General features: G+C 43.8%; 2 protein-coding genes and 1 pseudogene across 3 annotated transcripts; 2 read left to right on the plus strand and 1 right to left on the minus strand.

Annotated features, from left to right (window-relative positions):
• The first annotated feature begins 19114 nt into the window (after window positions 1-19114).
• On the plus strand, window positions 19115-21226 carry ID3 (inhibitor of DNA binding 3). The gene is made up of 3 exons (XM_083173346.1): window positions 19115-19673; window positions 19841-19907; window positions 20512-21226. Exons 1-2 carry the CDS (start codon window positions 19362-19364, stop codon window positions 19892-19894), a joined length of 366 nt encoding a protein of 121 aa, XP_083029472.1. The 5' UTR covers window positions 19115-19361; the 3' UTR covers window positions 19895-19907; window positions 20512-21226.
• A 44018-nt stretch (window positions 21227-65244) lies between these two features.
• Window positions 65245-118748, minus strand: LOC146060304 (membrane-bound glycerophospholipid O-acyltransferase 2-like). 2 transcript variants are annotated; one of them, XM_083173349.1, is made up of 13 exons: window positions 118657-118748; window positions 112790-112935; window positions 111333-111410; window positions 105318-105407; window positions 105157-105212; window positions 101945-101999; window positions 97935-98064; window positions 83263-83437; window positions 80418-80521; window positions 79035-79099; window positions 72436-72568; window positions 70707-70858; window positions 65245-67766 (listed from the first exon to the last, which is right to left on the minus strand). In XM_083173349.1, exons 3-13 carry the CDS (start codon window positions 111401-111403, stop codon window positions 67637-67639), a joined length of 1161 nt encoding a protein of 386 aa, XP_083029475.1. In that variant the 5' UTR covers window positions 111404-111410; window positions 112790-112935; window positions 118657-118748; the 3' UTR covers window positions 65245-67636. The 2 variants fall into 2 exon arrangements, with proteins under 2 accessions (XP_083029475.1, XP_083029474.1); XM_083173348.1 differs by having other exon boundaries at window positions 118506-118742.
• Window positions 118749-125603: 6855 nt separating this feature from the next.
• Window positions 125604-125722, plus strand: LOC146060976 (5S ribosomal RNA; annotated as a pseudogene).
• Window positions 125723-144179: the final 18457 nt, after the last annotated feature.

Genomic DNA, 144179 nt, shown 5'->3' on the forward strand with positions numbered 1-144179 from the left:
GGCGGTGGGTGTGATGCTGGAGACGCTTGTGTGCGGCCAGGAGAGGTCGTATGGTGGAGGGTTCTGGCGGCGGGCGCACAGCAATATGGATGGTGTAATGGTTAGGATTACTGCCTCACAGCTCTGAGGTCATGGGTTCGATTCCCATCAGGGCTCTAACTGTGCAGAGTTTGTATATTCTCCCCGTGTTTGCGTGGGTTTCCTCCGGGTACTCCGGCTTCCTCCCACAATCCAAAAATGTACTGGTAGGTGATTTGGCTCCTAACAAAAATCAACCCTAGAATGTCTGTGTGTGTGTGTGTGTGTGTGTGTGTACATGTGGTAGAGAATATAGATTGTAAGCTCCACTGGGGCAGGGACTGATGTGAGTGTTCATATTCTCTGTAAAGCGCTGTGGAATATGTATGCGCTATATAAGAAACTGTTGATAAATAATAAATAATAATAATAGTTTATTACCCATTTCTGTTATCTCTATGAATGGAATAACTAAATAACTGGTGCAATTTGGGGTGACTATGCCCCTAAGACAGTCATTTCTACTGCACAGGATATGTAAACCACTTTGGGGTAAATGTACTAAGATGTGAGTTCTAATAATATACACCGGTAGAGAAGGAGAGCAGAAGTGCATTCTCCAGGTTTGGGATACCAATGCGTGAAGTGCAAAGCAAAACAGGAGAGCAACTGCGTATCAACTGACATCAAGGGTGACATTTAATAGGATGAGAGATTCAGGAAGTAAGAGATTTGGTAAGAAATTCAGTCAAGATCGCAGGACAAATTTATTCTCAAAATGGTCCAAACCATGCTGCACTGCAGTTGGGGTTGATGTAATATGTGCAGAGAAAGAGAGAGTTAGATTTGGGTGAGTTATTTTGTTTCTGTGCAGGGTAAATACTGGCTGCAATATTTTTACACTGCAATTTACATTTTAAGTTTGATCACACCTGACCCAAATCTAATTAGTTCTGCACATTTGCCCCACCTGCAGTGCCTAATTCAAGTTTGATCGGAAGGGGCCGGGGGGGTCTGCGCATGTGCCTATTTGCGCATGTGCAGACCCCCTGTGTGATCGCATTCGGCGAGGATCATACTCGCTGATGAGGCGTTTGCACCGTTAGGAGAGGAGGGGGAGGGGGCGGCGGCACCAGGGTAACGCCCAGTTTTTTATGGGCATTCCCATGTAAATGGTGGGCATTCCCCTGGGAATGCAGGCATAGCGTTCCCTGCTCGAGGTGGGCGGCTTACGTCATATGATGTCAGCACCCGCCCCCTTTTAGTCGGATAGTGGTTGTAATAAAAATCAGTTTGGGCTGACCTTAATTACTGAAGGCAGGAGAAGGAGCGATTATTGAATGGTTTTCTCCTGCTAGAGCCGCATGCGTGGGGATGTGTAAGTGAACACATCCCCATCGCAAGCTACCGAGGGGATTCGGGTGGCGTAGAGAGGGGGGCTTGGCATTCATCAGGGTGGTGGGTGGCACTTTTACCTGCTTGCTATGCATTGAGTGTACGCTGCCTAGCGAGCGGGTCTGAATAAGGCGCATGGATTTGCACATTTTGAGTACAATTTTGCCTTGTTATCAGATCTGAATTAGGCCCACAGTCTCTTCCTTTAGCGCAGTACACAGAAAGATTTATCTGTCCAATCTGTCTGGTGAGAGCAATAACATACCTCCCAACTGTCACGATTACAGCGGGACAGTCCCGATTTTCGGGTCCTGTCCCACTGTCCCACCCTCGGCAGGCATTGTCCCGCTGCGGGGGGTGGCAGTTGGGAGACCCCCCAATCTAATAGAATAGACACTGTGTGCATGCGCACAGCGTCTATTCTCGTATGAAAATGAGGTCGCGGCTAATTAGCATAAGCCGCACCCTCATTTGCATACGCCCCACCCCCTTTTCGGGAGCTCGCGCCGCGCAAGTGTCCCTATTTTACCAACACAGAAGTTGGGAGGTATGCAATAATCTGATAATGTATGGGAGAAAACACTCAACCATTTGTTCCCAAATGCTGGAAAATGGATAAAAACGATTGGCTACATTTGGCTTTTACCATTTTGTCTGAATGACTGTTGTCTGCTTTCCAGCATTTGGGAGCAAATGGTTGATTGTCCTTTGCTCCCATACATTACCAGATTTGTGTGTACCCAGCTTTAGAGGCCGACCTTGCTAATCACTGCTTAATTATACTGAGTTATCAACTTCACACCATGCAGAAACATTTCCTTCCTGATGTGTTTCATTGCACAGATAAGAGTGGGCACAGAGAGAGTAGTATTGGTTTCCTGTAGTACTGTATATTGTCAGTTCAGCAATGCACTGACATGCACACTGCACTAGCCACTACAACAGACATCACAAAGAGAGGGTTCCAGTTAACATGTTCACATTCAGTATTCCGTGATCACAATGTCCAATATAAAATAATCTGATATGTCTTCATCCACAATATAAATGTTGACATACTGAAAGATAACAATGTGGACACAGTCAATTAGGTTTAGGGTAAATTAAAATAAGGGTCATTAGGGTTAGTATAAGATAAAATGGTACTGTTGACCTTCACAGTGTCAACAATCTGTTTTTTCTTAATACTAACCATATCCCTAATTGCAGCCTAACCATAGCCTAATCCTAATTGTATGTGTTGACATTTTTACTTTTCAATATTCACAATGTCGACATTTTGAACATGTAGACATGCTAAATTTTGGCATTCGGAACATGTCCACATTATGGTACCCAAGATCATATATATCATGTCGGTGGATACACTTGGCAACATTTACTGCTAGCCACCTTTGTATTTCAATTGTTGTTTCTGGCTTGCAGTAGCAAGAGGTATCTACTGCTGCATCACGTTCAGATGAAAAACTGTCAGGGTTCTTATGGATAAAAGAGTAAAGGCTCACATGTATATGACATCCGGTCCGATGCAAGGTCTCATGAGAGGTCGGATGGGCTGCACATAAGATAAATCTAATGTGCAGCACGGAGCCAGGTGGAGGGGATGCTAGGAGCCGGCGGGGGGATGCAGAGAGGTGGGTGGGGGATACAACAAGCCGGCGAGGGGATGCAGAGAGGCAGGCGGCGGGAGCCAGGCAGCGGGCTAATATAAAAAAAAAACGGTACTGCTTTCCTAGCTTGGCGCCCACGATCTAGGTTTTATGTGTGGGGCTGATATCTCAAGCATCTCATGCATCTTATGTGTTTGTGCGGCATAAGATGCATGAGATGATGCAATCGACGCGATCGACGAGATTTTTACATTGGAATCAATGTGAAATGGTCCCTGAGACCCAATGTTACATTTATTCCAATGTAAAAAGCCCCCAAAACCCCAATTTGAATTGCTATCCCCCCTCATGGGTGAAATGCCCCCCCCATTGTTAACGCCACCCCACTATTGACGCCAACCCGAAGCGTGGCAAGCGCAGTGAGCCCGCGAGGGGCAGCGGTACGTGTCCTCTGACCTTTTCATACCCCCACTATCCACGTCGGCGTGGAGTTGACTTTATATAGTGTGGCGAGTGCAGCGAGCCACCGAGCCCGAAGTAGTCTGTGTTCCCGCGCGGGGCTCGCTACGCTCGCCACGCTTCGAGCTCGGTGGCTTGCTGCGCTCGCCACACTATATAAAATCAACTCCACGCCGACGTGGATAGTGGGAGTATGAAAAGGTCGGAGGACGCGTACCGACGCCCCTTGCGGGCTCGCTGCGCTCGTCACACTTCGGGTTGGCGTTGATAGTACAGGTGGTGTTAACAATGGTTATTGGGGGCTCACGATTTTTTAACTCATGGATCTCATGCATCTTATGGATGCATAAGATCCATGAGATGCATAAGATGAGATCCATACGATTAAAAAATCTTTCAATTGTATTGATTGTATGCCTTAAGTAAGGCATACAATCAGTGAGACGGGCGCCGTGCTAGGAAAGCAGTACCAAAAAAACACACAAAGCCATTGATTTGGAGGCCGCTAATTGACTGAGAGAGCTCTCACCAATCAGTGTGGTTTCCAGTTAACTTGTATGGATTTTTGAAGCTCGGCTCCCGACTCCTGGCTCCCCATGCCTGGCTCTCCACAACCCCCCCCCCCCCCCCCCCCCGGCGATTTATCACATGCAAAACTTGGCACATCAAGTGCCTATTCGTCGGCCTAATGTATAGGGGCCTTAAGGGGCAGATTCAATTAGCCCAGAGCTATTCAAATGTTAGTTGTCCAATGTGTGCACTTCATTCATGTCTGTACAAAATTGCATTTGCAACCGGGGCCCACCGGGGCCCACCGGGGCCATCGGAAACTTTTTCGCAACTGCATACTCATAAGCAGACTTATACCCGGGCACTGCCATAAATATCCCAGTTATTGCACATGAACGTGCAGCAACCCAGGATATTTTGCAGTGATAAAGGACCAAGCTGAAATTACCGCACTGAACAACCCCTCATTTCCACCTGATTAGCATGAAGGGTAAAAACGCGGATTCAACCTGGCTTGCAGTGAGTGTAAACGGGTTATCTGCGGCGATGCAACTGGGACCCTTTCACATCAGTGAAACAGCTGGTGCTGGGAGATGGTCACATCTGATTACTCTTCATGTAAGATTATAATGCCTATTAATCAATTTAGAAATAAATTTTTAAAATGTAACTATGAAGTTAGAGGAACGGCCCTGGTTTTAGGGCTATTTATCAAACATCGCTTAATAGTCCTGATACCTAAATTCATATGGTAACTGTACGCTTTAAATAAAATGGGGTTGATATATAGGCCCTATATGAGCGGTGAATATAGGAGGCATATATTATCTCCTGAGAGGATGGAGTTAAGGAGGGCATAAAACATTGGGGTCCAAAGAGGGACCCAAATCAGTAATTACTCTATTGGCAAGCTGTTTGTAAGTTGACAGGAAGCCGCCATTTATGGGTGTCATCCGGCCATTACCTGGGAGTGTCATGGAAAAATCAGGCGTGGCCAAGGGTTTTAGGTGAGGGTATGTAACGTCAGCCTGTTTCTATCCCTCCGGCTGAGTAGGTCTTGGATTACTCACAGATTGCACACAGTGGGAAGATCTTTCGATGGTGAGCAAGTTGTGTATGGATTTGCAGCTCATCAAATGGATTTGCGGCTATTTTCGCAAGCCTTTTGCAGCCTTGCACAGGGTGGGATTTCACTCCGGCAGGGTGGCAGCTCTCTGACTGCAGGATTCTGCAAATTAGCAGAGCAGCGATCAGGTCTGAATAACCCCGCCATTGTATGTAAAGGAAACAGAGAATTGGTTACAGATCCTTTTAGTTTAGCACATTTTAGTGTAAGAATACAAATGGTATGTTGCTGTAGACAACCAATCAGATTATATCTATTATATTTTAGAAGGCGCTAAATAAATAAGAAACAGTATCTGATTGGTTGCTATGGGCAACATCCCATCTTCAGCAGAACTCCAATCTTAGTAAATTTACCCCTCAGTGACTCACTGATATTCATATGTTTCTCCCTGATTCATTTGAAGTATCCTTATGACACAAAGCTGACCTGCTGGATGTGTTAGTACTGAAGCTGGGAACACAGGGTTGTTAGAAACTGACCTGAAATGCTTAACATCCTTATGCGCCCCGTATGAAAAGATTGTTATAACAAGAGAGTGATGTAGTGCCACTCTACAGCAGCAGCTGTGGACCCCCTGAGCCCTTCTACAAATGGAGTGTGAACTGGTTGCATTGTCATGCAGATTGTTCTATTATCACCTCATTTACAGACTATCCTATCAGTGCCCCTTCCCACAAAGCAGAGTGACACACTGACATAGTCAGAATGAGCCATGGTTCATGAGTTCTGCTGCTTCCAGAGCAACACATACAGAAAAGTAGATGCGGGAAATGAATTCTGCCACTTGTAGGTTGACTTATATAAAAGGGAACCATCAACATAGGCTGTTCATCTCCAGGCCGGGGTGACACAAGAGACCCTGGATACAATCCTCCACATGATGTTGACACAGATGTGATAAGTATCAGTAATATGCACAATGAAATTGCTCTCTCCCATGATGAGACAGAATGGATAATAGTCAGAGCTTTTTTTAAGACAATAAGGGACCAGGAGCAAAGATCACAATGATTGACCTTATGCTCCCTTGCAAAATGTAAGGGTCCTGATGCTGAGTCTGATGCATTTACATCCACATTCGCTAAAATAAAATGTGTTAATTGCAGGTCTACATCGATACCTTAATCATCAAGTTTACGTCAAAAACATTTACATTGTTTTAAAACAATTATTTTGATTGTGAAATATGCAAATAATAATAGAAAACCTTGAATACGGAATGGGGCGCTCTATTTCTCATGTGGGAAAGCTGTTATTGCTAAATTCTAATACTATAAGCATGAACGATGTATAAAGGTACCAATCAGCTTGACATGAGTTCACAATGAACTCATCAGAAGCGGTAAGCTAGTGTTGGTGACATCATCATCGGCATGTATTTGCATCTTCTTCTGTACAGGACTGCATCTATTGGCAGTCCCCAATACCTGTGAGATGCACTGGCGAGATTTCCTGACTCTCTGACGCTTGGCTCGAGTCTAAAATCTGTGATTTTTCACATGAAGAATTTCTTTGACTCACTGGGGCCTAAATCAGATGTGATTGGAGGGTATCCCGATGGCTCACAGACAGTGGCTAGATTGACGGTCTATAGGTCAATACCTACGATCAACTAGGTTGGCTAGGTTGAAGGTCTATAGGTCAACAGCTATGATCAACATGCATATGGTTGACATGGTCAGAAGGTCAACACAAAACAAAAAGTCGACATAGCTATAGTAAATTTGAGAAAATGCGACATATTTTTGAGATTCCGCACCCCCGTCTATTTTTTGCACGTTCTCATACTTAACCATCTATGTGGACTCAGGGCAGCAGGAGCAGAGTGGTTCACTAATTGGGAGGTCCATGTGCTCGGGTGTCAACATTAACACAAAAATGTGAAAAACTCACGTCCACCTTTTCATGCATTGACCTTCTACGTTTTGCTTGTGTCAACCTTTTCTCAGTATTGACCTTGTGCATGTTGACCTTTTGGGGTCAACCAAGACAGTGTCGTCCTTAGGTACTAAACCCAATTGGTGGTGCTACCACTGCGGCTTCCAAGGAAGCAACAGAGATAGCGCTGTATGGTGATGCAGCAGAGAGCGTCTGTTACAAGCAGGTGCATTCTGAGGCAGCACAAGCCACCTGTGGCAGAGGCCAAGAAATCTCTGTCCAACAATGGCTACAGCTGGGTACACATATGTACAATCGTCGGGCCGTTCTTCCAATCTGGGGGCAAACGGTCGTTCGATTGTATAGGTGTGTACGCTGTCCCAATTGCTGCTGTGCGATCGATAAACGGCCAAAAACGCTCTTGGCCGTCCACGGTCGGTCGGTCGAAGGTTCTTTGCTGCTTAATATTTCATCCGACAGGACGGCTCCATATCGGAACAAAAGTGAAGTGTGTACGCACGTTCGATCGATATGCTTGACAGTTTGACAAAGCACGGTGGTATGCTGCATTATGAGAGACCCTGTAACCCTTTGCCTGCTGTTTTAACTAATGTGTGTTTAATGCCTCACTGCCCAACACTTTAGAGGCATCACTTTAAGACATTAATCAATGTTGAAGTTTTAATAGAGTGTGCTGAAAGCTCTTTGCAGGGCACCATAACACACTATTAAAACTTCAACATTGATTAATGTCTTAAAGTGATGCCTCTAAAGTGTTGGGCAGTGAGGCATTAAACACACATTAGTTAAAACAGCAGGCAAAGGGTTACAGGGTCTCTCATATACTTCTTCTTGCGATTGTTTGGACGGGAGTACATCGGACGTCGCAAGTAAAATTGTACATATGTGTACGCGCAGAACGGTCGTATGTTTTGGACGGCCGAACGTGTATTCGGTCGGTCGAACGGTCGCAAGAAAAATTAAATTGTACATATGTGTACCCAGCTTACCTCCTGGCCTCTATACTCCCCTGAAATAGCGGCAACACACCTACCTTTTTACATGTGGAGGCCATTGCTGGCCCCTCACCACACATCAAACTGCATCATGTGTTGACCCTGCGCATGTGCAAAATGCCACAGACGGATCACTCATCATCAATAACCGCTGTATTGTATCGGTAGATCTGGTCATACTGGGTAATCTGGGAAATGGCGGGCAGGTGTGTCTGGACCTGTACTCTAATTCGTTTATGTTAGCTGGGTGTACACTGCAACAATCCAGTGTATCGTTTGTATGATGACCCAATGGGGGAGTCTAGAAGATAGTAGACAAGATCTGATTGGTTGCCCATAGCAACATCACATGTGAAGTAGAATACACATTTTAGTAAATTTCCCCCAATATATCATTACATGATTAATATAGGCCAACCACATTGTGCATGCTATATATATATATATGGAAGGGTAATGGTAGCACCCACATTAGGTGCTCCTATGTTGCCCATTACCTCCTTTGCCCCATCTCTGTCCTTAGATAGTGTCCAGCTGCCAATCTTGGGGCGTGAGAAAGATCACTTAACCCACAAAGTTTCTGCAGGAAGAACTGTGCTCTGTGTCCCTCAAGGTGACATCAGATTGCAGGAAACAGCTGTCACCAACAGCAGCCTGGGAATGTGACCCGTGGTAGTGCTCATATCTCTGTACAGTAACGCATTACTGTAGAGATGATGAAATATGTCACAGATGTAATTATTATATGTGGTACAAGTTCATAAAAATGCTTCTGTTCCACGTGGTTTACAAATAGAAACGAGCAATTTATTCCACAAGTAATTAGTGAGTAACTCATTGCTAGCACACACCGTAACACAGATATTCAGTATTAGATCATACTAGGGGTGTATTTCTGATATGAAATTCATTTTTTTGTGGCATTTTTGGGGAAACGAAAGTGTTCTTTTTCCCTCCCTGACATCACTCCAACATCATCCAAATTTAGTCATACATTATAAATATAGTAGTTACCACCTCGTCAAAAGAACACCATAACAGTGCTGTGTGTGCCCGAATAGCGCTTGAACACTTGAATTGTTCTGTCGGATGCCATCTAGTGGCTGTCAGTGCGCAAAACACTTGAATTCTCCCCATAAAGGTAAGAAACAGCTGCAGCCTATTATTATATAGTACAGGACCACATAATCACTTACATCAGGGGTACTTCCTGTATCTAGGAATATATGTTATTATTTTATTTATTAGGCGCCACAAGTGTTTCGCAGCACCGTACAAAGGAACAGTACTGGGAGACAAACTTAACATTACAGTGAATAAATAACAGAAATAGAGTACAGGTAAAATGAGCACCACAGTTCGATGCACATTACAGCTTATATGTAAGCAGTGAGGACTTGACCAATGTGCTACGAGGCCGGGGCTGGTGGCCAAAGTTTGAGATGAGTGTGCGGACGAAGATGGTTGCTGAGCTCTGAAGAGTTTACAATCTAGTAGGAAGGGGAGACAGACAGATTACATGAGGTGCAAGCAGGTGGGAGGTGGCTTGATAGCAGGATGTAAACAGGCAGAGATGGGCAAGGTGTGTGGCAGGGGTCGGAGGACAAGCCTCAGAACTAAGTTATGCAGCGGAAGGGTACGCTTTGATGGATGTTATTCTCTTAATAGGAAGCAATACGTTATTTCATTTTAAACCTGGGGTATGCGGGCGATTGTAATGAAGTCGACCACTTTTGGTCGACAGGCCATAGGTTGACACCTTAAAAGGGATGATATGACTTAGGTTGACATGGACAAAAGGTCAACACAATCAATAAGTTGACATAGAAAAGGTCGACATGAAAACGGTTGACAAGAGTTATTTTCCTCTCCCCCCCCCCCCCAGAACAGGTGTTTTGTCATCCACGTGGAAATAGAGGAAGAATATAATAGTGTGCCGAACATAGCGAGGCACTGTGACCAAAGTTCGCTCGCCATGCAAGGGGACACGGTACACTGATACGATGTCCATGTCGACATAAGTCGACATGGACATTAAACAAATCCTAAAAGAATAACTCATGTTCGCCTCTTCCATCTCAAGCTATTGTCCCTGTCGACCTAAGCCATGTCAGCCTTTTTAAAGGTGTTGACCTAAGGCCTGTCGGCCAATAGTGGTTGAACGATTGAGTGACCCATGCCCGTCACTGGAATATTGTTCTAGATATAATGGGAAAAAGGCTGATTTTCTTTTATGTATTTCTCTTTGTGTAAATATATATTGGTACATAGGTATTGTTCATGTATATATATATATATATATATATATATATATATATATATATATATATATATATATATATATATATATATATATATTTGTTCCATGTAGATCTAGTAAACTATACATTGCAAAATTTTGATTAACTTGTTTCATCAGTGAACTATTACACACCAGTACTATGATCAGCACCATGTTACAGTCCTTCCCGTACCTCAATGCTGCCTGCTGTACAACAAAAGGATTTCTGAATGTATTAATACTTGGAAAAGTTTTACAACATATCCCATGCATGTAGCCTCCTAACACGATGTACTCATATTCTCAACCATAATTCAATATTTCACATACTACTCAATCCTTCTCTATAACCCTTCACTGCCCCATATAAAGATCTCTTTGTGGGGTCTAGAGCAGGCTGGGGGCGGGACCTCAACGCAGCTGCAGCCGGGCAGGGAGGGGGGGAGCGGGGCAGCAGACAGACTGACGCCGGCCTCAGCATTGTTCAGTGTCCCTCCCAGCACCTGGGCTCAGCAGGGAGGGGAGAGCTCTGGGCTGGAAGGGAGAAACCCTACTAACTTTAACCATTTCTGCTTGTAGCATGCAGGAATGTGATTGTATAAACAGTAGTTGTGGATAATTACTATTTAAATTGAATGCTGGATAATTTAGTGTAAATGTTACTGCGGTGCTTGTTAAACATAGGATCACGTATGTTCGAAACCAAACCACTGGTGCAGTGTATGTACATGTGCTTCTATGATCACAAAGATTTTATAAACTACATATGAACTTACAAGGGAACCTCATAAATTAAACAGAGAAACCATATTAATTTGGCTCTAGTGCACCTAATGACAGCAAGGGACCATTATACACTGTACAGGAACAGAAGATGTATCTGAACACTATCATATTTTTAGAATACATAAGTGACACTGGAGTTTTCTGTGTACTATAAAAATGATTTGTAGTGAGTGGTGACGTTTGTTATCGGTTGTTACGTTTTTTAATGATTTGTACATGTAGTGAGTGGTGACGTTAGTTATCATTTCAATATCATAAGAAAGCTGTATTTCAGTAAATAATGATGAACACCTGCAGGTCCCACATTCACCTGTAATTGTTCCCGCATTGCATGCATAAAGCTAAAGCTGGCCATACACCTGAAGGATATCAGGCCCGAACGTACAATCTTGAGGGATTGCGTGCACATCATGAGGAATATCGTTACGATGCAAAGTTCTACGGGATGAGAGGTCGGCCCTCAGATCATACGTGCTGCACGTCTGATCTGTCGGCATTCATTGCAGTCGTAAGCCAATCGTATGTGTTTTTAAAGCACATATGATCGTTCGTTCGATCGCACGTACAACCTTCATATGATCAGGTCATATGCAAGTCGTTCAGGTGTATGGCCAGCTAAACTGTGCACCCTTATGCAGAGTTATATGTATCTCAGCAGCCAGACCTCTCCTATCCTTACACGGTGTCTGACATCATGACAACGCACACATGACATCATTATGTTGCGCATTTACAAGACACTTTAGTGATGCTACATCCGCGATCTTCGCTGCAGGGTGCAGTTCCAGGCACCCTGCTAACCAGAGGCAAGGACTGCGGGCAGGAGACGGTGCCTCCCATCTCTGTGCTTTGTGCATCGGCACCAGGCGCACACCCCTATTTATGACCTTGGGTGAGATGCTCTAATGCAAACTTTATCAGGCTTTTTACCGCATTTTGATATGCAGGAATGCCCACACGCCATGTTTTCGCTGCTGGGTGCTTCTTAACGTGACCCAGCGCCGCCCCACACAGACCCCCGCCACCCCCACACCTGTGTCCGGGCAGCACAATGCTGTGCTGTCCGAACCAGTGACCTCCTCCTCCCTGCACTGTAATCCTCTTCTGGGTGCAGGGAGGAGTAGGTGGCGGATCCCACCCACAGCAGCAGCCAGGTAAGGGAGAGAGGGGAAGCCGCTGGGGACCAGCTCACCCTCCGATGGCTGCTTAGCAATGTGCAGCTCTTATCGCAAGATCTGCCCGTTGCTATACTAATCACATATGTTAGAGCATATGCGATTAGTATCGTTGCGGTAGCCGGCGGAGGGGGGGCGGTAACTGGCGGTGGAGGAGAGAGCATCCCGCCCCCTGTCCATAAACTTTGTTTTATATATATGCTATCATCATCAATCAGTAGAAGATCCAGGGGGAGGGTGTGATCATGAGGGGGTGGTCAGGGAGTCAGCCCCCCATAACACTCACACCTTCTTTAGGCTGCCATGACCCCCTACTTCTTCCTGGGATCAAGCTGTTAGCTCTGGTTGCCCCATCCCGATCTGCCACTGTAACTTTCCTTGGTGCAGAACCAGGAGTATTTATGCTTCCACATAAATATGCATTGCCTACAAAAGATTTCCCCGCTACAGCCCAACTAGGACCACAGTCAAAACAGTAGTTCAACTGAACTGTGTATGACAGTTTGATAGAGCAGGGCCCTCCTACCTCCAAGTCTGTCTGTTGTTACCCAGTTTGTTTTATCACTGTCTAAAATTGTAAAGTGCAACGGAATCTGCTGCGCTATATAAGAAACTGTAAGTAAATAAATAATAGGGTGGGATGGGTCCAGCAGGGTAATTGTTAATAATGGCACTCTCCTCTCACTGCATTGCCTGAGGTGACGCTGCACTGATATATAGCGGTCAGCAGGAGAGCATTGTTAAACTGGATATACATTATGTGAGATTTGCAAATGATAAGCATGATAATTATGTAGCTAACTATCTTATCATGCATATCATTATAGACCCCCCTATTGTCTGAATATGCAGTCACATCTGCCTATGTCGTCAAAAACTTCATGTTCAGCAGGGGCAAGGTGATGTCATTGAACAATATTGTTAATGATTTAGGAGGGTTATTCAGACCTGATTGCAACCCTGCAATTGTGCAAGATACCCAATTATCAATTGATTGCACATGCATACAGATCGTAACTCATGCGTGAGGCCAAGCAGTGACAAAATACAGCAAAGTTTCTGATCGCCAGCCATAAGCAAGCTGGTGTTTGTGGGTGTCACCCGGTTGTTTACCTGGAGTGTCAGGAAAAATGCAGGTGTGCCTAGGCGGTTTCAGGGAGGGCGTGTGACGTCAGCTCCAGCCTCGATCAGCCTGTTACTATCGCACAGGAAGAATAGCTCCTGGGTTATGCATGTGCCTGGGAAAATCATTTGATGGTGAATGAGTAGGGAATGGATTTGCAGCTAATTGATGATTTCCATTATATTTGTAAGCCATTTGCAGACTTGCACAGGGTGGGTTTTCACTCTGGTGGGGCTGCGACTATCAGCTGCTCTGCTAAACTGCAGTCAATCCACCATTGTTAAGTGCTAGATCATTTGTCTGCGACCACCATAGATATTGGTGGTGGAGCATATTGTATAGCGTACACCCAGCTTTATAGGGAGTTATCACCCAGATGACATTTCCCTGGACCACCACTTATCCACAAGCAATAAAACTCCACAAGATACATTTTGCAATTGGGCATATGTTTAAGTCGACATTTGCCTCTGCTAATCTAACCACATAAGGGTTATTAGCACAAGATAAATAGGAAAGAACTTGATATTTCAATGCAAAAAAGTATATGTTTGGTAGCAAAAACAGTAAAGGCCCCCATACATTAGGCCAACTTGTCCAAAGGACAAGATGGACCTAATCATCCTGACAGCTCCCCGGGGGGTGTCAAACATGACTTGGCACTTGATGTGCAAGGTTTTGCATGTGATTTATCACATGCAGTCCCCGGGGAGCTCAGGAGGTGGGAGCCGTGAGACTGGTAGGGCGGGGGGGTCTGTTGTGGAGAGCCGGGCATGTAGTGGGTGGGGGAACTCGCCGAGGGGACCACAGCGCCGGGTACTGGGAATGCAAGCTGGGTGGAGGGAGCAACGGGGGCTGCGCAGGGAGCTGGGCAGGAGAAGACACTGCCTGGCTGCCTCACAGTGCTGGAGGACAGCACTTCAAAAAAAATTAAAAAGCCAATACAAATGAATGGGCAGAAACTGATTGGCTGAGACCTCTCCAATCGATGATTGGCTGAGAGAGGGCTCAGCCAATCAATGGCTTCCTATTCTTTGTGTGGGCTTTTTTTTTTAAGTGCTCTGCTCCCGCGCTGCCCGGCAGCCGGGCAGCATCATCTCCTGCCGGGCTCCCTGCGCAGCCCCCTGCTCCCACTGAAGGCAGCGGCTCCCTGCGCAGCCCCTATTGCTCACTCCACCTGGCTTGCGTTCCCAGTACCTGACGGCAGAAGCTTCCTCCTCTGCCTGGCATCCCCCGCCCGCTGCCATCAACTGCCCGCATGGCTCCGGGCTGCACATAAGATTTGGCAAATCTTATGTGCAGCCCGTCCGACCTCCCGACTTCGATCCAATGCGATATCTACATGTGCGATTTGGGACGATTTCATGCCCAAATCGCCTAGTGTATGGGGAAACGCAATGAAACGCAATGAAAATGGGATATCACAGGACATCTTTATACATGGGAGCCTCCAAATGTAATAACCTCCAAATTTGGCGGCAATGCAGGATGTCAGTCAAACTCAGTGGTGTTTTTAAAGAAGCAATCACTTTCAAGGCATGGTTTTGCCTTGTAAATGATTGCCCCTTTTAAAAAGTGTGGCCTGCATCACACACTGCCGCCGGACAAGGAGGCTATTACATTTGGCCACTGGTCATTACAGCTCTGCTTTAAATCATGATCATTCAGAATACATACCTGTCAGAAACAATTCTTCTTCTTATTTCTTATTATCCTTTATATCAAGGATGGGGAACCCTCGGCCCTCCAGTTGTTGTTCAACTACACATCCCAGCATGCCCTGCTACAGTTTTGCTATTTGGTCATACTAAAACTGTTGCAGGGCATGCTGGAATGTGTAGTTCAACAACAGCTGGAGGGCCGAAGGTTCCCCATCCCTGCTTTATATGGTGACACTAGGGATCTGCAGTGCCCAATTACAGAGTACATAAACAAATAGGCAAATCAAGAACACAATGAGATACAGTTCAAGACAATGTATGACAACTACAGTACAGGGTACATAAACTTAGCACACATTCACTTTAAAAAAAATAAAAAAAAGATGTTTAAGATGTTTAAATAAGAGCTGGTAAAGCGCATGAGGGAAGAGGGCCCTGGTTCTGAGAGCTTAAAGGGGAGGGACAGACTAATATGCTGACAGTGAATAAGGCAATGACATGCTGACATGGTTGTGATGCTACTTTAAATTGTAAATACATTAAATATAATAGTAAATAAGCATCAGGTCATAATTAAAACACAGTTGAGATGCTTCCAGTATAATGTTGTCAGCATTCTCTCATTTTCATATTCAATGTCAACATAATGATTGTCGACAAAATATCGGCATGCCAGATAATGGCACTTTTTAATAACAGCATTTTAATAAATAATAGGTGACCTGCGCAAATTGGTGGTGGTTTGTCTCTTGGGAACGGTTACGGTATAGATAATAGACAATGTCTATGTCAACAGTCACCAGGTGTACCAATAATGGTCGACAGTGACTAGGTTGACACCGAAAAAGGGTTGACATACCTTAGGTTGAGACTGCCAAAAAATCTACACAAGCTTATGGTCGACATAGGCATGGTCAACAATCAAAAGGTCAACATGATTTTTTAATGATTTTTTGGTATCTATGTAACGTCTGGATCTGTATTGAGATGGCCACCAATGGCTTTGCAAATCCCAGTGGCTGCTTCCAAAGATGCAGCATCCATTGCAAAACAGTTGGTTATCGAAGTTCTGAGTATCCCTATGGCCACATCACATGACCGCAGTTAGCAAGACACTGGAAAGATTGCTATTAAATATGGGATTACAGTTGCAGCCTCAAAGACGCTTCAAAATGGTTGTGACATGCCCGCATTTTTGCCAACATTCCATGTTACGTACCATAAAAACTCCCTGACTGTCATTTGTGGATAAATACTCTCTGTGATGGCTGTCACATGACCGTCACACAGACAACGATAATCACTCAACTGTGCAAAAATTGGGTTTGTGTACATCTCTGAATCAGGCCCTATGTGTGAGCACAATACAAGCTACACCTAGTAACCGTCTTCAACCTGAACAAATTTCAGACTGGGTATATGACTGGGTCAGGTGCAGTTTAAAATACTGAGAGCTGTTGCGGGTCACAGTTTGCATCTATGTTTTGGATGTGATGCAAATTGTTGATTTTATGTTTCATGGCATTTATCACTGTTATAGTTAATGGACTTTTTCTTTTGAAAAATGAAGGTCTATTGATATGTAATGCTGCCCATACATATGTGAGATATTGCATGCAATCATTCGATTTCGACCACATCTGGCCGTTAAATCGAATGATTGCATGCATTTTTAAGCTGACATTTGACGCAATGCGCAGGCACGCCGTTGAATATCGCATTGCTAGATATTATGTGCTGCACATAATATTTATCGAATTGCATGAGCAATCGCATTTGGTTTTTAACCGAATGGCTAAGGTCGACAGGTTTGGAAGGTCGACCCAAACATGGGATTGTCAATGGCTAGGTTGACATACAAAATGTCAACATGATTTTTTCACTTTTTGTGAGCTGACATGTGCGACAGTCGGCATTTCCATCCACTACGACATAGTAGGAGAATAAATTAGTGTGCAGAGAGTCATGCGAGGGGACTCGGTACACTTTGACATTGTCCGTGTCCACTATGTTGACATTAGGGACAAAAAACTGTGAAAAACTAATTTTGACCTTACCACTGTCGACCTTCCAACCCTGTCGACCTCAGCCATGTGGATCTATTTGAGGTGTCGACCGAAGTCCTGTGATCAGTGGTTAACCAGTCGTCAACCCAATCAATGGTCAACCCAATGCTTGTCGACCGAATTTGGGTTGACGCAATGACCCATACCTCAGTGACCAATTATTTGCATATACAGAGTTATTTTGCAATGTCCATTCCTCTGAACGATTCTTTGTGATCACCTTTACCTGAGCATTTCAGTTAACTTTGTTATTAAAATTTGTATTTGGATACAACATAATAGGAGCAATATTAGAATATTATTCAAGATGATTAAATATCTTAGAAGGAGAGGTAAACCAGCGCTTACATAAGCATGCTGATTTAATCTTACTAACATTTTGCCTTTGGAATAGAAAACACAGGGTAATGGGATTGCATGTATATTTTAATTAAACTTTACATCCTAATGAAGTGGTATGTCGGGTTATTTATAAAATAGGATTAGAAATGATTGCCCGAGTAGTGGTAATACACAGCTGTATTGACTTTCTGACACCCTGTGTATATGCAGCTATGCATACAGAGGTGTGTGCGCTTGTGTGGCTACAGTTAACGATGTTACAGGTTGGATTTCCTGGGAACGGCTGTAGGTGATGTTCTCCTTTAAGGAGGGTTCCACAGCTGCAGCTGTTTGACACTAGCCACGCCCACTGCTCTCTTCTAGCTGGCCGGGCTGCGGCGGAGCGGTTGCCAATGGAGACGCGTCCCCCGGAGGGAGGGGGAGCGGGGATGTGACATCACGGACTGGCGCCAGGCTGTCTGCAGGGCTCGGGACAGGGAGGGGGGAGTGCAATGTGCACATACAAACCTGTGTACACACAGACACTGCTGCTATGCAGGGCATAGAACATTGTGTATGCATGTCAGTCTGCACAAAATAGATCTATGTGTAAACACACGCCTGTCACCTGAAAACGTCTATTTCACCTAGAGCTAAGTAGATTATTAAATATGCAGTAAATTAACACATGTTTATTAAGATCAACGAATAAAGTTAACTTTTATGGGTGATTCGTTCTATATATTTTCATATGTTAGCAAATATTGGGTGGCAAGCTTAAATAACTCCATTTAAATATAACTTGTACACTATAAATTCCATAACATAAGTGTGCTACATAAATAAATAGCAGCACACTCACATTACCCCCATCATAGCCAGCCTGTCTGTTTTGCTCATTCAGTTCCCAGCCTCTTCCCTCCTTGGTCACAGGATAATATTCCTGACGCCAGAAAGTCTGGAGGTCAGGGAGGGAGGGAGGGGGGTGATGTGGGAGAGGAGAAGGGGGGTAAGGAAAATGGAGTTTACACTAAAGAAACAGATTAAAAGCAGAAGTTAACTGTGGAAATAAATGCACGCATAATTACACATGTGAATTAAAATATTGCAAAGGTTGGAAAATAAATATCAGGAGAGCGGTATATAGTTCTCATTCTAGCTGGCGTCACGTGGTGACTTATTACAATTCAAAATAAACGTGACATTCTAACTACTTCACTTTTTAATATACCCTAGCGTAGAAAACATATATGTATATATATACATATATATATATATATATATATATATATATATATATACACATATATATATATATATATGTATATATATATATATATATATATATAAAATCTAAATCAGTGTGTGTTAAAACTTGAAACATAGTAACACTTTGCATATTGGGCTACCTTCAGGGGCACGTGTCATTTATTCCTATTTTTGGTGGTATTACAATATTGTGAATCTAATAAAACCTAGTCGAAGAATCCCAGCCCCCCCTCTCCCGTCCTCTACTATCCCTCTCTCGGTGACATTAATGTCACAGGCTCCAGTCCCCAGGAATCAGGGTAAGCTGTTTTAAAGTGTTCAACCAGCTGTTATGTGAATATTATGAAGCAGTGGGGTGGAGAGAAGGGGCAGATCTGCAAGGAGGAGGGCTCTGGGGAGTGTGCCTATATATAGGAATGCGAGGCTGCGGCGCCGACACACACACAAGCAGCCACCAGGAGTGATTACGCGCTGACAGTTATCGCTCAGTCTCTTGTACATCGCAGCAGTGCACATCATTGGAGCTCCAGAAGATCTTCTCGTCTGCGGGGTAACAGGGGGTCTTCTGAGAACTAAGGGCCACACGCACTACTACTACTACCAGGTCCCACTTGCCCGGCATCACTTCAGTATTGATCTGCGTCCCGAAGAATCCTCTCCAGTCATGAAAGCTATCAGCCCCGTGAGATCAATGGCCAGCTGCTACCAGGCTGTCTGCTGCCTGTCGGAGCAGAGCCTGAGCATCGCCAGGAGTAGCAGCCACAAGGGATCAGGCGTTGACGAACCGATGGGGCTTCTTTATGATATGAATGACTGCTACTCCAAGCTGCGGGAGCTGGTCCCCGGGATACCCCAAGGCAGCAAACTCAGCCAAGTAGAGATCCTGCAACACGTTATTGACTACATCTTCGATCTCCAGATAGTGTTGGGGGAAGAGCAGCAACACAGCGTTGGCAGCACCATTCTCTCCTTACAAGTAAGTCATGAGACAAGTGTACTAGTAATACGTATTGCCTGCCTGCCTGCCCATGACATAACCTAGCATGCTCATCACCCATGTCTCCTGTACCCTCCTCCCTTCCTCATTGCAATGTGGAACTCTTACTGCATATGATGCTGACCTTGCGTGTTTTCCCCTTGCAGAAGTCTGACTTCTCAGAAATGTCAACGAAAGGAGACGCCAGCATCTGCCACTGACCCGCCTGTCATGGTAAGTCTCTGTTTCCTTACTATCTATACATATCACCTGCCTGGATCTAGTCCTGATATGTTACATCAAGGGGGAAGCAGCCTGTGGTACTCCAGCTGATGTGGAACTACACATCCCAGCATATACTGGCACAGTGGTGTTATGTGATGGTATGCTAAAACTGTAACAAGCCATGCTGGGATCTATAGTGCCACAGCAGCTGCAGTGTCACATGTTTCCTACCCCCGTTACATTATAGACTGAGTGGCGTCATAATTTGGGGAGACGGACCCATACATGAGATGGGAGATGATAGTGATGCTTTTTATTATTAGCCATTACTGTATTTGCAAGCAGTTTATTATAATGATCTTGGTGAGTTTTGAGAATGAGGAAATGTTCTACATTGTATCTACATAGCTTCTGGTTAGTGCTGTTTGTATCAGAGAGCTGAGAGTAGGAAGCGGAGCTGCTGTCATTAGCACAGACTGACGGCGCTACCGCCACTAAGCTATCAGGCCTAACAGGGGCGGGGCTAGCGGCTTCCTCTCCGGCGCCACTCAGTCTGCTCTCCCTCCCTCCCTGTGACTCACACTTACATACATGCATATTTCTCCTTCTGCAGGTGTGGGAAACTCGTGAAAAAAAACTTCTTTCCATGAAGCAACAGAATTCAACATGCAAGAATTTAACTCTTCAAGAACCAACAATCAAGAAGAATCTAATAGTTTTATATTGAAAAGACTTACTTTGAAAACTCCCTTTTTAAAGACCAAATAGATATATCTTTTTTTATTCTGATTTATTTTACTGATTCAACTCACAACTGAAATACAGATAACTTTTTTTTATCTTTATTTTTTCTCTATATGCTAGAGCCAACACATCAATCATGTGTAACTGGCAGTAATGTTAGAATTAACTTTACAAAAGTTTTTTTTCACTTCAGTTCATTGCTCAAGTGTTATTAAATGATGTTTTTTTTTTTTTTTTTACATTCCTAACCACACTATGGACCAAAAAGCCATCATTGCCTAGTACAAATATACTGTTTTCTATATTTTCATTAGGAACTTGAATTTCTGTTACTGGAAAAATAATGTTAACTCTTGCATTAAGAGCTGTATATTTTTGTAAATCTACACGTTATGCCTTCATGTGGAAATCTATTCTGCAAGGACATAGAAGCCTTAATCTGTGGTACTGACCCCAGAATATCCCACTCTCTAAAGTAGAGAATAATCTGTTGGAACTGCACAGTTTCTTCTGTTAGTAAAGAAAACTTTTTATAAAAGTTGTTATTTTGTGTATGTAAATAATAAACAAAACCTTATTTTTAACACTGTTTTATTTATTGTTGTGATGGGAGTAAACATTGCACACTTGTACTATGATTGCCAGCTTGTTCACATAAAACACACACACTGCCCTGGTTTAACTGTGGGCCACTGTCCCCACCCTCATTTTCTGTATATAGTATTACACAATATTATCACTGCATGGAGCAGTATAGGGGTATTACTATTAATAAAATATCATATTCTTTGTTCTAAGGATGGTTACATTGCCATATCCCAACAAATACCACATATAACAAACTAGGAGCAGTACATGGGTGCTCCAGCTTCCTAACGTAGTGTGACTGTCCTTATTCAAACACCTCCTGTAAAATATAAAATAGAAGCTGATTGGCTAATAATTTAGCTCTCATAACCGGCTTCTATTTTACAGGCTGTTTTTAAAAAATGACAGGAGCGGATTGGCTGGTACTTTATCTCTCACAACTGTATCTCTCTTCAAGCTTTGATAAATACTCCCCCTGTCCAATTTTAAGTTAATGGTCAGGGTGTTCTATATTGGTCTCAGACCTGTATTTACTTTATACACACTTTTTAAATATATAACCTGTGTCTCTCCAGGGGTCATGGAAATATAACTCCTGGGTTCTGGCAGGTTAGGCTGGGTCTCTCTCTCTCTCTCTCTCTCTCTCTCTCTCTCTCTCTCTCTCTCTCTCTCTCTCTCTCTCTCTCTCTCTCTCTCCTCTCTCTCTCTCTCTCTCTCTCTCTCTCTCTCTCTCTCTCTCTCTCTCAACACCATTACCTAAATGTATTTGATTAGTTACAGGATATGGGAAAAGGGAGTTTAATCCACTGGACTGTAGCTTTTACTAATTTCTTACATCTGCCATTATCAGTTTAACCAAAATTTATTGACCAGATTATTGATCAGGCTGGATTCCTCCACTACTGCATTTAAATCAGTTTTTATGCGTACCATGTAAACACTTAGCACCAATAATAGCCTCCTTATTACAAATCACAACTGTGCTGTCACAACTGATTAAAGAAGTAGTAGTGCCCATGAGATGTTTTTATAGTGTGCATATTTATGAGGCATGAAGAAACAGACAGAGAATCTAGTTAGAGACCATTCCCCATGACTACTACAATCCATTTAAAAATTAGTCCCTATTCACTATTATATGTCTTAGATGACCTTACGGTCATCTATGTCACCATTGCACTGGTGGCATAATGCTTAATTACATCAGGAATTCCATGTCATATTATATATATATATATATATATATATATATATATATATATATATATATATGACATGGAATTCCTGATGTAATTAAGCATTATGCCACCAGCACAAAGGTGTATAGATTTCTGATTTTATGTATATATATATATATATATATATATATATATATATATATATATTCAGAAATCTATACTATAGTAACTTTATAAAGACATAGATTTCAGAAGTTGTAGGAATCTGGGGATCTGTATTATTCTGGACTCCCATAACATTCCAGGCATTTTTAAGCATTAATCTATTTTTTTTGTATGCATCCCACATGTTTCTACTAAATTATTCAGGTTAAGGAATTTTCAGTACACAACTAGTTAATGAGCCCTGATGTTAAACGTTTCTAGCCATCTTCACACTTCATACTTAACAGCTTTGGGTTAGGAAACAATGGAACTTAATTAATAAAATATGTCCCGCTAGTTTCTGCATGTGGTCAGCACATATGCGTCAAAGACACAGTGGGAACCATAATTCAGCCACATGTCCCAGCCAGGTGATGTATTCCCGTTACTCAGTATAACTGGAAATAATGTCATAAAGTACCGGTCATCACTAATGTCATTATTCTATTTATTATTATTTCTATCATCATTTTAATGCATGCTTGCAGATGAATGGTAATATAACCACATTAGCAGGACTGAGTTCCTTTCATATAAGTTACTTACTGTAAACAATTGTAACCTTTGTTATATTGATCTATAAAGTAATAATGTGTGCTAATGCCTCACAATGGAATGGAAGAAGAAAGGTGCCCTTATACAAATGTTGCAAGATGTGTTGTGGCAAAAGGCGATTACTTTCAATGTGCATCGGTGCTGAGGATCGCCCGGGTTACAGGGGGCTTGTGATCCTATTACTAGGCATATAGCAGTTGTAGTTTTTTTTCCCCTTTAAGATAATAGGATTCCCTGGCCCTTTGTGAGGAGGGGGGAAAGAGAAAGCTGAAGAGGAGGGGGGTCTGTGCAGCTGTAATCAGCTGTGATTAGTAAGAGAGGTAGGGGGATGTTTTAGGAATTCTTCACCTGGCATTGTCATTGTTTTGGGAGCCGCAGGTGTCTCCTGGCGCCAGCCTGTCTGACTGCTGGCCTCCCTCCTCCCCTCTCCCCCCTCATCTGTCTCCATTTGCATCTATTCAGTGGCTCGTACACTCCCTCACTTCCTAAACACAATCCACCCTCCCCCGTGCTCTGCTGCTATACAGGGCAATGACTGCACCCGTCCGAAACTGTGTGTGTTAGCTGTACATCTATTATAATCCCATGTGCACATGTGGCTGTACATTTTAATTGCATCCTATCTAGATCGCCAGCACCAGCACAATGCATTAAAGACATCCTTTGCAGATAGGTGTCCTGCTATAAAATACAATACTATGTTAATTAACTTCACATCCCATGCAGATGTTTCCTTTCCTATACATTATTTGTGTAGCTCACCCTAGCAATATTTATTTCAACATTTATCTTTACTCAGAGTGTATACAGACATATAATACAAAATAATCTATCTATCTATCTATCTATCTATCTATCTATCTATCTATCTATCTATCTATCTATCTATCTATCATACACAATGATGTTGTCCTGATGTTACTGTGGTGATACATGGTTCTAATGAAGAAATTAAGTAAGGAATATATGTAGGACCTATTTATTAAATCAAATTACGGTACTTGTTTCCTAGCACGGCGCCCATCGCATGGCATCGTGTACCTTATTGGGATTCAGTACTGAATCCCGGCGGTCGGGATCCCGGCGTTCAGAATCCCGACGCCGGAATCCCGACAGCCGAAATGCCGGCAAGGGGGGGACGTGGATCGCCCCCCCTTGCGGGCTCGCTGCGATCGCCACGCCACTAATTTATTCTCCCTCCAGGGGTGTCGTGGACACCCACGGGAGGAGAAAGTGTCGGGATTTCGGCGGTCGGGATTCCGGCGTCGGGATTCTGAACGCCGGGATCCCGACCGCCGGGATTTTAACTGCATCCCCCTTATTTAGTGGTGTGCGATAGCAAATATTACATAGCATCTCATGCCAGCAAATGGGATGCAATGCGATTTTTAATTGTACAAGCACCCATGCCATGAGATGTGATGGGTGCTTACAATGAGATGTAACCCCCAGTATCCACGCCATCCCGAAGTGTGGCGAGCGGCCCCGGTACGCGTCCTCCGACCTTTTCATACCCCCACTATCCATGTCGGCATGGAGTCGATTTTAGATAGTGTGGCGAGCGCAGCGAGCCACCGAGCCCGAAGCGTGGAGAGGGGACGCGGAATATGAGCCCGAAGAGTGGCGAGGCGACGCTGAATAAATGTAAAGTAATCCGTGTCCCCTCGCGGAGCTCGCCACGATTCGGCCTCGTATTCCGCGGCCTCTCGCTGGGCTCGCTGCGCTCGACACGCTTCGGGCTCGGTGGCTCGCTGCACTATCTAAAATCAACTCCACGCCGACGTGGATAGTGAGGGTATGAAAAGGTTGGAGGACGCGTACCGCCGCCCCTCGCAGGGCTCACTCTTCGGGATGGCGTGGATACTGGGGGTTACATATCATTGTAAGCAACCATCACATCTCATGGCATGGGTGCTTGTACAATTAAAAATCGCATTGCATGCCGCAATATTCCAGGGGGATGCAATGAGATTTTTAGGAGCCCATACGATGGAAATCGTGTGCGCCGTTCTAGGAAACAAGTACCCAAATTACTCCAATGGTTTAAAAAATCAAATGAGCCCAAAATCATTCACATGGATTTAGTATTCCTGCATTTATAAAATGCCTGTGTTGTTAGGCACACTTAAGCTGGGTATACATTATATGATGTGTGGATTTCGGGCAAATGATTTAGCGATTTAGCGCATACACACTGAACCATATCGCTAATGATATTGTTTGGTGACATCACCTGGCCCTCCGCTAAACATGCAGGCATGTCTCACTGCATCTTCAGATGACATGGGGGTCGTTAATGACCCGCAGGAGCACGTACCCTTAACAATATACTAGGTGATATGAAAGATAGTATCATTAACATTATCACTATCATACATATCGTTAGCAAAAATTGCATAGTGTGTACCCAGCTTAACACAAGATATTGCAGTCCCTATATATTACAATGATGACTGCAATGTACAACAGTGCCTATGGCAGTGGTTCTCAAACATGTTCCTCAAAGCACCCCAACAGTCCAGGTTTTAGGGACTGCGTTTGGAAATCACTGGCTAGATGTGCAATTTTTATTTTGAAGACCCCTCTTTGGTAGCCAACACAGTGAGAGAGACTTAAGCTGGCCATGCATTACGGCAATCTCTCACTGCAGTCTGTGGCCAGCTGATGCCCTGCGAGCCGCCGGGACCTTCCCAGGTGGCAGGGTCACATGCGAATCATCGCATGCGGATGGATTGCATGCAACCCGTTTCTCGCCACCGGGAGGGAGGTCAGAGGTCAGACCTGGATGCCGGTCCGAACTCCGACTCAGGTCTGATGCGCACGGGACCATACATCGGACTTTCGGGGACATCCCACTCACCCGACTTTGGAGCGATTTCTCTGCCCATTCCGTCGGGAATGGGTGAAATCGGACCAAATTGTGGTAATGTATGGGGCCTTAATACTGGCAAGTCTTTTCAGGAACATTATGGAACAGTCTGGACCCAGAAATTCTGACCAGACAGGCTCTATGCAGCACACTTTGACATTCTGGAGTTTGTAGTGCACGTCTCCATCTGTCCATGTCCGTTGTGGTGTCACAGCTGTCACCTAAAAGACAGGGTGGGAGATATTACAGCCTCCCTGTATGGTCCAGACTATTCTGGTTATTACCCCATCCCCAGTCCAAACGAGGAGGTTGTAATCTCTCCCTCCCCACCTCACCGGTGGAACAAACAACCACCCAGACTGGACACTGGCCAGGTGTGACTGAGGACTACAAGCTCCAGAATGGCAGAGTTTGCTGCACTGAACCGCACGGTCCTCCTCCCCCCATTGTTCAGAAGACTACTGTTTAGGTTTGAAGGTCAGGTAGCCCAGTCTGCATCTGGGGCCCCAAGGCTAGTGACTTAGATGACCTGCATTCGGTTCTAAGCATAGTTAGTACGCCACCTGTTTTAAGGACTGGGGGGCCATTGTGCTTTCCACACACACTCACACATAGCCGTACAGGTGGAACAATCTTTCTTGTGATATCATTATTACATGCAAGGAAGACAGCAAAGCACTGACACATGGGAATATTTTCTTTAAATATCGCTGGAAGGATGATACTGTCAGATGAATAGAGGATGGGATCTCTGCATGAACAGAACAGTAGTGAATTGGGTGGTACAGAGATTTCCCCCCACCCATGGGAGATACCCATTGCACCTACAGGGGGCATGCAATCAGTATTCCGTTGGTCATTATGCTGCCGTTTAGTATACCAACACCAGCATCCCAATTGCCTTCAAAAGAACGTTGCCGGATCTCTAAAAGGATCAGGATTCCGATGCCAGAATACTGACAGCCGGCATCCCTGGGCTGGCTAGTGTGCGGCCTGGGATGGGGGTGGGGGGTAGTTAGTGGAAACCGTTAGATTTAGGCTGCAGCAGAGGTTAGGGTTTAGCTGTGAGAAAGGGGGGGGGGGTAGTATGTGGGGCAGGAGTTAGGTAAAATTATGATAATATTGTCCAAAAATATTCATAGAGATTTTTGTTAAATAAACAACAATATACTTGACTACAAACACCAAGAAGCACTAAACATGTAACAATGTACAAGGTGTTGGACTATTATATATATTTATTTATTAACAGTTTCTTATAAAGCGCACACAGATTCCACAGCGCTTTGCAGAGAATATTTGAACATTCCCATCAGTCCCTGCCCCAGTGGAGCTTACACTCTATATCCCCTACCACGTGCACACGCACACACAGACATTCTAGGGTTAATTTTTTTTTGGGGGGGAGCCAATTAACCTACCAGTATATTTTTGGATTGTGGGAGGAAACCGAAGTACCCGGAGGAAACCCACGCAAGTACAGGGAGAATATACAAACTCCGCACAGTTAGGGCCATGGTGGGTATTGAACCCATGACCTCAGCGCTGTGAGGTAGTAATGCTAACCATTACACCATCCGCACCGTATATATATATATATATATATATATATATATATGTGTGCTGGACGGAGTGGCACTCCCAGGTCGTGCTGAGTATTTAGATAATGCGGTGCCCGCCGTAGGTCACCTGTTCGCACAGGCTGTAGATATGTTGTGGGGGACGGCGGCACTCGGAAGAAAAACAATGACACCAGGAGACTGGATAAATCACCTTTTTTTTTTTTAATCACCGACGTTTCTAAGCCGTTACGGCTTCTTTATCAAGGTGCAGAAGACAATATTCAAACAGTGTAAAAGGATTTAAATACCCTTACCTTCTTCCCACGCCGTCCACGCCGTACGCCGAGCAGGTGGGGCGCCACCTGATGGCATCACCACTGCCGGCCCCGGTCAGTGGATGGACGGAGGATTAGGGGCGGGTACACACACTTCTGATGAAAAGACAAAATATGCATTATTACAAAAAAGTGACAGCGTGGATAGCTAGTGTACATATGAATCAAAAATAGCATTAACACAGTGAAAAACAATTTGTGAAATAAAGAAACTTAAGAAGGGCACATACAAATAATGCGCCGGCAGTGTACGTGTATATGAAAAAAATCGTTAATGATATATATTAAACATACATAAACAAATAAAATATACATGTGAGTGTCTGAACATAAACTACAAAAACCCCTCTTATATTCCGCAACGAATAATCGAACTTCACTGTACTATGTGTGTCGACACCAATCGTGTGTCGACCAATGCATGGCACTTTCCCTAATCCATAGGGGTCCTATATACTAGCCAATTGGGCTTTTATCACAAGATACTCAAGTACATATTAAGCCACACAGGCCAGCTACAGTGCCCAAAGGTGATTTATCCAGTCTCCTGGTGTCATTGTTTTTCTTCCGAGTGCCGCCGTCCCCCACAACATATATATATATATATATATATATATATATATATATGTAGGCAGTCATTATTGGGGTATGGATCAGCAACTAGGTCGGCAAGCATTAGGTCGACAGTCAAAAGTGGATGGTAGGGCATGAAATACCGCCTGTTGGCACAAGTTGGCTAAAAAAAAAAAGTGAAAAACCCCATGTCGACCTTTCGACTCAACATTTCCCATGTCGACCTAATGAGCATGTAGACCTAACCCCATGTAGACCTTCATGCATGTTGACCTAGTGGTGTCAACCTAATGCTTGTCGACCTAGTTGTTGTAGACCTAGTGACCGTATCCCTCATTATTGAAATACATGTAGAACAGTGTGTGCAGCACCATAGAGTAGTGAGCACTCTTAAGCAAATCTGGCATTCAGCCAGGCGGGCGAAGGGTGCGAGATGCAGTGCCGTTACAGGTGCTTAGATGCCGCTGCAATTGAAGATTGCACCTTCCTCCTGGAATTAAATTTACTCCATAATGTTACAGCTTTCATGAAATCCTTCACATTTAAAGTAATCCTATGCATTTTGTATGTTTTGTTCGTAGATATGTATGTATATGTGTATATCAGAATCAGAAATGTTAAATATCAAATTTTAGGTTTTTATTCACACAAATGGTATAATTATTGCCATTGTTTTTAAGAAATGTACTTATGATAAAAAAAAATTGTATAATATATATGTGAAAATGTATGTGAGTATATTTATATGGAATTATGTTATATTTCATAGATCAAAAAAGCCCCTGATGAAGTTCCTAACCAGAACAAAACGCGTTGGGTAGTGATCAAAATAAACAGGAATTTTCCAGAAAAACAGAAGCTACAAGCATCTTGGTTCTTTTACATAATAATTTTGATATATATATTTATTGAATGGACATTACATATTGCACCTAGGGCGCTGGGGACACTATTGTGGCTAATATATATATATATATATATATATATATACACATATATACAGTATATATATATATATATATATATATATATATATATATATATATATATATACATATATATATATATATATATATATATATATATATAATCCATTTCTGTAGAATATGCTCTAACTAGTATTTCAAAAGTCTGGACATTTGATTACATTTCTTATATTTACTTCAATATAATGATTTAAGGTAAGTTTATATGGTTCTGGCAGCTCTCTATTCCTATCTCTTTCATGTCTTTCTGAGAAGGCACTGGCACTAGAACGGTTATTAACTTAATGGTCTCAAATATTAAAGTATTATTCTAATATTAAAGTATATAAAAATGTATTTAATTTATCAAACATTTTGCTTTACATCTATACATCTTACTGTGGAAAGCAGATGCACACAAAATAAGCAGTAACAGAATGGCATTAAGAAATAGATCCTTGTAAATTATGCTCTGTCATTTTGAATATTTATATTTGCCTCCTGTGTTCCCCACCCATGCGGTCACCCCTATTACCCATACTGATCCAGAAGACACAGTCTGCCAACCCACTATGTCTCAACCAACCACGTCTCTATTTTCTACTCTGCCTGCCTCTGACTATACACAGTATCCACCTGTGCCTCTTGGCAATCATTCCTGGTCAGTATGCGCACATTTTGACAGGCAGCGTGAAAGGACAGAGTGCAGTGGTGGGAAACTGTCTGAGTCCTGGACAAATGCCATGTCTGCAATGCAAGTGGTTAGTTCTGCTGGATTCCCAGCATATGCAGATGCCTACATGAGCACTAGTGTCTCTGTCCACTCTGATGACTGTCTATGTCTTTTCATCATAGTCATCCATGTCTTTCGACACACAATCTTGGTGGCGGTCAACGTCAGGCTCTTAAGACCCCCATACACCAACTCAATTTGGGCCAATTTCACCCGTTTCCACTGGAATGGCCCGAGAAATCGGCCCCAATCGGGTCAGTGTGATGTCTCCTCAAGTCCAATGCGGAGAGCCGGGCGGGGAACAGGGGTTTTATGCAAGTAAAGGACATCGCTAGGGGTCACCACAAGTAAAGGACTGCATTTGAAGTATCACCCTGCCCCCAGGAAGGTCCTGGGCGGCTCCCACGTGCATGGCTGGGCATATATACTGCTGTAAGAAATCGCAGTAGTGTATGCCCAGCTTAAGGGGTACATTTACTAAGATGGGAGTTCTATTAAAGATTCTAGTTCTTAGTATTTAGCACCTTCTAGAAGATAATAGATAAAATCTCATAGGTTGCTATGGGCAATATCATATTTTCACATAATCCGCAGCGCTTTACAGAGCATAGTTATGAGCAAAAACACATACCGAATCACAGTACAAGACAATTTAGGACAAGTACATGGGGGGTTATTCTCGTTCACTCTTTCTGACAAATTCCTTCTTAGATGGACAAAACCATGTGCACTGCAGGTGGGGCAGATGCAATTTGTGCAGAGAGAATTAGATTTGGGTGGGGTTTGACTTCAAAGTGAGATCTATATTGCAGTGTAAAAATAAAGCAGCCAGTATTTACCCTGCACAGAAACAAAATAACTCACCCACATCTAATTCTCTCTACACATGTTACATCTGCCCCCCTGCAGTGCATATGGTTTTGTAAGAAGGATTTTGTCAGAAAGAGTGAACTAGAATAAGGCCCATGGTAAATATGGATAGTTGTATCAAGGGACAGGGCACTGCAGCAATCATCAGGGTGGCAGTGGTTTATATATTCTAAGAAAGGCACATGAGGAGAGAGGGCCCTGCTCGTGAGAGCTTACATTCTAAAGGGGAGGGTTAGACAGACAGGGGTGACACACTTCCCTACTTGTTTGCACGATAACCGTATCCTTCATGGAGTGTCAAATGTGCATAGTCAAGCACCCATATAAAAAGTACATATATATATATATTAGCATATCAAATAAACACTTCACTTCTAAAGAGAATCATGCAAACAGAAGATATGTTGAAAATAGTAGTAAGACCTTGAGTCTTTGTTTTTTTTATTTATTTATGCAACATATATTATTCCCTATTGTTATCTACATATCTTCAGATATATGTAATGCATAAATATAAAACCTCCTTAAATTGCTTTTAGTTTGCAAAAGAGTTGTCTTTAATGTATATTATTTATTACTTTACGAATGTTTTTATAATGAGCTGTTCTTTATAAGAGATTGGGTGTGAAAATTCTTACGTTGGTTACAATAATCAATATAGGAACAAAAGTTGAAACAAAAGGTGTGAGGGCCTACTCACTAGATCTTACACACTGAAGACAAAGCATGTATTACAAAAGCCACAGGTGCACGATTTGAGCAGTGGCCCAGGCACATATGACCATATATGGGTGTGACATTGTTAAGTGCTTAGGAGTACTCAATGGGCCAGCTGATTTCCGCCTGAACACAAAAACACAGTGCTTTGTGCAATACTGCTGAATTATACATTAAACTGACAATAAACCTGCCAGATGAACAGGCCTATAGTTTACCTATTGAAGTCAAGATGCTTAATCATTTTCATCATTTTTATTTGTAAAAAAAACCCCCACTGCTCCCTAAATCAATCACTAAATAAAAGGAATAATAGTAATAATAAACATAATGATAACACAATATTGATAAGGCATGTTTATCAGTGATGAATATCAATATTAATATTGAAGGTTCAATAGTTAAATAACATAGATACCCTTTTATAAATGATAGTTTGATGCAAAGAAAGAAAAACCCATAATGCACCAGTGTAGCCTCACCAGACGAATGGTCCTTCCTGACACTTTAAATGGCATCCTAGATCAAGCATATAAACAGTTTTCTCATTATAACCAGCACTATTACTGAGATGGTTCTCCCTGGTGTGCAATAAAAGGGAGCACTGCATACCAGGCCAATTATTGATGAACTGCCCATCTGCATGGGCTGCAATGTGGGTGCCTGAAGCCTGCTAGCGAAGGAATCCTGCTATGTTTTTCCTTTTCTAACTGCTGACTGGTACCCTGGTACTTTTCCAATAAAATAAAAGCACTGATTAGTTATAACTATTAAAACCATTTCTTGGAAGAAAGTCACCAACCACATTTTTAAATCCATACCGCGAATCTGCCATTATTATTTCTATCTGAAATGGATTTCACAATCTACCCTCAACGAAAAATCCAATTGTACTGGTAGTGTTTATGTTGTTCCTTTAGGGCAGGCATGTCCAAACTATGGCCCTTCAGCTGTGATGAAACCACAAGTCCCATCATGCCTTGCCACAGTTTTGCTATTAGGGAATGCTAAACTATGGCAAGGCATGCTGGGATGTGTAGTTACACAACAGTTGGAGGGCCATAGTTTGGACATGCCTGCTTTAAGGACAATGGGTTCCTATTTGTCATCTGAGTTTGAAAAGTTATCAGAAAAATTATGAGTGACATCAATTATTTCATGACTTGTTCTCAAAAGTAAAACCCATAATAATTGAAAATGCTTTAATTATTTGACCTCATAATTTATATTATTATTATTAATAATAATATTAATATTTAAATTATTATTGTAATGCAAACCTTTAAAATTACAATATCTAATTGCCAACATAAAGACGAACAAGAAGCTCATAATGGGCAAATAACATTTGTTTCTCCTGCATCTATGACCCATTGTATGCACCCAGTATCCCATTGTCCCTTGCAGCAGCTGCCTGACATCAGTGCACCGAAAAAATACAAATTGTGAGATATCCCCAGAAAACACAAATTGTAAGGATCACCTAAATGTATTTAGAGGCAACAACAGAAATCTAGGAGTTTGTTTCACTAATGTTTTATGGAGCAATCATACAGGTTGGTTGCCCATCAGTTGATCCATTTACCCCACCCCTGTGTTCTCCAGCCTAACATCCCCCATTTTTCATTTCAGACCAATGCACCCTGTTAGGACCTGGATGTTTGATGTCTCCAAACTGGAGGCTAGATGCGAAGACACTAAACGAGTAGTAAATTGGAAACGTGGAGGTTTACTATAGTATTTCCACATACAGATGGTCATAATATAGCAGTAATGGAAACTGTCTGAAATAAAACCAATAGAATCAGCAGAAACTAAACTTACCAAAGGAGGTGTTGAAATGAAAGCAGGGTTGTGGAGTCTACGGGAAGTGGAGTTTTGGGGACTTTGCAGCACCTGACAGCCAAACTTTAAATAACAAAACAAGTGTTTGTGTAGGAACTTTGGTTCATTAGTTAGGAAGTCACAAAGGGCATAACAGGATTGACTGGAACCGATGGTAAGGAGGATTGGCTGGGACCGATGGACAGCAGGATCGGCATGGACCAATAAAGAGCAGGCTCAGCTGGGACCAATGGTGAGGATAATTGGCTGCGACTGATGGTGAAGTGGATCCTCTGGAACTGATGGTGAGGTGGATCGGCTGGGATTGATGGTGAGCAGGATTAGAGAAAGAAAAGAGGATATAGTTGCGCAAAACTCCACCGCATGCAAATATGTACTAACACAAGTTATGTAAAATTAATATGTTTTATTTGATAATGAGGATAAAAGAGTAAAATAATTAGCACTGTTGCTCATATGGATTAGCCTAATACCGGTATACATGGACAAGACATACATACATATAACATATGCTATAAAAAAGAGCCTTTGTAAGGTCTAATAAGGTAATGGCTGAGGACCCAGAAAAAATAAATAAAATAATGGGGTAAAAAAGTCCAAATTTCCACTCATGGTCTTAAGCATGTGATGGTACTTTGACACCGGGTTAATTCTTATTAGAAATGTCTCTGTGTGAAAGGTCTATGTATAGACCAACAGGAACCCAAAGGACCACTGTAAAGCTGGAGGTGTTACCGTAATGTAGTAGCTCCATCCAGATATCGATCCGGTCTGTCGGCAGACTCTTTCTCCTGCTGTGCGTAGCTAAATAGTGAGCTCAGCTTGGAGGGTCGATGTGGTGCTGCATCAACGCGTTTCACCTGTTAAACAGGTTTCATCAGGATGCAGTGTAGTTTACATGGTCCCTAGGTGCGCCTTATATCGGCGTCCCCTTGTTACAGAGTTTCCGCCCGTGACTCCACGTCACTTCCGTCTGTGGCGGGGATGCGGTCATCTATTAGAATGAACTTAGGTCTACAGTCATTAGGTCTACCCCACTAGGTCTACCTGACTTAAGGTCGACATGGGCCAAGGTCGACATGACTTAAGGTCGAATTTGCATAAAGGTCGACATGAGGAAGGTCGACTGGTCATAAGGTCGACATGGGTTTTTCACTGTTTTTTGAGCCGACATGTGCCGACAGGCGGTATTTCATGCCCTACCATCCACTAGGGCGTGGTGGGAGAATAAAATAGTGTGCCGAGCGCAGCGAGGCACCGTGCCCGAAGCATTGCGAGCGAAGCGAGCGATGCAAGGGTCCGATTCTCATTGCCAACTGTGTCCATGTTGACTGTGTCGACATTCGGATCAAAAAACAGTGAAAACCCATGTCGACCTTATGACCAGTCGACCTTCATCATGTCAACCTTTATGCAAATTCGACCTTAAGTCATGTCGACCTTGGCCCATGTCGACCTTAAGTTAGGTCGACCTTCCTGCCAGTCGACCTAGTGGGGTAGACCTAATGCTTGTAGACCTAAATGCAGTCTGACGAATGATCCCATTCCCTGTGGCGGATGTATACATCTATATCGCTGTGTCTAGAGCGTTGCGTCACTTCCGACCATACTTCAGTGTTTGTGGGCAACCTTCCAATATCGCATCACTTTCGATGTGTGCGGCTTTGAGTTTATGCAAGGTCCACGGCCACTAGTCCCATTTCATAAATAGGTTTAAGGTGTAAACTGATTATTAGTTTACATACTCGGCTGTCCCAAAAAATGTACTTAATATTCAGATAGACGATGGGACATCCAACATCTTTTTACTTCCGCTCATCTTCGTCCTCCGTCGCCATCTTTAATTTGGGCAATATAATCCGTATATATATATATATATATATATATATATATATATATATATATATATATATATATATATATATATATATATTTGCTCTGGCACCCCGGCAGCTGTACTGAGGATTTGACTGAGTGCCTGCATTCTTCAATGATATACATATAGATCATTTTTTTTATATATACACATATATATACAAGTCCATTGATTCTGGCACTCACTGATAAAGAAATAGCTGTTCCCATTGCCTTCCACGTACCGGGACTACAAAAAGGATGTCTCCCATCTAGATAGCAGATTGACGGCGGCACTTGGCACCAATGTGTAATGCCCTGACGAAAATGCACTAGCATTGAAATGTTGGCAACCAGGCTGTGGTGTCATGTCGTTATTTGTCCCGAGTGCCGCCGTCAATCTGCTATCTACACACATATATATATATATATATATATATATATATATATATATATATAAATATACAAAGGCAATATTAGCTCCAAAAACATATAGTATAAATTTACAGATAGATAAAATTCGACAGACCACATATAACATATAACCAACATATAGAGAAGAAAATAAAGCAGAAATATAAGAACATATCTGGTAGTGATGTATGAGTAATGTGAGGATATCATTCTTTTAAAAAAGGAGCCATTTCAAAGTCTATATTGAGGTCTCTTGGGACAAGGGTCCCCATATTGTAGATCATTGTCGTCTCTTCTCTGGCCAGAATTGAGTCTAGATCTCCACCTCACCATGGGATTTCTATTTTCTTTAAACCTATAAATAACAGCAGGATCAGCTGGCACTTATGGAGAGCAGGACCGGCAGCTGTTGGCAATAATGGAATTGATTTTGAGCTGGAAGAACTGAGCGATGGAATCACTGGTATCGATGCAATGACGAACAGGTCACTAATGGTGTTGATGGTACTGATGGCAGGTCATTTGGATGACTGATGGAATCGATGGTATTGATGCAATGGTGAACAGGTAATCAATGGTGTTGATGGTTTGCTAACCAAATGATTGATGGCATCAATGGTTTACAAACCAGATTATGGTTGACATGGGTTTCTTTGAGCCGACATGTGCCAACAGGTGGTATTTCATGCCCTACCATCCACTAGGGCATGGAGGGAGAATATATTAGTGTGCCGAGCATGGCGAGTGCAGCGAACCATGCGAGGGGAGACGAGGCACCAATACAGTGTCCATGGCGACTATGTCGACATTTGTGAAAATCCTATGCCGACCTTTTGACTGTCAACCTTCCCAATGTCAACCTAATGCTTGTATTGACCTTTTGACCTTGTAGACTTTAGGTCAACCTTTAATGTCAACCTTTTGTCTGTATTGACCTTCAGTGACCTTCAGTGGTCGATCCAATGTATGACTACCTTAATTTGGTCGAACCAGTGACCCATACCCACGACAAAATCCTTTTGACTCAGTTTAGTTGATTTCAGTAATATATTTATTTATCTTAGAAATCCTTTAAATATTTTGGACACCTCTGATGTCTGGTTCGTTAATCTGTAATTTGTTGATTTTGCTTTATATGTTAATTACTGGGACCCCATCTGCTTATTGCCAGCTCAGTTTTTAGTACTGATCCCATTATAACATACCTCCCAACTTTTGATCTGAAGAAATAGGGACACTCGTGTGCCCGAAAAGGGGGTGGGGCGTATGCAAATGAGGGCGCGGCTTATGCTAATTAGCCGCGACCTCATTTTCATACGAGAATAGACGCTGTGCGCACGCGCACAGCGTCTATTCTACTAGATTGGGGGGGGGTCTCCCAACTGCCACCCCCCGCAGCGGGACAATGCCTGCCGCGGGTGGGACAGCGGGACAGGACCCGAAAATCGGGACTGTCCCTCTAAAATCGGGACTGTCCCTCTAAAATCGTGACAGTTGGGAGGTATGTTATAACATGGATGGCTGACACGGCTGCACTTTAGATCAGCTTGTGCCTCAAATTCCACATAATTATCTTCTCACAAGTATAAACAGTTTGATATTTGTACAAGTATTGGAAGGTTACAGGCTGGTTTAATGGAGTACAATTGCATCTGTGACAATGCTCGGGTTGCAGAGGAACAGTAGCTAAAGTTCAAATAATAAAACTAGTGTTTGTGTAGAAACTTTGGTTATACAGCCGATGGGCCTGTGATTTCCATTCTACGGACCGTTGCCGAAGCAGATCATAGAAGCTGGCCGCATGAGCAGTACAGAGGTTTGTGCTGTGCATGTGCCAGTCCCGGGGGCTGTCATCATAGTACAGCTGCCAGGAACGCTGCACCTGTGGTGGGGACCATGAGGAGCGGCAGCAGGGGGGGGGGGGGGGTGGGGGGTTTGCCTGCATCGTGGCCAGCAGCAGCCCCCCTCTTGCCATAAAGTATGAGTTGACACTGGTAATAATAAGTAGCCTGGCTCTGTGTTAAGCAGTCAGCATGATGCTACACAAATATACAGGGCTAACAGCTACTCCCAGTTGTCAGTCAACCACAAGTGCCCCTGATGTAGCAGAGAAAGCTTTCCCCAGATGTCCAGTAATTGTAAATGGTGAAGCATAGTCATTGTTCTCAGTAGCTGATTTAACATTTCTAAAACTGCTAATTAATCTTTTACTATCCACTTTCTTTCCTAGTTAGGGAAGGCCATCGTTGTGGTCACCATCAATGGTCGATGATGAAAGTACAAGCGCTCATCATTGGCAGCATACAAGGAATGGATGACCTGACCATAGATGGTTTCACCAATCGATTGCCATCCCTTTTCTTTTACTAACTGGCCTATGTGCCAATCAGAACCTGGTGGCAGGTCATCACGGAAGTCGGGAGTTGGTTATGCTGCGCTCCTGCGTGACACATTGTCACACCCCCCCAGACCGGTTATGCTGTGCCATTGATGTAGGGAAACCATCTGGTTCTCTTCCATCAATGACAAAAGTATTCTACATTGATTATATAATTCATCGATGGTCAATGACCATCCCTACCCTTTGTTCCAACTGTATTGCGTGCTGAAAAAATGCCTGTCGTGCGATTTAGTTAACACTTTGAGTGCAAATGTTGCTATGAGAGGGCCTCAAAATATCCATTAAAAATGACAGCGCCGCTCACAGCGACTGTTCTTTTTTTGGGTGCAATATTTAACTAAACGTTAATTCGTTGACTTGGCTGTGTTTGTATTTATACTAAAAAAAACAGTGGCTGTAAGTAGCTGTGATGCTATTGTGGGGGTGCTGCGAGAGTAATCAGTCACTGGGTGAGTGGAAATATGTCATTCGTTTTGGGGCTCACTTAGGTTTTTTTCCCTATTCAACATGATTATTGGAAGTTTTATTGCCCGATACATCTATCAGCATTGGGATGCGGTCAGCAGGGCGACAGTAATTAGGTTGACCAATATTGGTCATAGGTCGACACATGAAAAAGGTTGACATGCCTTAGGTCGACATGGCCAAAAGGTCGCCACAAGCAATAGGCCGACTTTGAAAAAGTTGACATGAGTTTATGACTTATTTTTTTAAAGGTGGTTTTCCATACAAGTCTTTCCAAGTCAACCTATTGCTTGTGTTGACCGTTTGACCAAGTAGACCTAAGTCATGTAGACCTTTTTCATGTGTTAACCTATGAACTGTGACCAATAGTGGTCGACCTATTCAGTGTCTACCTAATTACTGTCGACCCTATGGCCCATACCTTCCACAGAACGCCCACCTATGTTGATGCTAGGTGTGTGGTTATGGATTTACAGTATATAGGCAGTCAGTAGGACCCTGTATAGTCTACATGCCAAAGATCCATAGGGTCAAAAGTTGCACATGCAAATGGTGGGCATAGAATAGGTTGGCACAAGGATTTTTATAGTGTTTGGGGTGTCATTTTGTATGTTTAATCTTATGTGACCCCATTTAGGGGCTGACTCGGTGCACGTCATCTAAATGGTGTCAACCTATTGATGTCTACCTAGACACTGTCGACCTATTATCTGGATCGTGTTATTACACATGTAAAATTATAATGTAAAAGTTTACACAAAGTTACAATTAAAAAGAAATATGACAGGAAAAGTGTGCACTGCACAACACAGAGTAAAATGTGATGCTGCACTTAGATCTGTGAGAGGTTTCTCCTGGGAAAGAAGTGAAAGCACAGTGAAAGCACAGCTACTGATTGTTCTGTGTCGCCATCTGGTGGAAGGTTTTGTTCAGAGCTACTGGCGAAGAAACTAAACAGCAAAAAATAAACATAAAAAATAATGTACTTAATGGGCGCCCATTAAGCTATTTGCTTAGTTTTCCGCATCCCCTCGCGGGGCGCGCTACGCTCACCACGCTTCGGGCACGGTGGCTCACTGCGCTCGCCACACTATATAAAAATCAACTCCATTCTGACATGAAAGGTGGGGGTATGAGCATATAAACTATAGTGGGCGCCCAACTAACATATAAGTACCAAAATAGATAAATAGTACATAGATAGTGTAAACTGACTTTGGTTGCCTCAGCGACCTGGTATATAAGATCCGGGTTGACCTTTTCACACTGAACAATTTACCAGGTAGAACTGCTTCACCCAGTAATTTGATGTTCAGTGTGAAAGGGGTATTAAGGGAATATTCAACTAGTTGCAGTGCTTACTGCAGGAAGATAGCCTCTAGCTGTAATGCCTGAAGAAACAGTACTATATTTTAAGCAAATTTTTGACCTTGCTAAACTCACGGTTAATTAGTATTAACCCATAGGCTCCGGGTCAAGTGTCACAAGCTAAAGTGTTCACAGTGGCTGCGGTAAGGGCAACAGGCTTTACCTTCCTGAGGTGTGAACAGAAATCTGTGGTATGAACAGAACCCGTGGTAAGTGAAGCCTGTGGGCCTACCACGTTCTACAATCTAATTGCCCCATAATCATCACCACTTGTGCATTTGCCCCAGGAATTGCACCTTAGGGCCACTGCCCTACTCTACTGCAGTGTAATGTGTGTGGCAGCACTGACAAATAGGAAACATTCTCTAGTGGGTGCCTAAGTGTGCTATTGTCCAAGCTAACTTCACTAAAACTATAAATATCTGTAGCATGAGCACAATCTAGCTATTTTATCTTCACTGATTTTTTTTTATTTCACATTAAATAATTAATGTAAAACGAATGTTCAGAATGTAATTGGACCAGGCCTATTCATTTACTAGAACCAGACAGATGAATGTATTCTTGCCTTTTATAAGAAACAATAAAATGTTAAATAACTAAAATAATGATTTAAGCATGGATGGTGTAGAGCAGAGGCTCCCAATCATGGCCCTCGCTGTTTGGCCAGCACCTAGGGCGAGAGGTATCAAATGGAAAATGCGGTAAAACCCCGGTTTTACCGCATTTTCCAATGTATCAAAATTGATACCGCAGGGCAGGGTATCGCCACCTTTGGGTGGCGATACCCTATAGAAGCCTATGGGCTTCTTTTCGCCGACCGCTGACGCAAACCCGCCGCCTCGCCGACCCCCCCTCTGGCTTACCTTCCTTAAGGGTCCTCCTGGACCCCGGTAGGTAAGCCCTGCCTCCCCCTAGTGAAGCAGCTGGACATCCTTCCGGCTGCAGGGGGAGGAGGAAGCGCCGGGGACAGCCTGCATAGCTGTCCCCGGCGTTAGGGGAGAGCGTGGTGGCAGGGAGGTGACGGAGACCCCCCGCACACCACAGTACAGGTATCGCGGGGGGGGCTCCATCACCGCACCGCGATGCCAGCCGCATATGTTAGTACATATGCGGCAGCATCGCGCGGGGGGGGGGGGGGGGCGGCGAACGGCGGCGATGTATTTTAATACATCCCGCCCCTAGTGTGCACAGCCGATTCCAGTCATTCACTGTTCCAAGTGGTCTCAGCGCTGGTCTTGTGATATCGCTTCCCGCTGATCCTATGCTTTGTTTTGGGTAAAGTGACAGTTTTCCTGTTATAAATACCTCAAACTATTTACGCCGCAAGGCCTTCTTCTTGGAGGTTCTAACTATACATATATTTAACTTCCTATTGAGGCAGGGCAACCTCTCCACAAAGCAGCACAGCCTGACCCACAGTATACTTCTCTGTGTGCAGGGCACCTCCTACTCTTTTGCTTTTGAAAATTGACAGGAGCTGATTGGTTGGTAGTTTAATTCTCTACACTTTATCTTTCTCCAATGCTTAGTGTATAGACCCCTCATACCCCTTTCAAACTAGCACAAAGATTCAGATTTTTTCACCTGAAAGTGCATCAACTCGAGATTTCTGCATGTGTGAAAGGAAATGTCCCAGGTCTAGGAACCCGGCTAATGACCAGGGTCATAGAGATGAGACCCAGCAAATTCCCAGCTCTTATGTCTGAAAGCGACATTATTAGAACCCTTATTTATTTTGAGTTAACAATCTGTGTTCAAGCTTGGATATGAATAACACCTACTAGGGTTATATTTACTAGAGTGCATGCTTCTAAAAGTGGAGGTGTTGCCATGATGACCAATCAGATTGTAGCTATTATTCTCTAGAAGTTGCTAAATAATTGTTAAGAAGAAACTGATTTGTTGCTACAGGCAACATCTCTACTTCTAAAACTCAACAATTTAGTAAAAAATACCCCTTAATTTGCCTTGAGGACCATGGTTGGGAAACAGAGGTGAAGTGATTAACAATATCCATTACAGCCTCATAATTCCTGGCTATGAGGAATTTGTATATCTTCCTTGTAATTTGCATGGGATTGTCTAATACTACAAAAATGTACTATATGACTACGTTATTGTTATTATATTTCCTGAGCATAGCTTCTTATGGTACTTTCTGTATGCCAAATATACAACCCGTATCTATGTAATTGATGTAAATTTAAAGAACAGACATTATTTTGTATCACAACTTTATTCTGTCAAAATTGTGCGGAAACCTTATGGTTATTTGTGCTGTGCTCAATTCACTTGTGCATTCTGTATGTCTATACCTCTGCTTCAATAAATAAAATATATATAAAAAAAAAAAAAATGTACTATATGATCACTCCCTTGATTCACTTTATATACAATCAATGTTTTTTTTATCATTGTTGTCTGTTACAGTCTTGTAATAATGGATTGTCCACAGTACCAGATTAAGCCTTCGGGGGGACTGGAGCACTTTAGACAGGGGGGCCCCCTTGTACTTGTCAATACTGGCTGCAAACTGCACATGAGAATATTACACTGTCAAAACACAGAGTAAAGACAGTATACACTTGGGTCCTTATTTCTTTGTAAGGATATATATATATATATATATATATATATATATATATATATATATATATGAATATTATAGACTTGCTGGCTGGACTCCAAAGAGTACACACACCCAGGTGAAAGATAGGGAATATTCCCTTCAGGGTATATCTGTCTAATTGATGTACATTTCTGGGATTGCTTTTGAACTTTGCATTGATGTTCTATTGAAATTTTAAATTATTGGCATTGGATCTGCTATACTACCTACAGGCCATCTGTTAATTGAGGTGGATTGGCGCTTAAAGAAAAGTTTTCTTTATATTAAATATACCAAGGAACAGGCATTAGATCTGTTATACCACCTACGGGTCATCTGTAAATTGAGGTGCGTTGGCACTTAGAGAAGTTTTCTTTCTATTAAATTTATTAAGGTGTACATACCACTATTAAAGGTGGAGCTCACAAATTACCATCTATCTAAAAATCAGATCGTCAATCTTCCATATCCAAGATTGGCACGTATAGTATAAAGAAAAAAACCCTGATGAGGTCTCAGAGAGACGAAACGCGTCGGGTACTGATCTAAATCTTTTGAAAATAAAAAGAAAATCATTCTTCAAAAATACAAGAAGCTACAAGTGTATTCATTTAATAATATATGTTTTATTTGCTTTATTGAATTGTTTTAGAAGACATCACATCATTAGGGCGCTGAAGACACTATTGTGGGTGTGTGTATATATATATATATATATATATATATATATATACACACACACACACACATACACACACACACACACACACACACTTCTTCTGTAGTCCCCGGAACTCCAAATGCCCCCAATTGAAGGTATCTTGCCCCAAAGCCTTCCAGTGAGGGCAGTCCCACTCAGTATATTGACAAAATGCAGGCGGCACTCAGAGACGGTAAGTAACGTGTGAACTAGGTTAAAACTTTATTTCAACGTTTCGGGGCGTGAAGGGGCCAAGCGCCCCGAAACGTTGAAATAAAGTTTTCATTTAGTTCACACATTACTTACCATCTCCGAGTGCCACCTGCATTTTGTCGATATATATATATATATATATATATATATGGAAAAGAGGGGGAGTATCAGAGTGCGCTAGTATACAATCAATACAGATTTGAAAATTTGATATTTAATATAAAACGTACAAATATATATAATGTACAGAAATAAAACAAGCCCTTATTAGGGTATCGCAAATATACAAATGGTGAACAAACATAAATAATTGATAATTGCTGCTCAATTCAGAAGATCTTGATCACAAATAGATAGCCCAACGCGTTTCGTCATATCATGACTTCATCAGGGGCGGACATTGCAATCGGCAGTGACTGTAAGTTATAATGATACATAACATCAATAATAAATTCATATTTATACAAAAAGAGAAAACAACAAGAATGACAAAAGAACAAGAGGAGGAGATGGAGGTGGAGACGCAATAACCAAGATGGATGACCGGTATGTTTCCAACAATCTATATAGATTTATCAAAACGTCACAATCTGACCCATGCACTTAGTGGAAACAAGCTTCATAGATAGAGATGTTTTACATACCGGAAAAGAACAAGGAATGGTCCTAGTATGGTATAAACAATCAAGGAATTTGCCAGATGAACAGAATCGTCAAAAATCTAATGATGAAATCATTTCAGTTTTAGTATAAAATAACAGTCCAGAGAAAACATGCAAGTTCATTTCTCAGGTTAAACTTAAAAATAAAGTAGATACTTACTAGCAGAGAGATCTGGAGCAGTTACATGCAGCAGGGGTTCACCAGTGTGAATGATAGCCCTGTGTCTCCAGTGTGTTTATATCGCCCAGGGAGTGTGACATCACTTCTGGGTTTTTAGTTATCCAAAAAAAGGCTGTAAAAAGACTATTCTAAATACTTAATTAAAGTGGAGCATCACTGCAGCTCCAAACCACATTAATATCTGCTGAGTAGATCACAAATAGGTCCAAAAACACTATCCTAGAATGTGTTGAGAAGCCGGTGGAACGCATAATCACTGGCGTGCGTTCCATCCGGTGGCCATTTTGGAAGAAGGAAGGAGGAAGTGTATCACATATGTGGAACGCAAATGCGTTCCATAGTGTGTATATGACGTCCCGCTAATGAAATTGCTCAGTGGAGGCTATAGGGAGACGGTGGGAAATATCGATGGAACGCAATTGCGTTTCACTTTTACTGACTCGGAGACGGTAAATAACGTGTGAACTAGGTTAAAACTTTATTTCAACGTTTCGGGGCGTGAAGGGGCCAAGGGGCGAAACGTTGAAATAAAGTTTTCATTTAGTTCACACATTACTTACCATCTCCGAGTGCCACCTGCATTTTGTCGATATATATATATATATATGGAAAAGAGGGGGAGTATCAGAGTGCGCTAGTATACAATCAATACAGATTTGAAAATTTGATATTTAACCCCTTCCCGACATTTGACGTACATTTACGTCATGGTCGGGATGTACTTCCCGACACATGGCATAAATGTACGTCATGCCATTTAACTGTCACCGCGTCTATAGACGTGGTGACAGAGGGACGATGTCTGCTGTCCCTGACAGCAGACATCTTCGCCCATCGGCGATCGCTGTGATTGGCTGTTCAATGTGAACAGCCAATTACAGCGTTTTCTGTGTACCGGCGAATAACGTTCGCTGGTGACACAGGGATCGTTGGTAATTGGTGCTGTTAAGTACAGCACCAATCACCACCGGGTGTAAGGGTGACACTGGTGTCACCCCACCTCACCCCACCTGCCCCCAAAAGGCTGTGATTGGTCCGTCGGAACGACGGACCAATCACAGCCATTACACCACATACCGGAGACAGCTCTGCAGCCGCCATTCCGGTCAGGAACAGCGTGCAGAGCGGTCTCCGTGCCCATCTGTGCCCTATACTGACCTGATTAGCGTTGGTGGCATCCGTGCTGCCAGCTCCTGTGACTTCCTGGTGCGAGTGTTGCTGCTGCTGCTGCAGCAGCGTCATTGTTTTAGAAATTGTGTGATATAATTTTGTATCTGCTGCCCCCTGCTGCCCCCCCTTTGTGCTGATTAGTATAAACTAACTGATCAGCACCTTTTTTGGGGTGCAGTTTTTTTTTTTTTATATATACCCTGTCAGGTTGCACCCACAGTTGTGTGCCTGCTGCCCCTCACTGCTAATCAGTGTTGCATTTTTGGCACAGGGTTGATCAAATTTCTGTTGCCTTTGCCTCATTGCCGCAGTTTTTTTTTATTTTTATTTTTTTGGAGAGTGCTGTGGGGTTAAATTGTTTTTACACCCACGGTGCTTTTGTGGGTGTCCTGTGCCCGCTGAGTGCTGATCAGTGACGTACATCACTGATCAGCATTTTTGGCACAGGGTTGATCTAATATTTTTTTTTTTTGATCAAATTTCTGTTGCCTTTGCCTTATCAGCAGTTTTTTTTTATTTATTTTTTTTGGAGAGTGCTGTGGGGTTAAATTGTTTTTACACCCACGGTGCTTTTGTGGGTGTCCTGTGCCCGCTGAGTGCTGATCAGTGACGTACATCACTGATCAGCATTTTTGGCACAGGGTTGATCTAATATTTTTTTTTTTATCAAATTTCTGTTGCCTTTGCCTCATCAGCAGTTTTTTTTATTTTTATTTTTTGGAGAGTGCTGTGGGGTTAAATTGTTTTTACACCCACGGTGCTTTTGTGGGTGTCCTGTGCCCGCTGAGCGCTGATCAGTGACGTACATCACTGATCAGCATTTTTGGCACAGGGTTGATCTAATATTTTTTTTTTTATCAAATTTCTGTTGCCTTTGCCTCATCAGCAGTTTTTTTTTGGAGAGTGCTGTGGGATTTTTTTTTTAAATTGTTTTTACACCCACGGTGCTTTTGTTGGTGTCCTGTGCCCGCTGAGCGCTGATCAGTGACGTACATCACTGATCAGCATTTTTGGCACAGGGTTGATCTAATATTTTTTTTTTTATCAAATTTCTGTTGCCTTTGCCTCATCAGCAGTTTTTTTTAATTTTTATTTTTTGGAGAGTGCTGTGGGATTTTTTTTTTAAATTGTTTTTACACCCACGGTGCTTTTGTGGGTGTCCTGTGCCCGCTGAGCGCTGATCAGTGACGGACGTTACTGACCAACATCTGTGCTCAATTTTTGGCGCAGGAGCTTTTTTTTTTTTCTTTTAACTTACACGTGTTAAAGCACTACATACACACTACATACCCCCCGTGTTGAAATAAAGTTTGTACCCCCCCCCTACACTATACACTACACTTAAAAATAATAAAAATGTCCCAATCATCGTAAAGACTGTTTTCAGCGGAGGAGGCATATGCCCTTCTTGCCTCTGACACTGACACAGCCAGTGAAGTAAGCGATGAATTGGCATTTGTCTTAAGCTCCTCTTCCTCCTCTAGTGATGAGGGACCCCCAAAGACGCCCCCGTAGAGCAGCTGAGACCCCCCCAATGATTGATCTCGTATGGACCCCACCACCAGACAATTTTGAGCCCCAGGTTCCTGAGTTTTTGGCCAACCCAGGAATCCAATTTGATAGTACAGGCCTCAAAGAAATTGACTTTTTCAAAGTCTTTTTCTCTGATGATTTTATAAATTTAATGGTGGACCAAAGTAATTTATATGTCCAGCAGTTTATTGCCCAAAACCCCACGTCATCATTTGCTAGGTGGACCCCTGTAGATGCAGTAGAGATGATGACGTTTTGGGGTCTGGTGTTACATATGGGCATAGTTAAAAAGCCAGAAATTAGGCAATATTGGAGTACAGATGTTCTGTACAGCACCCCACTTCATCGTATGGCCATGACCCGGACTCGTTTTGAGACGATCCTTAAATTTTTGCATTACAACGATAATGCACAGTGCCCACCTAGAAATGATCCCACCTTTGACCGGCTATTTAAAGTCAGGCCGGTCATTGATCATTTCAGCGCCAAATTTGCTGAGATGTACATCCCCCAAAAATTCATTTGTGTAGACGAGTCACTTATACATTTTAAAGGAAGGGTTAAATTCCGCCAGTACCTTCCCAATAAGAGGGCAAGGTATGGCATAAAAATGTATAAGCTGTGCGAAAGTACCTCAGGGTACACCCACAGGTTTAGGGTATATGAAGGGAAGGACACAAGAATTGAACCGCCAGAATGCCCCCCCTCCCTTGTAGGTGTTAGTGGAAAGATTGTCTGGGATTTAGTGCACCCCTTCCTGGATAAGGGTTATCAGCTCTATGTGGATAACTTTTACACCAGCATCCCCCTGTTTAAGGCCCTTGGTTCAAGAGGTACAGCAGCTTGCGGTACTGTGCGCAAGAACCAAAGAGGCCTCCCAAAAACGCACGTTGCCCAATTACTGAGAAAGGGTGAAAGCAGGGGAATATGCACCGAAAATATGTTGTTGGTCAAATATAAGGACAAGAGGGATGTCCTTATACTGACAACAATTCACGGAGACAGTACCACCTCCGTCCCTGTACGAGGTACCAGTACCCACACCTCAAAACCTATTTGTATCCTTGATTACAATAAGTACATGGGCGGAGTGGATCTTTCAGATCAGGTACTGAAGCCGTACAGTGCCCTGCAGAAAACAAAAATCTGGTATAAGAAGCTGGCCGTGTATATCATCCAGATGGCACTGTATAACGCTTACGTACTATTCCGTTCTATCAGCCAGACGGGGACATTTATGCACTTTCAAGAGGAAGTCATAAAGGGCCTAATATTTGGGAACCAGCAGGCAGAGGGCCCCAGTACTTCTAGTACTGGCCCCCGTATTGTATCAGGGCAGCATTTTCCTAACGAAATCCCCTCCACTGGAAAAAAGGGCAGGACACAAAAAAGGTGCAAAGTTTGCTATAAAAAGGGAATAAGAAAGCAAACTATTTTCCACTGTGAAACTTGCCCCGACAAACCCGGCCTATGTATGAAGGAGTGCTTTAAAATATACCACACATCTATGGATTATTAGGTTCATCATTTCACCGTCTTGCTAATGCGACATAGCACCCACCATTCATTCCACCAGAATCTGTGCTGCAAAATCCAAATATCACTCCTTCCCTTCTGAGTCCTGCCATGCACCCAAATGGTATTTTTTGGTCACATATGAGGCATTGCCGTACTCGGGAGAAATTGGGGCACAGATTTTGGGGTGCTTTGTCTCCTTCATTCCTTGTGAAAATGAAAAATTTTGAGCCAGAACTGCATTTTTGTGTAAAAAATGTAATTTTTCATTTTCACAGCCCAGTTGTACCACAATTGGTGAAACCACTGGGGGTTTGAAATGTACACTATACCCCTAGATGAATTCCCTGAGGGGTGTAGTTTGCAAAATGGGGTCACTTGTGGGGGGGTTCCACTGTATTGGTGCTTCGGGGGTCTTGCTAATGCGACATAGCACCCACCATTCATTCCACCAGAATCTGTGCGGCAAAATCCAAATATCACTCCTTCCCTTCTGAGTCCTGCCATGCACCCAAATGGTATTTTTTGGTCACATATGAGGCATTGCCGTACTCGGGAGAAATTGGGGCACAGATTTTGGGGTGCTTTGTCTCCTTCATTCCTTGTGAAAATGAAAAATTTTGAGCCAGAACTGCATTTTTGAGTAAAAAAATGTAATTTTTCATTTTCACAGCCCAGTTGTACCACAATTGGTGAAATCCCTGGGGGTTTGAAATGTACACTATACCCCTAGATGAATTCCCTGAGGGGTGTAGTTTGCAAAATGGGGTCACTTGTGGGGGGTTCCACTGTATTAGTGCTTCGGGGGTCTTGCTAATGCGACATAGCACCCACCATTCATTCCACCAGAATCTGTGCTGCAAAATCCAAATATCACTCCTTCCCTTCTGAGTCCTGCCATGCACCCAAATGGTATTTTTTGGTCACATATGAGGCATTGCCGTACTCGGAAGAAATTGGGGCACAGATTTTGGGGTGCTTTGTCTCCTTCATTCCTTGTGAAAATGAAAAATTTTGAGCCAGAACTGCATTTTTGTGTAAAAAATGTAATTTTTCATTTTCACAGCCCAGTTGTACCACAATTGGTGAAACCCCTGGGGGTTTGAAATGTACACTATACCCCTAGATGAATTCCCTGAGGGGTGTAGTTTGCAAAATGGGGTCACTTGTGGGGGGGTTCCACTGTATTGGTGCTTCGGGGGTCTTGCTAATGCGACATAGCACCCACCATTCATTCCACCAGAATCTGTGCGGCAAAATCCAAATATCACTCCTTCCCTTCTGAGTCCTGCCATGCACCCAAATGGTATTTTTTGGTCACATATGAGGCATTGCCATACTCGGGAGAAATTGGGGCACAGATTTTGGGGTGCTTTGTCTCCTTCATTCCTTGTGAAAATGAAAAATTTTGAGCCAGAACTGCATTTTTGAGTAAAAAAATGTAATTTTTCATTTTCACAGCCCAGTTGTACCACAATTGGTGAAATCCCTGGGGGTTTGAAATGTACACTATACCCCTAGATGAATTCCCTGAGGGGTGTAGTTTGCAAAATGGGGTCACTTGTGGGGGGTTCCACTGTATTAGTGCTTCGGGGGTCTTGCTAATGCGACATAGCACCCACCATTCATTCCACCAGAATCTGTGCTGCAAAATCCAAATATCACTCCTTCCCTTCTGAGTCCTGCCATGCACCCAAATGGTATTTTTTGGTCACATATGAGGCATTGCCATACTCGGGAGAAATTGGGGCACAGATTTTGGGGTGCTTTGTCTCCTTCATTCCTTGTGAAAATGAAAAATTTTGAGCCAGAACTGCATTTTTGAGTAAAAAAATGTAATTTTTCATTTTCACAGCCCAGTTGTACCACAATTGGTGAAACCCCTGGGGGTTTGAAATGTACACTATACCCCTAGATGAATTCCCTGAGGGGTGTAGTTTGCAAAATGGGGTCACTTGTGGGGGGGTTCCACTGTATTGGTGCTTCGGGGGTCTTGCTAATGCGACATAGCACCCACCGTTCATTCCACCAGAATCTGTGCGGCAAAATCCAAATATCACTCCTTCCCTTCTGAGTCCTGCCATGCACCCAAATGGTATTTTTTGGTCACATATGAGGCATTGACGTACTCGGGAGAAATTGGGGCACAGATTTTGGGGTGCTTTGTCTCCTTCATTCCTTGTGAAAATGAAAAATTTTGAGCCAGAACTGCATTTTTGTGTAAAAAATGTAATTTTTCATTTTCACAGCCCAGTTGTACCACAATTGGTGAAACCCCTGGGGGTTTGAAATGTACACTTTACCCCTAAATGAATTCCCTGAGGGGTGTAGTTTGCAAAATGGGGTCACTTGTGGGGGGGTTCCTAACTTTTAGCATCTTATGGTGCCTAGAAACCTACATGGTGCCTAAAAAATAATCTCATAAAAAGGAGGCTCCAAGATCAAGTAGGTGCTCCTTCTATTATGAAGCCTGTGGTTTGGTCAACGTGCACACTAGGGCCACATATAGGATATTTATGAAAACAAAAGAATTGGGGGAATCAATTTTTAGTCACATTTCTCTAGTAAAATTTACTGTGTTCCTTAGAAAAATGTATTAAAATTGAAAATCTGCAAAAAAAATGAAATTTTGAAATTTCACCTACACTTTGTTTTAATTCCTGTGAAACACCTAAAGGGTTAACAAACTTCCAAAATGCTGTTTTGAATACTGTGAGGGGTGCAGTTTTTGAAATGGCATCATTTATGGGGGTGTCTCACATACAAGTCCCTCAAAGTCACATCAGAACTGAACTGGTCCCTAAAAAAATCAGTGTTTGAAATTTTCTTGAAAATTTGAGAATTTGCTATTCATATTTTAAGCCTCCTAGTGTCCAAAAAAATTAAAAGGAGGTTGAAATAATGATGGAAACATAAAGTAGACATATGGTCTATGTTAGTTATTAACTATTTTGAGTGGTATGATTATTTGTCTCACAAGCAGAAAATTTTACAAATTGCAAAATTTTCAATTTTTTTACGACATTTTGGTATTTTTCACAAAAAAACACAGACTGTATCGACCAAAATTTACCACTAACTTGAAGTACAATGTGTCACGAGAAAACAATCTCAAAATCACTGGGATAAGTAAAAGCAAAAAAAGTTATCCCCACTTAAGTGATACATGTCAGATTTTAAAAAAAGGGCTCTGTCAGGAAGGCAAAAACAGGCTGTGTCGGTAAGGGGTAAATATAAAACGTACAAATATATATAATGTACAGAAATAAAACAAGCCCTTATTAGGGTATCGCAAATATACAAATGGTGAACAAACATAAATAATTGATAATTTAGTTCACACATTACTTACCATCTCTGAGTGCCACCTGCATTTTGTCGATATATATATATATATATATATATATATATATATATATAAAAGAATATCGGAGTGCGTAATCGTACCACCCAACAGTACAATTAAAACCTATGTAAAACAATATGATTCACTCTTTCATGTAGCCGATGTCCATAAGTATTCAAAATAAGATGCACGATTGTTCATGAAAATGGCTGTTTAATAGAAAAGGAGATAACCAACGCGTTTCATCACATAGACTTCATCAGGGTATGAACTAGGATGGTACAGGAAAAAACAGGGGGAACAGTCATATAATTTTCTAAAACAATATAAAATATATAGAAACATATTGGTTATATATATATATATATATATATATATATATATATATATGTTCTTAAATCGGGACCTGCTGTGCCGTAGGCTGGCCTAAGAAGAGGCGGAGCTACAGGCAACATGGGTGTGGACTTGGACAGAGGGACTTGGCTTAGCACTCCAACCCCCATTTTCATCACTTTGGGGTATACCCAGCACTCCCTGAGCAACCCCTGCTCCCTCCCTGGGCAAATCAGTTAACTGAAGTTTAGTTAAATATTGCACCCCAAAAAAATAATAGTCTCTCACAGCAACGTTGGAAAAAATTGTAGTAATGGCCAACACATCACTACACCTGGGTGCAGGGCCGGACTGGGACCAAAAATCAGCCCTGGCGTTTTGAGTACACAGGCCCACATGTAGCAGGTAAGACCCTTGTGCGGCGAAGCCGTGCAACGAAAAGGGGCATGGCTTCATGGAAAGGAGGTTTAGCATCACAAAAAGGAGGCATTACACTGCCCATTACACAATATGGAACACACCGTAATGCACAAAATGCTGCACACCATAATGCACATTACTCAAAATGCTGCACACCGTGATGCCCATTACCCAATATGCTGAACGTCGTGATGACCATTACTCAATATACATTTATGCCCATTACACAATATGCTGCACACCGTTATGCCCATTACATATTATGCCACATTACATGTTACACGTTACATGTAATGACCCCAGTACTCCTGCCTATAAACTTAATGTCACCATTAGTGCACATGACCTTACATAATGCCCCCAAAAGTGCCACTTACATTTTTTTAAATAAAAATTGTGTAGTGTCAATAGACACTAATCCTCCTGGTGCTAAAGTTAAATCAATTGAGTAATTTATAAGTACGAGTGAAATGGATAAATTGCTTAATTAGGTATGGAATAGAAATATGATTGGAAATGATGTAATAGTCTTCTGAGTATCCCTGCTGCAAGTGATCAATGGGATTGGCAGTCCCAATACAAATACATAGTAAAAACAAATAAGAGGAGCACTGCGACTTGGGATACTAACAGAAGAGAAGTGAATGATTGAATAATTATATATAGTAATTTAATAAAAAATATATGGGATACTGCTTGCTTAAAAAAGTTAGAACTATGCGGGAACCTTATAATTAATTTAATATGACATTGGCAAAGTATAAAACATTACAAATGTGCATAGAGTGCATTAGAAGCATCTAAAATAAAATATAATCAAACTTGAATGGATGGATGGATTGGCATACCCAATAGTTCATTTATCCTGAATATCTGGATTATGTTCATCCAGGTATAAATAGAGACTTAGCTCTCCACTGTAAATAGTAGATGCAGGCGTCCTGGCTAACCAGGGAGACAGGAGCCCACGTGTGTGGGATAACTTTTCCTTTAGGATGGTGGAAACAAGTTGGTCTGGAAATGGTAGGAAAGTACTCACAATAACCTTAATGTTCGATGTCCGGAGCCTCCTGATGGAGAGATACCCAGAGCACAACCGCACAGAGTGCTGATAAGTAGTCTGCACTGCTCTGGGTGTTGTTTCTCAGAACAGGCGGCTCTCTGGGATCTGTAGTGCGCCAAGTAGCGCTGCTTGTGAGTAAGGTCAGGTATTGCTGGATGAGGATACGGTCAACGCGTTTCGTCCCTTTCAACAAGGGACTTTTTCAAGACTGAAGACCAAAAGGCCCTTGAGGGGAAGCGGGCGGGTCGCACACAGGGTAGCAAAAGGCCGTAGCCAGGAGCAGTCCCTGCTACCCCAGCAGCGGCTCCCACAGGTGAACTGGCTGCACAAAATCGGCCCAGAAGGCCATCGGCATTTGCCAGAAGTGCCAGTCCGGCCCTGCCTGGGTGAAAGCTGTTGGTTTCAATATGCTTGGCAGTTTAGTGACCCCTAGACTGTTAAAAGCTCTTGTGACAAACCATAAACCTCAACATTTCAAATCATGCTCCAACTCCCTCCAGTTAGACAGAAAACAGACTCCAATACCTCCATCAAGCAAAAAAACAACTTACTGTATAACCATAATCCCCTGAATATAGTGTAATAACCATCCCCAATCCTCCCCAGTGGAGCCCTTACACACCACAGAAACTGTTACACCACCAGATAGCACCCGTTCCTGTCCCTTTAACAGATGTCACAATGGATATAGATGAGCGCCTGCCTTAGATCAGTATTTGCAGTATCGAGCGCTCTGCTCTGGGAACTGGCAAATGTTGTGTGTGTGTGTGTGTGTGGGATATAGGAGTGGGACACTACTCTGGGCAGGGCCAAATCATAAAAATAAGTGACTAGCTTACAAGTGGCCTCACAGGTGCATCGGCCTACCAAGAATGTTCCCTGTAAGGTCTATGGCCAATCCACCCCTGCACTCATAGGGTTCAAATTGTAAGAAATACATCAAAAAATTGTGAATTAGGATAAAAAATTGGCAGAAGCAAGGGTTAAACACCCATGTGATCTGCATACGATCCTGATGAGATTTTTACTATATAGTCAAAATCTCATGCTAATTGTACCTGTGTGTGTACACAGCATAAGGTTTCTGTGTTTCACACAGGATGAAGGTCACCTTAACTCATGGATACTGTCCATAGGCATTTCTATAATGCGTGCAGTGTGCGTGGTGCACTCCAGAGCAGGGGTTAAAGTGAGGGGGGAAATGGGTGGAACGAAGTTCCACCACCTCTAATGGTAAGGGGGACTGAGTTCCACCTCTACCACATCCCTGAACAGATATAGATGAGCGCCTGCCTTAGATCAGTATTTGCAGTATTGAGTGCTCTGCTCTGAGAACTGGCAAAAGTTGTGTGTGTGTGTGATATAAGAGTGGGACACTACTCTGGGCAGGGCCACATCATAAAAATAAGTGACTGGCTCACAGGTGCTTCGGCCTACCGGGAATCTTCCCTGTAAGGTCTAAGGCCAATCCACCCCTGCTTTCATAGGGTTAAATGTGAATAAATACATAAAATAATTGTGAATTAGGGTAAAAAATTGTCAGAAGTTCCAGGATTTTGCAATTGAAATGCGCATGCGCATTTTACCTTTTTCTACTGGGCAGCACTGAGCTCCAAGCAGCCCTCGGCTGAGATGCTGCCCATCAACCAGGTCGTGCGGCTGTGCAGCATGATGTTGAAGTTCATGGGGTGCAGTCCGGCACACAGAGCCGGCCTTAGGCATAGGCAAACTAGGCAATTGCCTAGGGCATTTGGAATGCTTCTGCTGATTAGTAGTCTGCACTGCTCTTGGTGTTGATTATGATATGCAGCATGCCTATATTCTGTGTGTGAGTGAGGCTGTATCTGCATATGAAATATTGTATTCATAGAAATCACTGTAACATAGCATTCTGTATGCAGGTACAGCCACAGTCGCACACAGAATATATCCATGCCACATATCATTTTAATCATTGGAAGCTCCTTGTGTGTGCTGGTCATAACAATGCAAATAAGACGAATTTTCAGTAAAAAAGGCACCAAACGTTAGCAGAACTGGCCAGGAGCTGCATGGCCTAATGAGGCAAGATGTATGAGGAAACATCTGTATTCAAGCAGAGGCAGAGGTCACGGTGTTATCGGCTGTGCGAGTGCTGTCTGCGGGTGGGTTGGTTGTGCAGTAGCTTTCGGCATATGTGTAAGGGGCATTATGTGTGTCATGTATAAATGCATTAATAATGTGCGACATATGTGTATCAGGCATTATGTGTGTCATGTGTATAAGGGCATTAATAATGTGCAACATATGTGTAAGGGGCATTATGCGTGTCATGTATAAATGCATTAATAATGTGCGACATATGTGTAACATGTGTATAAGGGCATTAATAATGTGCAACATGTGTAATGGGCATTATGTGTGTCATGTGTATAAAGGCATTAATAATGTGCAACATATGTGTAAGGGGCATTATGTGTGTCATTAGGTGTATGAAGGGCATTAATAAAGGTTGGCATAATGTGTAAGGGGCATTATGGTTTTAAGGACATTAATAATGTGTGTCATGTGTAAGGGGCATTACTGTGTGGTATTATCAGGGGTGCAGAGAGAAAGGGATAGGGGGGTACATATTACCCAGGCCCAGGCACCGTCCCCTTAAGTGACAGCAGCAGCTGCAGCTCTTATTATTATTTATTTATTTATTTACAGTTTCTTATATAGCGCAGCAGATTCCGTTGCGCTTTACAATAGTAGACAGTGATAAGACAAACTGGGTAACAACAGACAGACTCGGAGGTAGGAGGGCCCTGCTGCAAGCTTACAATCTATAGGGATATAGGGGGGAAACATAAGGACAGGCACCAGTAATAGCATAGCAGTTACAAGTCCAGAAGGGATGCTATATAATACATAAGTGCCTCGGAGGGTTATGCATGTAGAACTTAAATATGATAGGCTTGCCTGAAGAGGTGAGTTTTCAGGGAACGCTTGAAAGTTTGGAGACTGGTGGAGAGTCTTAATGTGCGTGGAAGGGCATTCCATAGGATGGGAGCAGCCCGATAAAAGTCCTGTAATAATGAATGGGAGCTAGTGATCCGTGCAGAAGAGAGACGCAGATCTTGTGTAGAGCGTAGTGGTCGAGATGGGAGATATTTTGTGATAAGTGCAGAGATATATGCTGGTGCAGTATGGTTAATAGCTTTATAAGCAAGTAGAAGTGTTTTATATTGAATACGGTAATATACAGGCAACCAATGGAGGGACTGGCAGAGCGGATCAGCAGACGATGAGCGTCTTGCAAGGAAGATCAGCCTAGCAGCAGCATTTAAAATTGATTGCAGTGGTGAGAGTCTGTTCTTGGGAAGACCAGTTAGGAGACTATTGCAATAATCAATGCGGGATATAATGAGTGCATGGATAAGAGATTTGGTAGTGTCATGTGTGAGATAGGGTCGTATTTTGGATATGTTTTTTAGATGCATGTAACATGATTTGGAGACAGATTGAATGTGGGGAAGAAAGGACAGTTCAGAGTCGAGGATGACCCCCAAGCAACGAGCTTGTGGGGTAGGGTAGATTATCGAGTTGTCAACAGCGATGGAGATGTCAGGATGGTAACTGTTCTTAGTTGGCGGGAATATAAGTAATTCCGTTTTGGAAATATTGAGTTTGAGTTGGCGACAAGACATCCAAGATGAGATGGCAGAGAGACAATCAGAAACTCGACCCAAAACCACTGGTGACAACTCTGGGGTTGATAGATAGATTTGAGTATCATCAGCATACAAGTGATACTGAAATCCGAAAGAGCTGATTAGTTTGCCAAGAGAGGAGGTATAGATTGAGAAGAGCAGAGGACCTAAGACTGAACCTTGCGGAACTCCGACTAACAGAGGTAATGAAGAGGAAGTAGAGTTAGAGAAGCGAACACTGAAAGAGCGATCAGATAGGTAAGATGTGAACCAGGAAAGGGCTGTATCATTAAGACCTAGGGAGTGTAGTGTTTGTAAGAGAAGAGAGTGATCGACGGTGTCAAAGGCAGCAGAAAGATCAAGAAGAATAAGTAGTGAGTAATGGCCTTTAGACTTAGCCGTTACCAGATCATTCACCACTTTAGTCAGTGCTGTCTCAGTGGAGTGTTGAGAGCGAAAACCTGACTGAAGTGGGTCTAATAGGGTGTTAGAGTTAAGAAAGTTTGTGAGGCGAGAGTAGACAAGTCTCTCCAGTAGCTTGGAGAGGCATGGGAGCTGAGATATAGGACGATAGTTAGAGAGAGAGTTAGGGTCAGAATTCTGTTTTTTTAGAATAGGAGTTATCACTGCATGTTTGAGCAGAGAAGGAAAAGTACCAGTAGTAAGAGAGAGATTACAGATTTTAGTTAAGGTTGGAATAATCACAGGAGATATATTTTTAATGACTTGCGCAGGTATAGGATCGAGAGGAGAGGTAGTAGAGTAAGAGGATAAGAAGAGTGCGGATACTTCCTTTTCATTTGTGGGCTCAAATGAAGAGAAAGTGCCAGAGGGTTCAGGTGGGAAAGAAAGAGGGTTAGAGGTTGTGGAAGAGCATACCATTTCATCTCGGATGTTATCAATCTTGTCCTTAAAGTAGGAGGCAAGTTCTTGTGCACTGATGGTAGCCGGTGGGGGAGGAGGGGAAGGGTACAGAAGAGACTTAAAGGTGTTAAAAAGTCGCTTAGGGTTGGTGGCATGAGAAGAGATGAGAGATTGGTAGTATGTTTGTTTGGCAGTGTCCAAAGCATTGCTGTAGGAGTAGTAGCTAGTTTTATATGCGAGGAAATCAGTCGTACTACGAGATTTGCGCCATTGGCGTTCTACTTTACGTGACTGATTTCGTAGTTGTCTTGTTGTTTTGGTGTGCCACGGTTGGCATCTAAGCCTACGTGGGGTGTAATGGGTAGCTGGAGCCACGTCATCAAGGGCTGTTTCAAGAGTCTGGTAGAGGTGGGAAACAGCAGAGTCAGGAGAGGTAAATGTAGAAATTAGTGAGAGCTGTTGTTGCAGGGAGGTGGTAAGTTGTGGAAAATTAATTGCATTAGTATTTCTACGGGTTAAAGTAGGCTTGCATGATTTCAGTGTCAGTGAGCTTGGGGTAATGGAAGAGAGTGAGAGGGTAATGAGATTGTGATCAGAGAGAGGGAAGGGAGTGTTAGTAAAATCAGAGACTGAGCACAGCCTGGTGAAAACAAGGTCAAGGCAGTGGCCTTCCTCATGAGTAGAGGAGTCAGACCACTGGGAGAGGCCGAGAGAGGAGGTTAGAGAGAGGAGTTTGGAAGCATGCAAAGATGGTGGACTGTCAATAGCAATATTGAAGTCACCCAGGATGACAGTGGAGATGTCAGAGGATAAGAAATGGGGGAGCCAGGCAGATAAATCTTCTAGAAATTGAGTTTTGGGAAGCCCAGGTGGGCGATAGATAGCAGCAACACGCAGAGAGAAAGGGGAAAAAATCCTAATAGAGTGAACTTCAAATGATGTAAATGTGAGTGAAGGAGCAGATGGTAGAACTGAGTATGTGAAGTCTTGTGAAAGTAATATACCAACCCCACCTCCTTTACAGTTACCAGGCCTGGGGGTGTGAGTGAAGTGGAAACCACCATGTGACAGTGCTGCAGGCGAGGCCGTGTCTGATTGTGTGAGCCAGGTTTCTGTAACTGCCAGCAGGTTGAATTTGTGAGAGATAAAGAGGTCATGGATGGATGTTAATTTATTGCAAACAGAGCGTGCATTCAATAGGGCACATTTAAGTTGTTTGGAGTGTGGTGGGAGGCATGTGATATTTATGAGGTTAGCCGAATTTCTAGGCATACAACCAGTAAACTCTGAGTGGGACAGGTGGTTTGGGCCTGGGTTTGGTGATATGTCACCAGCTAATAAGATTAGAAAGGAGAGATAGATAAAGGTGGATGTTTGTGTTTTTTGTATTGGTGGTGGGATGTGGATGTGAAAGTACAAGTAGAGAAGTAAGTAAAGAGCTCATGAGTGTTTAGAAGAGGGGAGTGAATAATAGAAGAGGCAATGTGCACAGAGTGGTGAGTGTCAGGGAGATTACAGGATGAGTGAAGTTTGGTGAAAACTCCATGTAATGAAATGAGAAGTAGCAGTTTGGTAAGCATGATGTAATAATGTATATTGTATTTACCTTGCTTGATGTTGTTCAATGTTTTTCAACTGTTTTTTTAACTGTTCTTTAAAAGTAATATCACTTTGTAATTTCTCACTTAGGAGATTTCTAACTTAGAGAACTGCCCAGGCAGAGGACTGCCTAATAAGTGAAGATATATACCAAGTCTGATTAGAAGAGGCTACAGCTGAGGGCACATGACCAGCTAATCAAAGGACATCAATTAGCTTGTTTTAAATAAACACTAGCCAAAAATATATACCCCAATAAATTAGGCCTCACTGACAACAGCTTCAAACAGGTTATGCAAAGGCTAGAAACATCCTTAACAATACAACACTAGTTCTGCAATTGCCATAATTCAGATTAGCAGTTAAAAGTGATTTAAGTAGACAAATGAAAAGTCACATACATGGAATAATTACTGCAAGACCTCAATAGGAGTAGATGCAGAGCGCTGGTATTTGTAGTGCGGACAAATGAAAAGTCACATACATGGAATAATTACTGCAAGACCTCAATAGGAGTAGATGCAGAGCGCTGGTATTTGTAGTGCGGACAAATGAAAAGTCACATACATGGAATAATTACTGCAAGACCTCAATAGGAGTAGATGCAGAGCGCTGGTATTTGTAGTGCGGACAAATGAAAAGTCACATACATGGAATAATTACTGCAAGACCTCAATAGGAGTAGATGCAGAGCGCTGGTATTTGTAGTGCGGACAAATGAAAAGTCACATACATGGAATAATTACTGCAAGACCTCAATAGGAGTAGATGCAGAGCGCTGGTATTTGTAGTGCGGACAAATGAAAAGTCACATACATGGAATAATTACTGCAAGACCTCAATAGGAGTAGATGCAGAGCGCTGGTATTTGTAGTGCGGACAAATGAAAAGTCACATACATGGAATAATTACTGCAAGACCTCAATAGGAGTAGATGCAGAGCGCTGGTATTTGTAGTGCGGACAAATGAAAAGTCACATACATGGAATAATTACTGCAAGACCTCAATAGGAGTAGATGCAGAGCGCTGGTATTTGTAGTGCGGACAAATGAAAAGTCACATACATGGAATAATTACTGCAAGACCTCAATAGGAGTAGATGCAGAGCGCTGGTATTTGTAGTGCGGACAAATGAAAAGTCACATACCTGTGAGAAGAGAGAAACAAATAATCAATCCATATTCAGGGATAACAGGATAACTGTTTTTTTAACTGTTCTTTAAAAGTAATATCACTTTGTAATTTCTCACTTAGGAGATTTCAGCTCTTCTCCTCTGCCCAGCACACACTGCTTTGTGCTGGGTTGCAGTGTGGCCATGGAGGTGCTTAAAATACAATATTTTCTCAGGATTTTTTTCTAAGGGTATAATATGAATAATGTTAGTAGTAGAGACAGGATTGTATGCAACATAAAAAGCTTGAAATATGCATGCAAATATGCATGAAAAATACTTAAAATATGCATAAAAAAGTGTTAAAACATGCTACATTAAATAATAAAAAAAAAGTAATTTTTACCTTATTTATTTAAAAATCAGCAAACAATTAGTTGCAAATAAACCTCAAAAATAGGCACACAACATCTGCAAATGTCTAGTGCTATACACAGGATTTTTTTTCTTCCTGGCTGCTACAGCATACTGCAGCGTCCAAAGCTCTTCTTGCATCAACTACACGGACCCTCATCTCCAGCGCAGATGGATCAAATGTCAGCATAGCAAGTGAGGGGTGCACAGTGGAAGGCTTCCTCCCTGCGCTGCATACTCACTGTGACACAGCATTTCCTCCGCGCCATGTCACAACCCTTCCGCCCACCTCCTCTGCTGCAGAAGTCTGTCTCTTGGTGTAAAGTCCCAGGCCAGGGGCAGGCCAAGGTTCAGGAGCTTCATGATAGCATCCGCCCCGACTGACTTTTATCAACATGGATTGGCAGCCTAGAGCAGTGTCGGACATAGCGTACATCCAAGGTTCCCCACACTGCGCACATATTGCCCCAGCCTGCACACTCTACCACTACCTGGCCAGCAGCAGCAGGGCAAAGCAGTGCTCTGAATCGCGGATGGGAAGAGGACGGGGCCTAAAATATGCACTGTCACTAGATTTTAGGTAAAATATGCAATAACCAGTGAGAATGGGCAAAATATGCAAATGCAAATAATCCTGTCTCTAGTAAGGAGTAATGTATATAAGGTAAAGTGGTACTACTGTGTGATGTAACATGAAAAAGGGACACCATCGCATCATATAATTTGAATAAAGTTACACTACTGTGTGGCATAATTTGAATTGGGGGTACTATTGTGTGGCCATGCCCCTTCCCAGCAAGAACACACCCCTGTTTGGGCTGCGCACCGAATGTGTGCACTGTTTCTATTTAAAATATTGCAGGTAGGAGCACCAAAATGATGACTGCTATGATGAGGGTTGATGGTGCTGGGAAAGGGGAGCAGGGTCAGAGGCGGAACTAGTGGCGGTGCTAGGGGGCACCAGCCAAAATCTTGCCTAGGGCATCATTTAAGCTAGGGCGGGCTCATCCTATGTTATTAAATATGTAAAATGAAAATGTATTGTGGAAAGTCCATCATCCTGGATGTTATAAATAGAAACCTATGTAAGTGGTGATTTTGTCTTTACTATGGTACAGTATTGTGTCTGTGAAAAATGACAATATTTACTGTACCTAAATAACTACCTCCTTTGAGATCAGAAAAATTGACAGAACATTTTTTTTTTTTTACATTTCCTTGACCCAAGCATTGATGCCAATATTCTCTAACTGCAGCACAGACTGACATGCAGTGTAAAGAGTTAATTCATTCTTGGGTGCTGTCCAACTTAAAATCTGCTTTGGAGGGACGTCACTGCTAGGCACCTGCAGGTACAGAACCTATGTCATGTGCATTCCACGGCAAGTCTTCCCGTGCTAGGAAAGGTTCTCACTTGGCTGAGAGAGAAGGAGATAAGCTACAATAAATAGGGTGTATTTCAACTGGAAAACATAGAGCGCGATCATTTTTAGAGATAGAAAAGAATGTAAATAAATATCTGGGGCTATGTTCTGAGGAAGGTTTTAGCCCAGCTGTGACGCACTATTCTGAGTAACTAGTTGTTTCACTAAAGTTACATTTAAGCACTCAGCATTTGTGACTTGTTCACTAATGCCAAGCTGTTGTAAAAAACAATGCGCTAGTACTACAAGATAGTGGCCCCAGCTATGTTTTCTCGTATAGCTGGGGCCATTATCTTGTTGGTGCCCGATCCTTAAAAGTAATTGTATTTATATAGTTCCAGTAATTGCGCTTTAAAGACATTTGTTCCTTCACCATGGCATGCGGTCATTAAAATACAAAAAACATGAGAACTGTTTTCGCTAAACGTCTGCATTGAAGTTACTATAGAAACCTGGCAGCCTCATTGTGACATCTCTGGGAACGGCTTCCATAAAGGGGTCAATCAGTCTCCACTGCACCAGAGAAATAGCACATAACTTGTAATACATACAGTATCATCTAATGCATTTAGCCTCTGGTTACAATCGTTATGTACTAAGAAAAATATTGATTCTTGTCTAATGGTGTGTACACACGGTGGGAGTGCCGTGCGATGTGATCCCGACGCGATCAGATCGCATCGCACCGCATGCATGAGATCTGCATACAACTTTGACTATATAGTGCAGATCTCTACTTTACAGTCTAATGATGTGTACACACGGGTACAATCAGCATGAGAGCTTGACCATATAGTCAAAATCTCATCGGGATTGCATGCAGATCACATGGGTTTTTAACCCTTGCGATCCCAATACGCGTTCATGTATCACAAGCAGAAAGTCGTGGCTGCAGTGACTATATACTGTAGATCTGCACTATATAGTCAAAGTTGTATGCAGATTGCATATATGATGTGCAATCCTGATGCGATCTGATCGTGTCGGGATGGCATCGCAGGGTACTCGCACCGTGTGTACACTCCATAAGCAGCCAAGACTTTCTGCTTGCAATATGGGAGCCCGCATAGGGATCGCAAGGGTTAAACACCCATGTGATCTGCATGCGATCCCGATGAGATTTTTTTTACTATATAGTCAAAATCTCATGCTGACTGTACCCATATGTGTACACAGCATAAGGTTTCTGTTTCACACAGGATGAAGGTCACCTTAACTCATGGATACTGTCCATAGGCATTTCTATAATGTGCGTGGTGCACTCCAGAGCAGGGGTTAAAGTGAGGGGGGAAAATGGGTGGAACGAAGTTCCACCACCTCTAACGGTAAGGGGAACTGAGTTCCACCTCTACCACAGCCCTGGACAGTAATTCGAACAGAAAAGCCTGTCCCAGTGGTTTATTTTTCTGGCATGGCCAATATGATGTCATGCCATCATCGAAGCTGAAGTGAAGAAAATTCACTAAGAGGAGAAGGCTCTGTGCATGCTGATGATAGGGTGAAAGGGGTCTGGAAGGACTCAGGGCATGGAGCCACTGAGGGACATGGACAGTGAGCTGCTGGAGTGACAGAGACAGATGTGTATAAGCAGTGTGGACATTATGGGGCACTACTGTGTGATTTAATTTGAATCAAGGGCACTACATGTGGTGTAATGTGTATACATGCGTTTTTCACTTCTTTTTTTTTTTAAATGCAGCGAGCCATGCAAGGGGACTTGGTGCACCAATACATGTCCATGTCGACATTCGGAACAAAAAAAGTTGGAAAACCCCATTGCCGGGTTGCTGCAGGGATCTTTACCTTGCAAATGCCTGCTCCCGAAAATCAGCGGCCCTCCCTCTCCATGGCCGGGCACCTCCTGCATTTTGTAAGGCACTGCCAGAAAACGTTGGAGTGCCGCCCCCACATGGCCGCCGGCTGTCATTCAACTTGCAACTCGCCATCGCTGGCTTTGTTTGCACTGATGGCTCATGTACTGCTTGCAAGCGCGGTCATTCGATAATCAGACAGGCTACAGATTTGCAGCCATTCTGAACAGGCCTGAATTGTGCCCTATGTCAGCACAGTCTCAATCTATTTAATGGTTTATTTACATCTTACTTACTTGTATTCAGATTGTATAGAATGTACCATCATTTAGAAATAAAACATACATTATGCAATATTATAAACAATAAAACCATAGCATATAAAAACACACATAGAACAAAGAATCATACAGTATTACAATTAAATATACACCATGTATCAAGACTTTTTTATTAATAATGTAATATATAAAATAAATCTGCAAATATAACTCAACAACAACAACATTAAAATAGGTATTAAATACTTGAGAAACAGTTAAAAATCAAAAAATCTGTATTCTAAATATCAGTGCCAGTGGTATGCTTTGTTCAAGCTGCGTTCAATAAAAACAGCATCAGAAAATAGAGATAATTTCTATATTTCTATAGTGAATGAGGCCCCAATATGGATACATTTTCTCAATCATGGACACAACAAACAATGGGTCAAATGTGATTGAGAGGAGTGTGATAAAGTACCAGACAATCATCTCCTAACTGCCATGTTACAGTCTCTGTTTGAGAAATTACAGGAGCTGATTGGCTGGTCCTTTAACCCTCTTTATCACTCTCCATTTGATCACTTGTTAAGGCTTAATACATTTGGCCTAGTGTTTGGGAATATGTAAGTGCCTCTTGCCCAGTAATGGCTCACAGACAATGTCTGGGTTGACGTTAAAAGGTCAACCTTTCCAACCTTGTGCATGTTGATCTAGACATGTCTGTGGGCTATACCACACGCCAGATCAAACAAAGACAAACGGTGTGTACCACACATAAATAACACATTGAATACTACATAACTAAAACACAAGCAGGCTTTTCTGGATTATGCTGCATATCTGTACACAAGACCATGTTTGTTACACTTTAAATGGACTTTCTATTTATTTATTAACAGTAACTTATATAGCGCAGCATATTCCGTTGCGCTTTACAAAGGAGACAGTGATACAACAAACAGGGTATTTACAGACAGTCAAACTTTAGTATGTTATATTTGTCTCTGTAAAGCTATTTACATGTGTGTGCTAGGATGCTATAATAGTGCAGTGCAGTACACTAATAGCTGCCAAAGCTCCATACTTACAGTACACAAAGAGGTCAATGCTATTTCACATGAAGGCTGAGAGGTGCTGTTGCCACGGTATGTACACGCAAGCAAAACTTGCACCGTTCATGGCACCTTTTAATGTCCAGCTCACAGATTTGGATAAAAATCAGTGAGTCGGCAGTACCATACAGTAAGTGTGGCATAGCTCCACATTTATTTGCACCTGTGAATAGGGATGACCCCTAAGTATCTTAAGTGCAAGTAGAAAGTAAAGAGTATGCTAAATATGTCAAGGAGATTCTCTAACAATGATCCATTCTGTAAGACATTTTCAGGGATATTTGTTTCCTGGTCCTACTGTATATATTTGTCTGTTCCTTTGTGACTGCTGTCAGCTCTACTAAACTACAGCCAGATTAACAAAGGGGTAGGTGGAGCTGCAGCTCCATTCCTCCACATAAAAATAGGCCCATCATCATGACAGCACGGTGATGACCAGCCACCAGCTAATCTACATGTTAGGCCATAAATTCTAAGGATTAAAACTGACTCCAATTTTCCACACAAAATTATAAAATTTTTGTACTTTTCTATATTTAGGTAGACATTGGGGCTTGTAGTGTATGGGTTCTACATGCCTACATGGCATAGGTCTCACCACCTCCACTTCTCATAACAGGCCCTGGAACATTTGTAGCTCCAGGCCACCGGTGAACTTGTGGGTGGTGGGCCCAGGTGCAAAAATATAACCCCCCCCTCCACCCCTACCCTAGTTCACAATATGCAACACATCGGTGGGTGACAGGAGAGGCAGAAGGTGACAGGGAGAGGCAGCAGGAGGCACAGGGTGACAGAAAGAGGGTGACATGGGCAGCAGTGGGCCCCTTAGCCTCAGGGGCCCAAGGCACTGCAACAATGGTAGTTCCACCTCTGCTCCAGACCCATTAGGTCCTTAATCCATCCCTGCGTCCAGCAGACCATGATTGTATTAAGGCTTGCCAAGTAAATTTGCTTTTAAACAATGGTTATAGCTAGGCTAGCGAACCTACTGTAAGTAAGAACTGCGATTTGTATTGTTCCATTCCTACCAATGATGAGTAACATGTATGAATCCAGTTCCTGAAACTGACCAAGTTTTGCCATATAATTAAGAAACTGTACAAATTAGCACAACATTTTGGTCACTTCTGAACCCAGTAAGTAGCTAAAATTGTATTGGCAAACGTTCCAGTTTTGTGATTATTCGCATCCAAATGCAGCCATTCGCTCAGCAAAGGGGGGTGGCGTTTACCCGCTCGGTAAGCAGTAAATTGACTCTGCTTACCGATCCAACCTGAATCAGGCCCAATATATGAATTCAAGCATTCATTTCCAGGCTGTAGTTAAAAAAAATACTAGTTGGTCAGAGGCATATCTAGGGCAATAACACATACAACTAAAGTCTCTTCCTTAAAATAAGTTACTGACATGTCATAATAAAATTATTACCCTGAGGCTTACACGCGCATCTGTACAAAAAAATAGATGGACAATATCTTTACAGTTCCTTCTTTAGGTGGTTGAGCGTTGGCTCTGAAGGTCTTGATTTTACTGGTTGAAGTCTTTTTCTCTGAGGGACAATAAGGAGCAGCAGGAGAGGGATAATGTGTAAGGAGAAGCCCAAAGATCTGCAAAGATGTAAGGGGATTATTATGGTGGATGACAAAATGTTAACTGTGCTAATTATATAATTATTTTAAAATAAATGATTCACCAAATCTTCTAAACTTTATATTTCACATCTGGTCAAACTGACATGTGGCTAGTTTTGAAAGGCATATATTCTAAATGGGTAAAGCATATGTAAAGCATTTCAGTGGTATGGGCAGTAGGATGGTCAATCCCAGGATCGGCGGCATCCTGGGATTCGCCCCTAAAACTGCTGGGATTTCAATACTCCAATCCCGAGGTTTTCGGGCAGTGTCTGAGCACCAGCTCAAATGCTGCCCAGCTGTTCCCGATGCTTGGCCTGCGGCTCTGCACAGCGTGAAGGTTAGAGGTCACACTTCGCAGGCCACGTCACTGCTGTCCACCCACTTCCACCGCCCCCACGAGTGTCGCATTCCAGGCCGCCCATTTTCTGAGGCATCCCAGCTAATCCGCACTGCCCATTAGGGATGCCAATCCTGGGATCTCGGGAATCCCAGGATTTAGCATTTTTCAAGGGGTTGTATGCATGACTACTGTCCGGCTACACACACTGCTAAGTTTAGTAAACCGTACCACGCATAACTCTGCACTCTCCTATTCTGTCCCTGCAGTGGCAACATTCTACCCACCTAAGAGGAGCAGGACAGCTGGAGAAACACAAGTGGCCTTGACTGGAACCTGGAGCCTGAATAGCGGCACCGGTGGTACCGGGGAGATGTATTGGTAAAAGTGGCAGTGTGGAAGTGCTGTGTAGATGTAATATCAAAGAGCAGATGTAAGTATGGTCGACTGTGCTCAGCAGTAGTGACGTCCCTGGCGCACCTGCGCAATGCATCCTTGGGACTGTGGATGCCGCTGAAGAGGAATCCGTTGGCCACCGTGTACACCAGGGGATGAGGGATAGATAAATAGAGAGAGCTAAAATACCAGCCAATCAGCTCATGTCATATAATAGGGTGTGTTTGAAAAATTACAGCAACTCTCTTCAATGCTTATTGACTAATTCAGACCTGTTAACCATGCTGCACTGTTCTTCGGCGGCGGCGAAAAGAAGCCCATAGGCTTCTATAGGGTATCGATAAGGTGGCGATACCCTGCCCTGTGGTATCATTTTTGATACATTGGAAAATGCGGTAAAACCGGGGTTTTACCGCATTTTCCATTTGATACACCTCGCCCTCTGTGTTTTCATTATTTGTGAATAGTGATAAAGTGCCGACCAATCAGCTCCTGACATTTTTCAAACACTCTTAAAAAATTACAGATGCTGAATGGTTGGTGCTTTATATCTCTCCACTTAATGGGGGAAATTTACAAAGATGGGAGTTCTATTTCACATGGGATGTTGCTATGGGCAACCAATCAGACTGTACTTTTATTTTTTTAGCACCTTCTAGAATATAATAGACTAGTATTCAATGCTACGGCGAGCGCAGGGGCAGCGTATGCTGTAACACTTTCGACTGCGCTCACCGGGCTTTCACTGGCATTTTGATTCGCTGCCTGCCCCGCCATGCACCCTATTCAACGATTCAGGGGCTCGCTGCCCCTGACGGCGAAAGTCACCCAGAACGGCGACACGGAGGGGCAGGCCTGATGGCGAACCCACCAGCCTACAGCAAGGCAGGAGGGGGACATGGCGGCCACAGCGGAGGGGACCCCCTGCCCGCTAGTGGGTGGCATGCAGCGGGGTCTGGCAGCGCAGGGTCAGGTCGGAGACCCGGGGGGGGGGGGGGGCGGGGAACCGCTCATTAGATAATCACTGCACTGGTCCCACTCATTACATATGCACAAGCGGCACCAGCGCAGCTTCTGTGCCTGTCTCCCTGCCAGCCCTCCTTCTCCTCCCTGATAATAGTTGCAGGGACCCCCTGCCTGCTAATGGGTGGCATGCAGCAGGTTTTGGCAGCACAGGGTTGGGTAGCGCTGGCGAGCAGGGGGTGCCTGCAGCGCATGTGAGATCAACGGCGGGGTCCCTGCGGCGGATGGGAACTACTAGTTCCCATCTGCCGCAAGGACCCCGCTGCTAACTTCACATGCGCTGCAGGCACCCCCTGCTCGCCAGCGCTACCCAACCCTGTGCTGCCAAAACCTGCTGCATGCCACCCATTAGCAGGCAGGGGGTCCCTGCAACTATTATCAGGGAGGAGAAGGAGGGCTGGCAGGGAGACAGGCACAGAAGCTGCGCTGGTGCCGCTTGTGCATATGTAATGAGTGGAACCAGTGCAGTGATTATCTAATGAGTGGGTCCCCGCCCCCCTGTTGATGTCATGAATTTTTTTTTCAATTCTAAATATATTTATGTGCTGCATGTTTTTTTATAAAAAATAGCAAATCCTTCGAATAATAAAAAACCTGATTTTTGGACACCAAAAAATTAATATAAAACCTTTATTTTAAAAGAATGCAAAACGGAGAAACTCAGTGAAAATCACAGCGATAACAGTTCTCCTTTCTAGTATTGAATACACTCTTGGCGAATTGGAGTCAAAACCCCATTGAAATACACCAGCGTATTGCAGCAAGCATGAAACGGAGAACTGGCCGGCAATCACAGTTTGCTTTCGGCGAACAGTGAACATTGAATACAGCGAATAACATTTTCTGAGAAAAAATTCACAGTTTCGCTGAAAAACTGCCCAGTTCACCGAAAAAAGCGGTGAGTCAAGAGCATTGAATACTGGCCATAGCATCTGATTGGTTGCCCATAGCAACATCCCATGTGAAATAGAACTCCCGTCTTTGTAAATTTCCCCCAATTTGTTTTCTCAAGCTTGTGACAAATACTGTATAGTTGTCACCATTTAATATGTATTTTATCATGTCACAGCATTTTCACACATCCTCTACTTTGAGATTCTGTTCAGCATAATTACAATACCTTTTCACTAATCAGCCTCCATCACCCCCCCTCTTACCTGTATAGTTGCAGTGATGCCCCAAGTTCTAACAGTATGAATGGTGCCACAGTGTAGCTCATTGCTATCTGCGTACAAACCCAAGTGGCAACGCTATATACTGATCTGCTCCATGATGTATGCTGGAACCACGGACGCACCGTTTGCCGCACCTGTTTATGTGTATAGAAAACAATTAGTACTGTAGACACTCAGGCAATATATCTTTCTTGTTTCTCACTACATTGGTTTTATATAATCTATACTGTATAGGAAAATGTCCCCCCCCCCGCTTATTGTATCTAATATATAAATAGAATCATGGGCCCCTTTTACCTAAGTTTGGCATACTGTACCTCCCTAAACTCTATGGGCCAGATGCACTAAGCTTCAAAAGTGATAAAATGGAGAGTGATAAACAACCAACCAATCAGCTCCTGCCTGGTATTTTTCAAACACAGTCTGTGACATGGCAGGTAGAAGCTGATTGGCTGGCTGTTTATCACTCCCCATTTCATCACTTTTGAAGCTTAGTGCATCTGGCCCTAGATCTCCTCTAGGGCGGGATGTATCAATATTCACTTTTCTGTAGTGAAGTGGACTCCGTTTTTTCGCGCTTTTTTCGTGTATGGTTTGCGATGCTTTCCGCGTTATTTATGATGATTTTCTGCACTTCTTTGGTCCGCGGTAATGTGGACCTCCCCCGAAATCTTTTCGTTTTTTTTTGTTTTTTTTTCCACTGCGCATGGGCGATGACGTTTTTTATTGTCATGCGCAGATGCGCTCAGGGGCTGGGCGGGTTTTCCATTACAAAACATTCCACAAACACCCTCCTCACCCACCTTTACCCTAAACCCATCTGCCACACAGCTCACTACACAGTGCCTCACACCTCAATGGCTCCTGGTGCCTCTTGTCCACATAAAAAAACCAGGACAACCATTACAAAACATTCCACACCTCCAGAAGAATTACCTTAGACTTTTTACCCTGACAGGACACAAACAATTCGCCAGCAATACAAGGCGAATTATATGTAAGAGAAGCTGAGCGCTGCGAGTGTTAATACATCACACAGCGCTTCAGCTATAATACTGTCCAATGGGAGGATCTTTCGCGCCGGAAACTCCGCGATACTTCAACCCGGCGGAGTTTTTTCAACAACAGAAAACGAAAACTTTATTGATACATCAGGCGAACAAGTGACGAACGCGAAAACGGGATGTCAACGCCACGGTAAGCGTTGATACATCCCGCCCCTAGTGAGCCATATATGTCAGAGTTCCTAAATAAAATACATTTAGGGGTATTCAATCCGTAATGATTTTTGCAACAGTCGGAAAACCTGCCCCTTTCACAGATTTTCAGTCGAATTTACATTCTATCTATTCAATTCCGGTTTTCCGACTGGTGGAAAAAACGACATGGTTGGAAAACATGTGGATCGGGGAATTAGTCGCCGTTGATGCAGATTTGACTTGTATGAAAGTGGAACTGCATTGGTGCAAAAACCATCCGACAATACACATATCTGGATTTTTCCGTCCAGACCAAACAATCCGTACATGTTTAAATCCCCCTTGGGAAGATATCCCACATCCACTTCTCTAGATGACAGCCTCCTTACATTTTCAAAGCCAAGACTGCTGCATCCTCAGTGCAGAGTGTGTGCATGTGTGCTTGGTGTCATACCATGTATGTAAATATTGTCTACATTTACTTTCTGCTGTCTACAAATGAGGTGACTTACCCTACGAGCTGCAAGCGTGATGGGCACAGCAGTGAGAAAGGTTAAGTAATACCCTGGATTTACGCCATGCCAGGCTGCTGATAGCAGGAAAGTAGAAATCAGTGGGCAAAATGGAGTCCGGTCATAACAAACCCTGCAAAAAAGTTGTGTAAGTCTGGTATCATTATAGTAAAGAGTAATTAAAATAAAGCTTAAAGAGATATACAATCCAATGCAGTATTTCTCAACTCCAGTCCTCAAGTACCCCACAACAGGTAATGTTTTCTGGATTTCTTTAGCATGCACAGGGGAGTTCATCCATTATGTTGGGCCAGTAGTTACTCCACCTGTTTCCACAGAAATAAATCTGGAAAAAATGTCCTGTTGTGGGTTCTGAGGGCTGGATTTGAGATTCAGGAATCCAGTGGCAACTATACAAAAGTTTTGCATCTGGATCTGCTACTTGTATACGATCATTTATGAATTTATGTATATGAACAAATGTGAAAAATGTACATGGTGTCATATGTATTATAGAGAATAAATACAGACATTCAGCAAACTGTGGCAGTCAGACTGAGGGCCCGATTCTGGTTAGCTCGGTCTCTGGGGTATTCACACCGGGGACTGACATTTAGGCTCTGCGCATGCGTATATTCTCATATGCACATGTGCAGGGCTGCTGTGTGGACACTTGCACAGTCGCCGAGGCGGTGGGTGAAATGAGGCGGGCAGGGGGCTGGCACATGGGGATACCCAGCTTTACATGGGCGTACCCACAGAATGGTGGGTGCACTCAGGAAAATGCTGGGCATCTCCATGCAAATGCAGGCAGTTGCCTGCTAGGGGTGGGTGGCTGACGTCACAAGATGTCAGCCGCCTGACCCGTTCTCGGACCCGGATGCCTCAAATATAGGTCAGTCAAGACTGACTTATATTTGCAAACAGGGGAAAAACCATTATATGGTCGGCGACCCCGTACGCTTCCCTGTGAATGGATATTTATGCTAAACATCCATTCGCAATGTGATGAAGGAAATCCGCACGGCGGCATGGGGCGGGGCATTAATGGTAGATGGCGAATTTACGCTTCTTAGCAAGCCAACCAGAATCAGGCCCGGAGTGCTCAGTTCACACTCATGGCCTATGTTTGGAGCTGTTTATGCTGATCACCACTGAACAGCCCACACTTCTACCTTCATGCCCTGGGAACACTTATCCTAGATATGTTCCCCCTCATGTTTGCCATGACTGGCATGTCCACAGGGGTGCAGGTGCACTGCGCATGAATTTCCACTCGTGGTGCATACGATTCCACAATCGTGTCGCAGCTAATCACGGCTAAGACGCACATGTGACCCATTCGCATGTCAGATGAGGGAGGACCTACAGTATCTGTATGTGTGATTTCCAAGTTCCCAATCTGTTTCACAAACTTAGCTGCAATTAAGCATCTGAATAGCCTATAGTTACTATAAGCTATGTAGGCTCAACTACAGATCATGCTCAATGAAAATAGTAAGCTCCTTCCACAATAGGGGCTTGTGTGCAACCCTGAATCAGCCCCTGAGTGTAGTCAGCAGATGACTGCAGAACCAGGCCAAAAGTGGGCATCAGAAGAATGGAATATCTTCTGTAGAATGGAATATCTGATAATTGCACTTGTGTCAGCCTAGGACCCACACTGATATTAAGTCAGTTACAGTATACTGCTTTTGTGGTCAGGTCTTTTTATCCTTGGCTTGTGACCAGGGTGAGCAATCACCAGGATACTCCTTCCAGCTTCTCCCAGCAACAACTTTCTGTATAGTGCCAAGCACTCTGGTTTCCAGACATGTGTAGGAGTGTTGGCGCTCAGTATTATGCAGATGACAAGTGTTGGAGAGACTAGAAAGAATGTGAATAGTAAAAGACAGGGCCTCTGGTCACCAGCCATGATGACACCCATGTAGTCTGAATTATCAATACCTGCATAAGAGCCACAAGCATGATCACATGATCATACAAATCAATATACTATTTATGCATTCTTATTCTTATTATTATGATGATGAGGAGGATGTATCCAGCCTACTCTTTTATACATATATTTGTTTTCTTATTTACTTAATGTGAAGTTAGCAGTAATATAATGTAAACTGGACTAAGACAAAGTTGTGGTGGATACTTTACTGCCAAAGCAAATCAGTAATGCTGTGATGCAAGGACAACTGCTCCAAAATACTTTGGCCCCTATGATTCCTAGAACTGATATGAAAATTCATGCATGCGCATGCCATAGTGCAAACAGTGCAGGCGTGACTGCGGTATCCAATCAGATGCCTATTTGCAGCCCAGCACTTTTTTCAATAGAATAGAGCAGAGCTCCAGGAACAAAGCTATAGGGATGGCCATCGTTGCCATTGCCATCGATGGTTGCCATCGATGGCAAATCGGCAACTGGCCATCGATAGTGCTTAACTATGCAGTGGATGACCATCGATATTTTTACATATCGATGGTCATCCATTGTGTTTGATTGGCCTGTGGTCCAATCAAAACACGGGGGCGGGGCTTCGTGGGTGTCGGGGGGCGGAGCTATGCTCCGTGTCCCAGCACTTTGAAAAAAAAAAAAAGCAAAAATAGGATTTATGGTCTTACCTTGATAAATCCCTATCTTTGAGTCCATAGGGGGCACAGGAGTTCACGCTGGGTATGAGAGGTGAGGTAGCAGAGCGTGCACCAAAGGGTTACAAAAATGTACCCAGCATGCTCCCTGCCTCCCTTCTCCCTCATAACCCGCCCCCTGACCCTGGGTCACCAGTTTCGTTAGCAAGCCCAAGGTAGGAGCAGAGCCAGAGAAGAAGGAAGAGCAAACGCACACCCACATAGCATACAGGCCCTAAAGCCATGGAACTTTCCTACATAGGAAGCCCCGCTACCAGGTGCGTCTGGGAGGGCGTCCTGTGCCCCCTATGGACTCAAAGAAAGGGATTTATCAAGGTAAGACCATAAATCCTATTTTCTTTTTCGTTCACTAGGGGGCACAGGAGTTCACGCTGGGACGTCCTAAAGCTGTCCCCTCACGGGTGGGGGACGCTCCTGGACTGCGGAAAGCACATGTCTACCAAACTGTGCATTAGCCGATGCAAAGGTATCAAATGCATAAAACTTGATAAAGGTCTGGGAAGAGGACCAAGTAGCCGCCTTACAGAGCTGTTCAGCCGAGGCGCCTCGATTAGCGGCCCAGGATGTACCCACAGACCTGGTAGAATGTGCAGTAATCCCCTCCGGGGGAGTAATCAGTGCGGAAAGATACGCTTGGCGAACCACTGATCTGAGCCATCTCGCCAAGGACTGTTTGGAAGTGGGCCAGCCCCTCTTATTGGCCCCATAAAGCACAAACAGTGAACCCGACTTACAAGTTGACTTAGTCCTGCGAAGATAAATCTGCAACGCACGGACTACATCAAGAGAAGCTTCAGAAGAACCTGGAAAAGAAGGCACCCCTATTTCCTGGTTAAGGTGAAACTCAGACACCACCTTTGGAAGAAAATCCAGTTTGGTACAAAGAACCGCCCTGTCCAGGTGAAATACCAGAAAAGACGGTTTCCATGATAATGCACTCATGTCAGACCCCCTTCGTGCTGAGGAAATAGCCAACAAGAAGCCACCTTCCAGGATAGCCATTTCAGATCCACCTCCTCCAGAGGCTCGAAAGGAGACAATTGAAGTGCCCGGAAAACCTCTAAAGAGGGACACCTCAACAGCCAGCCCGTCAAAGCAAGGCGACTCAAGTCCGGGTGTCGGAATGGCCCCTGTGAAATTAGGTCTGGACGCAGAGGTAGACTCAGAGGAGAGGCTACCAACAGGTTCCATAGATCCGCGTACCAACCTCGACGGGGCCAATCTGGGCCACTAGGATCATCATTCCTCCCTCCTTCCTGAACTTCCACAGAAGGCGAAGTAGGAGTTGAAACAGGGGGAATGCGTACACTATCTTGCTGACTTAAAAAGTCTGCCTCAAAATTGAGAACCCCTGGGATGAAGACTGCAGAGATTGCAGAAATCTGCTTCTCCGCCCACCTGAATATCTTGGAGACTTCTTTTATCGCTCCTTTGCTGCATGTCCCGCCCTGCCTGTTGATAAAGGCCACAGGCGTGGTGCTGTCGGACCGGATCTTTACAGGGCACCCTTGGATGAGGGACCCCAACCTCTGAAGAGCCAGAAGGATTGCTCTCAATTCCAGGAGATTGATCGGAAGGCGACTCTCCTGAGCCGTCCAGCGACCCTGAAAAGATTGAGAATTGCAAACCGCTCCCCAGCCCCATAGGCTGGAATCCGTGGTAAGCAAGACTCAGGTTGGAATCCAAAACGGGCGGCCCTGAGACAAGTTGTCTGTCTTTAACCACCATGTGAGAGACAGGCGAACCTTCGGGGGCAGTGTGATCAATTGACTCCTTAGACAAGTATGATCTCCTGTCCACTGGCTGAGAGTGTAAAGCCGAAGTGGGCGCGAGTGAAACTGTGTATACTCTACCATGTTGAAGACACCACCATACACTTGTGTACTGAGACCCTTCTGTGACCTATAAGGGAATGAATCTTCCTCTGAAGGGAGTGGATCTTATCCTCTGGAAGATATACTCTCTACAACCGAGTGCCCAGCCAAGCTCCCAAGTGAAGTGTCCTTTGGGAAGGAGTAAGAAACGATTTCTTCCAGGTTATCCTCCAACCGTGAGATAACAGAAGTGTAATCACGACCTGCAAATGACTCCGTAGTAGGTCTGGGGACTTTCCAAAATCAGTGGGCCATCCAGGTATGGAATCATCCGAACCCCCAGCCGGTGCAGGTGTGCAGCCCTGACTGCCATCACCTTGGTGAACACCCTGGGAGCCGTAGATAGACCAAAAGGTAGCGCCCTGAACTGGAAGTGTTCGACCCGAAGGGCGAACCTCAAAGTGCTGATGTTCCTGTCGGATGGGGATGTGAAGTATATCTAGCGAGGCCATGAAGTCCCCTGGCTCCAGTGAGAGAATGATCGAACGCAGGGACTCCATGCGAAACTTCAGCACTCGCAGAAAAATATTGAGCGACTTCAGATTCAGGATAGGATGATGAGAACCATCCAGTTTGTGAATCAAGAATAGGGTGGAGAAGAACCCCTGACCCCTCTGCTCCTGAGGAACTGGAACAATGACGTTCGAGTCCAAAAGAGAGCAGATGGAAAGCTGTAGCACTTGTCGTTTCGCTGGGTCCTTTGGAAGACCCGTGCAAAAATAACACTGAGGAGGGGGGAACCGGAATGTCAGGGCATAGTCCCTGGAGACCACCTCAATGACCTGTTTAGCCACTGGACGTCTGGTAGCCCAGGGCTTGGCTCCCTTAGTGGATGAGGAAAATCTAGAGGAAGGACTAGTGCCGTCGGACAAACCTCTCTCCACCTTGCCCGCCCACTCAGACACTGCCTTGGCCACCCATGACGCGGCAAGCGTGGTACACCTAATGGCCCCTGCCTGTGAAAAAGCAGTCCTGAGGAAATTCTCAGAGGGGTCCTTCAAAGATGAAGAATCCGAAATGGGCAGTACTGAAGCGCGAGCTAATCGCGCAACATGATCATCCGCCAGGGGAGGATTTTCCCACTTAGCCCTCTCTGTGGGAGGAAAAGGTTAAAAAGTAGTAAGTCGCTTGGAAAGCTGGAACCTTCTAAACGGTTGAGACCACGCAGTCTCCAATAAATCCTCCATGAGGGCCGAAGGCGGGAGCTGGGCCGATACTTTCTTAAGACGCTTAAAAAGCAGGTCTTTACTTTTAGGGGCAGGAGCCTCATCCTCCCTCTGGAGGACTGCCTTAACCTCCTGCATCAGAGACTCTACCTCCGCTGAGGACAAAGTGTCATCGGCCCCTGCGGATTCCGCCACTGAAGAGTAAGAACTCCCCTCTGAGCTGGAATCCGAATCGGAACGCGGAGAACCCGCATCGGGACTCTGCTGCCTACACTGCCTCCTGGAATCCCTGCCCGCCCGAGTAGCCGTCAACCCCTGCACAGATTGTGCAAAGGATTGCCACCAAGGGGGCTCTACATACTAAAAGAGCACCCGCCGCAGCAGCTCTAACCCATGGCTGTTCTAACAGCCGCGATAATGGTGCTGCTCTCTCCTTGGCACCAAAGAAAAAACTGGTGACCCAGGGTCAGGGGGCGGGTTATGAGGGAGAAGGGAGGCAGGGAGCATGCTGGGTACATTTTTGTAACCCTTTGGTGCACGCTCTGCTACCTCACCTCTCATACCCAGCGTGAACTCCTGTGCCCCCTAGTGGACGAAAAAGAAACATCGTTTTGCTATTCCATCGATGGAGGGAAACCATCTGGTACTCCCCCATCGATGGCAAAAGTATTCGACATCGGCCATGAACCATCGATGATTTTGAATCATCGATGGTCGATGGCCATCCCTACAAAGCTATCTGCCTCAACCCGCAAGCAAACCGAATATCAGTGATACAAAATACATGCAAGAGTAACAGGCCCATCACAGATAATAGTAGGTGAAGAGGAAAACATCATATGGATCTCCAAAAATTGCTAAACTACAATTACTCTGGAACAGATGGATCTATATTGTTATAGTGGTACTTAACTGTTTTAACCACACTGCTGTCTGTATGTTCCAGTTATCAATAAACATCTTGAAGCTGGTCGCTGTCTAAAAGAAACAAATAAAAAAAAATACCAAGAGACTGAATGGTAAATTTACAACATACTTGAATGCGATTTACAGTTTTACACAAGTATGCCTAGTTTCCCTGCTATGCTGTATACTGGATATACTGTATAGTATGCTTCACAGGTGAGGATCACAGCTACTGGTAGTACAATACATATAGCACTGTATAATATAATGCAAAATGATTCCAGTATAACATGTAAGCCATTTATTAAATGATTACTTGTGTGGATTTGCAAAAAAATAATTTCCCAGATCTAATAGGCCTTGCAGCAATATTTTATTAATGCATATTAAGTAAAGGAATATATGAGACAAAACAATTAAAGCACTTTGTTATTTTTTAAAATGGTGGGGCAGATGTATTAAGCCTTAAAAGAGATAAAGGCAAGGGTGAGAGAGTGATAAACGTCCAGCCAATCAGCTCTTGTCATGTAAAGATTCGCCTTTCAGTAATCAATCACAGGCATTTTCGACTGTTTTTGAGTTAATTTCAGGGGGGGGGGGGTTGAATTGGCATGGGGCGAAAACAACTGGAAAACTGGAGAGAATGGCTGCGAATTCACCAAAACCACGTGAATTCTCACCAATTTCGCCAATACACACGTTTTTCACCAATGCTGGATTTTTTGCCCAGGTGAAAAATCAGCACTGGTATTGTGGAGCGCGAATTGGATTCACCCAAAAACTGCAGATTTCACCCTGTAGTTACTGTAAGCTATGTATGTTTGATCGGGATCGAATCGCACAGCGACGTGTACACATTCGATTTAGACTATATAGTTCAGATGTGTACTATATAGCCTTGCCTGCACAGTCTATTTTCCTGTTTCATTTTGATGCCACTGGACTGCGCATCGGGATCAAATTAGAATGGTATGAGGCTGAAAACCGTTCGCTTTCAATTTGATATTTGCCTATATAAGCAAAATCGAAAAGAAAGTTAGACAAAAATCAAACCATGTATATAGGGATTTAGGGCTTAAATAGTAGGACAAAGAAATGTTATGTCAACATTTCAACTGCTGACAAATACATTGGTACCATAATGGTCATATTATGTCCATTTCACATTGTGTATGTTGGTATGTCACATGACAACATAACCTCATGCCGCCATTGCGAATGTCACCATTCTGAATAGGTCAACATTCTGCTATTAACATTCTGAATGTCGGCATTACATACCACACCCCCTACAAAGACCTCCACACTGAACAACTGCCAGGACAGTACCCTAAAATATGGACTTTGCCACCTAAATGGGGCCGTTGGGTGGTATGTGTGAATCACTCACCTCTATTCCTATTATATTCAGGTTGGAAAGCAGGTCCCAGCGTTCCACCCCATCTTCAGAGATTCCGTTAAACCCAAAGCCAGCTGCATTATTTATGGCATCCGCTAAACACAAATGAATAAATATTCCATCTACAGTATTTACATTTTTGCATTTAGGCTAAATACCTGTATGTTTTTTTAATTAGCTTTATATAATTTCCCAAATAAGACCATGACAATTAACTTACTTGAATGGGTTGGGATCATTTGGTCTACAGCATGATGATCGACAGTCATTAGGTCGACACCATTAGGTCGACATGGGAATAGGTAGACATGGGTCTAGGTCAACATGGGGAAAGGTCGACATTGTTCTAGGTCGAAATGTCATTAGTTCGACAGGTCGTTAATTCGGCAGGTCATTAGTTCGACAATGTCTATGTCGACAGTGAAAATGTCGACATCGGGTTTTTCACAGTTTTTTTTAACCTGAATGTCAACACAGTCGACATGGACACAGTTTCAAGTGCACCGCACCCCCGCTCGCTATGCATCGGGCACGGTGCCTCGCTGTGCTCGGCACACTATTTTATTCTCCCACCACGCCCTAGTGGATGGTAGGGCATAAAATACCGCCTGTCGGCTCAAAAAACAGTGAAAAACCCCATGTCGACCTTTTGAGTGTCGACCTGGACATTGTCGATCTAATGACCTGTCAAACTAATGACCTGTCGAACTAATAACCTTTCGACCTAGAACCATGTTGACCTTTTCCTATGTCGACCTAGACCCATGTCAACCTTTTCCCATGTCAACCTAATGGTGTCAACCTAATGACTGTCGACCATCATGCTGTAGACCAAATGACCGCATCCCACTTGAATACAGGTATCTTTATATTCATATAAGGGATATTTACAGAGATATGTCTATTCTGAAAGGCAACTTAACATTTTTATAACATGTAGTAACTAGGCCTAGAAAAGGTGTAAAACCACATATAGAGATAAAATCTACATATGCTAGTGCAGTTGTCAGGATACATTATTTACTTCCTATCCTGATCAACATGATGTAAACATACATTACATTACTGCATTACTGTAAACACTGCATGTAACACTACGGCTTCCATGGAGTCGTCCCATTGGATATGCAGCACAACCAATGAGAAGATTTGACAATTCAATTTATTAAATTGGGTGGATTGAGGGTACACATTATGGGTGGGCAATTATTTCAGCTGGGGGGCCAATTAACACTTCCAGCAAATATTTGAGGGCCGCACTCCAGAAATAGGGGGTGTGGTCACTCAAAAGGTTGTGTATCTTTGAATGTATTCTAGCACACCATACAGTATACCCCTTTTACACATCATGCAACACAATAGTAGTACCCTTATACTTGCCCCTTACATATTATGCCGCACAGATTGAGCCAAAAGTCACATTATGCCACACCTAATGAGTGAAAATTCACACGGATTGAGTCAAAATTCGTGTTATGCCACAACGAATGTTGCAAAATTCTGCTGCAGTATGTGGTGGGAGGGGGTCTATTTTCAGGTGTAAAGGCCCCCCTCCATTAGTGCAATTTGGAACGTTTTTATCTGATGCAGAGGAACCAAATTAAATCGAATTAAAATGTAAAGTGGAGGTAGAATCTACTGTACCTCCATTTTACATTCCCTCTCCCCCAGGACCCAGATAGCAGCATCTTCTACCAGGTAGAAGATGCTGCTATCAGGGTTCTGGGGGAGGGGGGTGTAAAATGGAGGTAGAATCTACCCCCATTTTACATTCCCTCTCCCCCAGGACCCATTAGCATCTACCTTAACACAGCTTTCCCCAACCGCACTGCACAAGAGGCAATTAAATTACCTGCATATATGTGCACTTTTTATGATCTGGAACCGCCGCTGATGAGAAATACGCCAGGGGCAGTCGTCCAAGAATCCGTGTGTGATGCGTGGTGTGGGGGGCAGAGCCAACACACGACTGTCAATCAAAGCAGCACAGCGGTCTTGACTGGTGCATTGGCTCCACTCCGTCCCACCCAGCATCTCACAGGAGCTCTCCTCAGCGGCACACCAGTTTGACTGGCTCTTTGGCTCCACCCTGCCCGCCTCCCCGCACGCACCATGTTACATAACAGGAGGAAGGAAATACCCTCCTGCTCAGCCTGTCGGACTGCTTGTCATTGTGCTACAGCAGGGGTTCTCAGACTTGGTCCTCAGGACCCCATACAGTTCACGTTTTCCAGGTCACCCGGCAGGTGCACAGGTGCACTCATTACTCATTGACATTTCAAAAGATCCACAAGTGGAGCTAATTATTTCAATTGTGATTCTGTGAGGAGACCTGTAAAACATGCACTGTGGGGGTCCTGAGGACTGAGTTTGAGAACCTGTGGGCTACAGGTTTGAGCAGCAGGCCAGTCAGGAGAGCTTCAACTGTTGCCCACCCCTGCGTTACATGATGGTCATTGCAATTCATCATGGAATGCAATATCATCAGATATTTTATATATATATATATATATATATATATATATATATATATATATTAATAATAATATACACAGCGTGATACAACTCAGCAGCATATGATAAATGGTCACGCGTTCAGCTCTTAATTATTATGTGTTTGGAAAATGACAGTTAAGGGCTGATTGGCTGGAGCACCCTTTACCTATCATTCCCAAACCTTTTTGAACCACGGCGCCCTAGAGTATCAGAATACTTTTTTATCACTTGTTGATAAATGGGTCCCAATATGTTGCTAACCTATGTAGATACTAACAACTGCACACAAGTGACACTATCAGCATATCCGTTACATCTAAAATAAAACTTAGAATCTCACCTAGCGTCCAGGCAAAATAGTACTTGGGCCTTCTAGCAGCTGCAATGAGGTAGAGGTCCACAAAATATCCAGTCAGAGAGTGGTGGGGATCACTAGATATAGAGAATCGATCTGACAAGGTAATATGAGCAGCCAGCAGGACAGAACATAGAATCAGCTTCTTGCACACTGCCACCTAGTGATAAAAACAGCACAACATTACAGTATAGTCATGAAGAACCTTCCTTACCAAAGCTGGGCAGTGGTTCCAAAACTGTGTGCTTAGTCACCCTGGGGTGCCTCGTGACACTTGCGGAGGTGCCTTGGTGGTCTAGGACAAATTCCTAATAGTTATGGGCAAAGCAATAGGCAAAAACAGAGTTGGTGGCCACCAGTCATGAAATATGTAGGCATACCTCCCAACTTTTTTAGATGCCGGGGAGGGACAGGATGCGTGCCGGAGGCGTGGGCTATCGGAAAGGGGCGTGGCCTATAATCGCAGCGCTGCCGCGGGGCCACGCCCCCATTTTCCACCGCTGTGGGGGCATGCCCAGCAGCTCTATGAGCTGCTGGCCAGCCCCCAGCCCCTCTGCCTGCAAGAGTAGACGCTGTGCGCATGTGCACAACGTCTATTCACGGATGACAGGGGGGACTCACAACTGCCCCCCCCCCCCCCCCCGCGGGACACTCCCGACGGTGGGAGGGACGCGGGAATGTCCCAAAATACTGGGACATTCCCGCGATAAGCGGGACAGTTGGGAGGTATGTGTAGGCAAATAGGCAAACAAAAGCTAATCTGGTTCTCACTACATAATTGATCCTAAGATCATATATATATATTATATATATATATATATATATATATATATTTGCTGAATAAAGCAGGCGGCACTCACGGATTTGAAGTCAATAAAATTTGTATTAAAGTCAACACATCAAAAAAACGTGACACAGGGTGTCCGACGTTTCGAGGCGCTGAGCCCCTTTGTCAAGGTGTGAACAATGAGTAAAGTGCTGGTCTTACCTTAAATAGAGGTGATTGTGTCAGGTCATGCTGCCGTCCCACGCTCCCCACGTTCCCTCGCGCACCTCGTTGTACTTCCGGCGCTTCCGCCTCCAGTGTTTCCGGGTGCACGGGTCAGGAGGGCTGGCTGAGCTGTCGGCGTCCAGTTGTCATGGTGACGCGTTGCGCTGCCATGGCAACCTCCTGTACGACGTGCGCTCCAGCCTTGGGCGGCTGCTAATGCCTGCGTGCAGAAACAAGCGTGAAACAAATATAACTAGAAGGCAATATTGTGATGCAAAAAAGACATAAATAAAGTGTACATTTGTGCAAGCATAGTTGGTCTGTTAGTGTCCCAAGAGGTGCCGTTCAGGAACAATAGAACATGCATATTGAATGTGCTCTGTGCTTGAGATAAGTGCACGGATGTTAAAGGTGATAATTGAATAAGAAAAAAAGAACAAAAATTTAAAAACATGCTGATATTACTGGAAAATGCTAACACTCTATGGAGCAGTGTTATAATAATAAAGGGAGGGGGCAGGTTGCAGACGGCTGAGACAAAGTCCCAATCTGATGTTGTGTACAGTTCCATTGTGGTTACTGATGGGTGGATGATCCAATGTGTTCTTCTTTAAACATAACGCTAATGAAGAACTGAATGGGGTTCTGTTAGAAACATTCTGTCGGGAAAAAAAGGGGGGGGGGGGAGGGGGGAATATGGAGTTATAATACTGTTGGAAATAACTAAATGGCAGTGGGGCCATCTGAAATGAATTCTTCTTCTGGATGTTTAGGGGGTGGATCCCTTATGGTTGTATTCTTGGTATCCTCGCTTTCAAAATACGTTCCAGGGCATCCTCTCATTTAACCCTTTTGGGTTGATGGTATCGAGGGTGAAGATTTTTTTAGCCTCGAGGCGAAGAAGTTTACTTCCCCTGTCTCCTCCGCGTAAGGAGGGCGGGATGTGGTCGATCACCATGTATCTTAACTGTGACATCGTATGGCCACTGTCCTTGTAATGTTTTGCCACCGGTTGATCGATGTTTTTACCGGATAATGCCTGTTTTATCGACGTGCGATGCATCGCCATTCGTTCTTTCATACTGCGGGTGGTTTTACCCACATAATACTTATTACAAGGACAGACGATGATATACACGATGTGCGTGCTTGAGCATGTCAGAACATGGTTGATCCTTACATCGATCGGTTTATGGGGGTGCCTGAAGTGCTGTCCCACCATCATGAACTTGCAGGTTTCACATCCTATACATTTATAACATCCAGGAGTTTTGGTTAGAAAGTGGCCTTTGCTGGTTGATGACTTGAACCCTGTTATGTCTGCATGGACTATATTGTCCTTAATGTTCCGTGCTCTCTTGAAGCAAGACATTGGTCTTTGATTTTTGAACATGGGTAAGTCCTTGTCTGTTTTTACTATAGGCCAAAGGGCTCTCACTGCCCTTTGTATTACGGGGCTGGATGTGTTATAGGTGTTTTTCCATGGTATGACCTGTTTTTCGTCTCTGATCTTTGGTTTGAGTAAAACCTCTCTTGGAGTGTTTTTAACCTCCTCTTTGATCTTTAATAGGTTTTTTTGGTCATAGCCTCTCTCCACGAACTTTTGGGTCATACTGTTCAGTGCCCCTTCAGTGTCTGACGGGTCACTGGTGATCCTTGCTGCTCTGATGTACTGGGATTTGGGGAGTCCCTTCAACAATGACTTGGGGTGATGGCTGTTGGCCCTTAGAAGGTTGTTGCGGTCTGTTGGCTTGGAATAGACCGCTGTATGGATGGTGCCTTCCCTCAATGTGAGTGAGACGTCCAAGTAATGGATGGTCTCCTTACTCCATGCCGAAGTGTACTTAATGACTGGGTCATTTTCGTTGAGGTTTTCCATAAGTTTCAACAATGCTGGTTCACCCCCTGTCCAGATCATGAAGATGTCATCGATAAAGCGTGTGTACATCAATATCGATGACTTGATGGCTGGATCACTGAAAAAGCTGGTTTCCTCTTCTTTGAACATAAACGTGTTGGCGAAGGAGGGTGCCACGTTGCTGCCCATGGCACACCCCCTCCGCTGCACAAAAAAATCTCCATTGAACAGGAAATAGTTCCTGATCAGTGTAAGTTCAAGGAGTTGGATAAATAAGTTAATCTCCAATTCTTCCGATTTTTCCTTAATGAGAAAGTCTCTTAACGCTTGTAATCCCTCTTTGTGGGGGATACTTGTGTATAAATTGCAGACATCTAGTGTGCATAGAATGCTGCCCTCAGGGATCTCTGGTAAAGTGCGTATTTTATTTAGAAAATCGGTTGTATCTTTGACAAATGTGGCTTGTTTGGTTACTAAGGGTTGCAAAATGACATCCAGAAACTGCGAAATGGGCTGGTATAGGGAGTCACAGGCGGAGATGATTGGTCGTCCGGGGGGATGGATGGAATCTTTATGTATTTTAGAGCTTCCCAGCGGCAGTAATGGAAAGCGATGCGCAGGATATTTACAGACAAATGCTCAAATTAAAAAACAAGGAAACGGACTTCCTATTACATGGCATCTCTCTCTCTGAATATTATAGGGAGAAGATGATACCACGGGGATTCCGCATCAGGAACACTCCAACTTTGGGACGATACGATCCAGATTTTTGCACAAAATGGGTCAATATTTTAAACAAGTGCAGTATGGACCTAATACTCTTGGTTGTTGAGCATATGGGGAATGAATTGAGAGCTACCAGAAATAAAATCAGTGACTACGAGTCCAAGTACCTTTCCCAGCTCCAACAGGATACCACAGAGGAGTGGATGAGCAAATTACAGAGACAAACCGAGCAATATAGACGAGAACTTATTAAGTTCAAAAGGAATAAGCTAAACACTGTCACTGCTGACTATGAGAACAACACGGTGTATAAATGGCTAGTGGGGGGAGACCAATATCCCAACCCCAGAAGTTCCTACCGGACGATTCAACAAAGAAAGAGCCGAACGCACGCCAGTATCATCAAACAGTGACAGTGAATTTGGCAATTTAGATTCGGACGACAACACTACCACTAATCCCACACCTCCAGCCCCGAGAGGACGCCCAAGAGGGTCCACGAAGTCAAAAAACGCGGGACGCCCTCCCGTATGGGGGGTCAATACAAGAGGATCCAGAAAACCAGACGGAGGACCAGTGAATTAGTGTACAATCTGTCGTCCAGAAATTTTGATATGCATGAAATGACCGTCTTGAACAAAGGTTTGTCTTTTGTACCAACCAATGTGTATAATGACTTTACCTGGAAACTTGAATTACACCAATTCTCACGCAAGCTTCGCCTGCGAGAGCATTTCGACAAGAAAAAAGCACCAGAAACCGTCAAGTCTATTTTTGATCCATTCCTGGCGAAGAGATCCAAGTCCAGTTTTGATCCAGCATCCACAAATGCATCATTGAAGTCCTTTACACGTTTGTTGGACCAATCGGTCACCAGATATACAGAGGCATCCCCTAAAACCCATTACAACCTCAATAGGGATGAAAAAGCAGCTCTCAAGCGCCTAAGCGAATATAGAGATGTCACGTTCAGACTGGCGGACAAGGGAGGTGGACTGGTCATCCAGGATCTAGATGACTACATCACAGAGATCCAGAGGCAATTAGGGGATAGTGATACTTACATCAAGCTTCAAGGGGACCCTACGAGTATGTACAAGCAAGAATTGGATGCCATTCTAAATCAAGCATTAACAAATGGGCATATTTCCAACAAACTTCACAAAGCCTTGTTACAACCCTATCCAGTGGTACCCGTTCTATTCACAGTGCCTAAAATACATAAAGATTCCATCCATCCCCCCGGACGACCAATCATCTCCGCCTGTGACTCCCTATACCAGCCCATTTCGCAGTTTCTGGATGTCATTTTGCAACCCTTAGTAACCAAACAAGCCACATTTGTCAAAGATACAACCGATTTTCTAAATAAAATACGCAGCTTACCAGAGATCCCTGAGGGCAGCATTCTATGCACACTAGATGTCTGCAATTTATACACAAGTATCCCCCACAAAGAGGGATTACAAGCGTTAAGAGACTTTCTCATTAGGGAAAAATCGGAAGAATTGGAGATTAACTTATTTATCCAACTCCTTGAACTTACACTGATCAGGAACTATTTCCTGTTCAATGGAGATTTTTTTGTGCAGCGGAGGGGGTGTGCCATGGGCAGCAACGTGGCACCCTCCTTCGCCAACACGTTTATGTTCAAAGAAGAGGAAACCAGCTTTTTCAGTGATCCAGCCATCAAGTCATCGATATTGATGTACACACGCTTTATCGATGACATCTTCATGATCTGGACAGGGGGTGAACCAGCATTGTTGAAACTTATGGAAAACCTCAACGAAAATGACCCAGTCATTAAGTACACTTCGGCATGGAGTAAGGAGACCATCCATTACTTGGACGTCTCACTCACATTGAGGGAAGGCACCATCCATACAGCGGTCTATTCCAAGCCAACAGACCGCAACAACCTTCTAAGGGCCAACAGCCATCACCCCAAGTCATTGTTGAAGGGACTCCCCAAATCCCAGTACATCTGAGCAGCAAGGATCACCAGTGACCCGTCAGACACTGAAGGGGCACTGAACAGTATGACCCAAAAGTTCGTGGAGAGAGGCTATGACCAAAAAAACCTATTAAAGATCAAAGAGGAGGTTAAAAACACTCCAAGAGAGGTTTTACTCAAACCAAAGATCAGAGACGAAAAACAGGTCATACCATGGAAAAACACCTATAACACATCCAGCCCCGTAATACAAAGGGCAGTGAGAGCCCTTTGGCCTATAGTAAAAACAGACAAGGACTTACCCATGTTCAAAAATCAAAGACCAATGTCTTGCTTCAAGAGAGCACGGAACATTAAGGACAATATAGTCCATGCAGACATAACAGGGTTCAAGTCATCAACCAGCAAAGGCCACTTTCTAACCAAAACTCCTGGATGTTATAAATGTATAGGATGTGAAACCTGCAAGTTCATGATGGTGGGACAGCACTTCAGGCACCCCCATAAACCGATCGATGTAAGGATCAACCATGTTCTGACATGCTCAAGCACGCACATCGTGTATATCATCGTCTGTCCTTGTAATAAGTATTATGTGGGTAAAACCACCCGCAGTATGAAAGAACGAATGGCGATGCATCGCACGTCGATAAAACAGGCATTATCCGGTAAAAACATCGATCAACCGGTGGCAAAACATTACAAGGACAGTGGCCATACGATGTCACAGTTAAGATACATGGTGATCGACCACATCCCGCCCTCCTTACGCGGAGGAGACAGGGGAAGTAAACTTCTTCGCCTCGAGGCTAAAAAAATCTTCACCCTCGATACCATCAACCCAAAAGGGTTAAATGAGAGGATGCCCTGGAACGTATTTTGAAAGCGAGGATACCAAGAATACAACCATAAGGGATCCACCCCCTAAACATCCAGAAGAAGAATTCATTTCAGATGGCCCCACTGCCATTTAGTTATTTCCAACAGTATTATAACTCCATATTCCCCCCTCCCCCCCCCCCCTTTTTTTCCCGACAGAATGTTTCTAACAGAACCCCATTCAGTTCTTCATTAGCGTTATGTTTAAAGAAGAACACATTGGATCATCCACCCATCAGTAACCACAATGGAACTGTACACAACATCAGATTGGGACTTTGTCTCAGCCGTCTGCAACCTGCCCCCTCCCTTTATTATTATAACACTGCTCCATAGAGTGTTAGCATTTTCCAGTAATATCAGCATGTTTTTAAATTTTTGTTCTTTTTTTCTTATTCAATTATCACCTTTAACATCCGTGCACTTATCTCAAGCACAGAGCACATTCAATATGCATGTTCTATTGTTCCTGAACGGCACCTCTTGGGACACTAACAGACCAACTATGCTTGCACAAATGTACACTTTATTTATGTCTTTTTTGCATCACAATATTGCCTTCTAGTTATATTTGTTTCACGCTTGTTTCTGCACGCAGGCATTAGCAGCCGCCCAAGGCTGGAGCGCACGTCGTACAGGAGGTTGCCATGGCAGCGCAACGCGTCACCATGACAACTGGACGCCGACAGCTCAGCCAGCCCTCCTGACCCGTGCACCCGGAAACACTGGAGGCGGAAGCGCCGGAAGTACAACGAGGTGCGCGAGGGAACGTGGGGAGCGTGGGACGGCAGCATGACCTGACACAATCACCTCTATTTAAGGTAAGACCAGCACTTTACTCATTGTTCACACCTTGACAAAGGGGCTCAGCGCCTCGAAACGTCGGACACCCTGTGACACGTTTTTTTGATGTTTTGACTTTAATACAAATTTTATTGACTTCAAATCCGTGAGTGCCGCCTGCTTTATTCAGCAAATATCCATTGTTTTTGGAAGGCACCTCGGTCATCAGTGGACCAGTAACCAGAGTGCCGACCGACCCTCTACATATATATATATATATATATATATATATATATATATATATATTTTACTTGAGTTGGAGAGAGTGCTGGTCCATCCCGCTGCTATATATATATATATATATATATATATATATATATATATATATATATATATATATATATATATATATATATATATATATATATATATATATATATATAGCGATCTGCTGGCACACTTCCAATCTCATTCAGCTGCCCTGGTGCCGGCTCAGAATGAAATAGTATAGGAATGCTTGAATGGCCGCACTCATGGGACTTTGCTCACCGTACTTCAAATCAACACGCAGGAGCTTAGACTCAGTCTAAGCCTGAGGACGGGATAATAAATCTTATATATACATATATATATATATATATATATATATACACACACACACACACACAATTTACTTCATTTAATATTCTGTTTTAAATTTATCAACAAGAAACTTTTGACCTAGGGGTGCCGATAAAATATTCTGATACTCTAGGCCGTGATTCACAAAGGTTTGGGAACCACTGCATTAGACTATTGCTGTGAACACACAGTGCGATCCAGTGTCATTTTCGATTAGATATGGACTATATAGTCCAAATCGCATCAAAAGTGACCCTGAATCGCAGTGTTAGCTGCATTTGATGCAGATTCGATCCTGATGAGCATTTATCTAATTTATGGACGACGATTCCATTTGATACCTCTATCTGTATGACAGATCTTCTGACATCGAAGGGTACGTACCCTCTCTGAGGTTAATTACGTAACCATCTGTTCACCCACATCATATCGTTACATGCTCACTCCTCTCTGATTATATGTATGTATATTTTTAATATTTTAGACGTCTTCATAGCGTCATAAGAAGTTTTTTTAAAAACTCTATGTTTACCTTCTAAGCTCAGAATCTCGGTATGTATATACAATAGTACATACCGATAAGTACACACATTGTAAATAACCTTAATCATCTAAAGGGTTGTTTATATATTCTCATAGAGTCTATTACCCCTGAAGAAGTCGTTCTTCGACGAAACGCGTTGGAACTCGACTCACCGGAAAACTCTGTACTATCAAATTATGTTGAATGTTAACAGTGTCTGACATCAATTATGTAATCTATGTTTTAAATAAAATTCTTTTACAAACTGTAAAAATTCGTACCCACTACTGAATATCACACTAAGGTGGAGGTTCTGTATTAGCGCTCTCTTTATCCATTTCTTTTCACACATTTCTCTTGATGTTGTCCTCCACTAACAGGGAGGTCTTATAGAGTAGCTGCCGATCATAGCGCAAATGAAAGTCTTTTTCTTACACACACACATATATATATATATATATATATATATATATATATATATATGTAGAAGAAACAGCGGCACTCAAAGGGTCTTGTGTAGGTATAAATCTTGTATTTCCATCAAGGTAACTAGCAACGATAAACATCAAATAAGTACACTGTACATGGTTCAAATACTCCGACGTTTCAATGCTACAAGCATTTTTTTCAAGGAGACATGTCGGTACATAGTATACACTTGTAAAGAAACTTTTGACCTAGGGGTGCTGATAAAAATATTCTGATACTCTAGGCCGTGATTTACAAAGGTTTGGGAACCACTGCATTAGACTATTGCTGTGAACACACAGTGCGATCCAGTGTCATTTTCGATTAGATTTGGACTATATAGTCCAAATCGCATCAAAAGTGACCCTGAATCGCAGTGTTAGCTGCATTTGATGCAGATTCGATCCTGATGAGCAACCCTGTGGCATCGGGATTGAAAGTAGTAGACATGGCAGGCAAGTCAATTTCTTTTTTGATCTGCTAGATCGAAAGCAGTTCCAGGCTGATCAATGCAGCACCCCCCTCCCCCCACGCACCGTCTTCCCACCATCCCTACCTCCCTTCCTGCCGGCAACCCGCTGGGTCCCGATGGCTGTCGATATCGGGTCGACCCATGTGTACACCCCATATACGTTCCACAGCTATATCGTCATGGTCGGCTATACCATTAGGTAGCTTTAGGCAACTGCCTAGGATGCCGGGATCTGTGGGGGCGCCACGAGCCTGTCTATCACAAAATTAAGGATATCTATGAGGAAGACATCATTAGTGTATTTACTGCAGGTGATGACTGGAAAAGGTAAAGTAGTGATGTACATTGTAGTATAAGACATAGAATATTCAAGAAACAGTTGCATGTCCCAAATCGCCTCTATTACATAAGTTAGAGATTTCAGTTCTAAAGATGTATAGAACCGAATCATAATACAAGGTACAACTCAACTTTAGGCACAAATTTAAGTACATACATGTAAATGTTTACATGGTTAAAATACAAATTGTTCTTTTGCTATAAAGGTAATGGAGCCTGCAACCCAAAATAGGCCACAGAAACTAGTAAATGTCGTCCGCAAGAACTATCGGGGATCTCCATTGTTTCGTAACAACTCCATATTTTTCAGTGTATCTCTAATCCTCGAAGAAAGTCTACCCAGAGATGTGTGATTATAGATCTCCCAACAATCAAAACATTTTGGAGCCTTTTTTTCCTTGCCCAAAGTTGTCTCCAGCCATTTGAAATTTGTGTAATTTCCCTTTAAAAGGGTAAACGAAAGCAGGAGAATCCAATTCTGAAGGGTGGCTTCGCGAGTCACTGCACTAATTGCTAATAGTAACTTTCTGCAATCTTTTGTAACCCTCTGGCCCATAGGGATAATTCCAGAAATAGCCCATTCTCCATTAAATGGCAAATAATTTACTAGATATTCCATGGAGAAGTCATGCACCTGCAGTCAAAAGTGATGTAACAAGGGACATGTCCACAGGCAATGATACAAATCTGCCTCTGGGGGATGGCATCTAAGGCATTCCCCAGCAGAGGACATTTCTGCTAAATATTGTCTATGGGGTTACTAGTAGGTTGCTAATTATTTTTAATATGTTGACAGTTACATCCAACTGATTGATAACAGCCCTAATTGGTTGGATTATGGATCATCATAGGATAGACAGACATTAGGGCAGGCATTCCCAACCACGGTCCTCAACGCACACCAACAGTGCAGGTTTTGTAGATATCCAGGCTGGAGCACAGGTGACTTAATTAGTACCTGAGTGATTCTGATTAAACCATTTGTGCTGAAGCCTGGATATCACTAAAACCTGCACTGTTGGTGTGCCTTGAGGACCATGGTTGGGAAAGCCTGCATTAGGTCTACAAAGCATTAGGTCGACCACTGAAGGTCGACATGACTGATGGTTGACACAGGTTAGGTCGACACAGTCATTAGCTCAACACAAGCATTAGATCAACATGTGGAAGGTCGACAGTCAACAGGATAACATAGGGATTTTCACTTTTTTACCTGAATGTTGACACAGTCGACATGGACACTAAAAAAAAGGGCACCATGTCCCCTCGCATGGCTCGCTGCGCTCACCATGATTCTCCCACCACCCTAGTGGATGGTAGGGCATGAAATACCGCCTAGGGGTAACTCCTGATAGGCTGGCTCTCAACTTAGATATATTGGTAAGTGCTGTTATCATGTAGCCTTACAATAGACAATTATATGGCCCAGAATGGGTACTATTATCATGCAGTGTAGGACTTCCGGTATCAGAGAAGCCTTGACGAGGCCCGGAAGCTCATATCTTTTGCAAAATATATGTAACTAAGATCTCTGAATGGCCCTCTATTATGTTGGTTTTTCAAATCTTATTACTAATGCCCTTTGGTGTGCTGGGGGTTAAATCCCCCTCCCTTGCAGCACCTGGAGAGCATTACTACTTTGATTGAGCAGCTCTCACCACTGTTATGAAATACCACCTGTCAACTGTCGACATTTGGGTAAAAAGAGTTATAAACCCCATATTGACCTTTTGACTGTCGACCTAATGCTTGTGTCAACCGAATGTCCTTGTCGCTCTAACCCATGTTGACCTTCAGTCAAGTTGACCTTCATGCATATCGACCTTCAATCATGTCGACCTCCAAGCATATCGCCCTCCAAGCATGTCACCCTTCAGTGGTCAACCTAACATTTGTCGACCTAGTGACCGTATCCCAATGGTTAAGGGGAGTCCCAGTGACGGAGAGGAGCCACATATGTCAACACAAATATGGATCCTCAAGTGCGTTGGTCCCGGTATATTGTTGTTGATTTTTAACCATTGGAGTGCTACTGGACAAGGGGCCCAAACTGCGTGGGAGCTTGGAGATGTGACTATAAGTATGGCTGTTTGGATGCGTGGCACGTGCATGTAAATAAAATTGTACTGTTCTTGGTGTCAGTGTGCATTTATTTTAACACTGATCATGCTGTGGAATTACAAGGCAAGTGGGCCCTTTAATGCCCTGCATGCTGGGACTTATGGTTTTCCAAGTCCCTGCATGTGGAGGAGGCTTGCTAGAACTTGTTCCACAGCACAACCCAATGTTAACTTTATTGTTCTTTTTGAATATAAAAACAATCAACCCGGCAACCATAACCCATGGGTGTTGGGGACAGCACCGTGCTTCATCTTCGGGCGGGAGAAACTAAAGAAAATCACCAGAAATTGCAAGTACTTCTGGTTTGTTATAAAAATTCACACCCTATTACTAATGCCATGAGCGATTTGGTGATTTTTTAGCTGCCTATTACATTTCGCATGGGCTTAATGTGGTCATGCAGAGGTGGGGGGAAATAATTTCTCTATGTAACCTAATTAACCCCCTCCCCACATTAGGCAGAGACAGGGCCAGTGGTAGGGCTTTTGACATCCCACTGCAAACTAGAACTTTGCCTGACATGTCTGCCAGTGGGGTGGAGGGCTGTGCTGAGGGGGGTGAATTTGTCTGACATGTCTGGGGATATGATGGTCTCTTTGACGGCTGTCTATTAAGAGGAAGTATGACGGTCCTGACTGTCTGAGGAGGGGGTTTGCTGGGGGGGGGGGGGGGGGTGTATGTCTTTCCGGATATGTCAGCGTCGATGTGTTGGTATGAGCATCTGTCTGTGTGTCGGCATCAATGTGTCATCATCTATGTGTCAGCATTGTTGTATCAGTGTGTTAGTATCTGTATGTGTGTTGGCATCCTTGTTTCAGCATGTGTCAGGGTTAATGTGTTGGTGTCCATGTGTCAGCATCTGTCTGTGTCAGCACCAGTGTGTCCTCTTCTGTCCATGTGTGATTATTAGTGTGTCTGTTTGTTAGTATCTGTCTGTATGTCGGTATCAGTGTGTCAGCATATGTCAAGATTAGTGTGTTAGCATCCATGTTTCAGCATCTGTCTGTGTGTTGGCATCAGTGTGTCGTCATGTGTCAGCATTGGTGTGTCCGTGTGTGAATATCTGTCTGTGTGCCAGCATTGGTGTGTTAGGGTTAGTGTGTCAGTGTTCGTGTCAGCTACTCTGTGTAGGCATCAGTGTGTCAGGGTTAGTGTGTGTCAATGTCAGTGTGTTCATGTATATGTGTCTGTCATCTTCTGTGTGTTGGCATGAGTGTGTCAGTTTTTGTCAGTATCGGTGTGTCTGTATGTTAGCATCTGACTGTATGTTGGCATGTGTCGCGGTTAGTGTGTGTCAATGTCAGTGTGTCAACATCTTTCCAGTGCTCGAAGTGGGCTGCTATGGCTATGTTAGCATCTGACTGTATGTCAGCATGTGTCGGGGTTAGTGTGTGTTAATGTCAGTGTGTCAACATCTTTCCAGTGCTCGAAGTGGGCTGCTATGGCATACCAGCACTTCAACACTAACTGATAAACTCCTCTGCCACTGTTATTTCTCTTCAGCCCACAGCCGTCACAAGAGAGCCTTCTCCGCACCACCCAGCCACTGACACAGACTACAACCTCCTCTGCACTGCCGCCATTGCCGAACCCAACCTCCTACACCGCACAGCTGCCAAACCCAGCCTCCTCCTCCACACTGCCGATCACATTCTAAGGCAAGGTAATAATACCCTGCTGCCTTTTTCTCTCTCACCTCTATGTCCCTGCTGTCACTCTTTCTGTCCCTGCTGCCACACTCCCTGTCATTAAGTCCCAGCTGTCCCTCGCCCTGCTGTCACTTCCTGCCCCTGATGTCACTGTTTATGTCCCTACTGTCACTTTCCCTATGTTCCTGCTGTCACTCTCCCTGTTCTTGCTGTCACTCTCTCTCACTGCCACAATTCTTTTCGTGTCATCACTCTCTGCTGACCATCTTTCTATCCCTCTCCCTGTCCTTATTGTCACTGTCCCTGCTGTCACTGTCTGTCCCTTTGTCCCTGTGATCACTCTCCATGTTTTTATGACCCTGCTGTCAGTGTCTCTGTCCCTACTGTCACTCTCTCTCTGTTCCTATGTTCCCACTGTCACTCTCTCTGCCTTTTTACTGTCATTCTCTCTGTGTCGCCGCTTTCACTCTCTCTCTCTCTCTGTTGTCACTCTCCCTGTCCATTTGTCCTTGCTGTCCTCATACCATGTGGCATAATGTGTAAGGGGCACTAGTACTAACTTAGATAGCATAAGAGGTCCTACTAATGTGGTCTATATTTTGAATAAGGGGTATGTGGTGTGGTACACTACATATAAAGACACTCTTTCTAGTGACCACACCCATTTTCCTGGGGCGTGCACATAACTACTTCTTTGTTTTTCCATACCCCCACTTTTAAATTTCCACTTCGAGCACTGATCCCTCCACTAAGGCACACTTAACACCATTTTTAATGCTTTCCCATATGGTTCGTGTAATGCAGGCATGTCCAAACTATGGCCCTCCAGCTGTTGTGAAACTACAAGTCCCATCATGCCTTGCCACAGTTTTCCATTAGGGAATACTAAAACTATGGTAAGGCACTTTCTCTTATAACATCTATTAACAAAACCCTAATGGACTGTCAGGCTTCTAGTCAAACCTTTATGGACACCACCACTGGCTACCACTAGAGGATATATTGCTCTAGAAATAGAATACAGAGACAACACACACAACAGACTTTCCATACTGTACACAGTGGTGTCAAACTCATGGCCCTCCAGCTGTTGTGGAACTACACATCCCAGCATGCCCTGCCACAGATTTTATATAATGGGTTGCTAAAACTGTGGCAGGGCATGCTGGGATGTGACAACAGCTAGCGGGCCATGGGTTTGCCACCATTGCTGTACAATGAAACAAACTGCAGCTTATTTCTAACCTTACAACACTGTTCTACTTACATTCGGGTTTCTTTTCTTCTCCTCTCCATGTATAAATATCTGGTAGTCATTGAAAGAACAGAGAGGTCCAGCAAGAAGTCCTAAAAACCCCAGTGTGTAACTAAAATAAGGGAGGATTCCAGGGGGAGCACTAGACAGGAAGAAAGGAAATATGTATTAAACAATGTGGCAGAAATCTAAAAAAATTTATGATTAAAAAAAAATATATTTCTTGGGCTTATTTGACCAAATACTGTTCATTATATACATCCAAAGCATAACACTCAAAGGGGGAAATTTACTAAGATGAGAGTTCTAATTCGCAAGGGCTGTTTCTATGGGCAACCAATCAGAATCGACTTGTTATTTATTTAGAACCTTTTAGTAAATAATAGATAGTATCTGATTGGTTGTTGGTTATTACCCCCTTTGTAGCAATGTTTATAAATCATGTACTTGCCTTGAATTGTATTGTCACTGTTTTCTTGTTTTTCTCATTTGCATATAAACTTTATTATCTGCGGCTTAGCCCTCATGGTACCATATACATTTAGTATAATAATGGTAATAATAAAATTCTGGTTCTATGGGCCTGAATCGGAGATATAACCGGTTTTCTGTACTGCGTCTGTCTGTCAGGCTGTTGCCATTAGGGTTTGGCGATGAGAAGCATTTCCCACATTTCGTGAAAATGCCAAGGCCAGTATCTTTATCTTCTGATGCAGATTTATTGGCCGCTGCAATGTGAATTCCCCCGCCATCCTGAGTAACTTTGGCAGAGTTTCATGCAGAATGATCCAGTGGTGCAAATTAGGATGCAGCTGCTGATCAGAAAAAGATGCAAGAGGCGTCTACTAATACAAGACACCTCCTGCATCATTAGCACATGGGCAGATAACATAGGGCCTGATTCAGAGTTGATCACTGATCAGCGAATCTGCAAGTGGTTATGGAATGTGTACTGTACGCAACGCTCATACCTGAGAAATTGTAAGAATTGTAAATGCAATGTGTCTGGAGGTTGACTGACAGGAGGCCGGCATTTGAGAAAAAACGTCTTCCATAGTCAGTGAGTGTCAGAAAAATTGCAGGTGCGCCCAGGAATTAGGGTGTGTGACATCGCTGCCGGCCTCGATCGGCCTGTCTCAGTTGCAGATTTGTACAGAATGGAAAAGCCATTTGGTCTGCCATGTAAACTGGGTATGTATATATATATATATATATATATATATATATATATATATAATAGATATATATATAGATATGTATCCTGACTCTTGAGCTGTGAGGATGTCTGCTGATGACCTGGCTTGAGAAAGGCCACCTAGTGGCCAAAACGTAGACCTTCATGTGAATTGACTGGTAATGTACCAATATTAAAACTTCATGACAAGACTTTGGTGAGTACCCTTATTGGATTAACCATATCCTACCTTGCTATATGATTGGGACATTCTGTGTCACCTTAAAGGAGCACCCCCTATGATATTCAATGTTGGCCGTGAGTGCGGAATTTCCAAATTATATATATACAGGTTGAGTATGCCCTATCCGTGCATCCCGTATCCAAATATTCCAAAAAACGTGTTTTTTTGGAACAATTCAAGTTGTTGTTTTTGTTCCCCCCCCCCCCCCCAACCTTTTTTTAGACTTACCAAGTCCCCCGGCGTCCATGGCAGGCCTTCAGCATCCTCTCCGGCGTCTCCAGCGGTCCCAGGAGTGCACGCGCGCACTGGTGACATCACCGGCACGCCTGGGAACTCGCGAAAAGCACTCCTGGGACCGTTGGAGACGCCGTAGACGGTGATGAAGGCCTGCTGTGGATGCCGAGGGACCTCCGGGCACCACCAGGGGACAGGTAAGTATGCCTAAAAAAAATATTCCAAAAACTGGAAAATTCCCGAGCATTTCGGATATATATATATATATTTATATATCCACTTCAGTGGCACTCACGGATATAAAGCACGGTTCACTCCGCTGTAGTTACCAACGTTTCGAAATTTATTTATTTCGTCATCAGGGTATAAAAACATAATGCAATAACTCACCTTATATACCACCAGCACCAGTACACCTGCGAAAAATTCCCGGAAGTGTGCGCCCACTAGTGACGTCACAACTACCGGAGCCTGTTGCTCGGCAACTCCTCCAACAAATCAACAAAAGAAAAAAAGAAAAAAGCTAAAATGTGAATTTTTTTTTGAAAAATAGAAAAATAGCTCCAGCAAAAAGGAAGCAGGGTTGTACGGCGGTGCTGCTGGCTATAAAGTTAACAAAAGATTAACAGGTACAGTTTGACACCAAAATTAAAACAAAAAAAAACTTTTTTTTAAAAGTTCACATTCCACTTCTCCATGAAAAGATGGAGAATTGCTACACGGAGAGACACGGCGAAAATCACTCAGAAAGACAGCGAGAAGTGCACATTGAATAGGGTTGCTCGCTTTTTGAGAGCAAAAGTCTCCGTCCAACGCGAGAAAAGCACAAACTCGCCATAAAACACGGCAAATTTTTCTGATTGAATACTGCCCTTTCTCTGTGGTTTGGTTTCCTTAGGAACTAAAAGACTCTCTCTAGGCATGCTTAAAGACCTCTCTTTTGCCTGTAAGAGCGGAGTCTGCTGGTAACCCCTGACAAGGAATTTCACAATCATTTCGTCAATATGCTTCGCTGCAACAATAGGATCACTACAAATTTGACAGGCCCTAATGAATTGCGAATAAGGCAATCCATATTTTAAAGCCTTAGGATGTAAACTGGCAGCATGCAAAATTGTATTCCTGTCAGTGGGTTTACTATATAATGACGTTGTGAGTTCACCCTCGTTTATCATTACTTGCACGTCAAGGAAATTGACCATCAGGCCATCGATGTTGTACGTAAATTTAATAGGGCTGCCAGAGCTATTGTGATCACTGATGACCTGTTCAAAATACTCCTTACCGTGCCTATGTGGAAGAGGATACGTGGGGATACCGGTCACGGATCCAGAAGGTGGGATTTTTTTCTGTGCACGAGGGGGGATATAAGGTGAGCTTTTGTCTGCATGTATGATATTTGCCTGATGACGAAACGTTGTAAGGAATGTTATGAATGATTATTATCAAGGGCGTAACTACAAAAGGTGCAAGGGGTGCAGCTGCTAAGGGGCTCAGAGCTGAAGGGGGGCCCATCTTTACAGTCTCAGTTGTATGTTTAATCACCCTCGGTTGCTAAATAGGGGGCTCTTAAAAACTATTGCTATGGGACCACCGAATATCTAGTTACGCCCCTCATTATTATAATTTAACCCTTTATGACCTGCTGCATTTTTCCAGTGTATACCAGTGAGGACAATGGTAAATTAGATAACTGAGGCCCTGTGTAACCAAACAAAAAAAAAGTTAAAAGCATTTGTGCAATGCTTATTAGAGCATAGGGCCTTATTCTACTTCATTCTTTCTGACAAAATCCTTCTTAGATGGACAAAACCATGTGCACTGAAGGGGGCAGATGTAAAATGTGCAGAGAGAATTAGATTTGGGTGAGTTATTTTGTTTCTGTGAAGGGTAAATACTGGCTGCTTTATTTTTATACTGCAATATAGATCTCACTTTGAAGTAAAACCCCCACCCAAATCTAATTCTCTCTGCACAAGTTACATCTGCCCCACCTGCAGTGCACATGGTTTTGTCCATCTAAAAAGGATTTTGTCAGAAAGAGTAAACTAGAATAAGGCAAATAGTTTTAAGGTTTTTTCTATGCATTTGTGCTAACACAGTCGAATATGCTCTTTGGTACAAACATGTAGGTGTTCTGTTACAATTGTTGACATTGCTGTGTATGACTTTTCCTGTTTAACTAGTTTGATGAAAATGTTAATTGTCATCAGCTATATTCCTGTGCCAACTCTCAAGCTAATACACACGCTAGATTGGGCAGACTATGTTTGCAAGTGACCGTGAAAACCAAATAGGCTTAAAATAATATTGATCCAAATAAGAAATGTAAAAGAAGAACTGTACAATATAAAATTGGAGAAAACTTACTGAATAGCAAGGTGTCTCTGTGAGGGGCTTAGGGACTGATCACTGCGCACTGTACCTGCAATATGGTAGAGGACATCTTAGATGTACACGGACATTGCTGTACATACACAAAGACCTTATTGAATACTGACTGAGAACAACTGTCGGTTAAAATGAGCTTAAAATATTTCCATATGTTGCCGTTTTGAACGTACATCAAAACAACACAACTGTGTACTCCTTCTACTTTACAGAAATGTTTAATTCCACAAAGGTTACATTTCATTTAAGTGTGAGTAGGGAGCTAACAGGAAGTACTAAAATGGCAAGATGGAGCAACAGACTCATACATGAGAGGACCTTTATGGGTGATAATTCCTACCTCCACCCAAGCTGTGACCAGCTGTGGGAGGGGCATTTAATAATTTCCAGGTGATATGGATGACTTTGTGTCTCAGCATTTCTCTGGTCGGCATGGAGAGTCAAGCAGTCACACAACATGTTTGTAATTGGCATCCAGAATCTAAAGATATACATGCATAGGCCTAACAACGATAAATGCCTTTCTTGGGCGGGATGCTCTAAACCAGAAATGCGGTAAAATCCCCAGGGCCGGTGCAAGGAGGTTTGGCACCCTAGGCAAAACATCAAATACTGCGCCCCCCCCCCTTACTTTCCCCAACACACATGTCCCCCAGACCTGCGCTTTCCCCAACACACATGTCCCCCCAGCCCTGCACTTTCCCCAACACACATGTCCCCCAGCCCTGCACCTTCCCCAACACACATGTCCCCCAGCCCTGCGCTTTCCCCAACACACATGTCCCCCCAGCCCTGCACTTTCCCCAACACACATGTCCCCCAGCCCTGCACTTTCCCCAACACACATGTCCCCCCAGCCCTGCACTTTCCCCAACACACATGTCCCCCAGCCCTGCACTTTCCCCAACACACATTTCCCCCAGCCCTGCGCTTTCCCCAACACACATCTCCCCCCAGCCCTGCGCTTTCCCCAACACACATGTCCCCCCAGCCCTGCACTTTCCCCAACACACATGTCCCCCAGCCCTGCACTTTCCCCAACACACATTTCCCCCAGCCCTGCGCTTTCCCCAACACACATGTCCCCCCAGCCCTGCGCTTTCCCCAACACACATGTCCCCCAGCCCTGCACTTTCCCCAACACACATGTCCCCCCAGCCCTGCGCTTTCCCCAACACACATGTCCCCCCAGCCCTGCGCTTTCCCCAACACACATGTCCCCCCAGCCCTGCGCTTTCCCCAACACACATGTCCCCCCAGCCCTGCACTTTCCCCAACACACATGTCCCCCAGCCCTGCACTTTCCCCAACACACATGTCCCCCCAGCCCTGCGCTTTCCCCAACACACATGTCCCCCCAGCCCTGCGCTTTCCCCAACACACATGTCCCCCCAGCCCTGCACTTTCCCCAACACACATGTCCCCCAGCCCTGCACTTTCCCCAACACACATTTCCCCCAGCCCTGCGCTTTCCCCAACACACATGTCCCCCCAGCCCTGCGCTTTCCCCAACACACATGTCCCCCCAGCCCTGCGCTTTCCCCAGCATGTCCCCCAGCCCTGCCCTTTCCCCAACACACATGTCCCCCAGCCCTGCGCTTTCCCCAACACACATGTCCCCCAGCCCTGCGCTTTCCCCAACACACATGTCCCCCAGCCCTGCACCTTCCCCAACACACATGTCCCCCAGCCCTGCGCTTTCCCCAACACACATGTCCCCCCAGCCCTGCACTTTCCCCAACACACATGTCCCCCAGCCCTGCACTTTCCCCAACATACATGTCCCCCAGCCCTGCACTTTCCCCAACACACATGTCCCCCAGCCCTGCGCTTTCCCCAACACACATGTCCCCCAGCCCTGCACTTTCCACAGCATGTCCCCCAGCCCTGCACTTTCCCCAACACACATGTCCCCCCAGCCCTGCGCTTTCCAACACACATGTCCCCCAGCCCTGCGCTTTCCCCAACACACATGTCCTCCAGCCCTGCACCTTCCCCAACACACATGTCCCCCAGACCTGCGCTTTCCCCAACACACATGTCCCCCCAGCCCTGCACTTTCCCCAACACACATGTCCCCCAGCCCTGCACTTTCCCCAACACACATGTCCCCCAGCCCTGCACTTTCCCCAACACACATGTCCCCCCAGCCCTGCGCTTTCCCCAACACACATGTCCCCCAGCCCTGCACTTTCCACAGCATGTCCCCCAGCCCTGCACTTTCCCCAACACACATGTCCCCCAGCCCACTACTCTCCCCAACACACATGTCCCCCAGCCCACTACTCTCCCCAACACACATGTCAAACCAACCCTGCACCCAGCCACTTCCCTCATATGCATACAGTTACCTTTTGTGTATGTCTGGCATGGTCTCTAGGAGATTGTGCTGGAGGGGGGCGGAGCTACAAGACGATCTCTGTGTGAAGAGCAGCAGCAGGAAGGAAGCACTGAAGCAGAACTTCAGATCAGATTGAAGAGCAGGGACACAGACACTAGCATCACGACTGCTGGCTGCTGCTGGAAGCTGAGCGCAGCAATTTCCTGCAGTACCTGCACCCTGCCTGGCCGGGGTAACAGCATTTGAATGTGCTGGGGGAAGTGCTAGGCTCTCCTAGGACCCGATAAGTCCACTAAAATACTTAATTTTTATGATGACAGTATAGGGGCGCCCTCTAGTGGCCAGCGCCCTAGGCAGCTGCCTAAGGCTGCCTAGTGGTAGCTCCGGCCCTGAAAATCCCCGTTATCGGGGGCTTTACCACATTTCTGTATGCTCTGTTGCCACTCCTCGGTGTCAGCTCTGCAGAGGGAATTGGCAGAAAATGCTTATGGGTTTTTTACTGCTGCACTGTGTGAGGGATCCATCACGGATCCCTCCCAGCATGCCCCACGACCGGCATGCAGACGGATGCCCGGTTCTCAGTCTCGGAAATCCAGCATCGGAGCTGCATTGCAAGGGACAGCTCTCCCCATGTGTTAATAATGGCATATGTTAGAGCATATGCGATTATTAAGAATGTGGTACCCGGCAAAGGGGGGGCAATATATGTTAGAGCATCCCGCCCTTTATGAACTATATACATGACATCTGCATGCTAAGAGCTAGATATCAGACAGCAATAATGCCACAGCGTTTAATAAAGAAGGTCTGATACCTTTCTCACACCATCAAAGTGACTGTATTGTCTTACCATCATGGTATTCAAATGCCACCCTGCTTAATTTCTGGGTCAGTGTCATTAAAGCCCTAAAAAAGACAAATAAACACACAAAAAAGCTTCTTTATGACCGTGTAAATTAGATGGATAAAAAAATGATAAGTCTGTCTTTATTATATGCACAGAGTACTTACACAGTGAAGTCCAGCTTGTCCACCAAAGGGTTTGCATATCTTCGGATGTGGAAGAAAGTGAGATAGAACATGGTCAGCAACAATGTGTACCTGTTGAGAACAGCAACCAAGGAATGTTTTTAGGTTCTTTAGACACAGTTATCTGTTAAGTAACCCATTTTACTGTTAAGTAACCCATCTGTACTGTTCCAGTACAATGTATTACAATTTCAGGAGCTGTTGGTCACATTGTACAAGAGGTTTGATCTTTCCCCAAACATATAACATGTGGGTGGGGGCAAAACAATGTGACAGGTGTTGGATATAGGGACAGTGTGCAAAACATCACTGTTCAAGGCACTATAAACCTTATAAGAATCGTAAATGGCAAGGTTCTGGAACATGGGATTAGGCCTTGAAATCCTTCCAAAATGGTGGCAAAGAAAGGGGCAACTGAGGTAGGCTCTTCCTAAATGGGCTCACTTTGGGCGAGGGTATGTGAAGGCAAGGGACCACCCTGATCTAAAACAATTGCTCATTCAGGGGAATCACTGTCCATGGCAGTCGGTGTGCTGACATCTTCAGTTGGTGTCAAGGCAGTTGGATATGGAGTTTCAGAGTCTCCCAACTGGTGGTGCTGTTATAAAATCCTTAAAAACCCATAGTTGTTTGGATGTGATCCTTCTGGCCAGAATACCATGGACTCCAAAGCCTGGTATTCAGTAGAGAATGGTTTTCTCAATCTGTGGCTTGAGATTAGGTTAGGTGGTGGGAATGATGATGCATCTAGATAAAAGGTGTTCTACTAATTAAGGATCACCCTGAATATATCAGATCCATTCCTGGAGTATTTCTTTTGCAAGTACTTCATTTAATGGACTGCCCTTTCTTATAATCCCTAGGTCTTTGGATAGTGAGAACTACTGCAGGTGTGACTAATGTCCAATTGGCATGTAAAGGCCTGGAATTCACCCCACATGAATTGCATATCATTGTCAGCAAGTAGGTTGTGTAGTATGCCATAAAGCGAGAAGTCAGGTTTGAGTGTTTGAGAGTGTCGGGGTCCATAGACAATTCAACTAACTAATGCTCCTTCCTTCCTCAAAAAAAAAAAAAAAATGACATGGGTCCCCACCCCTACCCTGAGCATAACCAGCCCCGGGATCATTGAGCCAGTTCTGGTTCCCAAAATACAGTGGGGGAAAACTATAATTAAGAAAACTGCACCAGGCTCTTGGACTGGTCCTGGTTCCAAAAATACTGGAGACAAAAAGACTGGGGGTCCCCTGTATTTTGGAATAATCATCAGGCTCCAACAGCCAGCGGTGTCATGCTACAGCCAGGGGACACTTTTTATACAAGGTCCCCCAGCCGAACCATGACTGCTGTGGCTGGCCAGCCCTGGGCAGGCTACCTGTGGGAGTGGCGGCCCCTCCAATAAAGGGGTCCCCCCCAGACTTCACTCATCCAGGGCTGAAGCCCGAGACTGTCCCCGCCATACCCTGGGCTGTGGGTGGCCGGCTGATTGTTTTGATGTAAAAAAAATAAAAAATACTTTGGTTTTCACAGTAGAACTAGTAGTCACAGAAGATTTTGGCTGCTTTTCTCTAAATATAGCACATTGCCAAAAATCGCATTTTACTACATTCCACCCCTGATGTGTTTTCTAGTGCAGATTCCACACTGTTAACCTAGCCTGTGGACTACCGGAGAGTTTAGTATGAGGCTGTTTGTCTTAAGGCCCCCATACACTAGCTGATTTTGGTCAGATTTAGGCCAGATCAGTTGGATCTGGCCGAAATCGGACCAAAATCGGCTAGTTTTGATGTCCCCTCAGATCCGATGCGCGGTCCCGTGCGCATCGGATCTGCGCCGGGTGGTCGGACCTGCTGCACGTCCGACCACCCGACTTGGGACCTAGTGGGGCGGCGCGGCAGTGGAGGGAGCAGGGGGGGGCTGGGGACGCTGCGAGGGACACAGGCGGCATAGAGCCGGGCAGGAGGAGCCGGGAGCTGTCAGCACTGAATAAAACAAAAAAAAGCCCATAGAATGAATGGGCGGCCTGTGATTGGCTGAGCACTCTCTCAGCCAGTCAGCAATTGGCTGAGAGAGCGCTCAGCCAATCACAGGCTGCCCAATCATTGTATACAGTAGGCTTTTTTTTCTAGCACTGACAGCTCCCGGCTCCCTCTGCCCGGCTCTATGCCGCCTGTGTCCCCCGCAGCGTCTGTGTCCCCGCCGCGTCCCCAGCCCCCCTGCTCCCACCAGCAGCCCCCCCCCCCTGCTCCCCGGGTTTTTTACATGTGATAAATCGAGACGATTTATCACATGTAAAAAATGGCACATCAAGTGCCAATCTAATCAAGCTCCCCCGGGGAGCAGCTGGAGAAGCTCAGGGGGAAGTCGGGGGCGACTTGTCCTAAGGACAAGTCGCCCTAGTGTATGGGGGCCTTTAGGGGCAGATGATCTTGGTAGTTTAAGGTGATACTACTTTGTGGATAGGAATACAGCTGCACTTTGTTTTGATTGCGCACTCACGTGGTTAATCCTTTTTTCTTGTATCTTAGGGGCAGATGTATCACTGTAGAAGATGCCCAAAACAACAACAGTGATTTTTAAAAATTGTTCTAGATAAAATACAGAAGCTGATTGGTTCCTTTGAACTTCTACAACTATCATTTTAAGGCATGCTGCATCTCCCCCTTAGAATGGACCAGCGTGCACACTTAATTGTTTTGGACTGTTTATTTAATACATTACAATTGTTATGCTCATCAGAATGGCAACCACAGCAATTCACACAGCGTGCCAGTTGCTAATCATGATGCTGGAGATCTCACACATTAGACTAAACAATTGAGCACTTTTGTTAGACTGCTTGTGGAGCATGCAAATGTGTATTGCAGTTTCTTCTCATGCAGTACGTGTGCATGAGTTACATCATTACATCCCACACACTAGAACACTCCAAGCTTCAAAAATAATAAAGTGGAGAGTGATAAACAACCAACCAGCTCCCAACTGTCATTTGTCAAACCCAGTCTGTAACATGATAGCTAGGAGCTTATTGGCTGTTGTTTACCACTCTCCACTATCACTTTTTGAAGCTTGATACATCTAGCCTACAGTCCTGATCAGCTCACCTCTTTAGTGCATCATAACCACGTTTTGCTAGTAGTTTTAACCTGGCAGCATATGATTAACACAGTGGACTGAGGGTCTGATTCTGGTGCGCTCGCTAAGCAGTGTACATTTGCTGCTTAGTGGGCGGGTAAGCGCCACCTGCTTGCCAACCATCAAATGATTTCTCTCCCATTCGGTTATTTCTGTTGCCGAAAAGGGGGCGGGCGCTGACGTCTTGTAATGTCAGCCACCTGCAGGGCCGGTGCAAGGCACTGGAGCGCCCCAGGCGAGTCGGGGTGGGGGCACTCCGGGGCCGGGGGTACCTGTTGCGCCATCTGGGGAGTGGGCAGGGGGGTCCATGCTGACGTCTGACAGGAGCCTGCAGTGGTGTCATTGCTGCGTGGGTACCTGTGGCCCTGTTTATAAAGCTGGCGGAGGCGGGGGGGCCCTGCGTGCGGCCAGTGTTTTCAAACCCGGCAGAGCTTCCCCTGCCGCCACATAGCCCGGCGGATAGCGCTAATTATTTATTATTCACTGCAGGGACCCCCCACCGCCGTCAGCTTTATACACAGTGCTACAGGTACCCGCGCGGCAAGGACACCACTGCAGACTCCTGTCAGATGCCAGCATGGACCCCCCTGGTCACTCCCCAGACGGCGCAGCAGGTACCCCCTTTGAACAGTGTCCTCCAGTGGCCGGCGCCCTAGGCAAATGCCTAGACCTGCCTAGTGGTGGCGCCGGCCCTGGCAGGCATTAGCCTGCCCACATTCCCAGGGGAATGCCCAGCATTTTCATGGGGACTCCCATAAAACGCTGGGTATTCCCCGATGCCTTACCCTGTCCGCCCCTGGCTCCCCTCCCTGAACGCTCCGGCGACTGTGATCCTTGCTGAAGGTGTTCGCATAGGGGGTCTGCACATACCCCCCACCATTGGAACAAGGCCAAATTTGTCCCCTTCCAATTGGTAGTAAATTAGGCCCCAAATGTAATAGGATGAGAGAATCAGAGAGATTTTGGGAGAGTTTTACCATTTTTGTAACGCGTCAATCATTTACATGGCACAATGAACTTGGTTTTGCAGTATAAATTATTGGCACTTTAAAAAAATGGGATGACTCTCTCTCCAAAATCTCTCACATTCTGATTCTCTCACCCTATTCATTTGGCCCCAGTCAATGGCTCTACACAGCAGAAAGTATTTCTCTTCATGATGACATATCTAACTGCTAATCATCAAATTCATAAACTGTTATAATGTTTCTGTATTCTCTTCATACTCCCCTTTGAATAAACCAATGTCCCTGCCTTGTCAACAGCATGCGCACCTGCAAGCTTGAGCAGGGAATAGGTCTGTACTTTTTTGGACTTGTCTAAAGCTGTGTACTCACGGGGGCGATAGGGGCTATAATCGCTGGGAATATGGTCGCAGGCGACTATATTTCCAGTGATGGAAGTGTGCCCCGCGCTCCCGTTTTCAGCCCCATTGTAATCGCTGGTCACAGGAGCTTGCTCCTGCGACCAGCTAATTACCTCTGCGGCACCGCCGGCAGAGGTTCCCTTTCATCAGCGACCATCTCTGGTCGCTGATGAAAAGGAGACACTGGGCAATATATTGCTCAGTAATGTATTGCTAGCAATATATGGCTGAGCAATATATCTCCCTCGTGTGTACGGGGCTTACGAGTCTGGCACAGCAGTAATATCATCATTTATTTTCAAACCTTAGACCAGTGGTTCCCAAACTTGAATAAGACCCACAGTTTGGGAACCACTGCCTTAGCCATTGCAACTGCAATGGTGTCATGGAAAACCAGAAGGTCTATGGGCCTTATTCTAGTTCACTCTTTCTGACAAAATCCTTCTTAGATGGACAAAACCATGTGCACTGCAGGTGGGGCAGATGTAACTTGTGCAGAGAGAATTAGATTTGGGTGGGGTTTTACTTCAAAGTGAGATCTATGTTGCAGTGTAAAAATAAAGCAGCCAGTATTTACCCTGCACAGAAAAAAAATAACTCACCCAAATCTAATTCTCTCTGCACATTTTACATCTGCCCCCCTGCAGTGCACATGGTTTTGTCCATCTAAGAAGGATTTTGTCAGAAAGAGTGAACTAGAATAAAGCCCTATGTATCAGAGACCTTGAGCCATCATTGCTAAGCTTTTGACACCATGTAAAGGAGACTAGATGAAAATATCCACAGGATGCCAGAGCACTACATAAAAGGTGTCTTTACTATTGAGAGAAGTAACCAACATGGTTGGCAGTAATGCAACATCTGCCATCCGCAATGTCAGACATCTACATATACAGATACCAGTATTTTTGGAAGATTGAAATATTAGAAATAAAAAAATTGTAAACAAAGATTATACAAAAGAAGAAAACCAAAACTTTAAATATTAATTACTAGTAAGCCTGCTTGTAGCAAATGCTTCAAAAGGTAGTCTGCTACCTTGTCATTGCTTCTGTGTTGGTACAAGTGTGAGAGAGAAAGAGATGTAGTTAAACTCGCTGCCTACAGATGGCAGTGTTTTGGAGACACGCAAATGGACACGACATATATATATATATATATATATATATATATATATATATATATATAGATGAAACATAGGGGGATGGGGGGAGGATAAAAATGTAATAGGATGAGAGATTCAGAAAGTGAGAGATTTGGTAAGAAATCTCCAGTTTTTTAAAGCGGCAATCATTTACACTGCATAACCAGTATGATGTTGCAGTGTAAATGATTGCTGCTTTAAAAAACTGGAGATTTCTTACCAAATATCTCACTTTCTGAATCTCTCAGCCTATTACATTTCACCCATAATTTTGATGACAGTGTACTAATACCAGTAAAGTATTTACCTAGTTAAATAGTTATACCCGCAAAACAATCCTTTAAAAACTTACATATGAACTCTTCTAGCGTCCACCAAAAGAAGCATGAGATAGCATAGGATGACCTCTCCTATGAGAAACATGGTGAGCCTGGGTGTGTAGAAAAAAATGGTTACCAGTTATGTAGTGAGTGAATCATACGTGTCAGACAGGAGAAAGGCGACAACATAGTATAATAGCACAATTTGGAACAGCTCTGCCCATAAGTGCCAGAAAAGATCTATAGCTGTGGGCATCTCACTGATGCTATGCATGTCCAGCCTCAGAGGATTCTCTGATGACCAGGAAAGAGATGCTTTGTCTTTGTCTTTTCCATGTAAGTAGTGTTTTAGGAAGTACTTTACGGCACACAGTGTTCAGGGGAAGACAAATAACAATTGAATGATATTGGCCTGATTCTGAAGTGGCCAAGTTGGCAAAAAAAGCAGGTGAGCTGTTCACAGTCATCATCCCCTTACAGGCGCCATGTTCTGCAGAAATAGCTTGCATGGTTCCTGTCTCTTTCTCCCTGATAGTAGCAGGCTTGGTGGAAGCTTCCTGACAAGCATCTGATTGATGCATCCTGCTTCCTGGATGCAGCTGTGGGGCTGCCACTTGTTGAACCCATGAGATCTCCAACAGGAAAATTACGGTATAAACGCGTGAAGTATATTATGGTATATAGTAAGAATACAGAGGTAAAGGGTTTACTGCTTTAAAAGGGTTCATTAAGATTAAAAACAGAGCTATGCAAAGCCTTCCTCAAAGATGCTCATCTGCTGTTATAACCAGCAGATGAACGGCTTTTCCAGCGATGATGCGGGAGCGCGCAGCAGCACTCACCGTTGGTTCATCGCTGGGGCATACAAACTGGGCGGCTTTGAGCTGAAAGCCGCTCAAACATGCTGTTTTGAGCGACTTTCAGCTCAAAGTCGCCCAGTGTGTATGGGCCTGCATACTGTCTGTTTTACTGTATATGGTGCCCACTATGATGTCCTCTGCATTATATAGTTGTCACTGTGATATTCTCTACAATATATGCTGGTCACAATTATCCATATTACCACTTCTAAATGTTAATTTCAATAACTGGTTATTAGTATTTTGTGGACATGCCCCTGTCCAAATGTGAAAGTACGCAAGTTATTGTAGTCTGTCCATATTTAAGGTTGCATAGTGCTCGGGTAATTAAAATCTGTAGATATAGACATATGAAATGTGTAGTACTTTAATACAATCTCGCAACTATTTTGGATACACACAGAAATACACCAAAACTTCTTTTAGGGGTGTTCATTTAAATTATAAATTAAAACTTTTACGTAAATGCTTCTGATCTGAAAGAGAACACAAGTAACTGCAAGAGTGCGAGTGGCTATCTGCTAAGTTACAATGTGCAAGTGCATTTGGGGCCAATTCTAAATTGGTTCTGATGGATCTGCTGGTAAAATGTGCTTAAATTCTGGAGAATTATAGACATTCTTTCTCACCATCCAAAGCAGTACACCGACAAACATATTCCCAGCAAGGAGGCCACACCATGCCTGACATTTGCACCACACTGAGAGGGAGGCAGGCAATATCGGAACAGGAACGCCAGGATTAGTGCAGACAGCTGTCCGGTCAGGAAGATACGCTGAAGAACATGATATTATTATTAATAATTATTAATTATCCTAAGTTCTTCGAAAGCTGTAATTATATATATACAGTATATATATATACGGTAATGATTTTACACAGATGCCCCTAATTACACATTCACACGTCCAAAGTGCCTTATTTCTTATGTCACACAATGCCACATCAAAGGCATTCTCATAGTGTGATTCCCAAAAAAAGAATTAAAGTGCCAGCAGGTACAACAAAATGTACATGTTAGATTAGTGTGGCACTCACACAGAACATACCAAAGATTACATTAATTGACTATTACAGCAGAAATAATGCCCCATCATCTGCTGGAAATATGGCATAGCGGATAAGTAAATTGTGTGCTGTGGCAACGACAATACATTGTTTAAAGTATGGGAAAACGGAAACATTTTATGCAAAACAATCATTATGCACATCATACCAGCTTTGCCATCATACAGTTGCTCTAATGTTATAATATTGACTCACAGGGCCTGATTCGACCCCCTGCAAAACGAAGCCAGCGATGGCTGTACGCAAGTGGATTGACAAATGGTGGCCATTTGTAGGCAGCAGCTTGGCGGTTGCTGGGAGTGTCCTTGGGGAGGGAGGGCCGCTGACATCAGTAGTGGGCCCCATCTTCCCACAGCCATCAACATGCAAGTCCTCGCATACGCGGAGCTGCACATGGGGGGGGGGGGATAATTAGATGGTGAGTGGATATGAATAGATTTGGGGATAGATGTATGAAAACAGTGATAAGGGAGAAGTGATAAAGTGCTTGGTACTTTATCACTAGCCAATCAGCTCCTAACTGTTAAGTTACAGGCTGGGTTTAAAAGGGGACAGTTATGAACTGAATGACCGGTGATAAAGTACCAGACACTTTATCACTTCTCCTCCCTTATCACTGCTTCATACATCTATCCCTTAACCCTCTTTGCACGGCTATGATTGTATTCACAGCCTTGCACAAAGGTGGATTTTCCCACTGCTGCTGAGCTGACAGGCAACCCAGACAGCAGTGACCCTGAGCTGGTCCCGCCCTGTACATATCCCCCTGTGTATATGTAATGAGCAGGACCCGCTCATTACATATGCATGGGGCGGGGACCCGCTCATTCAATATGCACTGCACTGCATATTGTACAAGACAGGACCATCTCAGCACTCACTGCTGCCTGGGTCGCCTGTCAGTTTGGCCAGTGGCGCCCACCACAGACCCCACGGGCGCAGCTCCCCCAAGCCGCCGCAGGGTCTGCCACATATGAAGCTACACCACTGCATCTCATCATATGGGTGAATAGATACAATTTTTCTGTGTGTACTTCATACTTGCCTACCTGACCCTCTCCATGCGGGAGAAAATGCTCTGCTCCTGGACTTCCCTGGTAATGTATGATTGCCATTACCTGTGGTGAAACACCTTTACCTAGCTCCCCACAGGTGATGACAATCATACATTATCAGGGAAGTCCAGAAACAGAGCATTTTCTCCCGCATGGAGAGGGTCAGGTACAGTAGGCAAGTATGGTGTACTTGCCGAGTATAAAATAGGCCTTCATTTAATTTGTGCATGCCCACATTTTTCAATCTCAGTATTCTAGTTGAAATTAATAAAATAATAATTCTAAAATAAGATAAAGAAAAAAACTAATTAATAGAAACCTTATAACAATTGTTTACAACTTAAGTTACTGCAAACGCAAGTTTGTTCAGCAAAACATAGGAGCAGCATATGGTCTAGTCGGTGTGTACATTGCAGTGGTTATGACCATAATGGGGTAGGTGTGTTTGCTATATGATAGGCCAGGCATTCCCAACCACGGTCCTCAACAGTGCAGGTTATAGTTAAATCCAGGCTTGAGCACAGGTGACTTAATTAGTACCTGAGTGATTCTGATTAAACCATCTGTGCTGAAGCCTGGATATCACTAATGCCCCCCATACACGGTCCGTTAATCGGATCCGTTGTGTGCTTAAACAGCACACATCGGATCGGATCGCATGCCTAGTGCATGCAGTGTGCATGCACTGCAATCCGATACGATGTATAGCTAGTACAAAAAGTATGTGCAGCACATACTTTTTGTACCGTACTATGTGATGCGCGGGAGCACGCATCGCATAGTACAGAACGGAGCCATACACAACGGACCGTGTATGGGCTCCTTAAAACCTGCACTGTTGGTGTGCCTTGAGGACCGTGGTTGGGAATGCCTATGGTAGGCCATGGTTAGCATAGCCATTCTGCTGCCAGTGGCAAAAAAGTAAATTACCTATATTTTATCCAAACAAACTAATTTTTCATTATATAATCACAACATCTATCTATTATCAAATCTTGTGAAGTTTGTGTTTTTGCACCGGATCTTTGTGCTGGAGGAGACTGAGTGCAGAAAGCTGGGTTGCCCTAATGAAGTTCCTGTGCATGGTGGCTGTAATAAGATATCTAGTAACTGTCGTGGAAGGCAATTGATATGGAATTGCAATTAGAAAATCTTGAGATGGCTGAACTGGAACTGGTAAGGGCAAGTAGATGACCAGCTGGAGCAAGTGATATTAAACCTGTGTTGGAACTGGTATTTCTCAGGGACCTGGTTGGAATGGAAGCAACAATGCTTATGAAACAGGGATGGGACTGGTAATGTTGGAATAACTGGTCTGGAGCAGGTGATGCTTAGAAGTTGGGGGATGGGACCGCCAATGCTTAGAAGACGGGAACCAGTAATGTTGGAGATGGAGCTGGGACTGGCAATGCTGGAATAACTGGGATGGGACTGATAATGCTAGACCAATACTATGCTAGGAACAATAATGCTAGAATAACCAGGCTGGAACCAACATTGTTTAAGAAACTGTGCTGGGACCAGCAATGCTTAGAAGACTGGGCCCAGTAATACTGGAGACCAAGACCAGCTGGAACTGGTATTGCTGGAGACTGGGTTGGAACCTGTATTGGGATTCGGTCATTAGGTCTGCACCAACTAGGTCGACAAGCATTGGGTCGACACCCCTAGGTCGACAGGCACCAATGTCGACATGGGTTTAGGTCGACATAGGTCTAGATCAACATGGGTCTAGGTCGATAGGACATTATGTCGACACAATCATTAGGTTGACATGGGCTAGGTCATCAGTAGGGTTACCAACTCATCCCTTTAATCCGGGACACATATTAATTACACAGGTTCTGTGGCAGTTTAAAACCAGGTGAAATGGAGTCTTGAGGTGTGGCAGTTTAAAACCAGGTGAAAGCCAGCCACAGAACCTGTGTAATTAATATGTGTCCCAAATTAAAGGGATGAGTTGGTCACCCTAGTCATCAGACATGGAGTTTTTCACTGTTTTTTAAACCGACATGTGCCGACATGCAGTATTTCATGCCCTACCATCCACTAGAGCGTGGTGGGAGAATAAAATAGTGTGCAGAGCATAGCAAGGCACCGTGCCAGAAGCATCGCGAGCGAAGCTAGCGATGCGAGGGGATGCAGTGCACTTCAAACTGTGTCCATGTCAACATTTGGGTAAAAAAACAGTGAAAAACCCCATGTCGACCTTTTGACTGTTGACCTTGCCCATGTCAACCTAATGATTGTGTCGACCTAATGTCATGATGACCTAGACCCATGTCGAACTTTACCCATGTCGACCTTGCTGCCTGTCAACCTAGTTGTGTCGACCCAATGCTTGTCAACCTAGTTGGTGTAGACCTAACAACCCACACCCCCTGTATTATTGGAGTCTTTTCACAGGTAGAATCTGAGGCCCTGCAGTGCCAGGACACAGAGCGGAATGCCATTGATCCAAGGGATGCTGAAAATGTTGTACTAGCAACAAGTCAGCCCTCCAGGAAGAACATTTATAGGTCCTGCTGGCTATCAATTGGTGGTCTGAATCAGGGGGTCTCTAGCACAGTGTGCAGCAACGCAGTGCATGCTGAAGCGGTCATCGAAAGGTAAGCCCTAAGAACCCCTACAAAACAAAAAGCAGTGAGATAAGCAATGGGGGCGGGGAGATCTCCAATATCTTGGTCTACAGTCAAAAGGTCGACAGCTATTGGTCGACATGGTCAAAAGGTTGCCATGAATAAGGTCGACATGCTTTTTTCATATATTTTTTTGTGTCATGCTTAAGGCACACTATTTTATTCTTCCTTTATGCCCATTGGGATGGTAAAGTATTAACTAGAGCTAGCCACAAATCAGAGTGCATCCCTGGGTCTCCAACCCTGTTTTTTTTTTTTTTTTTTTTAAATAAATCATGAAAATCTCATGTTGACCTTTTTGCTTGTTTTGACCTTTTGACCATATCGACCTAATGCATGTCAACCTTTTGACTGATGACCATTAGCGGTCGACCTTTTGACTGTCTACCTAGACACTGTCAACCTAATGATCACATCCCATCACAAACCCACTGATCAAGTTCTTTGTATTATATCAGCATTTTTTTCTATTGAATTGTTCAGTTGCCATTATATTATGTGAGTGGAATGTGACATATACAGTCTTATACATTATGAAAAATAGCTTGGTGAATGTTCAAAAGTACATAGCCAGGGTCTGGTTGGCTGAATACTTGCAAGGTTCACCACATCATGGGGTTGGGGCTTAGCCCCTCCCCTGCATAAAGCCATTAAGTCCATGATGCCTTTCCCTGGGTGTCACAGCAGGGATAACCATTGATGGTTCAAACCAATGGCTCTCAGTCAATTTGAACCAATGGCACCATCAACGGAGAACATTGATGGTTAACCCTTCTATTGGCATCCCTAGTGTCTTACCCAATATTACACTGATTCTGATATTAGTAGTGGGAGTTCCCCACAATGATTGGTCAATGGCTAGAGCTAGCCACAAATCAGAGTGCATCATGCTGTCATGTGCTGTACAGTATACCAGAAGACATGGTAACAAGTAATTTTATTTTTTATTTCTACAGAGATTGGCAAAAGTATTGGGCTCTGCCACCAATAAAACAAAAATCTTAATCCACCCCCTGATGCATTAGGACTGTACATTTTCTAAAGTATATTTAAAAAAATAATAATAATAGTTCAGGCCCAACTATTCAAATGCACCAAAGTTATTGCAGTACAATTTGCACTGGTAGTGGTACAGACAGACATTTGCATCCACTATATAGTAAGAGGCACAATTATCACAAAGTGCAGGAGAATGCTATTGCGCTTTATTACTTTCCTTTATCAGCACAAGTGATTGGTAGAGCACATCTGTATGCCGATAACGCTATTAATAGCATATTACTTGTTGTACTTGAACAGCTTGTTTCACTTTCATCCTCTCCAGGGTTACTGATGCATGTGTACAAGCCTGCTTTGCTTTCATTCCACAGCACAATCAATACACTTCTTTCATTCATTTGTTTCAGGAAGTCTGCTGATAACCTGTTGATGACTGTCATGGATAGCAGTAACTAATATGCAGAGTTTCAGGCTGCACCCTGTAGTAACTGTTTAGCAATAGCAACATATCAGCCCCGCAGAATTTCACAGACACACATGTCATTCTCATTCCCACATTGATATAAATGAATTATTATATGTACCTGTTCTGTTGGAAGATTTGTGATCATGTGCCTCACAAGATGCAGGGGTGACCCCTCATACACCCCTGCTACCTGCATGTTTCCACAGCCCGGGAGTTACTCTCCTGACAATCAATAAACGCTCTGAGATATACAGTACGTGACACTTTACCTACTATGACAGCGCCCACACACCACACCCACAGAATAAACTGCAAGCAGAAAGTATGCAGCCAGGACAGCACCTTACGCACTGGATGGGAGCTGGAGGGAGGAAGTTTAGGGAGGGTGCATGAAATGAAATACAAAAGAAGGAGTGGTGACGGCTGTTGTGACATTAAAGGAAATGGAGTTCAGTTGCAGCTAGACTAGAGAGTACGTTTCTTAGAGAATGAAATGTAAAAGTAACATAATGAACAAATACATACTTGCATCTTACCCATATAATATAGTATGTAATACATTGTATTTAATACCCTGTTCCACTTCCTGACGTCATCTTTACTGGCTTGTATTACAAAAGTAACAGACTGACTGTATATACTCGCACATTTCATAAAGTAACCCCCAGACCTACTAGATGCCATGTTCACTTATAATGACTACAAATGACAATATTGCATTCACCATCAGTATATAGCTATCTATCTATCTATCTATCTATCTATCTATCTATCTATCTATCTATCTATCTATCTAGCTATCTAGCTATCTAGCTATCTAGCTATCTATCTATCTATCTACTGTATCTATCTATCTATCTATCTATCTATCTATCTATCTATCTATCTATCTATCTATCTACAGTATCTATCTATCTATCTATCTATCTATCTATCTATCTATCTATCTATCTATCTATCTATCTATCTATCTTTCTGTCTATAGATACATATCTATATACGTGGAAATAAACAGCGGCACTCACGGGTTTGGGGGACTATGTAAAAACCGGACCCAGACTAGACTCTGGACCGGACATCAAAATCTGCAGTCTGGAGCTTGTAGTGTCCGGTCAGGGGGGTGTCCCATCCTACTACAGCCTCCCTGTGTGATCCGGACCATCCGGTTTTTGCTACATGCCCGGACCATACAGGGAGGCTTTATTCTCCCCCTCCTCCTCTCCCTGGTGACAGGTGTCACAGACAGCCCCCCCGGACAGGACACCCCCGGACCAGACTCTACAAGCTCCGGACTGCAGATTTTGTTGTCCGGTCCGGCGGACCGGGGGTCTTCCTGGTCCCGTTACTCAGAGTCTCGTGCAATAAGTGTATTCAAACAAAAATCACATCATAAAGCCATAAGTTCTATGGTGGTCGGCTCATTTAATATCATTAAAATTCACAAAGAGAAAGAAGACTTGTTTTGGGGGCACTACACAATAGTGCCCCCAAAATACGTCTTCTTTCTCTTTGTGAATTTCCATGTTTTTCTGACTTAGGGGAGCACCTCCAACCCTCTCAATACAAGCAGTTATTAGCTTAATAAGCAAACCCTTGGGATTTGGAGCATATTTGCCAAAAAAATCTTTTGGCATGTTTATAATACTGCGTGGTAAAGGGATACGGTCATTAGGTCTACACCAACTAGGTCAACAAGCATTGGGTCGACACCACTAGGTCGACAGGCAGGAAGGTCGACATGGGTTAAGGTCGACAGGTCATTAGGTCGACACACACATTAGGTCGACATGGACTAGGTCGACAGTCAAAAGGTCAACATGGGGTTTTTGACTGTTTTTTTAACCAACATATGCCGACAGGTGGTATTTCGTGCCCTACCATCCACTAGGGCGTAGTGTGTCGAGCATAGCTGGGATGTGGTGCACTTGAAACTGTGTCCATGTCTACTGTGTCGACATTAGGGTAAAAAAACAGTGAAAAACCCCATGTTGACCTTTTGACTGTCGACCTTGCCCATGTCAACCCAATGCTTGCGCCGACCTAATGTCCTGTCGACCTAGAACCATGTCAACCTAGACACATGTCGACATTGACCCATGTCGACCTTGCTGCCTGTTGACCTAGTGGTGTCGACCCAATGCTTGTCGACCTAGTTGGTGTAGACCTAACAACCCACACCCGTGGAAAATAGTCCAGTCTACAAAACTATATTCATTTAATATCATTCATACTGCTGAATTGGGCCATGAATTCAGCAGGAAATATGACTCGAAAATTGACCACATTTTCCAGCCGTATTTTGAGGAAGCATGCACAGATTAGTCAGATTCGTGCAGGCTTCTCTGTGTAAAAAATATAAAAATAATTACATTTATTATAAAAACGTTGTGGGGCCCTCTCCCAAGGGAAACCAGCCCCGGGCTCTTTGAGCTGGACCTGGTTTCCAGAGTACAAGAAACCAGTACAAGGCTCTTGGACCGGTTCTGGCTCCCGAAATATGGGGGGAAAATGGAGTAGGGGTCATCCGTATTTCGGAAACCAGCAACGGCTGCAACAGTCAGCAATATCATGCCACAGCCGGGGTAAACTTATAACATAAGGTCTCACTGCCAAAACATGACAACCGTGGCTGTTCAGCCCTGGACAGGGTTTCTGGGGGACTGAGGAAGAAGCCAGAGGCTGACCCACTGGGATGATTTTCATTGGTGTAAAAAAAGAATAAATTACATTGGGTTTAACAGTAAAACTACCAGCAAACCTCCCCCACATGGAGGGTTTTTCAACCTAAAAAATTCACCAGATGAAAAATTAGTCTGGGATTGAATACCCCCCTTAGTGTGAAAGTGTTGGAGCTGTGTTTGCGATGTGAAAGGGATATAAAACTGACTCTCCCCAGCATACTTACAATCATGATGCTGACAGTGGGGATGTCAGCATCGGCATTGTGAGCAATGTTAGAATCTCAGCACCATTCTACTGACCAATGTTGCATACCTCCCAACTTTTGAAGTTGGGAGATCGGGACGTTCGCGAGGCGAAGTCGCGCGCTCCCGAAAAGGGGGCGCGGTCTCGAGAAAAGGGGGCGTGGCCTCACGGGGGGGGGGTGACGCGAACTCCGGCCACGCCCCGTTTTCGCCGCTCGTCGGCGCTGAATAGACGCTGTGCGCATGCGCACAGCGTCTATTCTCGGCAAGCTGGGGGGGCTCCCAACTGTCCCCCCCACCGCGGGACAATGGCGGCCCCGGGCGGGACGCGGGAACGTCCCCGAATATCGGGACGTTCCCGCGGTAAGCGTGACAGTTGGGAGGTATGATGTTGTGATTTCGACATCAGTGTTCTGTCTGCCAGCATCCTGTCTGATCCCTAATGTACAATGGTATTGAAACATATTAAAAAGTTATTTAGAAATGTTTTAATTATGTAATAACAATTGATTTTAATATTTAGTTAATATAATAGTTGATGTTGTATTTTTAATTTGAGCAAACAGTTTTTTATTTAATTTCAAACAATGGTAAATACAAAGAGCTTGTCATGCATTGCAAAATGACCTTTTGTTGGAATTCAAAAATACACACATACTACTGTATCAACATGGCAATAAGCGACAAATTATTCAGTGAAGTCGAAACAAGAAGTTCCACATACAAGTTTCCATTATGGTGGTATATTGCAGGGGGCAGTTGTAAGCGTTGGAGAGAGGTAAACTACCAGCCAATCAGATCCTAACTGCCATTTTACAGTATGTAAGCGAGGTGTACTAAGCCTTGAAAGGTGAAAAAATGGAGTGATAAACTGCCAACCAATTGGATGCTAATGACAATTTTTCAAACAAAGTCTGTAACAAAACAGTTAGGGGCTGACTGACTGGTGGTATATCACTCTCCATTTGATCACTTTTCATGCTTAGTACATCTGGCCCTGAGTTTGCAAAAATTACAGTTCCGAGCTGGTTGGTTGGTAATTTAGCTCTCTTCACATTAATCTCTCTATGGGCGAATGTGTGCAAATTAGACATGAGTGGGGTGCTCCATGTGTTATATACAATTCCAGGTGTGCTGCCCTTTTTTTTTAATTAAAAGAAAAAAAACTTTTTTTTTTTTTTTACTGCAAGTGTCCAATATAATTTCAGAGGAACTGCCAGGTTTGCAGTATAATTCATGGTGCTAAGTGCCCCGTATCAGTCCAGGGGAGCTGTCCTTGTTTTAATGAATATATATATTTTTTTTTTTTACTGCAAAGCCTGTTAAGTGTGATGTATAAGTCCAGGGGTGAGCGATGTGTCATGTATAATTTCAAGGGCGCTGGCATGTGTTTTTTTTTTTACTGCAGGGGTGCCACCATCTGTGCTGTATAACTCCAGGGGCGCCACCATCTGTGCCACATAATTCCATGTCTGCCGCCATGTGTGCCATATCAGTCCAGGGTTGACGCCATCTTGTGCCGACCGGCTACTTAATTCAAATTTAAAATGCAGGAATGGACGAATTTTAGAGAAATAATGGCTATGTTGTAATTGTTGCCATATTTTAGAGGTATAAAAGTAACAAATGGACACTAGTAAGTGCACTTTAAGTAAATAATGTAATATGTGGAAACATAGAAAATTCACAAGACACTAGACACAAGACACTGTAATATAAATATATAAAGATGGGAAAGGGCTTGCAAATGTGGTTTTTGATGGCACTAAATGAAGGAGTGTTTCCTTCTCTTTTAAGAAATTGTTAATTTTACACAAAGAGACTATGATAATAGTATACATTTTCCTTCTCCTTTAGGTAAAAAAAAAAAAAAAGCACCCAATAATATCAGGGACTCATCACTTCCCCGACTTTGTATCAATTCACCAACGAGCAAGATGATAAAACAATAGACAATAGTACTCTGTGACGGAAACGACCTTAAGACACTGCCTCCCCTGTTCCTTTCTAACTACCTGAAGAAAGTATCACATCTGATATCTGATGTGAAAAGGTATCTATCGAAAAATGTCAAATAATTATATAGAACAGTGACCACTTGGGTGACCGCTAGACCTCTAGACCGAACTGTATGTAAGATGGAATGTATGTAAGTGTATGTAAAGACTACTATCTATCTAGCAATTATGTCTTTTATAATGTGATATAAAATTTAATAAAGAATATATCAAAAATCAAAATGCAGGAATGGACAGGCACATTAGATATGATGTATATGACCAGCTTGATCCATTAATTGGTATTTACTGCACTCATACAATTTAGCCCATTTAGGACCCTGTAGCAGTCGCTATCAGTGCTAACACAGGGCGGCCTCTTGCAGTGGCAATTAGTGCGACGAATGGGAATCAAACCTTGGCAATAAAGCTCCGGTCAGTGACAGCACAGGATTTATTACAGGAAATTGATCCCAGCACCCGTCAGGCTAGTGAATAGCGCTGGATCTAGAACGGCTATCTGATTCAAGTTCGCAACGAATGAATGGACAGGCATATATGGTGAATGTGACCAGCCTGATCCATTAATTTGAGTTCACTTCGTTCATATAATTTAATCTAACAAGGACCTTGTAATGGCTGCTATTTAGCGTTAGAACAAAGCGGGGGGCGGTGCAGGCAAATCGGGGGGGGGGGGGGGGTCAGTGCAGGGAACCAGGGAGCTGGATAGGGCAGCGCCAGCAGCGGGAGCACTTTAAAAATAAAAAAAACATTCAAATGATTAGGATGCCGCTGATTGGCTGAAACCTCTCTCAGCCCATCAGTGGCTGTTTTTTTTTTTTTTTCAAGTGCTCCCGCTGCGGGTGCTGCACCCCTGCCCAGCTCCCTAGTTCCCTGCACCGCTCCCTCCACCCGGCTCTCTGGTAGCCGGCATCCCCCGGCCGCTGCCATCCCCCGCCCGGCTCCAGGCAGCACATAAGATTTAGCAAATCCTATGTGCAGCCTGTCCGACCTCCCGACTCCGATCCGATGTGCACGAGACCGCGCATCGGGTCGGAGGGGATGTTTATATGTGCGATTTGGCCTGATTTCATGGCCCGATTCTTCTGAATTGGGTGAAATTGTGCCCAAATCGCACAGTGTATGGGGACTTTACACATGGTACTTCACAGGGGTAAATTTACTAAGATGGGAGATCTATTGAAGATGGGATGTTTTAAATAGCAACCAATCAGATTATATCTATTAATTCTAGAAGGTGCTAAATAAATAAGTAGAATCTGATTAGTTGCTATTTATCTTCAATAAAAGTCTAATTTCATTCTTACAATTGTTTGTGCTGGAATAGAAATAGGAGGAAATGTGTAGACACGGAATGTTAACGCAAAATGTGTCCCATGCTTACCATTAACAGATGTATATGCACCTATCTGATGCACAGTACGCACTCATAATGAGCATGATAATGACAATCGGTGGCTGGATCGGACTGGCTGAGTGGACATACATATTTTCCATGTGTCTAAATGTACTGCAGTATTCTTCTGTTATCTTTTTGGATTATTACAGTAATTGCGGGAGGCAAATGATGTGTATATTGCTTTGTATTTAATAAAAACATACTTTTGTCTTTGTTATTATTTTCTTTAAAATAATATAAATATTACATTTAGTATTCATAAGTATTACATTTCAGCAGCCCATACACGGTCCGTTTAACGGATCCGTTTGGGACTTAAATAGTACACATCGGATCGGATCGCATCCCTAGTGCATGCAGTGTGCATGCACTGCGATCCGATCCGATGTGTACCTAGTACAAAAAGTATGTGCAGCACATACTTTTTCTACCGTACTATGTGATGTGGCTATATTCAAATGGTGCACACATCGCTTGTGATTATATCTCTAACTCTGCAACCAATAAACATGCAACTGCCATAGATTGGTGATCATACATAGCTGCCAGCAAATTATATCTTACGTAAACTTAAATGTATCCAGTGAAATATTAGAGCTATGTTCATTATGATGCTGACCCTTTTCTTCAGTTGTTAAAGTATCCAGTGACAGTTTATTCCTTAACCAATACGTGTTGTAACAGTGATACCTCTTTTCAGTTTTTGAGATACTCAATAACAACTTGCAATTTAGGTAGATCTAAGAACTAATCACCCACAAGTGTAACCCCAAGCATTCATTTTCAGCATCAGTGTGATTCACCTGTTGCGCCTGGTGAGTGATCCCCTCTTGCAGCCCAACAGGCTAAATTTGATAAGATACCGAACCCCAATATATTGCCACCATACCCCACTGGTCTGCCCAAACCCTCTCCGAACTTGGAAGCCAAGCAGTGGAGGGCCAGGACAGTACCCAGGTGGGAGACCCCCAGGGAAGCCCAGGTGTGGCAACATTAGAATAAGGTGTAGGAGCCGCCGTATCAAATAACACCTGTAATAATGACTGCCAGAGTGAGTGTTTATTAAAGAATATTAATCATATACAGAGGCTGTGAAAATTTTTTCTCCCCATGCAACCAATTTAGGTGTATTACCGGACGCTATTAAGCATAATATTGTTCGCATTCAGGGGAACTGAATCATTTCACTGCCTATTATCACTGGTAATTGTACCTCTGATAAAAACAGTGCTCAAATGACATATTAAATGTGTGACCAATCTGCGAATATTCCTTGAACTAAACCAGTCCAAGGATCACACTACATTTTTAATATTTAAAATATAAAATAATTCTCTGTGCCACCTTATTTTAAATAAAGTCTAAATAAAAGTTAGATATTAGAATATACCAGGGTTGCCGACCCTCCCGGAATTCTCCCGAAAATCGGGTCCCCCTCCCGGCCCCCAGGAAGGGTGGGCAACCCTCCCGGATTCTGGGGGACCCCCCTGAGCCCCCCGAATTGCGGCATGTAAATGCCGCAATCCGCGGGTCTCAGAGGAGGGGGCGGAGCTAAAATGGCACAAACGTGTCATTTTAGCCCCACCCCCTCCATGGAGATCAGTCATTTCTCCTATTTCCCGTAATGGGGGCAGGGCTTAATGACGTCACAGTCAAGCCCCGCCCCCCGATCGGGTAAGGAAAGTCTCCTCTCCGGGCTTCTCCCGGAGAGGAGCATTTAGAAGTCGGCAACCCTGGAATATACCCATGCCAGAACAAAAACATCGGACCCGGTGCAAATACGCCGGGGATCGATTGTTACTGAATCAGGTCCTCAGTCCACAGATCTGCTCTTGTGTCTGCATCTTAGTGTATCCGTGAGTCTTATTACTTATTGTGGTTTCCACCTGTGGAATTCTTTTCAAAATGGTCCCTGAGAGGTTCTCCATTGCGGCTCATGCATGTGATGCCTGCGCATGCACAGGAGTTCCAAATTATAAATCTGGAAGCCCTTACAGGACAAGGACAGCTCTTATAATGAGAGATATCATTTGTGATTTTAGCCACAAATGTACAAGAATTACTAAATGCTGCTATGCTTGCAATCAGGGATGGGATGAAATGCACTCAAAATGCGAGCCATTTATCACCTTTTGTTTCTGGTATATGGTCACTAGGTCGGAAGTCAAAAGGTCGACATGCATTAGGTTGATGACTGAAGGTCAGCAGGCTTTAGGTCGACATGACTTTGGGTCGACAGGGTCATTCGGTTGACACAAACATTAGGTCGACATTGGGAAGGTCGACATGGGGTTTTCACTTTATTTTTGAGTCGACATGTGCCGACAGGGGGTATATCATGCCCTACCATCCATTAGGGTGCAAAGGGAGAATAGAATAGTGTGCCGAGCATAGCAAGGCACTGTGCCCAAAGCATGGCGAGTGCAGCAAGCCGTGCATGGTGCACCGATACAGTGTCCATGTTGATTGTGTTGACATCAGGACAAAAAAAGTGAAACACTCATGTCGACCTTTGGACTGTTGACCTTCCCAATGTAGACCTAATGCTTGTGTTGATCTATAGACTCTGTTAAGCTAAAGCCATGTCGACCTTTTCATGTGGCAACCTATACACTATGCGATTTGGGCCCGATTCAACTGATTCGGAGGAATCGGGCCCAAAACGCATGTTTAGACATCCTGTCTGACCCGATCCGCGGTCCCGTGCGCATAGGATTGGAGTCGGGCAGTCAGACCGGCTGAACATAAGATTTCCTAAATCTTATGTGCAGCCTCTGGGTGGGAGGCAGGGCGAGAGAAGCGTAGCAGCAGCAGACAGGGGATGCCGGAGAGCCGGGCAGGGTGAGAGCCGGGCAGGGTCAGTGGGCAGGGGACACCAGGGAGCTGCAGAGGGAGAGGCGGGCAGGGTCAGCTGACAAATAGGCAGAGGCTGGGGGATGCTGGAGAGCTGGCAGAGAGAAATGCGGGCAGGGGTAGCAGACACAGAGGCAGCAGGTCGGGGAAGCCGGTGAACCGGCGAGAGGAACGGGTCTGGTCAGGAGGATCAGGGAGCTGCAAGGAAAAAAAAACCAATACAAATGAATAGGCAACCAGTGATTGGCTGAGAGCTCTCCCCTGCCCTCTGCCTCTGTGTCCGCTGCCCTTGCCTGCCTCTCCCCCTGTCCCTAGGACAAGTCGGACTAATGTATGTCGCCTATACAGTATTTGAAGCTACAAATCTCTTCAGATTTCCCTTGAATTCTCCCAGATATCTGATCTGACCTTGGGCTAAATTTTCACTCTATTTCCCGACTCCGATCCAATGGGAGCATGGGATGGGACCATACATCGGGTCGGACAGGGTGTCTACACATGCTATTTGGCCCAATTTCACTGCCCAATCCATCTGAATCAGGTGAAATCGGGCCCAAATCGCATAGTGTATGGGGACCTTAAGACTCCCCTCCTATCTCATTCAGGAACTGTAAGCCTGGATAGATTTTTAAGCATTAACTCTTTTGCTTTATTATTCTTATTATTGTTTATTTATATGGTGCCACAAGGGTCCCGCAGTGCCTAACGATACATAAATGAGCAAAAACAACAAACAAACAAGACAATTTAGGGCAAGTACTGTACATGGTAAATATAAAGGTTCCATCGTGGGACAGGACACTGAAGCATTGATCACACACTCTGGGCGGTATTCAATGAGCCTGATTCGCCATGTTTTTATGGCGAATTTGTGCTGTCTGGCGAATTTTTGACTAAAACAGTGAATCACCCTATTCAATGACCACATGGCGAATCATTTGAAGGTTTTTTATTCGCCATGATTCACCGAGTAGCAATCGCTATCTTTCTATGGAGAAGTGGAATGTGAACTTTTAAAATAAAGTAATTTGTTTTTTACATTTGGTGTCAAAAAATCAGGAATTTTATTTTGAGGAGGGGCATGCTATTTGTATTCATGTGCTGTAATCACATGAATATATATTTAATTTAAAAAAAATATATATATATTTTTTTTTTTACACAGCAGCCAGCAGGGGGCGCCGGAGCCGAGCCGCTCATTAGATATTCATATATTCACTGCACCCGATCGTTACGATCGTGTGTAGTGAATATATGGTCCCCTGCTGGCACCCCCGGGGGGGGGGGCAGCCTGTGCTGCCTGGCACCCGGGGAGCCCACCTCCCCCCCACAAACGTTCTGGGGCAGGCAGAGAGACTTCCATCTCTCTGCCTGCCACCGTCCTCAGGCTCCCTGCGGCGTTCGCCGCAGGAGCTCATATTCGCCGGTCAGGGGCAGCGAGCCCCTGACTCGTTGAATACCGGAGCCGGCGAGGCTCCGGAACGTGGCGAATGTGCAGCGAATCCTAAAAAGGATTTGCTGCACCTCGCAGGTATTCACATTGAATACCGCCCTCTGTTTGGAGACTTGATCCGGGATCATCGATATCAACACGAAGGCCGGATAGCCAAGTGGTAACGCGTCGGGCTGTGGATCATGAGGACTACGGATCAAAATATAGATCAGCGGTTTTAACAATATTGATTTATAGAACATTCCGGAACACATTATCATGTTTCTGGTGTACACAAGAACGGTTTCTTAAGAGACATAGAGACCCGATTCAGACCTGATCGTTGGGCTGCAAGTTTTCGGAGCCGAGAAATCAGCTAAACGCCACCCCGCACAAACAAATTCCCATTTCAATATAAATTCCCATTTGAACGACTGCAAAATTCGTTCAATAATCACATGGTCGTTCGATAATCGATCATGCTGCAAATTTGCAGCCCAAGACTTGGCTCTGAATCTGGCCCATAATAAGAACCACTTTACTCTTCTTGGCAAGAAAATTTAAAAGATTGTAGCTAAAGAAGATCTTGTTACCAAGCTTCCTACTCCTGTTTTTACGAAGGAAAATGACATGTACTGTAGCACAATATGTTTGTTTTCATAAACGGTACACAAAATACTTTCAGTTGTGTATGTAAAGCTTAGGGTGATAAAACCTATTGAACGTCTCATCCTAACCCTCTGTTTATACTCACTTCTATCCTTGCTGTGTCACCCCAGTTTGTCTGCCCCTTTCCTTTAGAATGTAAGCTCTAATGAGCAGGGCCCTCTCTCCTCATGTGCTTTTCTAAGAATACATCTCTGCCACTGTTATAATTGCATCAGTGTCCGCTGCTGCAACTGTCTTTTATTTACCATATACTTGTCCTAATTTGCATTTGTACTGAAAATCACTTTTCTTGTTTTGTTCCTTTGCTCATCTATGTATTGTCAAGGGCTGGGGAACCGATGCGGCGCCATATAAATAAACGATAATGATAATAATAATAATCAGTGGCGCACGCAGGGGTTGTTTTCTGAGTACCCATAAACCCCCCAGTGATGTCGGGGCCCTAGACTGAAAGCTGAGGGTCCCCTCTTTCCATGGGTACAAAAATTAAAAAAATCGGCCTTGGGGAACCGGAGATATCTTACTTCAAAGCAGTGGACCCCATCCAAGCCTGTTAATTGCTCTTCCCAGTCAGGTTCTGTCTGACTTAGAGTTTTTATGAGGGTATATTCCAAAAGCTGGGACTCTCCCCCTTTGATGGACTCTAGCAGCTTGTCTCTACTCTGCCCAGGACCAGATATATCAGCCTTCCAGCAGCTGGTTACTGCTCCAGCTCCATATACCTGGTATGTAGTTGTATATTCTCATTGGCAGATTGCTCTACCTCCTGATGCCCTAGTCCCCAGTACCATTTGGTAGGTGAGATTTAATTTCGGGGGCGTGGCCTAATTTAGGGGGTGTGGCCTATACTCGCGGCCCCCCCGAGGCCACGCCCCCATTTTGCCGCTATGGGGGCATGACCCAGAGGCTCTGTGAGCCTCTAGCCATGCCCCCAGCCCCCTGGCTGCGGGAATAGACGCTGTGCGCACAGCGTTTATTCCCCGCTGTTTAGCAGCCGACAGGGGGGACTCCCAACAGCCCCCCCTCGCCTCGGGACACTGCCGCCCGCGGGTGGGACAGCGGGACAGGCCCTGATAATCTGGACTGTCCCGCTAGAATAGGGACTGTTGGGAGGTATGATATACTGGGTCACCTAAGTGTCCATCTCCGTGCTTTGCTCCGCCCCTCTCTGGAAACCCCCTTCTGAAAATCCTGCGTTTGCCCCTGATAATAATAATAACTAATGCGCTGTCTCCAGAAATTCTAAGAAATGCATGCATTTTTCCATTCTAAGAAAAGCATATGAGGAGAGAGGGCCCTGCTCGTGAGAGCTTACATTCTAAACCTTTAACAGTATAATGACACCACAGTTATGGCATGTTTCTTTTCTTCATATTTTTAAATACAAATCCGACAGAAAGTAACTATAGGAATATAACAAAGTAACACCAATGAAAGGTTAAAACAGGTGACTCAGCAGTTGAGAGAGGTGTGGAACTAGGTGTTGCCCTGGCTAACAAAACAAACTTTTGTCATATGTCCAGAATTCTAAGGGAAACTGCAAAGTATTAACCCTGAAAGTGCAGATGTCTTAATTGAATGTAACTTTTTAATGTTTAAGCTATTATTGAAATAACGAATTGCTAATTAGGTAAACACCCCCAAAATAACTAGATCTAATCTCTTTAACAGGATTTTGGTTACCACTTCCTAAATAAACAAGATGATCTGAACCATACTTACCTACTCTTCTGGAATGTCCAGGAGCTTGTTGAATCTCTGCTGTCCAGGACACTTGGAAAAGACGACAAGACTCCTCAGGGCTGAAACTAGGGTTTCCGGTGCCCGGGGCAAGGCAGCCAGCATCTTCTCCCTGCCAGGTGCCCTGCTCCCGCTGGCACCGTAACAGCTTCCTCCTGCCCGGCTCCCTACGCAACCTCTGCCTGGCTCTCTATTATCCGGCATACCCCGCCCACTGCCGTCCCCCGCATGGCTCCGGGCTGGGCTGCACATAAGATTTAGCAACTCCAATCCCATGCGGCTCGGACGGGATGTATACAAGTGCGATTTGGGTTGATTTCACGGCCCGATTCCTCCAAATCGGGTGAAATCGTACCCAAATCGCATAGTGTATGGGGGCCTTTAGTATAAGTTCCAATGCTGGGGGCTGTGGCAGAGTCTCTGGCATGGAATGGAGAATAATACGGTTGAGTACCTTTTACCTTGCCGGAGGCTGGGTCTGCGACAGCTCTTGGTAGGCTAGGTAGGAGAAAGACCATAGCTGAGTAAACAGTTATCGCTCCTCGGGTTTATAGCCTCTGATGGAGAGTCAGCAAAACTCTGGTGTAGAAGCCATCTCCCAGGAATTTGAAAAACACTGGGACTGAGTAGATTGCTCTCATTCCAGGGGTTTATAACCCTCGGATGGAGAGTCATCAAAAAGTCCGGTTGAGTATTCATTAACATGCTGGTGGTTGGGGGGCCCAAGATACGAAACAGAGAAATGCTTGGTCAGATGCTAGAAGGTTGGCTGTCTGACGCCCGAGGTGTTTCGTGCCCCTGGTGCTACCTGAACCAGTGGTGCCTGAATATGCAATGGTGATTGGCAAACACTTGCATTATTATGGCCCTTAGCACTACACACTTCCACTTTCAGGTTGCATGGCACGTCCCTTACCCTGGCCTTTTGGCTAAGCAGGGGCAATTTTTCACACCCCACCTTGGCATTTTGGCTGTTGTCTATCTATTTATTTATATATCTTCTTCGCACTTTGTCACTTTTTCAAGTTTCACATTTGTAGTGTCACGTTTTTGGGCTATAGGCATGACCCTTATGGGCTGCCCTGCTCCCCATGTACTGAGGCTTTCTACTTATGGTCCTCGATTCCCAGTGGAAGATGGGCGACATCAAAGACGGAGGGAAGCCCACCGACCCTAACCACTTCAGGGGTTGAGAGATAGGTCTGAGGGGTTAGGGGAGTAATGTAGCCCTTCTTTGTTTGGAGAGGGTCCATACATCCTATGCCCTACACCCCTATCACATTTAATTTACTCACTGGGTGATGAAGCCACACACCCCAGGCTTCAGAGGAAAATGGTTTGCATACATAAATTATTATATGTACATAATTCCATGTAAGAAAATTTGGTACAAAATTAATCGCAGTAAAAAAAGCTCTCTCATGATTAATTTGTACACCACTGTATGTAGAAACTATGGGCGGGATGTATTAATATACATCGCCGCCCTTCGCCTGCCAGCCGCCGCGATGCTGCCGCATATGTACTAACATATGCGGCTAGCATCGGGTTGCAGTGACGGAGACCCCCGCGATACCTGTGATGTGGTCTGCGGGGGTCTCCGTCACATCCCGGCGGCTGGCAGTGTCCCCCTGCGTCTCCTCCTCCCCCCTGCAGCCGGATGTCCTCCCGGCTGTGACACCTGCTGGGGGAGGAGGAGACAAAGGAGGACGGGAGGGGGGGGGGGCGGACGGCGGCGGCGATAGAAGCCCATAGGCTTCTATAGGGTATTGCCACCCAGAGGGTGGAGACACCCTGCCATGCGGAAACGGGGCGGACGGGTATTGGTACATAGGAAAATGCGGTAAAACCCACGGTTTACCACATTTTCCCTTTAGTACATCCCGCCCTAAGTAACAATAAAACACCACTTATTGTACAAGGTAATAAAATAAAATGTCATATACCCAACTAAAATAGCAACAAACCAAACAACTCTACTGCTGAGTATGCTGAAGCTGTACAATACTAGTTTATAGTTTACTGTATACTATATGAAAACCAGCAGAGGTGAAGGCACAAGGAAAATAATTTAAACACCAACTAACTATTTTATAATAGTAGGCTATAAAACATCATAATGGCATGTCACTGGAGGAAAGGTTGAAAAATTATTATAATCTTACTGTATATCAGAGGCGAAACTCTGGGAGGCAATAGAGTCATCCACCGCTGGGCTCCTGCTCCCAAGGGGGCACCTCTCTACCCCTGCAATTTTTAATCAGTTAATTGAAAGTCGTCAATATCACTTCTGTGGCTTACTCCAACTCCTAGCAGGACCTTAAATGTCAGGCTAGAATCAGATAATTTACAGATTAAGCTATTTACTTATGCATAGGAGGATACAAATTATAGCTTTATGAAGTTATTACACTACTTAGCTCTGCCTAATAGTAATGGTTTTTGACTAACAATTATATGGATTAGACACAATTGTGTCTAATCCATGGTACAACATGGTACAACCAATACAACTGCTAAATAAAGTAATTGTTTAAAATAAAGGTACTTGTGTATTATCTGGGAGCCCGATTTTTTCATTGCATGCCACTACTTAAGGCATGCGATGCTATTTTTCATTGTAAAGTCCCAATTCTTAATTGTATAGTCACCCATGGGTGATTTCATACCCCCACTATTCAACTACGCATGGAGTTGACTTTATATAGTGTGGCGAGCGCAGCGAGGGGACGTGGATTACTTTACATGTATTCTGCATTCCCTCGCGGGGCACGCTGCGCTCGCCACGCTTCGGGCTCGGTGGCTCGCCACCCTATATAAAATCAACTCCATGCGTAGTTGGATAGTGGGGGTATGAAATCACCCATGGGTGACTATACAATTAAAAATCGGGTCTTTACAATGAAAAATCGCATCGCATGAATTGTATGCCACTATATTGCATGCGATGCGATGCAATACAATTTAAAAAATCAGGCGCGAAGATATTACACAAGTACCAAAATAAATGATAATGTGAATAAATGTGGTGAAAAGTAACAAGATTTATAGAGATTATTTCTGGATTGTTTATTTATATACATATATATAAACTAAAGGTAGAGTGTGTGTGTGTGTGTGTGTGTGTGTGTGTGGGGCACCAATATTTATCTTGCCACCGACGAACTTACGCCACTGTCTTATATATTGGTATTTTAATTCACATTTCATCATTTTAACCACCTCAATTAAATATTACCCTCAGATCATCAATAATCTGCTCTTGAAGATTGGGTCTAGAGCAGTAGACGTGGAACAGGGGTAAATGACCACAAATGGGGTAAAAATTAAATTCCTGGGGGTAATGGGCGACCGCGCTACCAGGACACAGCCGGGCATGCATATGAATCTATATGCATGCCAGGCTGTGTCTCGGCAGCGTGACCATCCATTACCCTCAGGAATTTAATTTCATTGCATATAGAATCTATATATATATTCTATGTGCATGCCCAGCTGTGTGTGTTACAGTACTGTAGTGTACAAGGACCTGGTGCAGTGAAGTGCGTCAGGCTCTTGTGTATAACACGCTCCCCTGCGTGATGCCCTGGGCCCCACCTCCAAGTCTGCCTGCTTCTTCAGTAGAGTCGACTAGTTGCTGCTCCATCTGGGCAGCGCACCGTCTATACTGCCGCTGCGGCGCCAAGTTTTTTTTTGCCTGGATATAGGCTCCTGTCAAGGTATACCCATCTCTAGTCTAGGGGGAAAAACTGTTAGGGAAAAAAATACTGTCACTATATCATCTTGCATACCTTGTAATCTTTGCACATATAAAACAGTGAATTTGATAAATCAGTCACATTGTATATATGTATATATATATATATATACATATATATATATATATATATATATACATACTGTATATATCTATATATATATATTGTTGCAAGTCATATGTTTTATAGCTAGATATATGGAGGGCGCAATACATGTTCAGAAGTTCTTTTATGTTTGGTTTTAACCTCATAACACTGTTTTTACAGTCACCAATAGTCTGCACAGTAAGGCAGCCTTCTTAGTATGACATGTTTGTATTTACACGTTTGTTTCTGTCTACACAGCTTCTCCCGTCCACGGGACCGGCGAGACCTCTGACAGCAGTATCCAGGCAACATAGACGCCGGACACGTCATAGCCTGGCCGCAACAGTTACTTAGCAACACAGGACACGGGTGCGCGACTGTACAGCGCGCACACCGGAAGTGATGTCAGACGCCGGCCCCGGGGACGAGACTTTCATGCACACACGGGTGGGGTATTTAAGGTAAGAGTTTAACACATTTGATTTGTACACCTTGAAAAAGGAGCACGTTTGCTCCGAAACGTTGGAGACACTTTTTTGTGATTAAAGAGTTATTTCACTAAGCCCGCCGAGTGCCACCTCTGTTCCTGCAGTTATCTATACTAAATCCCGGGAGGGCACCAGCGGCAGCTGAATCTATTTGGAAAAGAGTGCCGGGCTGACACCGCCGACAATATATATAGATATATATCTATATCTATATATCTATATATATATATATATATATATATATATATATATATATATATATATCGTGGAGGATCGCACTCACATTTAGCTCCAAACAACTGCTGGGGTGACCTCCAGAACCATCATAGTCCTAAATATATAGAAGAATAAGAGGCACTCACCAGGCTCCACATTGCAATTAAAAATGCAGGTTATTTTTATTCAAACCTTCATGGGTACATCAGTCAAAGCAGGGTGACTCAACTTTTTTGTCCTCGTGGGGCCTTCGTTAGGAGTATCAATCCATAGTAGTAGCAGCATTAAACCCACAGCACAAACCATCCAGCAGTACCTATATATATTTGTATTTATATATAATGCCAGTGTACCAACACATTACATAAGGTATCTTACAGCAGAGAAAAATACAATTTTGATCTCTACCCATTTCGAGAGTTCGGTACTCTCCAGGTGACTTCACCTATCTGCCCCCTCTATGACTCTCGCAGAATAGACCTTTGTAAAATCAGCAAGTATGGGCAGGACCAATCAACTCTTTTGACAGCTACATAGTTTGCAGAGAGATCTATCTATCAGATGTTGCAGTTTTGTTGATGAAAACACTTGGATACTTTTTAGTGCTTGCTCATGCATTATGTATTTTCAATACGGCCGCTTAATAAATCAGGAATCATCATTCTTTTGAATGGTGATTTCTGTCGTAATCTATTGCTGGTGTATTCATTCGTATTCGTAAATACAAATACCCATCCCATGTCCCATCAATACGAATACATCAATACGAATACGTTATTTTGGGAACCAGCCCCGGCCCTGGAGCCTGGGTCTGGTTTTAAAAAATCGGGGAACCCCTATTTGCCGGCTTTCCTGATTTTTTTATTACCAGCCCCGGCTCTTTCAGCATGGTGCTGGTTATGGCTGTGGGGGGGACCCCACGCCGTTTTTTTTATTTATTTATTTTTCTATTTTTTTTTACACATTGCAGCCTGCACAGATCTGACTGATCCGTACAGACTGCCTAGACAAATTTGTATTAACGGCCGTATATATGGCCGCTAATACGTATCAATATGACATCGAAGGTTTACAAAGCAGTCGTATTTGACTGCTTTGTAATTAACGCTCCAGAACACTAATTTGCATACGGCTGAAACAGTGTATGCAGTCGTATTCATTCGTATTAAGAATACGAATACGATATATCGTATTCGTATTCTTAGTAAATTTCCCCCATTATGTTCCAAAATAAGTGGTCACGAGAAACCTTACTTAAAAATGCATTAAATAAGTGGTCTTCCAGGCCCTGGTAAAATGGAGGGGGCGCAACCACCAGCTGGGGACAGGGCCTCCAGGAGGGGGTGTGGCCACAGCACTACTGAGCAGAGAGAGGCTATGCTATGGCTGCAGCCTGTCATCTGGCTTCCTGCAATGGGGGGGGGGGGGGGGTACCATCATATCCACTGTTGGAATCTGCAGTCCCTCCACTGGACCACCAGGACAGGGTACCATCTGACACAACAAGGGCAACAGAAACGGTAATGGTGAACGCACCTCAATCACCACTAGTTAACCAGGGTTAAAAGCAGTTTTAATTGTATTCTTTCTATTCCATTTAATGCAGCGCCATATATTAACTTTATACATTTAAAAATAAATTTTCATATTTGACATATAAAAACATTACTCTGTAGGTATATCAGCATGACGTATCTCTTGTTGGTGTTGCAGCATTAGTAATTAACCCTTTCAGTGCTCCAGCATATATTTTCTAAACCATCTTTAGGGAGTATAAAGGGAACCCAGTCACAAACAAGAAGTATTTTAATAATAATATATTGTAAAAGCTCTTCTACCAACAGAGGAACAATAATTCAGGGTCAGAATGAAAATGAACGGTGGCGGCTCCTGCTATTGAGCTGCAAGACTGCAGCCCCTCCAGTTAAAACCAGGAGGTTTCCAGTGTAAAACAGACAGCCAGCAACAGAGCTCTGGTGCGCGCGTTTATGCAAGAGGGAGGTGCGCATTCTACCCGCAGTGGGGTAGGGCGGTGCGGGATCTACCTCTGGAGCTGTCTGCTGGCTGTCTGTGTCTCTCCCAGTCCTCATGTGTCACATGATCACATGTCTTTCCTGTCAGGAGTCACAACACCAGGCTCCATGTGTGACCTCCTCTCATGTGGGGAGGAGTTCAGCATGTAGTAGCTTCCTATTGGAAGCTGCTACTGCCCATCATACAGAGAACTGAAAACTCCTCCCCCTCTTGGACTGCCAGTACATGGAGCTATGACAGCAATATCTTTCCAGCAAGAAGCCATTCTGTGCACATCACCAGAGCTACAGTGCTTCCATGGGCTGCTGCCTTTGCAGCACAGCAGAAGCAAATCCTCTTCAGTGAGCATGCCCAGACTTCAGTGTGATGCAGCTGAAGGAAGTTACAGTATGCATTGCAGAGGTGCATGGAAGTTTTTTTATTTTTATAATATTTGAGCCTCTGTGAATAATATTAAAATATTATTTGTGTGTAGATCTTTAATAGGAGTATACATTTTATGTACTTTAATTAATATTAGAGTTATTCAAAGTGTGTATTTCGCTCCATACCTGTGTTTGTTGGCATATGGGTACATCATTTGTTTACAGTATATGAACAAAAACACTGGTACAGAGAAATCACAATCAAGGTTTCTTTATTCCATAGTTTAAGGTGATTTAAAGTAGAATATCTGTATGTTGTGTTCCGTTTGCAGATGCAGCGTGCCACCTGACAAGCACCCACATTCCCTTATCCACATTAAACAGAATCAAGAAAAAGCAAGTTTTGGACCAAGTCAGAATACAATATCAGCCATAATAAGTCCAATCACATCAATACTATAAAGGACAAATCAATTCTGCTTAGACATAGAATATGATTACAGAAGTCAAATCACAGTTAGGTTGACATTAGGCTTATTGCCCAAAAGGTGCAATGTGAGAAAATATCACCAAAACAAACATAACCATAAAGCAAGTATATACATATAAATGAAACTATCAGCAGCCCTACCTACAGGTAACATTTATCTATCTGATCATTTTCATTGGTCAAACAGAAATCCAGGGATCCGAGTTATAAGAATATGTTAAGATTGAGTTCCTCATTCAATCCTGCTGGAAATAATGAGTTCAATTTATAGATGTACTCGCTCTCCTTCTCTGCCACACCTCAAGACTCCATTTCACCTGGTTTTAAACTGCCACAGAACCTGTGTAATTAATATGTGTCCCGGATTAAAGGGATGAGTTGGTAACCCTAGTAATGCCATTTATGCTAATTGAAGCATTATGTCCTTATAGTAAATTGCCTTGTATTGTTTCTTTACATTACCATATATATAAAGGACAGGCCGCTGGGGGAGCAGTATTGTGCATGCAGCCGGTGACGGTGGGCATGACTCGCTCACAAGTCCGTTGAGTGGCAGCACGGACGGCGGCCGGGCGATGTCGTACGGGCAGGGATTCCACCTTGCCATAGCAACCCAGAACCGCCACTGTCTTAGATCATGGAATTACGCAACCGGAAGTGATGCTTGCGGGTCACCGGCACACTTCCTCGTTTAAGCCAGCAGATGGGCGGCCGGGAATGGGAGTCTGTTGCGATAGGAGAGTTCCTCTGCCTGCCAGCGGCAGGTTTGTCCCCACACACCGCTGCAGTGTCAGCTAGTGGCAGGCTCCAGGAAGCTCTGTCATATATACATGCCACTGTGTATATAGCACAATGGGGGCATTATATGTCTGTGGCACTACAGGAGGTATTAATCATGTGTGGCACTATTGGGGCATTGTGTGTGGCACTAAAGGGTCAGCATTATGTGTGTGGCACTGTGGTGGCGAGTATGTATGTGGCACTAAAGGGTCAGCATTATGTGTGTGGCCCTGTGGGGGACATTATACATGTGGTTCTAAGAGGGGCATTATGTAACTAGAACTAAGGGGGGCATTATATGTGGGCAACAAGCATGTATTCCCCCCCAGATAATGAGCATGTAATCCCCTGGGCAATGAGCATGTAATCCCCCTGGCAACAGGCATGTAATCCCTCCTGGCAATGAGCATGTAATTACCACTGGAATGTAGTCACTGTGGCAATGAGCATACACCCCCCCCCGTGTGTGAAGGAGCATGTAACCCCCTGGCATGGAGCATGTAAACCCTGGCATCGAACATGTAACTCCTGACAATTTATATGGCATAATATGTAATATGTAATGGGCATTATGGTGTGTGGCATAATGTGTAATGAGCAATATGGTGCATGGTATAATATGGTATAATATGTAATGTATACATTTATACACCATATAAGTGTGGTGTAATGGGTAATTTGGTGTGCGGCATACTGTGTAATGGGCATTGCTGTATGTGGAATAGTGTGTAATGGACATAACAGCATATGGCATAATGCATAATAGGCAATTCGATGTGGGGTGTGATATGTCATGGGCATTATGGTGTGGGATGTAATAGGTAATTGGCATAACAGTGTGTGGCCTAATATGTAATTGGTATTATGGTATGTGGCCTAATATATAATCGGCATTACGGTGTGAAGCGTAATGGGCATCACAGTGTATGGTATAACGTGTAAGGCATGTGGTATACTATGTAATGGCTGTGTGATGTGTAATAGGCATTACGGTGTACATTTTTGGCGCGCACTGTCCCTATTGTCAAGCACTGGCATAATGTGTGATGGGTATTACTGTGCGCGGCATTATGTGAGATGGGTATTACTGTGCATCTCATTATGTGTAATGTGCATTACTGTGCGTGGCATTATGTGTAATGAGCATTACTGTGCATGCCACAAGCAGTTGGGTGGGAGATGTGTGTGTTCAATCCCAGCTCATGGCAGTGAGGCCTGGAGACAGGGCTCGGTCCATCTGTGCCTCTAGTATACATGTGTTGAGGTCCGGCTTCAGATCTGATGACAGGCATGGGGCCTTCAATGTTGCTTAGCTGGGTGTGCCTGTAACATATAAAATCATGGGCACCCAGCAGTCAGAGATTGCAGCCGCAGTCTGATCTAGGGATCTAGGGATGGATATCGCATCACAATGTTTCATAACTATCAATGATTTTGTTTTGATGTAGTACTTTTAACGTTTGATGTCAGCATTCCGATGTTTGCAGCCATTGAATGGTAAACATTTGATGGAGATTTGCTAGTCTGCAGCCCTCTCCCCCCAGCCAGGTATGATGCAGCAGTTTCTGCGCATTCGCAAAAAGTGCTTTTTTTTGTGCATACAGAAATCATATAAATATATTTCTATTCAATTCTTTTGATTTGATGGTCAGTTACAATCACATTGAAAAATTTGATGGTGGTCTTCTGATGTCCATCCCCAGTCTGATCGTGGGTGTGGTTGCAGCAGCTGATCCACTGGACCACCATATCATTTTGCCCAAAGAAGGTGGCTCTACAAAGTTAATGACAGAGTGGCCCAGGGGGCACATGGCACTCTGCCCCCCAGCCCAGCCCGCCACTGCAAGTAAGTGTGACAGACCAGGAACCCGACAATCCTCCTCTGCAGCTAGCATTCCAAGGATCCCCGACCCACCCCTGCAGATTGCAGCCTGATCAGGACAGGGACAGATTTCAGGAGCCCTGACCCTGGGCCTCTTGGGACCCACCAGGCCCTAGGTGGGCACCTAGGTTGCCTAGCAGTAAATTCGCCCCTGAAAACAGCAGCCGCTTGATTGAATGAACACTGCAAAGCCACTTGATTGTCCCTGATCCTTAGCTGCTTTTCCATCCCACAGCTTGCCTCCTGCCTTAGCCAACATTTTTTTCTTGGGTCCTTCCCTGCCTTCTGTCATTATACAGTATATGCTCAGTTTATGATAAAAGCCAGTCAAACCAGAAACTGCTCTCACCTGAACTGAAATACTCCTTCATGTTGAGGTTAAGCTGACCTTGAAATTGTGAATATATGGAGATAACACACATTGCTTAGTGTTAAACAAGAACAAAAAATGTTTGGATAAGTTAGAACACAATCTAGCAGTTATCATTATTATCATAACTGTTTATGTTACATATTACTGTTATTGTATTTCTATTCATTTTGAATTTTTTTTTTTTTTTTTACAGTTTACAATATACAGTAGCCACTTGTGGTGTTCTGTATGTTAATCATTTGCTCGCAAAGAAACAAGTAACAACCACCTCATGCAGAATTTGTTTGCAATAAATTGCAAAACTAGCGATTTTAATATTCATTTTTGGTGCCGGCTCCTGCCTTTAGACTTAAGGAGGGCTGCAATTGCCTGGGTACTGTTTGTTGCAAATGGAACACAACATACAGATACTCTACTTTAAATCACCTTAAAGTAACCTTGATTGTGATTGCTCTGTACCCGTGTTTTTTGTAGAGATGTGCGGACTCCACCAACGTCCAGGTTGCCGGGTTCCAAGCAGCGCTCAGAGATTCCCACCTGACTCGGGTCCGGCCACGCAGGCAACACGTCATCGCCTGGCGCCTGACTTCGCGAGGCTTTAAATAGCGGCTCCCGCACCCCCCATCTTCACTACAGTCTAGTAGTGGGTCGGGAGAGGGTGTGTTGGTGCTGTTGCTGGGGCTTAAACTTGAGCTTCTTACTTGACCTTATATTTTATTCGCTGGGGTTGTCTCCCTCAGTACTGCTGTGTACTCTGTTCTCCTCTCTGCTTAGGGTTTGATCACCCTAGCAAGGAGGACAGTCTTACTGTGTACTTGTAGTACTACTGTCTCCTCTGTGCTGGGGCCTACCTCTGGTGGTGTGCTGTAATTATTATTATATATTATATTAATAATTAATATAGAATATATATATATATATATATATATATATATATATATATATATATATATAAAGAGAGAGAGAGAGAGAGAGAGAGAGATACCCAGCGCAATTAAGTCCAACACAGTCTTTGTATCAGATCCGAACCACAATTCCCAATGTGTGCAGCTCCAAACAATAGTATCCGACCACGAATCCAAGGTATGTGTTTATGGAGAGAGAATAGATAAACCGCACAGTCAGAAACAATATATAGAAATATAGTGATTTTACTGATATTATTCGTAGAAGTAAAAACTGACATACATGGGATTAAAACAAGGGAAAATCGACACACAAAACGGCGCTTGTCACCGGCACAGCGGGGTCAACCAGATCTCATAAGCACGCGGGGAGATCAGCCCAGCGGGGTTCGTCCACCCGCCGCAGTCAGGACAGAGCCAGATACGTTTTCACAGGACCAGAGGACGTCAGCCGTCAGCATCGGATAGTAGCCACGCCCAACGCGTTTCGACAGAGGTCTTCGTCAGGGGGTGTGGTTATCTCCTGGTACTCAGTCTCATATACACGTATACCAAGTGCTGCCAGGTGATTACATTTAAAACAAGACTGTTACACATAGTTGCTGATTAGCAGCAACGATATATAGTGCATGCTGCTACTCATTTAAACGTGTTCAAAAAATTCATGGTGTATAAATTCCTAATAAACATAATCTTATAATTAGTACATTTATTTAATATCAAAGTGCAAGTGCTAGAAATTTTTACTATTATTAAATCTATGAACATTAATAATATATAATTTTCAAAGTGCCTTTATTATATTAGAAGAAGTGTGCATGTGCAAATAATTAATAATAATAATAAATATCTACAGTGCTAACAATATTTATCTAGGGATGTGGTTAATTAAGTTGAAACCATAAGGTCGACATGCACAAAGTCCACACTTATTTATTAACAGTTTCTTATATAGCTCATACATATTCCGCAGCGCTGTACAGAGAATATTTGAACACTCACATCAGCCCCTGCCCCAGTGGAGCTTACATGCTATATTCCCTACCACATGTACACATGCACACAGACAGTCTAGGGTTAAAGTTGTTGGGAGCCAATTAGCCTACCAGTATATTTTTGGATTGTGGTAGGAAACCCATGCAAGTACGGAGAGAATATACAAACAAGGGCCATGGTGGAAATCAAACCTATCACCTCAATGACAACCATTACACTATCTGTATTGCCCATTTAAAAGAGTCGCCATAAGGAAAAGGTCGACATGGGAAAGGTCAAAACATGAAAAGGTTGACATGAGTTTTTCACTTTTTTGGGTGTCAGTTTGTAGAGTTTAGCGCATGAACACCCAATTAGTCTACCTTGCCCCCTTGCACGGGTCG

Source organism: Crinia signifera, chromosome 2 (genome assembly GCF_055691185.1).
Source record: "Crinia signifera chromosome 2, ASM5569118v1, whole genome shotgun sequence".
Taxonomy (NCBI): domain Eukaryota; kingdom Metazoa; phylum Chordata; class Amphibia; order Anura; family Myobatrachidae; genus Crinia; species Crinia signifera.

What these genes read in the sequence shown, in the direction of transcription:
- ID3 (XM_083173346.1), top strand. Translation starts at nt 19,362, where the DNA reads ATGAAAGCTATCAGCCCCGTGAGATCAATGGCCAGCTGCTACCAGGCT. An exon ending in GCACCATTCTCTCCTTACAA is followed by an intron (nt 19,674 to 19,840) that starts GTAAGTCATGAG and finishes TTCCCCTTGCAG; the next exon opens with AAGTCTGACTTCTCAGAAAT.
- LOC146060304 (XM_083173348.1), bottom strand. Translation starts at nt 118,583, where the DNA reads ATGCAGGTAGCAGGGGTGTATGAGGGGTCACCCCTGCATCTTGTGAGG. An exon ending in CAAATCTTCCAACAGAACAG is followed by an intron (nt 112,936 to 118,505) that starts GTACATATAATA and finishes CATGTTCTTCAG; the next exon opens with CGTATCTTCCTGACCGGACA. An exon ending in GACGCTAGAAGAGTTCATAT is followed by an intron (nt 105,408 to 111,332) that starts GTAAGTTTTTAA and finishes TGTTCTCAACAG; the next exon opens with GTACACATTGTTGCTGACCA.